The following is a 143,131-nucleotide window of genomic DNA, read 5'->3' as shown; positions in this document are numbered from 1 at the left end:
TTAGAAAACTTTATTTAACTCTATAAGGCAGGTTAACCATTTGAGCTCTGAATTTTTCTTGTTGCAACTTGCCCATAAGTTTAAAATGTACATGAAAACAGGCCATAATATGCAAGCAGCTGGAGTTTTAAAGAGAACAATAAAATCAAAGATTAGGATGTTAGAAATTGTCTTTCCCTTTTAAGGCCGGATCTTTGGATTGAACAGATAAAGAGAAAAGGAAAAGAAAGAGTGGCGAGGCAAGGGTTCAGCTTTACAGGAGGGTTTGTGAGCCTCCCAGCTACTGCATGGTGTGGAGCTAGCACTTTTTTCTAAGTTGAGCTGTTTTCAGCTGGAGCAGAGAGCCCCTTTAGATTAAGGCCACTGGGGGTTGAATTTTTGTTCTGGGGCTCCTTCAACTTTCAGGGCAATCCTGTTTCCAGTGGCTAAGCTTGTGGCAGAGTGGATAAGCATGTACAGCTTTTCCCCATTTATTTTATTGGGTAAGTTGCCTTTTAGTGGCCTGGGCTTTTGCACAGATGGCAGTTATTTGGAGGAGTGTCCTTAGGGAAACCTGGAGAAGCTGGGGGCTTGTAAAGCAGCCAGCCATTGAACCTGCCTCTTGTCCCTGCATTTTTGTTTTTTTCTTTTCCTTAGCCCTGTTTTCCTTATTTTGCTTTCGATTATAAAGACTGAGGAGGTTAATCTGAGGATTTCCTTCATAGGGGCCATGCTGTGTTACAAAAGAAAATTAGATATTTCTTTTTTTGAGAGTCTGAGGGTTAAATTTGTCTTATTGCTTTAGGATGCAGCCTATCGGTGAGTCTGAAGGAATAGACGGGGTTTGTTCCATGGCGGAACTGGAAAACACACCCCTCGGGGGCAGTGCCAGTCAGGGTCACGAACCACACTTCTGCTTGGGGCATCCTGCCAAGATGAATGCCAAGATGTTTGCCAAGTTCCACATATGTCTGCTGAGGGACTTGGGGTGCACTGTATAAAGGGGCATCCCACCTATCAGTAAAGATCATCCAGGGGGCCCTACGAGTGGACAGCCAGTCCAGGTTCTCACTCACACTGGGTAATCAACCATGTTTGGAGTTTGAGATTGTGTTTTAGGTATTGTATGAGGAAGGAAGGGTACAAGAAGATCTCCACGGGTGCCAGCCCAGGAAAGGGAACGGGGAGGGGAAGACTTACTATTCTGAGGCTGTCTGAAATTACCTAATTTGGCAACATCTGGAACAGGATGGCTGGGTGACTCCCTAGAATTTGGGCTGAGACAGAGGGTCTGAGCCACCTGAAACGTGAGAGAATTTGCCCTGAACGGGCTTCCATGTCAATTGCAGCACACGTAGGGACCACAATCAGAAAAGAGAGGCGAGCCTTTTCCCCTTCCGGGCAGGGCAGCTGACCCCATTCACTCTTTGGCCTTCAGGCAACGCTGGACAGTGGCCCTTGCCAGTTACCCTCAATTACCAAAGAATTATTAAGAAACGGCAGCCGACAGACGAAAGGAGAAAAGGACTTAGGTCTCTCACCTGACCTGGGCAGTGGCGGTCAGACGTTTCCACACAAGCACCTTTCAGTCCCACAGGAGTATAGCCCCAGCCAGAGACCTGCAACTGTCTCTGTGCTTAGACGCTGTCCACCGAGGTTCCCGAGTTGGGAAAGAGAAAGAGAGAGGGAAGAGAATTCCCCATGAGGAGAGTGTTCCCCTGTACGGAGAGATCCCGGGAGGACCACTGAAATGTCTTGGGTGAGTGGCGACTATCTGGGCCGGTGGTGTGGGAGTGTAAGATTTACCAAGACAGTTGTAGGTAAAGAATGGCAGATTTATTAGATAAAGTAGGAAAATACGTTGCCAGGGAGACAATTGGCAAGTCAGTGGAGGCTGACTACAAAGAAACAAAGGCTTGTGGAGATTGTATAGGGTAGTGTTTATGCTGAAGAGGGCTTTGTGCAGTACTGATAAGGCCAAGACTGCGCGGAGCTAACTTGCAGGCGTCCAGCTGGGTGCAGAATTGTGAGTTATTTGTGCGGGAGGGCGATGTGTTCTGGACCATGAAGAAAGGCAGACTTGTAACTTACCTGCTTTCTCTTTTTGCTTTCCCTTGGACCTGCCAGCCTGACTCCCTTTCTCTAATTAGGACTCCACAGTATTCTTTTGTTAGCTTATTAGATTTTGAATGTCTGCAGGTCTGTAGTGATCTCCCACCTTTAATTTCTAATGTCGGTAATTTCTGTCTTCGTTTTTGCTTGATCAATCTTTATAGAGATTTATCAGTTTCATGGACCTTTTCAAAGAATCAGCTTTTGTTTTCATTTCATTTTCCCTACTGTTTGCTGTTTTCAATTGTATGGATTTCTACTCCTGTTTATGATTTCCTTCCTTCTGCTCGTGTTGGGTATGTTTCACTCTTTTTTTATTTCTTAAGGTGTAGGCTATTATTGATTCAAGACCCCCTTTTCTAATGTAAGCATTTTAATGCCGTGAATTTCCCTCTAAGGACTACTTTAGTTGCATCTTACATATTTTCATATGTTGTATTTTCATTTTCACTCAGTTAAAAATACTTCTAATCTCTCTGAAGACTTCTTTGACCCATGGGTCACTTATAAGTATGTTTAATTTCCAAGTGTTTGGTGTTTTTTCTATTGTCTTCCTTTTATTGATTTATAGTTTAATTCTATTATGGTAATAACATATTTTGTATGATTCCAATTTTTCCAAATTTGTTAAGCTGCAGGATATGATCTATCTTGGTGAATGTTCCAGGTGTGCTTGAAAAGAGTGTGTATTCTCTCATTGTTGGATGGAGCGTAACATACATGTTCATTGGATCTAGTTGATTAATGATTGTGTTAGTCTGTTCTGCATTGTTATAAAGTAATACCTGAGGCTGGGTAATTTATAAAGAAAAGATGTTTATGTGGCTCATGGTTCTGCAGGCTGTACAGGCACAACACCAGCATCTGCTTGGCTTCTGGGGAGGCCTCAGGAAGCTTCTAATCATGGCACAAGGCAAGGGGAGCCAGCTTATCACATGGTGAGAGAGGGAGAGAGAGAGATAGAAGGGAGGAGGTGTCAGGCTCTTTTAAACAATCAGCTGTCACGTGAACTGGATAATAGATAAGCTGTTTCAACTAGATAATAGAGTGAGAACTCACTCATCACCAAGGGAACGGCACCAAGCCATGCATGAGGGATCTGCCCCCACGTCCCAAACGCCTCCCACTAGGCCTGTCTCCAACATTGGAGGTCACATTTTAACATGAGATTTGTAGGGGACACACATCCCAACCATACCAGTGATGGAATGTCATCTCCTTGATGATTTTCTGTCTCTAGTTCTCTGTATTGCTGAGATAAATGGTTTCTAATGAGAAATCTGCAGCCATTTGAATTGTTGTTACCCTATGAGTAATATATATATTACCCATATATATATTTTCTTTGACTGCTTTCAAGAGTTTTTCTTTATCCTTATTTTCATGTGTTTTGCTATGATATATCTGGATGTGTAATTCTGTCAGTTTATGTTGTTTGGAGTTTGAGATTGTATTTTGGTTATTGTATTTTTCAGTTGTAAAATTTCCATTTGCTTCTTTTTCTTTTTGTTTTTTTTATTTTCGAGACAGTATAACTCTGTCACTCAGGCTGGAGTGCAGTGGCGTGATCACAGCTCACTGCAGCCTTGTACTTCTGGGCTCAAGCAATCCTCCTGCTTCAGCCTCCCAAGTAGCTATGAATACAAGCACGTGTCACCACACCCACCTAATTTTTTTTTTATTTGTCGTAGAGATGGGTTCTCACTATGTTACCTAGGCTGGTCTCAAACTCCTGATCTCAAGTGATCCTCCCACCTTGGTCTCCCAAAGTGCTAGGATTAGATGCGTGAGCTCTCGTGCCTGGCCTGTTTCTTTTTTATATCTTCAATTTCTTTACTGAGACTTTCTCCTTTCCCCTGGTTTCTAGAATATTTGTAATTGATCATTGGAGGGTATTTTTGTTTTTGTTTTTTCTGTTTTGTTTTTTTTAAATGATGGAATTTCATTGGCCAGAAGTCTGAAGTCAAGATGTCGACAAGACTGGTTCTCTTTGGAGACTGTGAGGGTAGATCTGTCCCATACCTCTCTCCTGGTTCCTAATGGGCGTAGGTAATCATCGGTGCCCTTGGCTTGCAGCAGCCTCACTATAGTCTCTGCCTCCATCCTCACATGGCCTTCCCCTCGGAGGCTTCTCTGGGTCTCAAATCTCTCTCTGCTTTCTCTTATAACAACACAGCCACTGGGTTTAGGGTCCACCCTAGATTCAGGATCGTCTCATCTTGAGATCCTTAACTTACTTATGCCTGCAAAGACCTTGTTTCCAAATACGATCACATTCTCAGGTACCAAAGGTTAAGTCTTACGCATGCCTTTTGATGGGGATACAATTCATCCCACTGCAGGGAATAATTTACATATGATAAAATTCAACAATTTTAAGTGGCCAGGCATGGTGGCTCTCCCCTGTAATCCCAGCACTTTGGGAGGCCAAGGCAGAAGGATCGCTTGAGCCCAGGAGTTTTAAGAGCAACCTGAGCAACATAGAGAGACCAGACCCCACTTCTACAAAAAATAAAAAATAATATTTGCCAGGCGTGATGGTGCATGCCTGTAGTCCCAGCTGTTCAGAGAGCTCTCTCACCCTATTTCCACCATGTGAGATACAACGAGCAGTTGGCAGCATGTAGTATGGAAGAGGGCCCTCACCAGGACCGGATGGTGTTGGCACCCTGATCTTGGACTTTCAACATCCAGAACTGTGAGAAATTAATTTCTGTTGTTGATAAGCCACCCAGTCTATGGTATTTTGTTATAGCAGCTAGAACTGACTAGGACACTCTATTAAGAAATCTATACTTGACATTCGGAAAATATTGAGAAAGGCAAATATGACCAATGCAAAATTTGGAGCCAAATGAAATTGTTTCTTTTTTTAAACTAGAGACTGGGTCTCACTATGTTGCCCAGGTGGGTTTTGAACTCCTGGGCTAAAGCAATCCTCCTGCCTTGGCCTCCCAAAGTGCTACGATTAGAAGTGTGTGCCACCACACCTGGCCAGGGTTGTTATAGTCTAGTAATGATGAAAATGCATCTCAAGCGCATAAGCTTGGGAGGTACCTCCTGAGTAGTGGCTGAGGGCATTCATTTGTCTGCACTTGAACTATGGGTATATGTTTATATTTTGGAAATGTTAAGGAGTACCATTAGTTCCTTGCTCTAAACCCCTATTCCTGGCCCTTGTTCTGCCATTCAATATGTGGTCATAGTGGGACAGTTTCTTAAGAAGAAAGAAAGGGAATCCTTAAAGAAGAGACTAAGACATTAATTAATCCAGTAACTCACCAGTGATGTCTTTCCTTGTGGCCCTTGGCTCAGAGTCCATGGCATGTAAATCAGACACAGTGACTGTGCAGCCCTGCCTGCTCAGTTCACCCACACCCATGTTCTTCAAGGATGCACATAGATGATGACCACTTTCTTACCTAAGTCACGAGCAGCGAAAGAACCTCACGAGGAAAAAATTCCTCTTAGTCATAATTCAAGGAAGAAGAAAACCATTAGCAAATGCATCACTGTAGTCAAAGCTGAAAAATAAGACTTTTAGTACATACTCTTAAAATGGTGATCATTTTACACTATTTTAAGGGATAATTTATAAGGTTTACTTTCATCTAATTTTACAATACACAGTCTTGGAAAATAAGATGGAATAAATCTATGCCCTCTCCAAATGAAATAACTAAACTTTATGAAAAGTCTGATATAATGTGGCTATTCTAGGTGAGAGGTTTTAGCCTTGTCCTTCTGAGAATAATAATAGTTCATGCTGCATGTTGAATTCACCAGGGCACTGACTTTTGCTCTTAGCCATGGTCCTACCCTGACAAATATCAATCTGATCATAAGAATGTTTAGGTTTTCTTCTCCTCCAAGCACAAGGGAATTTGATACCTAACACAAAGCAGAAAGAATGGCCAAAGATCCTGGGAGCCTGAGACCCATCCTCTTTGGGTGGTGATACAGGTAATGGGGAGAAATCTGGCAGTGGCAATGTCTCATGGCTTCGATTATGTGGGCACCTCACCCACCCCTAGTGTGGCGCGTTCTTATTTCAGAAATCCCTATAAGACTTCTCTTCTTTCTGGAAGACAAATGGGCAAACAGCTTCTGTGCCAGAGAGAGATGCATGAAAGGCAAAACGCTGAAGTGTGAGCCAGGGAAACTGTGATTATAATGATACAGCCTGGATTTGGAACCGTCTGTTCAGGCCCTTCAAAAGAAAAAATATTGTACATAATGCTAAAATCACTGGTTTCAGTTCATCCTACCAAGAATAGGAGTTGAGAATTAAGCAATGTTATTGTTAAAGTTTTTAATCCTGATCCCCAAAGCCCATGTTTCATGTCTTCTAAAAGTAGCTTAATTTTTTTTCCTGAGAATTTAATTTATGGCTCCAATCTGAATATGGCAAAAAGGAGGAGCCCCTGATAGATCGGCCAGCAACCACCTCTCTAGGAGCCAGCATCAGTGGGGCGGGTCTGTGAGGTTGTCCCAGGGCTCTGCTGCCACCTGCAGCCTGTGCAGCTCAAAGGCATATTCGTGACAGCCAGTCCGACATCAAGTGCACCTGGCATCCTCTGCTGCACAGGAGTGGGAAATCCTGGGAGGTCGAGGCTGCAGTGAGCCATGATCACGCCACTGCACTCCAGCTTGGGTGACAGAGTGAAACCCTGCCTCAAAACAAAAACAAAATCCAGTTAATCTCATCGGTCCCTAAATGCCCTTAATAGTCGCCCTTCCGCCCTCTCCCTCTCCCTCTCCCTCTCCCTCTCCCTCTCCCTCTCCCTCTCCCTCTCCCTCTCCCTCTCCCTCTCCCTCTCCCCTCTTTTTTCGGTCTCCCTCTCCTTCTTTTTTGGTCTCCCTCTGTTGCCGAAGCTGGACTGTACTGCCGGGATCTCGGCTTGCTGCAACCTCCCTGCCTCGGGCTCCTGTGACTCTCCTGCCTCGGCCTGCCGAGTGCCTGGGATTGCAGGCGTGCGCCGCCACGCCTGAATGGTTTTTGTATTTTTGGTGGAGACGGGGTTTCGCCGTGTTGACCGGGCTGGTCTCCAGCTCCTGGCCTCGAGTGATCTGCCTGCCTCGGCCTCCCGAGGTGCTGGGATTGCAGACGGAGTCTCGCTTACTCAATGCTCAATGGTGCTCAGGCTGGAGTGCAGTGGTGTGATCTCGGCTCTCTGCAACCTCCACCTACCAGCCTCCTGCCTTGGCCTCTTAAAGTGCTAAGATTACAGCCTCTGCCCCACCGCCACCCCGTCTAGGAAGTGAGGAGCGTCTCTGCCTGGCCGCCCATCGTCTGGGATGTGAGGAGCCCCTCTGCCCGGCCGCCCTATCTGGGAAGTGAGGAGCGCCTCTGCCTGGCCGCCCATCATCTGGGATGTGAGGAGCGCCTCTGCCCGGCTGCCACCCCGTCTGGGAGGAAGTGAGGAGCGCCTCTGCCTGGCTGCCCCGTCTGGGAGATGAGGAGCACCTCTGCCCGGCCGCCCCGTCTGGGAGGAAGTGAGGAGCGCCTCTGCCCTGTTGCCCTATCTGGGAAGTGAGGAGCGCCTCTACCTGGCCGCCACCCCGTCTGGGAAGTGAGGAGCGCCTCTGCCCGGCTGCCACCCCATATGGGCAGTGAGGAGCGCCTCTGCCCAGCCGCCCCTTCTGGGAGGTGAGGAGCGCCTCTGCCCAGCCGCCCCGTCTGGGAGGTGAGGAGTGCCTCTGCCCGGCCGCCCCGTCTGGGAGGTGAGGAGCGCCTCTGCCTGGCCGCCACCCCGTCTGGGAGGAAGTGAGGAGCACCTCTGCCCAGCTGCCCCATCTGGGAAGTGAGGAGCGCCTCTGCCCGGCTGCCGCCCCCTATGGGAAGTGAGGAGCGCCTCTGCCCGGCCGCCCACTCTGGGAAGTGAGGAGCGCCTCTGCCCGGCCGCCCACTCTGGGAAGTGAGGAGCGCCTCTGCCCGGCCGCCCACTCTGGGAGGTGAGGAGTGCCTCTGCCTGGCCGCCACCCCGTCTGGGAGGAAGTGAGGAGCACCTCTGCCCGGCCGCCCCGTCTGGGAGGTGAGGAGCGCCTCTGCCTGGCCGCCACCCCGTCTGGGAGGAAGTGAGGAGCACCTCTGCCCGGCCGCCCACTCTGGGAGGTGAGGAGCGCCTCTGCCTGGCCACTCCGTCTGGGAAGGGAGGAGCGCCTCTGCCCGGCCACCCCGTCTGGGAGGTGAGGAGCGCCTCTGCCCGGCTGCCACCCCGTCTGGGAGGAAGTGAGGAGCACCTCTGCCCGGCTGCCCCATCTGGGAAGTGAGGAGCGCCTCTGCCCGGCCGCCACCCCATATGGGAAGTGAGGAGCGCCTCTGCCTGACCACTCCGTCTGGGAGGTGAGGAGCGCCTCTGCCCGGCCGCCCCGTCTGGGAGGTGAGGAGTGCCTCTGCCCGGCCGTCACCCCGTCTGGGAGGAAGTGAGGAGCACCTCTGCCCGGCTGCCCCGTCTGGGAGATGAGGAGCACCTCTGCCCGGCCGCCCCGTCTGGGAGATGAGGAGCACCTCTGCCCGGCCGCCCCGTCTGGGAGGTGAGGAGTGCCTCTGCCCGGCTGCCACCCCGTCTGGGAGGAAGTGAGGAGCACCTCTGCCCGGCCGCCCCCTCTGGGAAGTGAGGAGCGCCTCTGCCTGGCCGCCACCCCTTCTGGGAGGAAGTGAGGAGCGCCTCTGCCTGGCTGCCCCATCTGGGAAGGGAGGAGCACCTCTGCCCGGCCGCCACACCGTCTGGGAAGTGAGGAGCGCCTCTGCCTGGCTGCCCCATCTGGGAACGGAGGAGCACCTCTGCCCGGCCGCCACACCGTCTGGGAAGTGAGGAGCGCCTCTGCCTGGCTGCCCCATCTGGGAAGGGAGGAGCACCTCTGCCCAGCCGCCACACCGTCTGGGAAGTGAGGAGCGCCTCTGCCTGGTCGCCCCGTCTAGGAGGTGAGGAGCTCCTCTGCCCGGCCGCCCAGTCTGGGAAGTGAGGAGCGCCTCTGCCCGGCCGCCCTGTCTGGGAGGTGAGGAGCGCCTCTGCCTGGCCGCCACCCCATCTGGGAGGAAGTGAGGAGCGTCTCTGCCCGGCCGCCCCGTCTGGGAAGTGAGGAGCGCCTCTGCCCGGCCGCCCCCTCTGGGAAGTGAGGAGCGCCTCTGCTCGGCCGCCCCAGTGAGGAGCGCCTCTGATCGGCCGCCCCGTCAGGGAAGTGAGGAGCGCCTCTGCCCGGCCGCCCCGTCTGGGAGGTGAGGAGCGCCTCTGCCCGGCTGCCACCCGGTCTGGGAGGAACTGAGGAGCGCCTCTGCCCGGGCGGCCCCGTCTGGGAAGCGAGGAGCGCCTCTGCCCGGGCGGCCCCGTCGGGGAAGTGAGGAGCGCCTCTGCCCGGCCGCCCCGTCTGGGAGGAGAGGAGTGCCTCTGCCCGGGCGGCCCCGTCTGGGAAGCGAGGGGCGCCTCTGCCCAGCCGCCCTGTCTGGGAGGTGAGGAGCGCCTCTGCCCGGCCGCCCCGTCTGGGAGGTGAGGAGCGCCTCTGCCCGGCTGCCCTGTCTGGGAGGTGTACCCAACAGCTCCGAAGAGACAGCGACCATCGGGAGCGGGCCATGAGGACGATGGCGGTTTTGTTGAAGAGAAGGGGAGGAAGTGTGGGGAAAGGAAGGAGAGATCAGATTGTTGCTGTGTCTGTGTAGAAAGGGGTGGGCATAGGAGACTCCATTTTGTTCTGACTAGGAGAAATTCTTCTGCCTTGGGATGCTGTTGATCTATGGCCTTTCCCCCAGCCCCCTGCTCTCTGAAACATGTGCTGTGTCAACTCAGGGTTAAATGGATTAAGGGCGGTGCAAGATGTGTTTTGTTAAACAGATGCTTGAAGGCAGCATGCTCTTTAAGAGTCATCACCACTCCCTAATCTCAAGTACTCAGGGGCACAAACACTGCAGAAGGCCGCAGGGTCCTCTGCCTAGGAAAACCAGAGACCTTTGTTCATGTGTTTATCTCCTGACCTTCTCTCCACTATTATCCTATGACCCTGCCATATCCCCCTCTCCGAGAAACACCCAAGAATGATCAATAAATACTTCAGAAATTAAAAAAAAAAAAAAAAAAAAAAAAAAAAAAAAAATAGTCGCCCTTCCACCCTTAATAGCACAAGAATGCTGAGTGTTTTCTTTCAAACCTTGAGAGGTGAGCTAACAGCGAAGTCTGATTTATCCACTAGCATGGGTGCTTTGACCCTGCCATTCTGGGGTCACTGTTGAGTTTACATCCTGCACAGGCTCATGGACATGTGTCCACTAGGGTGGACATGCCCTTGAGTGTTCAGGGCTCACACTTCCAAGGAGACCTCCGTGTGGACTCTGAAGGGCCATTGACTCAGCTATTGTCCCCAAAGCAACATGCCCTGCCTCGGTGGTAGGCCTCAAGAGGTTTTGGCGTTGGCGGGGGAATGAGTGGTGTTTTGTTTTGAGACAGGTTCTTGTTCTATCACCCAGGCTGGAGTGCAGTAGTGTGATCATGGCTCACAGCAGCCTCAACCTTCTGGGCTCAAGTGATCCTCCCACCTCAGCCTCTCAAGTAGCTGGGACCACAGGCATGCACTACTATGCTCAGCTAACTTTAAAAAAAATACTTTGTAGAGATAGGGTCTCGCTATGGTGCCCAGGCTGGTTTCCAACTCCTGGGCTCAAGTAATTCCCCTACCTCAGCCTCCCAAAGTGGTAGGGTTACAAGTGTGAGCCACTGTGCCTGGCCAAGAGGATTTTTAACACAATATGCATCCATATTTTATATTACTCTTTCTTATCACAAACTATTTCACATGTATAAAAGTAAACTGTATAGAAATTGACTTATACATGACAGTGAAATGAATACTTGAGTACTCGCCATTTAGCTGAAGACACAGATCATTAAAAATACCTTCAAACACCTGTGTGCCCCCTCCCATCACATTACTATCCTGAATATTTAATTATGCTTTTCCACATGAATTTGGCAGGTGATTTTTTATTTGGTATGTTTTTATACTTGGACTGAGTGATATCTATAACCTGTATTTTTCACTCAACTTTATAATTATGAAATATACACATCTTGATGTGTGGACCTGTAGTTAATTATTTGCTAATTGGGTAGTATAGTGAGATGTGTAAATGCTCAATTTTACAGTGAATTTTTGAACAATGTACTAATGGACACTACCCACCAGCAGAGTATGAATTCAACTGTTGACCCACAGTCTCACTAACACCTGGTATTGTCTACATTGCTGGGTGCAGTGATTTTTTTATACCTATGAGATCAATTTTGTTCAAAAATTTTTTTAGAGGGAGTTTCGCTCTTGTTGCCCAGGCTGGAGTGCAATGGCGCGATCTCAGCTCACTGAAACCTCTGCCTCCCAGGTTCAAGCAATTCTCCTGCCTCAGTCTCCTGAGTAGCTGGGATTACAGGCACGCACTACCACGCCAGACTAATTTCGTATTTTTAGTAGAGATGGGGTTTCTCCATGTTGGTCAGGCTGGTCTCGAACTCCCAACCTCAGGTGATCCGCCCACCTTAGCCTCCCAAAGTGATGAGATTACAGGCATAAGCCACGCGCCTGGCCAATATTTATTATTTTAATGGCATCTGTTTGACTACCACTTACTAAGAGATGTGTCCTGAAATCTCCCACTGATAGTGGATTTTTCGATTTCTTTTCATAATTCAGTGTTTGCTTTATATACTTCGAAGCTGTTTATTAGATACATACCAAGTTTGGAATCGGTGTAACTTCATATTGAATTGATACGTTCATCATTACACAGAGACCTTCTTTATTCCTAATCATGATTTTTGCTCTAATGTCTATTTTTGCTTGATATTCATACAATGATCCTACCTGCTTTTGAGTATTTGCGTGGTGTATCTTTTTCCGTCCTTTTACCCCTAGCATTTTGTGTTGATGGCTTAGATATATCTCTTGTAAACTGAAGGTAGCTAAATTCAAGCTTTTTATCCAGCTAGACTCTTTTAACTGACATTTTTTTCTATTTACCTTTTTTATGATTACAGGTATACTAGGATTTTTTTTTTCCACCATTGTATTTTGCACCTTCAATTTGTCCTTCTTTTACTGTTGATTTTTTTCCTCCACTCTTATCTTCTTTTGGATGACAGCATTTTTTTCTTATTCCATTTTTCCCCTCTACTAATTTGACCTCAATTTCTATTATTTTAATACTTATCCTAGAAACTTGAATATACATATATCACTTAAAAATCTAAATCATTAGCTTTATCCCCCTCCCTGAAAAAAGAACTGTTTTTATTTGGATTACACCCTCCATATATTATTTTTGCCCAGGATTATAATTTTATCTGCTTTTTAACCCTATAAATTAGGCTACATTGTTATTTACTTTTGAGACAGGGTCTCATTCTGTCATCCAGGCTGGAGTACAGTGCAATCGTAGCTCACTGCAGCCTTTAACTCCTGGGCTCAGTGGATCCTCCCACCTCACCCTTCCGAGTAGATGGGACTACAGGCGAGCACCGTCATACACAGCTAATTATTTTGATTTTTTGTAGCGATGAGGTCTTGCTGTGTTGCCCAGACTGGTCTCAAACTTCTGTTCTCAAGCCATCCTCCCACTTTGGCTTTCCAAAATGCTGGGATCACAGGTGTAAGCTACCGTGCCCGGCCACTAATCTATGTTTAATTTACTGTCTTTTATGTATTTTAATTCTAAATGTTCCTTTGTGTTTCAAATCTGGTCACTTTTGAATGTCTTTAAACATTTTATACATGATTATTTTGTGTTACATATCCCATAATGCCAATATTTGAAGACTGAGTGATTAAATCTATTGCTTATTGTTTTCATTTCCAAGCATGTTTTGTTTCCTCATCTGTTTGGTAATTCTGGAGGGCATATATTACACTCATCTATAATCAAAGGCAATCCTAATAGCCATGAGATAATGGTTTTCTCCAGAGAATGTTTACTTACATTACTTACTATACTTAAGATTGCTATCACTGGGGATCACTTTGTATTTTGCTGACTTCTGGATGTGGATAGAATAAATTCCAAATCCAAACCCTATGGAACAGGAAGGGCTTATCCTTCTACCCAGAGCTGAGAAGGAAATAGGCTACGTGCCTATCTCCCCATAAGGGTGAACGTACTTCACCCACTTTGGAGCCCCTCCAGTCTTGATTCAGCTGCCCAGTGTGTCCAGAATTGGTGGGCTCTTGGTCTAACTTCAAAAATCAAGCCACAGACCCTTGCGGTGAATGTGACAGCTCTTAATGCGGCACATGTTAAGTTTTTTCCTCCTGGTGGGTTTCCACTCTTACTGGCTCAGGCAGGAGTAAAGCTGCAGTCCTTTGTGATGACTATTATAGCTCATAAACGCAGCGTAGCCCGGAAAAAAGTACAACAGCAAGAGATATCACAAAAAGCAAAAAACAAAACAACAAAAAAAAGCTGTCACAGCACGGGAAGAAACCCGCGCGGGTTGCTACTGCCATCTCGGGCAGCCTGCTTTTATTGTCTTCTCTGGCCCCACCCACATCCTGCTGATTGGTAGAGCTGAGTGGTCTGTTTTAACAGGGCGCTGATTGGTGCGTTTACAATCCCTGAGCTAGACGTAAAGGTTCTCCAAGGCCCCACCAGAACAGCTAGATACAGAGTGTCGATTGGTGCGTTCACAAACCCTGACCTAGACACAGGGTGCTGATTGGTGTGTTTACAAACCTTGAGCTAGATACAGAGTGCCGATTGGTGTATTTACAATCCCTGGGCTAGACATAAAGGTTCTCCAAGGCCCCACCAGAATAGCTAGATACAGAGTGTCGATTGGTGCGTTCACAAACCCTGACCTAGACACAGGGTGCTGATTGGTGTGTTTACAAACCTTGAGCTAGATAGAGAGTACTGATTGGTGTATTTACAATCCCTGAGCTAGACATAAAGGTTCTCCACGTCCACACCAGACTCAGGAGCCCAGCTGGCTTCACGGAGGTGGAGCTGCCTGCCAGTCCCGCGCCCTGTGCCTACACTCCTCAGCCCTTGGGTGGTCGATGGGACTGGGCGCCTGGAGCAGGAGGTGGCGCTCGTGGGGAAGTTTCGGGCTGTATAGGAGCCCACGGAGAGGGTGGGAGGCTCAGACATGGCGGGCTGCAGGTCCCGAGCCCTGCCCTGCGGGAAGGCAACTAAAGCCTGGCGAGAAATTGAGCGCAGCACCGGTGGGCCGGCACTGCTGGGGGACCCAGTACACCCTCCGCAGCTGCTGGCCCGGGTGCTAAGTGCCTCTGCCTGGGGCTGGCAGGGCCTGCCGGCTGCTCCGAAGTGCGGGGCCCGCCAAGCCCACGCCCACCCGGAACTCCAGCTGGCCCACAAGCGCCGCGCGCAGCCCCGGTTCCCGCTCGCGCCTCTCCCTCCACACCTCCCTGCAAGCTGAGGGAGCCGGCTCCGGCCTTGGCCAGCCCAGAAAGGGGCTCCCACAGTGCAGCGGTGGGCTGAAGGGCTCAAGTGCCGCCAAAGTGGGAGCCCAGGCAGAGGAGGCGCCGAGAGCGAGCGAGGGCTGTGAGGACGGCCAGCACGCTGTCACCTCTCAGTGGCACAGCCCCCAGGCTTGGTCTTGCTGCCTTTTGCTTGGTTATTAGTATTTGATGCGATGCAGCCTAAGGTTCCACACTTGCTTACCAATCCGCTGTCAGCAGCTTGTTTGTTGTGGTGGTGGTTGTGGGGTGAGGGGTTGGGGATATGCTTGGGCATTTTCCTTCATTTTTATGATCTTAGTAACACGTTTAAAAGTGCATTTGCTGTGATTTACTTGGCATCTAGAAGTGTTGCTGCAGGAGAGCTTTTCAGATGTCTTGTCTGCCACAGAACAAGAAGTGAAAGTCTGCATGGTTTTTGACCTCACCCAGACACGACACAAGAATCTCTGACCCACAAAACATGAGATCCTTGTTGAGCCGGGGACCCCGCCTTAGGTTTCTGCTGTCGCTTCTTAAAAATGGCCTTTGTTCAGTGCTGCTTCAATTCCCCGAAGGGTTCCTTCCCGCAGTGGAGCAGAGCAGAAGCTTTGGAAAAGGCCGCCTGGGTTTTAGTTTGCATGCTGCCTCTTGTAGGGGTGGAGCCTGGTCAAGTGACTTGAGCTCTGTAAGTTTCGGTTCACCATCTGTAACATGAAGATAACAAAAACTTACAGATTGTCAGCTCAGGCTGCGAGACATCAACAGAGGACATACCTTCCATCCATGATTCAAGAATTCAGATGACACACACTTGGATTCTGGGCAGCTTTACTCTCAATACATTCTCATCAAACACATCACTGGCTGCATCGACGTTCCAGCGCATCAGCCCACTTTATGGGAAGAAAGAAATGGGGAGAGATGAGCAGAAATCAGACTTCTCAGCAGACACAACCCGAGGCAGGGTCAGCACCTGGGCCGTCGGGATCCCAGACAGGATTTGAAGCTCCTCGTGGGATTCTAGGGGAAAGGTTTCTCGTGACAGGACTGAGGACACGTTGGCACCTTGCGTATCAGGTGGGGCAGCTATGGAAGCCAGACTCCCTTTCTTTCATAGATGGGGAAAGTGAGGCCCGAAGAGGTGGGGGAGCTTGTTCAGGGGTACTCAGCTGCTGGCAGAGCTGGGCCTGGATGCAGGACTGCATCAGCCTCTTCTGCCTCTGTCACTTCCCCACAAGGGCAGATTCTTTCTCACCTTTTCCTCCTCCTTCTTTGTGTGTATACACTTAACCTGCTTCATGAGGAGATATGCTACTTTAAGTTTTGTTATAATTTTTATATACCTCTATGAATGTTTTTAGATTATGGTCATCAGATTCCAAAATTAATTTATGTTTTGTTTTCACTGGAGTACTGCATATTCCCATGTAGATAGTCACCATGCTTGCAGCATTATTTAGGATTCTTTGATTGTAACTGCTGTACACTCAACTCACAGCATTAAGCAAAAAAGGCAACATCTTGCCTCACATAACTGAAGAGCTGAAGAGGAAAAGCTCCAGTTCAGGCAGGGGTGGATGCAGGTGTTCACAGCGTGTCACTAGAAAGTTGTCTCTCTGTGTGGCTTGGCCGCACGGTCCTCTGCCTGGGCTGCATTTGTAGGTCAACGCTCTCTATGTGTTGGCCCCTGACCCACTTACTTCATCACAGCTCCAAGTTCAGAAGCAAGAAAGGTCTCTCTTTCCTAATAGGTCCAGTGAACCCTGAGTTCAGTCTCACTCCCTGGGGTGGTTACGGCTAGGCCACGGAACACTGTGATCAGTCAGGGCTGTGAACTGCCACTCCTGGGGTCGGAGGAGGGGCTACCTTTATGAACACCACATAGCTTGGTTAAAGGGCATGGTTCCCCCACCACACACAAAAAAACAAGGTGTTGCAATCAGAAAAAATGGGAATAGATAATGGGACAGGCAAAGATGACTCTTCACAGCATCTGCCATGCAGCAGCTCAGAGTGCTTTGTCACTACCCCAATCACAGGCACTTTGGTTGCTTCCAGAGAGGAACCAGACACTCTGGGTTCAAACCACATCTGCCCCTCTACAGCTATGACCCTTGGGCAAATGTCTTTTTTTTTTTTTTTTTTTTTTGAGATGGAGTCTCGCTCTGTGGCGAGGCTGGAGTGCAACGGCACGATCTCACCTCACTGCAACCTCCACCTCCCGGGTTCAAGTGATTCTCCTGCCTCAGCCTCCCAAGTAGCTGGGACTATAGGCATGTGCCACCACACCCGGCCAATTTTTGTATTTTTTAGTAGAGACGGGGTTTCACCATGTTGGCCAGGCTGGTCTTGAACTCCTGACCTCAGGTGATCCTCCCACGTCAGCCTCCTTTTAAAGTGCTAGGATTACAGGATGGAATAACACTTTCCTTTAAGGGCCAACGAAATCACTTGAGCATGCATCCATCAGAGGGAGGGCGGCTTAGGAGAGGTTCCCACACGGTGCCCACTGCTGAACTGTTCATTAGCTAGCTTTTTCCTGCATCCCCATCTTATCACCGTTTTCTGGGGCTCGGTTTTTCCCTCTTGAGAAAGAAATAGGCCTGTGCTTATTTCCCTCTCCCCTAGGACAAGGCACCAGTCACTCTCCTGGGCTGCTGGGAACTTCTCCAAAATTCCTGGTGCTTCCTCACATTGAGCAACATGAGTCTCTTTCGTTTTTTTACCAGGCTCCACCCACGAGAGGCTCTGAGACAAACTACACAACCAAAGTAGTCTTTCTGAATCCACAAAGCCCTGTTTGCCTAAGAAAAAGGTCGCAGGGCCCAATCACACACACCTGGCTGCAGTAATTTCCAATTTTCTTTTTTGTTTTTAATGGCAATTCCTGCTGCCCTGCTGATACTGAATTTATTTTTCATTTTAAGTTTTTCAGCAATAAGATCTTAAAAACCGGCCGGGCTCAGTGGCTCATGCCTGTAATTCCAGCACTTTGGGAAGCCAAGGCGGGCAGATCATCTGAGATCGGGAGTTTGAGTTCAGCCTGACCAACATGGAGAAACCCTGTCTCTACTAAAAATACAAAATTAGCCGGGCGTGGTGGTGCATGCCCGTAATTCCAGCTACTCGGGAGGCTGAGGCAGGAGAATCGCTTGAACCTGGGAGGTGGAGGTTGCGGTGAGCCGAGATCGCACCATTGCACTCCAGCCTGGGCAACAAGAGTGAAATTCCGTCTCAAAAAAAAAAAATTCTTAAAAACCGGCAGAAAATGTATCAGGGTGCCCGGTACTACGGGAGATGAGATCTAGGCTAGAGCCCAGCCTTCGAGTTGCTAACAGTTTTGCTTGGGAACCAGAATTAATGTCTTCAGCGTACTCAGGCCAAGGTGACAGCACCGGCTCTCAGAGAGGTTGGATTTCAGCAACTTCCCATCCTCTCAACCCACACAGGAACAGGCCCCTCGGCAGTTAGAGAACGCACCTTCCCATACTTCAGAGTTGCCGGAGGGAGGGTGGAGGACCTCCTGCCTCACAGTGATCTGAGGTCCAGAAACCCTAGGGACCCCAGCTTGAGGCTCTGAAGGGCTATGACACAGCCTCTTTGCCTGCCAGCCCCACCCCGGATGCAGCCTGCTGAGCGAGGGTGGAGGAGGGGAGCTATGTGGCCAAAACACTGAGTCATTGAGGAGCACGAGGGAGCCGCCCTTTCCTGGCATGTCTCCTGAGGCTGTCTGTCCTTCCCCAGCCTCTGAAGCCTACAATCCCAATCAAGAGCCAGCCCGGTTTCCGCAAGCACAGGAGAAGAGAAACCAGTGAAGACTTCACCGCTGCATATCAGGCCAACGATGGCTGCTCGGTGACGGCGCTGCTCTGCTGCAAACACACGACTGCAACACTGAGAAACTGCCACCAAGAAAAACCCCAAACCCACTGATCCCACAAAGAGGGGAGAAAAAGGAAGGCTTCATGCTGAAGAAGGAGAAATACAAATGTGTATGTGCCGGTTTGCCTCTGGTCGTTACCGTGGAGGCATTCACATGCCTGTCCATTTGGCATTATTATGAGCGATCCCCAGACAGAAGAACTTAAGGTCAAGTTTTACAGAGATAACCAAGGACATCTTAAAGGAGACAGGCTTTGCGATCATTGGAAGAGGGAAGCTGTGGATCTTGCGTTCATGCATTTGGATGAAGATGACATTGGAAACTGCACGTTGCAGGTTGAGGTGGCCAAGTATCAACGGAATGGGAAATATGAGGCTTCAAGGAAGGAACTGGGCGAACCACAGGAAGGCTCCGTCTCTACGGCAGAAGCGGCCACACCGCAGCCCATCCAAATGCCGCGACACGAGTGAGTTGTCCTCATCAAACACATTTCATCCTGTGGATTTTGAGGATGGCCAGAGAAGACTTTCAAGGACAGTCAAGTTTGGACCAACTCGGAGGCTCATTCTCTTTGACAGACACCCAGCTGGTGAACCTGTGTCCTGGAGGAATGCAGGAGCAGCTGCTCATTGTATTCAAACCTTTGATGGACGGTGGTTTGAATGATAATGGTTGAGCAGACTCCAAGGCTGAGAGGACAGGCGGGCGGGCGGCTTCCTTCAGTGTCCCTGAGGCCAACACACTCAGTGCTCCGATTCCACAGAGGGGGACTTTGGGTGGTGCTGGGGGAGTTGAGGAAGAAAGGCCCCTGGGCACAGGCAGCAGTGCTGTCCTCAGTAGTGATGACAAGGAGGAGGAAGAGAAGGGAAAAGAGGAGGATTTGATGACAAAGATGATATTTAATCCCTTAAACTTGCTTTTAGGGAAGTTCCTCCATCTGCATGTGCCTGTGTGTCAGGGTGATTATTAGTAGGGTTACGTGAACACATGCACAGTGGTACAATGCCATCAGACTAAATTTTTTTAAAGTTTTAAATTTTCATTGTAACTGGCAATTAATGATTTTTAAATTATTTTTATTTATTTATTTGTTTTTTGAGACAGGTCTCATTCCGTCACCCAAGGCTGGAGTGCAGTGGTGTGATCTCAGCTCACTGCAACCTCTGCCTCCCAGCTCGAGCGATTCTCTCACCTCAGCCTCCCAAGTACCTGGGACTGCAGGTGTGCGCCACCACACCTGGCTAATTTTTTTTTTTTTATAGGGTTGGGGTTTCGCCATGTTGCCCAGGCTGGCCTCAAACTCCTGAACTCAAGCAATCTGCCCATCTTAGCCTCCAAAAATGCTGGGATTACAGGTGAGAGCCATCATGCCTGGCTATTTTTAAAAAGAGTCTTGCTCTGTCATCCAGGCTGGAGTGCAGTGACACAGTCATGGCTCACTGCAGCCTTGAACTCCTGGACTCACGTGACCCTCTTGCTTCAGCCTCCTGAATAGCTGGAATTACAGGTGCATGCCACCATGCCTAGCTAATGTATATTTTTAAATTTTTTGTAGAGATGGGTCTCACTATGTTGCCCAAGCTGGTCTTGAACTCCTGGCCTCAAGCAATTATCCCATCTCAGCATCCCAAATTGCTGGGATTACAGGCATGACCCACAGTGCCCAGCCATTAATTTTTCTTTTTTTTTTTTTGACAGAGTCTCGCTCTGTCACCCAGGCTGGAGTGCAGTGGCGCAATCTCAGCTCACTGCAAGCTCCGCTTCCCGGGTTCACGCCATTCTCCTGCCTCAGCCTCCCGGGTAGCTGGGACTACAGGCGCCCGCCACCAGACCCGGCTAAATATTTGTATTTTTAGTAGAGACAGGGTTTCACTGTGTTAGCCAGGGTGGTCTCGATCCGCCACCTCAGCCTCCCAGAGTGCTGGGATTACAGGCGTGAGCCACCGCACCCGGCCTCAGACAACATGACTTTATTACTGGAAACCAACTAAGAAAAAATTATGATTAGGAGGAGAAAACAGCAAATGGTCGGGGTCAAAAACCAATATTCAGCAATCAATAGCTTTCACCAATCAAAAGAACTTTTAGAAGATATAACTGAAGACAAAATCCTATTTATAATAGCAAACAACAACAAAAGCAAGGAATGAACTTAGTCAATGTGCACTGCCTGTAGGAGATGACCTCGTGATCCGCCCGCCTTGGCCTCCCAAAGTGCTGGGATTACAGGAGTGAGCCACCGTGCCCAAAAAAATAAATTTTGTAATGTTTCACTTAACAAAAGAGATACATTCTGAGAAATGTATCATTAAGTGATTTCACAATTAGTTGATTTCGTTGTCACGCAAACATCATAGAATGCACTTACACAAACCTAGATGGTACAGCCTACTACACACCCAGGCTTTATGGTAGAGCCTATTGCCCTTGGCTATAAACCTGTAGAGATGTTACTGTACTGAATACTGTAGGCAACTGTAACACAGTGATAGGTATCTGTGTATCTAAACATGGAAAAGGTACAGTAAAATTACAGTATTAGTCCAGGTGCAGGCAGCTCATGCCTGTAATCTCAGCACTTGGGGAAGCTAAGGTGGGTGGACTGCTTGAGACCAGGAGTTCAAGACCAGCTTGGGCAACATAATCAGATTCTGTCTCTACCAAGAATTAAAATAATTAGCCAGGCGTGGTAGCATGTGCATGTAGTCCTAGTTACCAGGGATGCTGAGGCAGGAGGGTCACTTGAGCCCAGTGAGCTATGATCACGCCACTGCACCCAGCTGGGGCAACAGAGTGAGACCTCATCTATAAAAATAATAAAATAAATCTTAAATAAATTTTAATAAATAAAACATGGCATTATAATCTTAGGGGACCACCATCGTACATGCAGTCCATCACTGATTGAAACGTCATGCAACACATAACTATATATGTTAATTGGCTGTTCAATTAAAACTTCATAGTCCTAATGTAAATTTAAAAAACAAGACAAAGAAGAAAATTAAGAAACAGGCCCAAACATAGCAATAAAACAATAGCTATGAACAGATTCAACTTTTCTATGAAAAAATAGAAACTCTCATGTTGTCATAAAATAAAAAAACTAGCAAATCCAGCTCTATGCTCAGAGAATTACCAGAAAATAAAATTACATGAAGCTTGAATATAGGGAGATGGAAAGATATTAGACAAATATTAAAGAAAATCTGGGCCAGGTGTGGTGGCTCACACCTGTAATCCCAGCACTTTGGGAGGCCCAAGGTGGGAAGATTACTTCAGGCAAGGGGTTTGAGACCAGCCTGGGCAACATAGTGAAACTCTGTCTCTTTAAAAAAGAAAGAAAAGAAAAGAAAGAAAGAAAAGAAAATCTCAGTGAATGATGGTCAGAATAGAATTCAACATAACAAGCTCATTATTAAAATATTTGATCTGGCTGTATACAATTCTGAAGACGCTCATTCATGTACTTCATTAAATATTTCTAGTTTGCTAAAAATAGAATTACCCTTCAACCCAGCAATCCCATTACTGGGTATCTACCAAAAGGAAAACAAAAATCATTCTATGAAAAGATGCCTGCACTTGTATGTCCATCACAGCACTATTTACAGCAGCAAAGAAATGGCATCAACCCAGGTGCCCATCAACAGTGGACTGGATAAAGAAAGTGTGGTACACGGACGCCATGGAATACTATGCAGCCATAAAAAAACATGAAATCCTGTCCTTTGCAGTAACGTGGATGCAGCTGGAGGTCATTATCCTAAGTGAATCAACACAGAAACAAAACCAAATTCCCCATGTTCTAACTTATAAGTGGGAACTAAACACTGGGTACACAGGTGTGAAAAGACGGGATCAATAGACGCTGGGAATCCAAAAGCGGGAAGGAAGGGAGGAAAGGAAGTGTTGAAAAACTATCTATTGGGAACTATGCTCACTATCTGGGTGATGGGATCCATAGAAGCCCAAACCCCAGCGCCACACAATATTCCCCTGAAATAGTACTGCCCATGTGCTCCTTAAAGCTAAAATTAAAAACCAACAAAAAACAGAAAGAAAAAAGTATCCCCAGGTAGCTGTTATAATTTTATTTCATGACAGCACCATCTTCTCTTTGCCCACACCTGGGTCTCCTAGTGTGCTGCTTATGTGATACCCACATGCCACACAGTTATTGCCTGAAGTACCAGTGGGCCGTGCAGGGGATGGGCTCTTCCTTCCAGATGGTCTGCAGCCTCTGGGACCACGCAGCCACCATCCCCTTTCTTTCTTCTTCGGATGCAATTTCAGGAGCAAAGCTGATCTGAGGGGCAAGGACTTTAAATCCACAGAAGTGTAACGTGCCATGCTAAAGCAACAGCGGAAGAAAAGAACTCATTAGAAACCACACCTGTTACATACCATTCGGTTAAATGACTTAAGGGGGGAAATGGTGTGAAACAAATCTTCAAAAAATCATGAAACAACCTTAACATTACAGGCAACTGAAAGCTAAACTTCCCTATGGCTTTAGGACACAGCCTTGCATAAGAGCCGTGAAGAACTTGGGGCAGTTGCAATTTCCAAGCTCTATTTTTATAACTGCAGTTAACCTACAATCTTTGCAACTGATTCAGACACCAAACATTATAGTTCTGCTTGACTGGGCAAATTATGGTACATTCACACTATAGATTATTCCAGAATGAGGTTATTCTAGCTATAATGTATACCATGGAAGTTTGTTCAAGATATCTGTTAAATGAAAATAACAAACAAATTTTAAGCAGTATTTATGATATACCATTTATGTAAAACAGCAGTAAATGTAATAAACCTATAATAAAAATTATGTATGTGAGAAAACATATAGGCCCTAAGAAAATAAATCAAACCATTTAAAGTGATTCTTTCTGAGGTGGGGGGGATTAAAGGGACTTTCTCTTTTTATATTTCATATTGTCTCTTTTTTTTTTTGCCATAATATGTACTTCTGCAAACTGAAAAAAAAAGATTTTTTTAAAAGCAAGAAGAATTTGAACTTGGCTAATGACACATAAGAGACCAGTTGGCCTGTGAAGAAGCAAGGTCAGGTTTGTAAATTATCATTTCCTTCAGTAGACTATCAGTAACTGGAATCACATACTTTTTCCTTTCAAAGAGGACCACTTTTTTTCTAAAAATATCACACTCAATCCTCTGCATTACTTCCTTTAAAACCCACACCCTCACCCAGGCCTGCCCTGTTAGGTGGGGAGTGAGGCCCACACACCACTATCCACATTTTTTTCCACAGGCAACATGATTTTATTTATCTGTTTGTTTGTTTGTTTGCTTGTTTTTGAGGTGGATTCTCATTCTGTTGCCCAGGCTGGAGTGCAGTGGTGCAATCCTGGCTCACTGCAACCTCCGTCTCAGGTTCAAGCGATTCTGCTGCCTCAGCCTCCCAAGTAGCTGGGACTACAGGTGCCCGCCACCACACTCGGCTAATTTTTGTGTTTTAGTAGAGATGGGGTTTCGCCATGTTGGCCAGGCTGGTCTCAAACTCCTGACCTCAGGTGATCCACTGCCTCGGCCTCCCAGAGTGCTGGGATTACAGGCGTGAGCCACCGCACCCGGCCTCAGACAACATGACTTTATTACTGGAAACCAACTAAGAAAAAATTACGATTAGGAGGAGAAAACAGCAAATGGTCGGGGTCAAAAACCAATATTCAGCAATCAATAGCTTTCACCAATCAAAAGAACTTTTAGAAGATATAATTGAAGACAAAATCCTATTTATAATAGCAAACAACAACAAAAGCAAGGAATGAACTTAGTCAATGTGCACTGCCTATAGGAGGAAAAATTGTTGTTTTGAAAGAATGTAATAGGATTAATTTCTCTGATATATGAAGAGTGCTGACAAATAGAAAATTAAAAAATACCAACAACCCAATAGGACATGGGCAAGGCATGTGCACCTAGAGAAAGTTCACAGAAAAGGGGTGACACGTGCATTTTCCCAGCAAACTCCCTACCCCTCAAGAACGAGCTCTCCCCGTCTCGACAAACCTCCCTTAAACAACCTGGAGGAACAGTTGACCCCTAGGGTTTCTGGGTTCTCTGGAGCCCCTGACCTGGAGTCTGCTCCCCACTCCCTCCCTCTGCCACCCCTCACCAGGGGTTCCTTCGTGGGACACCCCAGCATGTTGGAGCTGCTCTGCCCACCACCTTCCCTTTGGCAGGTGGCCACTACTCGGCCACATTTCAGGCCCAGGGACACTCACGCAGGCACCAAAAGGTCCCCTGGGGAAGCAGGCCTGGGAGGGGCCTGCATACTGGGAGGTGGGTGTGGGCTGGCTCCATAGGCCCCTTGCCCGTGTGGGGGTTGGCATGGCCAGCAGAGACCAGCATGCAGCCATCGGAATGCAGGGCCTGGGGTGCCACTTGCCAGGGTCCAAGGGCAGTGCTGCCCTCACCAAGCACTGCCAAAGCCATATGGATGGCCTCCACCCGCACGTATCACAACACACGCAGGGCCACCTTGGGGCCACTCTGCTGACCAGGCTAAGCAGGTTTGGCTTAGCTTCCGCCCAAACCATATCAAAAGCTATAATTAGGGCATGTTTTCTCTATTGGTCAAGCTTTTCAAATCTGTCAAGTAAAGCATTTAAAAGGGGCAAAATGTTATAATTTTCTTGTATCCAGGGGAGTCAAAATGGTGTGGGGCATCACGCTTCCATCCCATCTCATCTCACTCTTCGGGGAGCTGAGGGCATGTATGTGTGTGCGTGTGTGTGTGTGTATGCATGTGTGCATGTGTGTGTCTGTGTCTGTGTGTGCGTGTGCCAACAAGCAAGGGAGCCACTCGCAGCTGGTCTACCTGCAGTGGCCACAGGAAGTATCGAAAATCTCCATTGACTCCTGTTTTCGTGTACATCTCGGCCGTGCCTCCCGTGGTTACGGAAAGGAGCGCTAGTTTACCCTGCAAGGGAGAAAGCAGATGCATTTGTGTGGACTCCAGAAGAGGACGGAAATGTTGCCAAGCCTCCAGCACACGGGCTCAGCACAGCCAGCAGGGAACATGCGTGTGGACACCCTCCAGGGATGGACAAATGCAACACTCCCATCCATAGGTGACAATGACATCCCAAGAGGAGGAGGAGACATTCCAAGTGAATGGACCAAGCAGACACAGAAGCTCTAACATGCCCAGGTTGCTGGTGGAAACCTGGTTTCCATGACACCATGTGTGATGGATACGGCTGAGGCACTGACCATAGGACAAGGTTCCCAGCACACAGGGCCGCTCAGTAAGTGGTAGCACCATTCATGGTCCAAGACACATCTTAGTTACTCAGTATGTTTCCCTTATGTGCATTTATTTTCTGAAGTTTTAGAATTTAGAAATCATTCCTTTTTTTTTTTTCTTTTTTTTTTTTGAGACGAGTCTCGCTTTGTCACCCAGGCTGGAATGCAATGGTGCGATTTTGGCTCACTGCAACCTCCACCTCCCAGGTTCAAGCCAGTCTCCTGCCTCGGCCTCCCAAGTAGCTGGGACTACAGGCGCCTACCACCATGCCCGGCTAATTTTTGTATTTTTAGTAGAGACGGGGTTTCACCATGTTGGCCAGGCTGGTCTTGAACTCCTGGCCTCAAGTGATCCACCCTCCTCGGCCTCCCAAAGTGCTGGGAACACAGGCGTGAGCCACTGCACCCGGCCTTAAAAATCATTGTTTTAGTAAGAATTCATAGCTACCACGTGTTGCACATCTACCAGATTCCGTGCCCTCCTCATCCTGCCACGTGGGTGTCGCATGATCTTGTCTCACAGTAGGCACATGATGCTCAAGGGGGTGAACTTGTGCCAGGCCAGGGCTGGGCTCTGCACCAGGGAGATACTCTCTCTGGAGCCAGGACTGGCCGCCGGGTTGCCCACATAAGGTTGCCCAGGTCCCCTGTCACTTGACACCTGGCCCACTCCCTTGTTTGCCATGCGTGTAGTATGCTGTGGATGTGTTTACAGCCCCACTAGACAAAAAGCTCCATGATTTCAGAAACGATGCTGTGTCTACCCGTGTGCAGCACATGGTGCTTTGTACATAGTGGGTGCTCAATCAATATTTGCTAAGAAAAGGAAGCAAACTAGAAATATAACTTGATAGAAGACGCATCCTCTGTCCCCTCGCTCCAACTATCCATAGTGATCCTTATCCAAGAGCACATACCTGGAGCAAACCGGAATCGTAGAATCCTGGGATGTCAAAGGCAAAGCCCTGGCACAGCACCCTATCCATCCAGCCCTTCAGGATGGCCGGCACGCTGAACCAGTACAGCGGGAACTGTGGGCAGCAACACCAAAGAGAAACTGAGGCTGCGGCTCACCTCAGGTTTCCTAGTTTAGTTTATCTGGTGATTCGGAATGAAGCCCACAGCCCTCGTCTTCCCTGGCAGCTGGGCAGGTGAGGGTAACCCTTATGGTCAGCTCTGAAAGGTGCAGTGTGGGTGTCAGACAGGAACGGAGTTGACAATGGTCCTTGTTGCTGTTACAGGTAGCTCTGCATCCCCCAGTGATGACAGCCCCTGATGCTGGCCCTGGGCAGGCAGGGAGGGGACGAGGAGCTGTGCATGACACTGGCTTTGGAGCAGCAGTCTGTGATCAAGTCAGTCAAAAGGAAGAGTATGGAAAAGCATGCCCCTTCGCCTGCCTGGGGTGTGTTGTTAGCATCTGGAAGTCAGACTGAGTTAGGTGCTGAGCATCTATGGATTTAGACACCAACTAAAGTCATGTTTGTATTCCTTAGACCAGCACTAAGATCTCCCTATCCCATAGATGCCCTAACATTACATCCAGTGTTACCGCCTGGGAAGGGAAATAAACATAGGCAATCATCTGTTACCAAAGGTGGAAGCCAATGTCTCGTGTGCTTTCAATATAAAACAATCTCAGGACTTGGCATTGAAACCCAAGCTCCACAACCTGCTGCTGTGTGACTTTGGCAAGTTACTTGACCTCCCTGTGCCTCCTTTTTCCTGATTCATCAAATAGGGCTACGAATAGTTCACAGCTCACAGCATCCTGGTGAGGATTCGAAGACACACCACAGTGCCCAAAACAGAATCAATGCTCAGTGAGTGGTGGGCTCTGATATTAGTAGTGCAGTAGTGATGAATGAAATTTTTATTAATGTTGAATAAAAAAATAACTTATAATGCAGACCCTCTGGACAAACTATCAGAAAAAAAGGGAAAGCAGGGAAATGGAGTGAAATGAAGTGAAACAAAAGAAAGGCCATTATAGAAAGTCCAGGTCTTAGCCTACCCAGCCACCGGCTTATGGGAGTAGAGCGGGTGCGAGGAGGAAAGCGGGCTCCACGTGGCCGGCCGACCCGAGGGGGACAGCAGAAGCAGAGAGCTCAGCGTGGTTCTGCTGGGACCACGCACCCCAGGATACAGGCACGTCATACTGGCATGGTATTAAGGCAGAGATGGTAAACCACGTGGTCACCTAGGCCTGAGGACTATGAGTCCACCCACCTGTAATTAGGACAAAGGACATCCTGCACTTCGGTCAGATTAGCAGCTCAAGGTCACTGAGTAAAGAAAGGGCTGGTGTCAGGAAGGGGTGTGCAGAGGCAAGCCTGGGCAAGGATGAGGCAGCCCTCTTCCCGCACATGCAGGTTGCTTTTATGAAGGCTTGGGAACCTCATCATTCTGGAAAGGTGGTTTTGTCTGGAAAGTGGTCACATGCCCCTCATCCCCTGCCTTGCCCTCACATGGTGGGCTCATGCGAACAGTGCTCTCGTCCTACCCACTCCGCATCCTCAAGCAGGGTTGGAAAACAGAAATGATCTGAACCAATCAGATCCCTTGCTTGGAAATTCCAGATCAATCATCCCTTGCTTGGAAATTCTGGATCTAGGGGATCCAGACCCTGGCAAGCAGTGAGAGAGAACAGAGCCAAGAGGCAGAAAGGAGCAGATGGGAATCTGAGGACGAGAGCAGCTACAGCTCTGTCCTTGGGATCCAGGAGGCCCAAGTGACCAGAGCCCTTATAATAGATTCCCCTTTCCTTCTAGTTGGACAGGAATTTCTGTCACCCAACAATTCCCTCAAAGCTCATGTGCGTACTCTGCTGCCAGGTTTACACAGTCACAGCCATGCCTGCACATCTTCCTTGCAGTAGCGGGAAGTGGCCTGATGAGTCAGCACTCTTGGAGGCCATTTTGCAGGCCAGTTCACTCTGCAGTGGCATCACCTCCTTGTGAACAAATACAGGAAGGTGGCTGGGCTGGGGGTGAAGCAACAACTGAGAGGGTAGAAACCAGAGATTTTCCTCTTAATGATCAGGATATTTAAGGCAGGATATTTAAGGAGATGCCTTTGGCCTGATTTACCCTGATAAACATTTGTGCAGAGAAATGTGGTTCTCAAGCAGCCCCAGAATGTCCCAGGGCAGGAACGGGAAGAGAAGGGAAGCAACAAGACTGGCAGGTTTCGGATGATTCTTGGACCACTGGGCTAATGGAAAGATCCTTCATTCCTATTTACATGGCAGTCGGGATTTGGAGTGAGTGATATTGGCTACGTGGATATCTTTACCCAATTAGGTAAAGTGTTTAAAGTAGTGTTACATCTACGTACAGTGTTTAAAGTAGTGTTGTAACTAGGTGAAGTGTTGTAACTAGGTGAAGTGTTGTAACTAGGTGTTGTAACCAGGTTACAATATTTGCTCAGTAAGTGTGCAACTGTGCTAAAAACATTGATGCCACTTCCAGAAGCAGCACAAAACTCAATATTCAGAAAGAGTTTGTACATAAGATGAATCTGATTCAATATATTAATTAGAGAAAAACAAACCTGAAATATCACTAGGTCAGCCTCCTGAACCTTTTTCTGCTCATCAGTGATGTCGCTAGCCAAAGACCTTTGCTTGTAGGCTTCGTGGGTTTCCACTCCATAATGGAAAACCTCAGGATTAGAAAGAGCACCTGTGGGGGAAGAGGCCAAACATTGTCACTCCTAGGTGGGCATCCACAGCCCATCCCAACCATCCCAGTAGCACTGTGTATACTGGACTCCTCAGAGCAAGTCAAAGACATTTGCTGCAACCTGACCAGAAGCTGCACCCTGGATCCGAGCTAGGGAAAGAGAAGCAGTCTGGGAGGGCCGCTGATTGAGCACTTCCTACCTAGCAGGTGCTGTGCTCTACACACATCACCTTTCTTCATAACAACTGGTGAGACTGGTGTATTTCCCAATTTACCAGAGAGCAAACTGACACCCAAGAGAGGCTGGATGTCTTGTTCAATGCCAAACAGGTCTAAAAAAATAAACTCTACACTTTAATTTCATGCTCACCTCCACATTTTTGAGTATCTGTGTCTTGATTTACATATTTTATATTGCTTATCTTTAGCTCTTAACAGGTCACCATAGTGATTATTGTTTTTGATGGATTTGTCTGTTAGACTTAATAATAGTAATGAGTGGATTGTACACAATTACAGTATTAGAGTGTTCTGTGTACTTACTTTTACCAGTGGGTTTTACATCTTCAAATGTTTTCTTTTTGCACATTAGTGTTTTTCTTTCTTATTGAATTCCGTTTAGCATTTCTTGTAAGGTGGGTCTGGTGGTGGTGCATTCTCTCAGCTTTTCTGTTTGGGAAAGACTCTCTCTCTTTCAGAGGTGAAGGCTAGATTTGCTGGGTACAGTATTCTTGATTGACAGTTTTGTTCTTTCAGCACTTTGAAAATGTCCCACTCCCTCCTGGCCTATATGTTTTCTGTTGAGAAGTCTGTTGCCAGATGAACTGGAGCTCTGTTACACGTTATTTGCTTTTAGGATCCTCTTTTTGTTCTTGACCTTTGAGAGTTTAATAATTATATGCCTTGGGGTAGTCCTATTTGAGTCAAATCTGTTTATTCTATGACTTTCCTCTACCAGGATATTTATCTCTTTCTCAAGTTTTGGAAAATTTTCTGTTATTATTTCTTTGAATAAGCTTGCTATGCCTTGCTCTTGCTCAGCTTCCTCTTAAGCACCAATCATTCTTAGATTTGGTCTTTTGAGGTAATTTTCTATATTTTGTAAGAAATCTCCATACCTTTTTCTTTTTTCTCCCCTGTGTATTTTCAAATCGCCTGTCTTTGAGTTCACTGATTTTTTCTTCTGCTTCATCCATTCTGCTGTTGAGAGCCTCTAATGAATTTTTCAGCAAATGTATTTCTAGTTCCAAGATTTCTGTTTGATTTTTTAAAAATTATTTCAATCTCTTTGTAAAATTTAACTGATAAATTTCTGAATTGCTTTTCTGTGTCATCTTGAGGATTACTGCATTTCCTTAAAAGTGCTATTCTGAATTCTTGGTCAGAGAGTCCAAACAGCGCTGTCTCGTTAGGTTCAGTCACTGGTTCCCTGCTTTGTCTGTGTGGAGGGGTCATGGTTCCCTGTTTACTATTGTTTCTTGTGGATGACATCTATTTATTTCAGTCTTCTATGTCTGACTTGTTTTCATTTTTATTACATATATTTGCTTAGAAAGTCTTTGCAACTTTCTTATTAAATTTCTTTTTTTTTTCCTCTACTAAGTCACCACCTCCTTTTTGGCACTAGATGGTGGTTTATGCCCAGGTTTGCCTCAGCTCTAGTAACCTACTGTTCAGAATGTGCCAGTCTTGAATATGAGAGGTTCCAAAGGGGATAGCATGGTAGTGTGGGAACGCTGGCTAGCAGCTCATGTCCAGGAAAGCTGCTGAATGTACCTCCTACAGTGTGGTGCTACTGAACAGCCACTCTGGTTTGGCATCTCCTTTGGCTAAGTTACAGATCAGAGTTTCCAAGGCTGGGGACAATACTCCCATCTCCCTCCTTTGTCTCTGGCTGTTGTCAGGGATATTTCTCCCTTTAGGCACTCCTGATGCTTCGTGTGGGTTGAGGCAGGAACAGGTCTCCTTCCTGCCTGTTTCTGGGAACCCCAGAAAATTGAGAAGCTGATTGTCCACCTTGATCTCTTTTCCAGTGTAGAACCTCTGACTTGGGAGGAAATTTCCCACACAGTTGGTGCTGGGTAGTTTGTGAGGAGGGGTGTCATGGATATGATAGTCCAATCTCTTACCGTCTGCTTGGAGTTATTTCACTTATGTGTGGTCTTGGGAACTATTTCAACTTCATATTTGACTTCTGGGATATTGCTGGTGATAATCCCAGTGCTATCTATTTGTTTTTGGAAAGTGAAGCTAGCTTGCTTCTATAATGCCATTTTGCAGCTGGAAGTCAACATTTTTTAAAGTAAAAAACATAAAGATGGTTTTTACAAATAGAGCATTTATCCCATGACTCACCAGTGATATCTTTCTTTGTGGCCCTCGGCTCAAAGTTCATGGCATACAAATCAGACACTGTGACGGTGCAGCCCTGCCTGCTCAGTTCATCTACAGCCACATTCTTCAAGGATCCGTTGAAAGACCTGGGTTCCTGGTGTGCATAGACAATGAGTACTTTCTTACCTAAATCAGGATAAGAAACAGTTCCTCTTGAAGAACAACCTCTGTTAAATTCAATGAAGACTAAGATGAAAATTGAATGTTCAGGTGCATCATAGTAATTGAAGCTAAGAAATATCAAATTTTCTTTTTTTTCTCTCTCTCTCTCTCTCTTTTTTTTTAGACAGTCTCGCTCTGTCACCCAGGCTGGAATGCAGTGGCATGATCTCAGCTCACTGCAACCTCTGCCTCCCAGGTTCAAGTGATTCTCATACCTCAGTCTCCTGACTAGCTGGGACTACAGGTGTGTTTTGTGGGAAGTCAGGGACCCCGAACGGAGCAACCGGCTGAGGCCATGGCAGAAGAATATAAATTGTGAAGATTTCGTGGACATTTATTAGTTCCCCAAATTAATACTTTTGTAATTTCTTACGCCTGTCTTTACTGCAGTCTCTGAACGTAAATTGTGAAGATTTCATGGACACTTATCACTTCCCCAATCAATAGCCATGTGATTTCCTATGCTTGTCTTTACTTTAATCACTTAATCCCATCATCTTCGTAAGCTGAGGAGGATGTATGTTGCCTCAGGACCCTGTGATGATTGTCTTAACTGCACAAATTGTTTGTAGAGCTTGTGTGTTTGAACAATATGAAATCTGGGCACCTTGAAAAAAGAACAGGGAACAAGAGAGATAACCTTAAACTCTCACTGCCAGTGAGCCGGGCGGAACAGAGCCATATTTCTCTTCTTTCCAAAGCAAATGGGAGAAATATCGCTGAATTCTTTTTCTCAGCAAGGAACATCCCTGAGAAAGAGAATGCGTCCCTGAGGGCAGGCCTCTGAAATGGCCGCTTCGGGGGGCGGCTGTCTTTTATGGTCAAAGCTGTAGGGATGAAATAAGCCCCAGTCTCCCGTAGCACTCCCAGGCTTATTAGGACAAGGAAATTCCTGCCTAATAAATTTTGGTCAGACCGGTTGTCTGCTCTCAAACCCTGGCTCCTGATAAGATGTTCTCAATGACAATGCGTGCCCAAAACTTCATCAGCAATTTTCATTTCACCCCGGTCCTGTGGTCCTGTGGTCTCGCCCTGCCTCCGTTTGCCTTGTGATATCTTATTACCTTGTGAAGCACACAATCTCTGTGACCCACACCCTATTCGTGCACTCCTTCCCTTTTGAAAATCACTAATAAAAACTTGCCGGTTTTACGGGCTCGGCGGGCATCACGGAACCTGCCGACATGTGATGTCTCCCCTGGACACCCAGCTTTAAACTTTCTCTCTTTTGTACTCTGTCCCTTTATTTCTCAGACCGGCTGACACTTAGGAAATATAGAAAAGAACCTACATGAAATATTGGGGGTGAATTTCGCCCAATATCTGGCTGAATTTCCCCAGATAGATGTGTGCCACTACGCCCAGCTAATTTTTTGTATTTTTAGTACAGATGAGATTTTGCCATGTTGGCCAGGCTGGTCTTGAACTCCTGGCCTCAAGTGATCCACCCGCCTTGGCCTCCCAAAGTGCTGGGATTACAGGCATGAGCCACCGCACTTGGCCAGAAACACCAAACTTTCTTTTCTTTTCTTTTTTTTTTTTTTGAAACAGAGTTTCGCTCTTGTTGCCCAGGCTGGAGCAACGATCTCAGCTCACTGCAACCTCTGCCTCCCGGGTTCAAGCAATTCTCCTACCTCAGCCTCCTGAGTAGCTGGGATTACAGGCATGCGCCACCACGCCCGGATAATTTTTTGTATTTTTAGTTAAGGCAGGGTTTCTCCATGTTGGTCAAGCTGGTCTCGAACTCCCGATCTCAGGTGATCTGCCCACCTTGGCCTCCCAGAGTGCTGGGATTACTGGTATGAGCCACAGCACCTGGCCCCAGAAATACCAAACTTTCTAATAGGTGGCAGTTTTAAAGTAATGGGCATTTTAAAAATCCAGTTATTCATAGCTCAACATCACAATGCAATGGGTCAAATTATATCGCCTCAAAAATACCACCACTAAATCTTTTAAAAGACCAACCTGATTTGGTTATCCTCTATAAGAAGGTTTAGAACAGCTCCCTAACACCAAAATAAAGAACTGCTGGAATTAATCTTCCATGCTAACCCTACATTTGCAGATATCAGCTACAGGCACCTTTCAGTGTGGCACAGTTCTGCTTCCATCTCCCCCAGTCCATCAAAATCTGACACTTAAACAAAACATGAGGAATCAGACCCGCTGGTCTCATGGGAAGGCAGGGCCACATGGAGCCCATCTTTCAGTGGTGATGCTGATAACAAAGAGGACTCTAGGAAGAGTCAGGCCCTCCTGGCACTGGCAGTATCGTTCACACCAGGGACTTCTGGAGCAGTATTTTCCTCATTGGAAAGAGTCTCCAGGCTTATATACTGACTTCCTCGGGGAGTCAGCCTGGTGATTTGCTTAATTAAATTTACCCTGGTCACCTCTAAGATGTTAAACTCTTTATTTAAATTTTTCATAATGACACTTTAAGGAGAAAACACACATATCAGTTGGAAGCAACGGGTTTCAGGGCATTGAGCTGACTACAAAGGTTGAATTCCATAAGTTAGATTCTTGGTTAACATTTTAATTTTACTTTCTCAGACTCTTATTTCAATAAAGGAACTATACTTAGGGGCTTAACAGGAGAATAGATGCAAATGAAATACCTACACCAATGGTTCTCAACTGGGGCAGTGTTGTGCCTGCTAGGGGACATTTCTCAATGCCTGGAGACATTTTGGTTTGTCACAGCTAGTGGGGGAGGGGTGCTACTGGCATCTGGTGGGCAGAGGCCAGGGATGGTGCTAAACATAGTGCACAGGACAACCCCCCAAAACATAGGATTATCTGGCCCAAAATGTCAGTAGTGCCAAGGTTGAAAATCCGAATCTACACTATAATGTATAGAATAAGGTGAATCTGTGTGTTCTAACATGAAAGGCTCTCCATGTTATATCGTTAGGTGAAATAAAAAAGTTGCAAGATTGCATTTTCATGTATATGTGCATGATAAGCAGTTGCAAAAGCAAAGATAGAATCGTACTGAATTTTTACCCAAGATGCCTCCTGGGGTTCATTCACCTGAGCCCCTGCTATGGCCCAGGGATAATTTCAGGGCCTGGAGGCACAGCAAAGACAGGGTAGGCAGGGCCCCACTTTTGAGGAACTTAAATTCTGGAGGAAGTCGAAAGGAACAATGAAACAAGTGAAAAAATAGAAAACTAGATAATTCCAGATAGTTTATACACTTCCACGTGGCTTGGATTTTTTACGACAATGTATCCAATTTCTGATTAAGAGTCTAACTCCTACCTGGAAGATCAGTGTGGGAGGGTCACTTGAGCTCAGGAGTTTGAGACCAGCCTGGGCAATACAACAAAATCCCATCTCAAAAAAAAAAAAAAAAAAAAAGTCTTACTCCACAATAGTGAATCATTACCTGCCATAGCGTAAGAAGGTGGATTCCTTCTCTCTGATTTGATGGGTGGCTGGGGCTTTCATGCGCAGTCTCTCTTCAGCGAGTCCAGCAATCTGGAAGACAAAACGAACCCAGGGGAGGTGGGGAGAGGCATGGGTGAGGTCGAATGTACCACATCTAGGCGTCACTGCTGCTTCCTGACAGACACGCAAACACATCAGAGAAAGACGTCTCAAGAGAGGCCAGGAATCTTCTGGAGATTTAGGCCTCAGAGGACAAGCCACGCAGGATGTCAAAACCCATACTTTTTTCCTTTTTGGAGAGGACTCGCCACGCAGGATGTCAAAACCCATACTTTTTTCCTTTTTTGAGAGGACTCAGAACCTTCCATCCAGACAGTCATACAGCAAAGGACCCAGGAAATAAGCCACGGTAGGAAGCAGGAGTTGAGCCTCCTTGGCCTTCCTGCCTTCCCCAGTTTTCCCCGTAGATCGAGCAGAAGGCTGGGGGATCAGTGAACCGCCACACCACCAATGGGTGCGCGCACTCCTCGGCTGGTGCCAGACACTGGTGGGCCAGCACTGGCAGTTGTCGGCCCTTCCCCTCACTTGAAAATAATGGGAGTTGGCTTAGACCCAGGCTCTAACCAGAAGTCTCAGAGATTCTCCAGGGATGCAGCGGAGCGGAGGAGACCCCCCACATCGGACAGACTTGGTGCAATTTCCAGCTCTGCCCATTGTAGCTGTGGGCCCTGCAGCACATCCCTCCACCCCTCTGTGCCTCAACCTCCTCATCAACAAAGTCACAGCATGGCCCAGAAGAGTGAGAGAGAGACAGTTGCTATGTGCAGTGGCTGGCACACAATGGGGCTCCGGAAAAACGTGAGTTCTCCCCAGGGGAGCCTTTGGCCTCACCTCCTCCTGGCCATCTCTGAAATTCTGGCTTCCTTCTGGGAGAGACAAGGAGACTCCAACAAACCCACTCTCCCTACCATAAAAAAACAGCTCAGATAAAACTTAACAACAACAAAGCAAACAACTCAATGCAAAAATGGGCAGAAGGCTTGTATAGGCTTTTCTCCAAAGATGTATGAATGGTCAGTAAGCCATGAAAAGATGCTTAGCATCACTAATCATTAGGGAAATGCAAATCAAAACCACAATGAGATCCCATATCACACCCATTAGAATGGCTACTACTACCAAAAAACAAAATAACACACGTAGGTGAGGATGAGGAGAAGTCGGAACCCTGTGTACCACTGGGGAAAGGTCGAGTGCTGCCGCTGCTGTAGAGGTGCTGTGCCCCCAAAATATACAATTAGAAAAATGAGAATTAACACATGACTCAGCAATTCCGTTTGTTACTCTGAACCCAAAAAACTGAAAGCAGCGTCTTGAAAACCACTTGCCCACCCACGTTCAAAGCAGCATTTTCCACAACAGCTAAAACATGGAAGCAACCCAAGTGTCTATCAGTACATGAAGAAAACAGCCAGAAAATTCTACTCTTAAAAGTGGCTAAAATGGGGTCAGGCACCGTGGCTCACACCTGTAATCCCAGCACTTTGGGAGGCCGAGGCAGGTGGATCACCTGAGGTCAGGAGTTCGAGACCAGCCTGGCCAACATGGCCAAACTCCATCTCTACTAAAAATACAAAAATTAGCCGGGCATGGTGGTGCATGCCTGTAATCCCAGCTACTCGGGAGGCTGAGACAGAGCGAGACTCTGTCCAAAAAAACAAAAAACAAACAAACAAAAAAAGTGGTTAAAATGGTCAATTTTATGTGAGATGTTCTGTACCACAGTAGGAAAAAAATGGGATAAAAAAACAATGCAGAGAGTGTGACTAGGGCTTAGTGTGAAGACACGCATCGCGCATGTTGTGTCCAAACGACAATGTGAACCTATCACTGTGTCTTTACAGCAAAACAAAAAGCACAGAGACACACAAAAGTGGTGCTTATCCCCACTAGGACTGCATCTTGAGCAGGGCCTGAATGAGCATCTTCCAGGGCTCACTCCTTATCTCCAGCTGTCCAGGAGCACAGGCACAGGGCTGGGGTCTGCAGAATACTGCAAGAAGGGAGGTGAGTGCTGAGGAGTGGGCTCCACCTAGGCCAGGCGCCCTGTGGATGGAAAGGAAAAGAGGCTACATCACTGTGGCTGAAGCTGAGTTGGGGACAGGCATGGGACTTAACAGAGTGGGGCACTGTCACCCCCCAAGAGGAGGCAGACAGCTCTGATCACTCCAAACGCCCAAAGGTGACTTCAAATCCTTCCCCATTCGCTTGACTTCACTGGACAGCTGGGAACCTGCATCTTTGGTGACTGAATATCCCCACTCTGGTTCCCCAAGGACAGACCCTGAGTCGATTCCAGGAATCCACGCGTCCAGGTAAGCACTACATTTCCTAGGCTGCCTTGCAGTTGAGATGGCCAGTGAGGTGTCAGCAGAAGTCACAGGCGGGGCTTCCAGGAAATAGCCTCAAGAAGCTAACTCAGCTGGGCCTGGGAGGTGTGGGAGCTAGCTCCCTCTGGCTTTGTCGCTGGCTCTCTTCCCAGCTGGACTGTGGGATGATGCTAGGGCTCAGTCAGCCTTCTTGTCGTCCTGGGGATGCAGGCTATGCACCAAGGGCAGGGAGCAGAAATACCAAAGGAACCTGGATTCCTGGGGCTCTCTTGGGGCTGCAAGACGGTGGTGGATTGGCAACTGCAGATATTTGTGTTTATGTATTTTCCAGGCAGAAACATCTACAGTGGCACTGAGTGTGTAGCGAGGGCCATGCACTGTCTGTCTGAAACTGCATAAGGCCTCCAGGCACAGGCTTTGTGTCCAAGTACCTTGCTGTGTTTAAGGCACATCACAGCACCGGAGAATGTGGGAGAGGTCACATTCATCCATTCAAAGCGCAGGGAGGTTCCTATTCTGACACCAGCAACACTTACAAGAATGAACCTAAAGCTGGGCAGTGAGGAAGGAAAGGAAAAAGAAAGTTTATGAATACAGGTAGTATTATTTGAACCGGTAAGTTGCACTATAAATCACAATAAAAGATACTGTGTATATCACTAAAACAGAAGAGTTGGCCTCCATGAGGATGAGGCCTTTGGGTCTCCAGGCATTTGCCAGCTCTCCTAGCCTAGGGGCAGGGGCACCTGCACAGCCCTCTGCTTTTCCTAGAATTATCAGCAGCAAGCACATGTCAGGGAGAGACATGGTTGTCTTAGCACTGAGGCTGAAATCCTGGATGTTCTTGGGAGGGCAGTGATTGTGAAGAACAAGTTACTTGTCTAGTCCCTGGAGGTCACTCCTCAAAGCCTCCCAATGAGGCAAGTTTACAGAATCCACACTCCCCAAGCCAGCAGTGACACCCACACTTGGCAGTGAGAAGTAGGGCTGTAACTTACAAGGTAAGCCAAAATGGTGGGTCGGGAAAGGGATTTATCTTAAAGGAAAAAAAGAGAGTGAGTGACCTCATCATTAGCTGGGAGGCTCTACGGTGCCCTGGTAGACAGTCACTGCCTGGAGGTGACTTTGTAGAAAGCAAACTTTGGCTGTCACAGTGCATAGGGAGGCCTGGGAAATCCCAGGGAAGCAGAAGTCTGGTCTGTGATGGCCAGCACTTTGAGAGGCTGAGGCAGGAGATCACTTGAGCCTAGGAATTTGAGACCAGCCTGGGCAACATAGTGAGATCCCATCTCTACCAAAGATTTTTAAAAATTAGCCAGGTGTGGTGGTGCATGCCTGTAGTTCCAGCTACTCAGGGGGCTGAGATTAGAGGATTGCTCCACTCCAGACTGGGTGACAGAGTGAGACTCTGTTTCAAGAAAAAAGAGAAAGTAAAAGAAAAAAAAGAAAGCCTATTTGGCTGAACTGTGTTTCAAAAAAAAAAGAGTTGGGTGGTGGTAGATGCCGTCAGGGAGGAGGGAGGGGTCTGACCTGACCCCTCCTAGGGTAGGGGTGAGCATTTTATTCTAAGCCTGACAGAAAGCCCTTGGAGCCTCTTAAACTAGAGAGTAATATGGAATGATGGCCAGTTGCGGTGGCTCACACCTGTAATCCCAGCATTTTGGGGGGCCGAGGTGGGGGGATCACCTGAGGTCAAGAGTTTGAAACCAGCCTGGTCAATGTGGCAAAACCCTGTCTCTACTAAAAAATACAAAAATTAGCCAGGTATGGTGGCATGTGCCTGTGGTCCCAGCTACTTGGGAGGCTGAGGCAGGATAATCACTTGAACCTGGGAGGTGGAGGTTGCAGTGAGTCAGGATTGTGCCATTGCACTCCAGCCTGGGCAACAGAGCAAGACTCTGTCTCAAAAAAGAAAAAAAAATAGAGTGATATGAAATAATTTACCTTTGTAAACATTGCCAGTGTTTCTGCAGACTGGGGGAACACCTTATCCTGATTCCCAAAGTGACTGCCCGAAGACATGTTGTTTGTATGAAATGCTTCATTTTCACTCCTCTAGACAGGGCATCCATTCTTCAGTGTCCCCAGCTCACCACTCCCTTTTGTATTCCTTGGCCCAGTTTACATGTTTACATCATATGCCTGGTGGCATGTGAGTTTGTGACTTCTGTCTCCATCTCCCTAGCAGTTAAGAATAAGAATCTGAGGTCCAAGAGCTGAGTGACTGACTCAGCTCTATTTGAGTGACTCAGCTCTATGTTCTATACTATTTGAAATAGTGGGGAAAGACTCCAAGGCTCTTGACTTGCAGTGTGTCACTGTTCACTTCAGCCCAGGCACTTCCCCTGGCACCCCATCCACAGCAGTGACAGTTCTGTCCCTTGTTAGCAACTATGCACCTACCCAGGCCTAAAGGAAAAAAGATCCATGTGGTTATTAAACCGTATATACCAGGTCATATGGGCTCTGATATTTCTGATGTGCACATTATTTAATTTTAAGAAGTTATTTTGTAATGTTTTCACTTTATTTCCTGTGCCTCTTTCCATGTGCACAGTCCCCTTGCTGGGCATTCTAACAGACAACATTTCACAGTGTATTCAGTGTGTATTCGTGCTGCAGCTAAACCATTGCCTGCATACCCTTTTGTGCCCATTTTCCTATTTCTGGGACCTGAGGTTATTTCCATTTTTTTCCCAAAACTATAAACAGCACAGCTAGAAGTGTATATTATTTAATACTTGTTCCTTTTCATGTATTTCTCTGGCTGTGATCTTCCGAGATTAAAGGTTAAACTGATTAATTTTTTTCAGAGATTAAAGGTTAAAGAAGCTGATTTTTGGCCGGGCGCAGTGGTTCATGCGTGTAATCCCAGCACTCTGGGAGGCCGAGGCAGACGGATCACCTGAGGTCAGGAGTTTGAGACAAGCCTGGCTAATATGGTGAAACCCCATTTCTACTAAAAATACCAAAAATTAGCTGGGTGTAGTGGCACGCACCTGTAATCCCAGCTACTCGGGAGGCTGAGGCAGGAGAATAGCTTGAACCCGGGAGGCGGAGGTTGCAGTGAGCTCAGATTGTGCCATTGCACTCCAGCTTGGGCAACAAGAGCGAAACTCCATCTCAAAAAAAAAAAAAAAAAAAGAAAGAAAGAAAAATGAGTTCAAGACCAGCCTGGCCAACACGGTGAAACCCCCACCTGTACTAAAAATAAAAAAATTAGCCAGGCATGGTGGCAGGCGCCTGTAATCCCAGCTACTCGAGGGGCTGAGGGGGGAGAATCTCTTGAACCTGGAAGGCAGACGTTGCAGTGAGCTGAGATTGCCCCACTGCACTCCAGCCTGGGCGACAGAGTGAGACTCTTCTAAAAAAAAAAAAAAAAAAAAAGAAAAAAGAAAAAGAGGGCCGGGAGCAGTGGCTCACGCCTGCAATCCCAGCACTTTGGGAGGCCCAGGCGGGCGGATCACGAGGTCAGGCGTTTGAGACCAGCCTGACCAACATGAAACCCGTCTCTACTAAAAGTACAAAAAATTAGCCAGGCGTGGTGGTGCGCCCCTGTAATCCCAGCTACTCGGGAGGCTGAGGCAGGAGAATTGCTTGAACCCGGGAGGCGGAGGTTGCAGTGAGCCGAAATCGTGCCACTGCACTCCAGCCTGGGCGACAGAGTGAGACTCCGTCTCAAAAAAAAGCTGATTTTTTTTCCCAGAGAGATTATAGGTTAGAGAAGCTGATTTTTTTTTTTTTCCACACTGCCACAATGTCCTTGACAAAGGCAGCGCAAACCAGTGGTTCAGCCGCGCCTTCAGGGCAGCGCTGGGCAGCGCACGGGCCTAAACCCCGGTACCCCCTTTACAGACTAACCTCGGGCCCGCTGATTCCTACTTGTAATATGACTATGATACCAGCACCCGCTTCATAGGGTTGAGGGCAGATTCCACCAGACGATTCGACACCGGGTCCCTGCGTGTGGGCGCGTTCCGTGAGAGCCAAGCACGATCCTATGTACAGAATGGTCCCTGGCCCGGGCGCGACGACCCACAGGGCTCTATGGCCGGCCAGCTGAAATCCCAGAGAGCGTTCTGGCCCTCCAGTCCGGGAACTGTCCCTCCCAAGTCCCCCGGTCCCCGACCGGGGATCACTCACCTTCCGACCAGCGCACGCCTCAGTAGGAGCCGCAGGGCTGGGACCCGCGTCTCCCCAAGGACCGCTCTAGGAGTTGCGCCAGGTTCCGGCCGCACAGGGCCGCGCACTCTCAGACGCCTGGAGGGCGGGAGCGCTGCGACTGCGCCCCCGGGGACCAGGGACCCGCGCCAACCTAAGCAGCCCAGAACCTGCCCCGCGACGCGGGACTGCAGGCCTCTTTCCGCAGCAGGCGGGCCACCCCGAGGCCCCGCCCACACCCCCGCCCCTGAGCCCCGCCCCCGAGTCCCGCCCACACCCCGCCCCGCCCCCGAGCCCCGCCCACACCCCGCCCCGGCGATGCGGCGCCTCGCTCCGCGCCCGCCCACGCCCAGGCCCAGTCTCCACACCGGAGTCCCGCCCCACCCACACCTTGCCTCGGCCCCTAAGCTCCGCCCACTCCCCTCCCCTGAGGTCCGCCTGGGGCCTCGCCCGGCGATCCGGGGCTGGGGAGGACTCTGCTGGCTTCCAGGGAGGTGGAAACTGGGTTGATAGAAATCCAGCGCGGGGAGGATGTGCCGAGAGGAGGGACGCCCCTGCCCTGCGTCTCCCGCTCCCCATCCCTGGCAGGTATCCCGGTTACAGAATGAAGGTCCGTGGTGCAACAGAAAGAATGAGCCACTGATACACTCATCAGCTTGCTCGGATCTCCCGGGGAGTTACGCTGGTGAGAGAAACCAGTCCCAAAGGTCACTCACCGACGGCGCCGCTGGTGTACTGGTATTATGCAAGATGCCCCCGCAAAGGTCACGCACGGATGGTTCATTTATCTAAAGAACAGGGGAGAGAAATGCAAGACTCATTAGCAGTGCCCAGGAGATAGGGAGGAGGGTGGGTGTGGCTATAAAAACGCAACCCAGGGGGTGCCTGTGAAGGAAATCTGCGTCCCGCGGAACGCAACACGCTGTTGGGATACCGGACTGTCCTTTGTGAGATGCCACATCGGGGGAAACCGGATGGCTCCACAGAAAAAGTTCGTTTAAAGGAAAATGGTTTAAGGCCAAGGAAATACCTAGAGAACGGAAAGTCTTGAAACCAGAGCCGGTGGGGAGTTATGGGGGGCGGTGCTGGTGAACAGTTTGGGCCGACTGTCTATTTTTCCAGCGCTTGCTGGCTTCTGCCACCTCATTTGGCAGTCACCTGCCACTGCGACCTCCCCAAGTCCCTTCTCCAAACTCTATACCTTGATTTCTGGTGTCCCGGGATGGCCCCACTCCAACAATTGAGCAGAAGGAAGGAAGGTTTCCCCTGGGTTTAGAATGTTCCTAACGAAAATAACTGCAACTCTTGATTGCACCTCCTGAGGGTCGTTGAGACTTTCCCTCTCAGATACTTACTGGTTCATTCATTCGTTCATTTTGCTTTAACTCACAGGGCCCCTCCCCATCCTAAGGTGCACTGCTGGGATTGGTCTATGTGTTGATGATATTCTCCTGGTCTTCAGAGGTGAGAATGTGCCCTCCCTCCGAGATGCCCTCTTGCCCCTGAGCTCCCCAGCAGAGAACAGGCTGCCTTGTCTTGTGAATCCAGATCCTGGGAGCAGTTTTCATTTAGGAATGGAACAACAGGTCCTGGGAGCATTGGCGCCTGCGCGCCCATCATGCGAGTCTGTGATGCAACATCACCACCTTGTGGCAGCGAGGAGCTATCACAACGTGGACTGAGCAAGTTGCTCCCTGCTTGGGGTTGGAAGCTGGACTGGCCTAGTTCTCTGGGTCTTTTGTAACCTGAATGGTGGTAGATTCCAGGACAGTTCAGTAGGAGCCCATCCTCAAAAGGAAAATAACAGAACTTCGTGCTAATCTGGTATGGGGCTGAGCAATTACTGCAAACAAATGAGATGTGACCATAATTGCATCCTGAGTTTGAGGAGGAGGTCATGCTACTAAAACGAGATAAAATCAGCTCCAACAACAAACAGCATCTCTGGGGCTTTCCAGATTCTCACTTTTCATTTAATCCCCAGCCTTAGTGGAATGCAAGAGTCGGAGTCGGCATTCTGGGCAGGGAGGCAGGTGAGGCAGGTACACATTTCCTCTTCTCCCCAATGCCCCATGTTTCTATTTCTGAATAAAATGGACCATCATGGTGCTAAGGTAAGGCTAAACTAGCTGAGCCACCTCCTGAAGAGGACATTGCTTTTGTTTTTATTTAATAAGATTCCTTTCCCTTCTGCTACCAGCATCCCTATTCCTTTGGAAAACTGCTTCTTCATAATAACATAAAGGTTTTTGGATTGTTTGTTTTGTTTTTTGGGTAGCAAAATCTGTATAACATGGAATTTGCTATTTTCACCATTTTAAGTGTACAATTCAGTGGCATTAATTACCTTCAGAGTGCTGTGCAACCATTACAACTATTTATTTTCAAAACGTTTTCATCATCCCAAATAGAAACACTTGGGTCAGGGGCCATGGCTCACGCCTGTAATCCCAGCACTTTCGGAGGCAGAGGCAGGCAGATCACCTGAGGTCAAAAGTTTGAGACCAGCCTGGCCAACATGGCGAAACCCCATCTCTACAAAAATTTGCCAGGTGGTGTACACCTGTAATCCCAGCTACTCAGGAGGCTGAGGCAGGAGAATTGCTTGAACCCAGGAGGTGGAGGCTGCAGTGAGCTGAGATCGTGCCACTGCACTCCAGCCTGGACGACAGAGCCAGACCCTGTCTCAAACAAAAACAAAAACAAATAGAAACACTGCACTCATTGGATAATAAATCCCCATTCTCCCCTCCTTCCACTCCTGGTAGCCTCTACTTTCTGTCTCCATGAATTTGTCTATTGCTTGTATTTCATATAAGTGGAATCCTACAAGATGTGGCCTTTTCACTAAGCTTTTTTCCCTCAAAAACCTTGTTGCTGAGTTTCATCCATGTTGTAGTATGCATCAGAAGTTCATTCCTTTTTATGGCCGAATGATAGAAAAATGTGTATACCGCCTGGCCAACGGGGGGAAACCCCGTCTCTACTAAAAACACAAAAATTAGCTGGGCATGGTGGTGGGCACCTGTAACCCCAGCTACTCAGGAGACTGAGGCAGGAGAATCGCTTGAACCCAGGAGGCAGAGGTTGCGGTGAGCTGAGATTGTGTCATTGCCCTCAAGCCTGGGCAACGACAGCAAGACTGTCTCAAAGAAAAAAAAGAAAAGAAAAGAAAAAGAAAGAAGAAAGAAGGAAGGAAGGAAGGAAGGAAAAGATGTGTATACCAGGCATTGTTTATCCACTCATCTGTTGTTTGACTATTGTGAATAATATTGCAATGATTATTGGTGTACAAGTATCTGTTTCAGTCCCTGTGTTCAATAATTTTGCTTACACACCTTGGAGTGGAATTGTCGGTATTACAACAATTCTATGGTCATTCTATGTTTAGCTTTCTGAGGAACAGCCAAGCTGTTTTCCACAGTGTCTACACCATTTCACATTTTCACCAACAATGCACACAGGTTCCAGCTTCTCTACATTCTCACACACATTTGTTATGTTTCTTTTTTTTCCCTCTAAATTATAGCCATCCTAGCAAGTGTGAAGTGGTATCTCATTGTGGTTTTGATTTGCATTTCCCTAAGGACTAATGACTTTGAGCATCTTTTCATGTGCTTACTAGCCATTTGTATACCTTCCTTAGAGAAATGTCTATTCAAGTCCTTTGTTGACCATTTAATTGGGTTGTTTGTCTATTTGTTGTTGAGTTGTAGGTTTTTTGTTTGTTTGTTTTTTGAGATGGAGTTTCGCTCTTGTTGCCCAGGCTGGAGTGCAATGGCGTGATCTCGGCTCACCACAACCTCCACCTCCTGGGTTCAACTGATTCTCATGCCTCAGCCTCCCGAGTAGCTGGGATTACGGGAATACGCCACCACGCCTGGCTAATTTTGTATTTTTAGTAGAGACAGGGTTTCTCCATGTTGGTCAGGTTGGTCTCAAACTCCCGACCTTAGGTGATCCGCCCACCTCGGCCTCCCAAAGTGCTGGGATTACAGGTGTGAGCCACCGCGCCTGGCCGAGTTGTAGGTGTTCTTTATATATTCTGGATGTTATCAGACATAGGATTTACAAATATTTTCTCCCATTCTGTAGGTTGTCTTTCACTTTCTTGAAAATGTCCTTTGATATAAAAGTTTCACATTTTTTATGAACTCCAATTTACCTATTTTTTGTTGTTTCTTCCTGGGCTTTTAGTGTCTTATCTAAGAACCCAAAACACAAGATCATGAAGATTTACTCTTACATTTTCCTCTATATGGCTTTAGTTCTTATATTTATGTTGTGAATTATTTTCCACATATGGTGTGAAATAGACCCCAACTTTAGTCTTGCATGTGGAAATCCATTTCTCTCACAGCATATATTAAAGAAATTATTATTTCATCATTGAATGGACTTGGCACTCTTGTCAAAAATTCACTGGCCACAGATGTATGGATTTATTGAGGATCCCTTGTACATCTCTTGCAGCTTTTAAGATTCTCCCTTTGTCTTATACAAGCATATCTGCCTTATTCTGCTTCTCTTTGTAGTACTTCCACAGATGTTGCATTTTTTTTTACAAATTGAAGGTCTGTGGCAATCCTGTGTCAAGCAAGTCTATGTATATGTGGTCAATATTATTATCAATTATTATACTGTGATTCCTCAGAAAGGTTACATAATCTATTGGCACCTCTAGCATGGGATGGTGACACATATAACAGATACTGACACTCTGTCCATCATTGAACTGTGTGTGGATTGATCAAAGCAATCTTTGAGTGAGTCTAGTTTCCCCTCTGGTAGGACCTACTTAGATGGAGATAAAATATTTTCTCACCACCTACATTAATCTAGATTTAGATATAGTTGTCCTCCTGTATTTGTGTGTTCCATATCTGCTGATTCAACCAACCTCCAATGAAACATATTTGAAAAAAAAAGCAATACAACAATAAAAAAATACAAATAAAAATACAGTGTAACAACTATTTATATAGCATTTACATTGTATTGGGTACTATATGTAATCTAGAGATTATTTACAGTATATGGGAGGCTGTGCAAACGTTATGTGTCAATACTATGCCATTTTATATCAGGGATTTGAGCATCTGTGGATTTTGATATATGTGAGGGGTCCTGGTCCCAGTCCTCCATGAATACCCAGGATTGACTATATATTTTTGGATGTTAAATCACCTTGCAGAACTTGAAAAAAAAGTTATCAAGTCAACAATCTCCAAGTGAAATAGTCCATATCAGTACCATCTTTCAAGTATTAGTTGTTTATCTGTCAGATTACTATTAAGGCTGACATAACTTTGATCAGACCATGTTTCTGAACAGTTCATATCCCTAAACTGAACATTAGTTTCTCCTTCTCATGCAACACATAGTTGGTTTTTCTTTGCACATTGTCTGATTTTCATATGTGCTTGACACTTAATAATTTTAAGTTCCTATGGCTTTACTAGTGTATAGGAAAGATTTTCAACTGTATCATAGGACTTGTGAAAATGGAAAGAATGGAAAATGTAAGACGAAATGTAGACACTAAAATCTTAGACTCAACACCCTTATAACATATGGCCTTCTTCTAAGGAGTGTAGGTTCCTGTCTTAGTCTGTTTTGTGTTGCTATAAAGGAATACCTGAGGCTGAGTAATTTATAAAGAAAAACGGTTTATTTGGCTAATGACTCTGAATGGTTGGACAGTTCAAGGTTAGGCATCTGCATCTGGTGAGGGCTTCAGACTGCCCCTCTCATGGTGGAAGGCAAAGGAGAACTGGAGTGTGCAGAGATTCCATGGCAAGACAGTAAGCAAGAGAGAAAGGAGGGAGGTCCAGGATTGTTTCTAACAACCAGCTCTGGAAGAACTCACTCACCCCTGAGAGAGGGCATTCTTCTATTCATAAGGATCTGGCCCTGCAATCTAATCACCTCCCTTTAAGCCCCACTCCAACACTGGTGATCAAATTTCAACTTGAGGTCAGGCTTGGTGGTGCTCACCTGTAGTCCCAGCTACTCCAGAGGCTTAGGTGGGAGGACTGCTTGACCCCAGGAGTTCAAGGCTACAATGAGTCATGATCACACCACAGCACTCCAGCCTGGGTAACAGAGTGAGGCCCTGTATCTATGAAAACAAGAAAAAAGATGAAACATTTCAACATGAGGTTTGGAAGGAACAAACATCTAAATCACAGTAGTTCCTGACCTGAAGCTATTGTCACATTATTGATGTATATAATTTAGAAATATGTCATTAACAGCCAATACTTAGATCTAGAAAACTAGTGGACAAAGCAAGCGCTTTAAAACCAAAGTGGCATTTAAAAAAAAAATCAAACCTACTGGTTTTCTTACTAAGTAAGTCTTGAAATAATGCACTATAGAGATCCTGTCTTATCTATACAGCTAGAGAGAATAACAAATTTTACTTTTATCAGTTAAATAAATTTTGTCTTAATATTACTTATTTATATTTATCTTTTTACATTTCAAAAACACTATGTTATTCAATTGAATGACTTGTAATTTTTGAGTTACCTGGTCACTGTATTATCATTGTCAGTTATTATATTTCACATGCATTACTTAGTAAAGAAAAATCTTGGGGCCGGGCGTGGTGACTCACGCCTGTAATCCCAGCACTTTGGGAGGCCAAGGTGGGCGGATCACAAGGTCAGGAGATTGAAACCATCTTGGCTAACATGGTGAAACCCCGTCTCTACTAAAAATACAAAAAATTAGCTGGGCGTGGTTGCAGGCACCTGTAGTCCCAGCTATTCAGGAGGCTGAGGCAGGAGAATGGCCTGAACCCGGGAGGCAGAGCTTGCAGTGAGCAGAGATCGTGCCACTGCACTCCAGCCTGGGCGACAGAGCGAGACTCCGTCTCGAAAAAAAGAAAAATCTTTACCAAGGCCTGATTTCTCAGGCATATGGATATAATATATAGTTAAATGTGTTATTGATAGACAAGAAGTTTCTCAAGAATATTATGTTTGTGCAGAAATTACTACTGTAAAATTAAGTCCTTCTTTTCGGCTGATTATTTTTAAAAAGCTTAGGCTGATATTAATGAAAAAACTGAAACCCAAATGAAGCCTGGAGTTAATAGTAATGTACCAATGTTGGGATCTTAGTTTCCACAAACGTATCTGTTTACTTTAAGATCTTTAAGATGCGGAGCACCCCTACAATGACGAGGAGAGACACAGCTAGAAATGGTTTATTACTTACAGGTCCTGGGGCACGTGGCATACTTGCAGGCCACCTTCGTGGAAACCAGGGAGTGCAAGTAGAGAGACCAAGAGAGCAACCCATGGGCCAACACCTTTATTGGGTCCAGGGTGTTATCCAAACAGGTTTCCCATGGGGAGTTTTATTCGGTGGGTTTACAGCAAGCAGGCATGAGTTCCAGGAGGTGGCACAGTGACTGAGTGGTGGGCCCTGCAGCGCATCTGCACATTCTATGTGGGGTGTGAGGGTCAGTGTGGCCAGTAGGTTCTATGCAGCTGTGCCATAGGGAAGTGGTCAACAGGAGGTAGTTGTATGAGGCAGATACCTGGATCCACCACATAAAAGAACTGGGAGAAGGTGGAGAACCAGCAACTTTGTCTGGGGTGATTGAGCCTTGATTTTGGTGTGGGAAAGTCCAATGTATATTCAAAGGGGATGTGGAGGCAACCTAACATAAGAATTCACACTACCATGGTGATATGTTACCATTAGGAGAAACTGTGTTAGGGGAATATGGTAACTACCTGTATTATCCGACTTTCCTGTGAATCTAAAGTTATTCCAAAGTAAAAAAAAAAAAAAAAAAAAAAAATTGTATTAAAAATAACTATTATAAATAAAAGTTTAATGACACTAAAATCCCTGCTTTAAAATATTTTGTGAGCTAGCAGAGTACATTTCTAACTTATATGTGTTATATGCTGTTAACTATGAGAAGATCTCCCCCAAAATCATGTTTTTCTAATTTCTTATAAAAATACTAATACAAAACTGCTTATTGACTGCATCTCATCAGCTGTTATTCTTTTAGACTGATTGAATTATTCTAAGTTGCTTTTCCAGATTCATCTAATAAAAAGAAAGATTGGATCTGACATGAACAGTGTATAAATTAGTACAAGAAAGTCTCTTTTCTGAATCAAATCTTGGTCCTACAGTTTAGGATTTTATTTATTTATTCAATTTATTTTGAGACAGGGTCTCATTCTGTTGCCCAGGCTAGAGAGCAGCGGCACTATATCTCAGCTCACTGCAACCTCTGCATCCTGGGTTCAAGGGATTCTGGTGCCTCAGCTTCCTGAGTAGCTGGGGCTACAGGTGAGCGCCACCACACCCGGCTAAATTTTTTATTGTATTTTTAGTAGAGACAGGATTTCATCATGATGGCCAGGCTGGTCTCCAACTCCTGGCCTCAAGTGATCCACCAGCCTCAGCCTCCCAAAGTGCTGGGATTACAGGAGTTAGTCACCATGTTAGGGTTTAAGCCTAGTTTAGGATTAAAAAATGGTTCTATGCCTTAATGCCAAAGATAGAACATTGTAATAATTATTTTATTACAATTTATGTAATTATTTTATTTTATGTCTTTAAGAAACATTTATTTGGCCTCTGTCATATCTCACATTACAATGGAAAAAAAGGCCTTATGTTTGTGTTCTAACAAATTAAAAGTTGTGTATCATTGTGAATTCAAAAGAGAAGCAGGTAACACATGAACTGGGATCATGGAAACCAAACCAGAATAAAGCAAGCCCAGCACAATACTATCCTGGAGGCTGACCAGTTAGAAGGTCTTAAACACAATATATTTTAAACAAACAGTTAAAGGAAAAAGATTAACCTAGTGTTGTAACCGAGCAAGTTATAGAGAAACGCCACACTCTGAGAAAAATTCAGGAGTCCTTTATTAGCCGGCAGACCAGGGATGGCTAGCGCTCAAAATTCTCTCCGTCCCGAAGAAGGAGCTAGATTTTCTTTTATAGTTTAGTTCAGAAAGGGGAGGGGGGGAGTCTAGTTAAAACAATCTTACAGAAGCAAAGTAGGCAAAAAGTTAAAAGGAAAAACGGTTACAGGAAGGTAAACAGTTTCAGGTGCAGAGGCTTTAAGTCTATCATAAGGTGATAGACGCGGGGCTTTGGGCGTTATCAACCGGACACAAACTCAGGGGCTCTGGGTGCTATTAACCGGGCGAATTCCTGGGAACTGCGGATATAGCTTGCCACAGTATCTTATCAGTTAATTGCATTCTTGATGTGCTGGGAGTCAGCTTGCACAGGTTAAGTCCTTGAGGAAGGGGGTGGGTAAGGGGGTGAAGGAGCCAAGATGGGGTCTGTGTGGCTCTCTTAGCTAAGGGAGAGTCACTTCAGGTTAAAGCAAGGTAGGGTATCAGACTAGAAGCCTCAGATCATTAAGATTCAGTCAGGCAGGCATTCCTTTAAAAAGTGTTTACTGAGTACCTTCTCTGTGTCAGTCACTATTTGGGGCATAAAGGACTCACTTCTCAGCAAAAACAAACGATCCCCTGGTCTCCTCGAGTCATGGAGCTTGCAAGCTAGTGGGAAAAATTGGGAACCTGTGCAAAGAATGACTGCGAAATAAATTGTGGTCATCTTGAAGCCGCATGCTTGTGGGCGTGAAGCTTTTCAAATAGACAAGCTTTAAGTGGGGGAAATTTGCTGACATTACACGATTTCTTCTCTTAGTGCAAATGTATATACAGCCTGTCTTTTTGAACGGGTCACGGTAGATGATAATTATGCTCTGTTAACCTTATTTGTTGTCAGGGAAAATTAAAACTATTTAAGGGTAGCGTCAGTAGGAATCTTGGTTCCTGCTAGTTTTGTTGTTTGTTAGCATATCTTCCTTTACAGGTAGTATGGTTTCATTTTTGTAAAAATGCTGCATAAATGTAGCTGGGTCTGTTACCCATTGCAGTGCCTGCTGATTTCGCTGGACCCCACCCTGCTTTTGCTGCCCAGTGAGATAGCATATGGGACAGAGCTAAATTCCTACTCAGCTTTAACTCTGCTTATTTTCAGGAAAAAGAATGCCTGTGTTTTGGAGTTCCTTCTTAGGACGAAACCAGCTGAAGCTGGCGAAATCCAAGATGGCGCCTCTGAAGACCCTCTGGCTTTATTATCATCCTGTTCTCCTGCTAAGCGACACTCCCACTTGCGCCATGACAATTGACAGTCGCCATGACAACGACTGGAAGAGACCAAGAAGGGACAGAAAAAAAGGGGTTCCTTGATTCCAGGAAAATCTCCGTTCTTTCCCAAGAAAAGCATGAATATTCCCCCCCCTTGCTCTTAATGCCCAGCCCCTTCATTAAAGACACCCTACGTCTGTAACTTCCCAGCTCTCACAAGTTAAGTTGATTTCAGATCTTCCAATTCCATAGCCATTGAATAAAGCCTGCACTGCTTGACACACCCTTTCGGTTTCGTGCATTGGCCTCACCACACAACAGGAAAGAACCCTTTTTGGGATAACCGGGACTCCCGCTAACATTTCCATATATACGTATCTTAATGTATGCAAGGGCGTCTGGGGGAGAAAGGGGAAGTACATTTCATTCTTTGCTTTCTATAATACTGGATTGCTTGAGTTTGTTACAAGGACACATGTTAACATTTGCAACATTTTTAAACTGAAGTGTATGTATTATAGAACAGTCCTCTGGGCTGAGCTTGGACTTAAAGTGGAAAGGCTTACATTTGCAGAATTAAAAACAGCATCGAAACATTCTGTGGCAAGAAGTCCTGCGAGCCTTCTCGCCCCAGCCCGGTTTCCCGCGGGCCCCAGCCTCATCCCCCAAGGCCCCACCCTGAGAGCCCCCAGGCCCCAGTCGCGTCCTCCTGGACCCCTCCCAGCGCGGCGAGCCGGGTCGCGGGAGCACTCCGCCACCAGGGGGCAGTGCGGCGCCGACCGCGGGCTGCTGGCTGGGCCCAGGGCACCCAGGCGCACTCCGCTGCAGCGGGCCGGGCGCAGAGGGGCGGGCTCTTGCCAGGCAGCAGGCGCTCCGGGCGCAGCTGGGAGGAAGGAACGCCCCCGGGAGTGGGCGGCGGCCGAGGGACCCTGGAACCGTCCTCCCTGGCGGAGCCCCCCCGCAGCTCCCGTAGCCCCCCTCGTCCCGGGCGGGCCGGGGATTGGGCTTGGCCTGGGGTCTCCTACTCCGCACAGGAAGTAGCCCCTTGTCAGGACTGGCGGTGCCTGTTGCTTTCAGGAGCCCCGAGCCGCTTTTGTCTGGGTGTAGCTCAGCTCACATCCCCGATGCAAGTCTTTCCCTGCTCGTCTCCCCCTTCTTCCCGGAGTCCGTGCCTTGCTGTCGGTGACTCATCCCACACTGCCCTGCGACTCACCCTGTCGCTTTCTCTGTTCATCCGGGAGCGCGGCGCCATCTCCCTCGAACCCCGCCCCCCCTACAGTGCTCCGTGCTGAGGTCGCACGTTCTCTCCTCCCTCCAGCTCCCTGGCTCTTGGCCCTTCCCAGGCCACCAGGCGACAGCAGCCTCCGCCTTCATTTCCCTTGGTCATTTCAGGCGCGTGCTTGGAGGATTTTAGCATCTGACTCAGCTTCCCCGCCATGCATCCCTCCACCAGCATCCAGTCACGCCTCTGCAGCCTTCAGTGTCCTGGAGAGGACTGACCAGTCTGACCCATCAGAACCTACCCAGACCAATTTGAAGGCCACTGCCGCTCAACCATGGTCACCCACTCCTGCCCCACCTGGAGCCCCAAACTGCTCAGTGTCTTCTCTAAAACTCTCCCCTCTTTTGTTTGTTGTGAATAACTCCCTGCCCTGGTTCTTTGCACACCTCTCTGGCCTCTCCTTGTCTCTTTCTGGTTCTTTTTTTCTCTGTTCTCCCTTATGCACTGGCCTTGCTGGAGGTCCCTGCTCTCCCTGCAAAACCTCACCACACCCATGACTTCAGCTATATCCATTTCACCTCACGTTGACATCTGGTGCCTAGACCTCTCTCCCGAGCCTTCCGCACCATGCCAAAAAGGAAATTCATTTTCTCCTCTAAATTTGCTCATCTTGTTTTCCCAATCTTATTTATTGTCACAGCCATTCCCCTGCTGGTCCAAGTCAGTAGTCTGAGAGTCATGCTAGACTCCTCCTTCCTTATCTACCCATCCACCAATCCCCAAGTCCTGTCTATCCTCCTTTTTTTTTTTTTTTTTTTCAGTCAGAGTCTTGCTCCGTTGCCCAGGCTAGAGTGCAATGGCACAATCTCGGCTCACTGCAACCTTTGCCTCCCGGGTTCAAGTGATTCATCTGCCTCAGACTCCTGAGTAGCTGGGATTACAGGCGCACGCCACCACACCCAGCTAATTTTTGTATTTTTAGCAGAGATGAGGTTTCGCCATGTTGGCCAGGCTGGTCTTGAACTCCTGACCTTGTGATCCGCCCGCCTCTGCCTCCCAAAGTGCTGGGATTACAGGCATGAGCCACTGTGCCTGGTCATCTATCCTCCTTTTTAAATAGCTCTGCCATGTGTGCCTATCTGCCCTGACAGCTCACCCTCATCCTATTTGTCCACATTGCTGCAGAGCAGTCTTTTCCATACACCAGGAGTTCCCAACCCCTGCGCCACAGACCGGACTGGTCTGTAGCCTGTTAGGAACCAGGACACACAGCAAGAGGTGAGCCACCAGTGGGTGAGCTAGTGAAGCTTTATCTGTATGTGCAGCTGCTCTCCATTGCTTGCATTACCACCAGAGCTCTGCCTCCTATCAGATCAGGCAGCATTAGATTCTTATAGGAGCACAAACCCTACTGTGAACTGCACACACGAGGGATCTAGGTTGTGCACTCCTTATGAGAATCTAATACCTGTTACTCTGCCATTGTCTTCATCACCCCCAGATGGGGCCATATAGTTGCAGGAAAACAAGCTCAGGGCTCCCACTGAAAATAAAGTGCACAATAAGTATAATGTGCTTGAATCATCCCGAAACCATCCTCTGCTGTCCATGGAAATGTAGTTTTCCACAAAACCCATCCCTGGTGCCAAAAAGATTGGGATGGTTGCCATACATAACTCTGATGATGAGACCACAAAGCTCAGAATCCTCCAGAGGCTCTCCACTGCCTATAAGATGAAATAAAACTTATGGGTGTGACTTATCCATAAGTGCCCAGTCTAAACTGCCTCATATTTAATTATATAGTAAGCTATTTGTTTCCTCAAACGTATATATTTTGGCCGATTTCCCAGTCTCCTAGGTTGGAATATGCTCTGTGTGTCACCTGGCCAGCTCATGCTCTTTCTCATTCTCAGCTCAAGTGTTAGGGACTCTATGACACCTTTCTTGATTCTCCCAGTCAGACATATTGTTGCTACTTTTTCTTACCACTTATCCTTTTATCCTTAGCACCACTAAAGCACATATCACATCATATTTCACTTGTTTGCACATCTGTCTGGCATCTTGAGCCCAGGGACCGTGTCGCCTGTCTTCATGTCTCCAGTCCCTAGTGTAGCTCCCAGCCTATAGTGAGTGCAGAATAAAAGCTTGTAGAATGAGGCCAGGCGCAGTGGCTCAGGCCTGTAATCCCAGCACTTTGTGAGGCCAAGGTGGGCAGATCACGAGGTCAGGAGTTTGAGAACAGCTTGACCAACATGGCGAAACCTCTTCTCTAATAAAAATACAAAAAATAGCCGGGTGTGGTGGCATGAGCCTGTAATCCCAGCTACTCAGCAGGCTGAGGCAGAAGAATCACTCGAACCCAGGAGGCGGAAGTTGCAGTAGGCTGAGGTCGCGCCACTGCACTCCAGCCCGTGCAACAGAGTGAGACTCCGTCTCAAAAAAAAAAAGTTTGTAGAATGAATGAAACAATTAGTTACACCACAGTTAGTGAGTCATTGATACTTCATCAAGGCTGGGTATTTCGTATAATAAAGTTATTAAAGCTGATAAGCAAAAATCAAGTTACCCAAAGAACGGCACTGCCAGTGATCTAAAGGTCTTTGCCCTCAGGTTGCTTAGGTAACGGAAAGAATAAGAACTCCCCACTGTTCTTGGGCGGATCTTACATTGCTTTTGGAAGAGGCAATAGACTTGGGAAAGAAAGGAGTGTGTGTATTGAGGTATTGAGGGAATGGTTAGGTGGGAGGAGTGAGAGAGGAAGGCTGCAGTAGCCCCTCAATCGACCCTGCCTGCTTTGTCCTTGTGGCTCAGTGAACAGATTATCTGTTTTCATGGTAAGGGGTTGGGATTCTCTACTTCAGGTGGGCACCCAGAAAGTGAATTGCTCACCTTTGTTTAAAAATAATGAAAATGGGCCAGGCGCGGTGGCTCATGCCTGTAATCCCAGCACTTTGGGAGGCTAAGGCAGGTGGATCACCTGAGGTCAGGAGTTTGAGACCAGTCTGGCCAACGTGGTGAGACCCCGTCTCTATTAAAAATACAAAAATTAGCCAGGCATGGTGATGGGTGCCTGTAATCGCAGCTACTCAGGAGGCTGACACAGGAGAATCACTTGAACCCAGGAGGCGGAGGTTGCAGTGAGCTGAGATCTCACCACTGCACTCCAGCCTGGGCGACAGGGCAAGACTCTGTCTCAAAAACAAACAAACAAAAAACCCAAAAATAATGAAAATGTCTGCCCACCCTTCACTAAGTAAACATAATGAAAATGCATATCTTGTGCCCTCTTTTGCTTTTATTCTATAATACCCAAGCCTACGTTTTGGAACTAAACCCCACGCCCTTTGTGTGAAAGCCACCCAGATCTTCAAAGGGATCCCTTTAGGGGGAACATTAAGTTTGCCCAAGGAGGCACCCTTCTGGGTCTCCAAGGCCACCTGGCTGCAGTGCAGTCCAATTCCAGCCTGTGTCTCCAGAGCACCCCCTGTGCCAGGGCGGCAGGGTCCCAGGGCAGCAGGGTCCCAGGGGTGTGTCCACCATGGCACCAGACACACACTGGCTGAATGTAGCCTCGTAATCGCTGAGCCCTGTTCACAACCATTTTTGTTTTCGTGCTTTTTCAGTTTTAGGAGCTTTGTTGTCACAGGAGCTTTATATCCCTGGTCAAAACTACTCTGGTGAAGCTCACTAGTTTTCCTGAGCTCCTCATGCAAATTGACCCCACTCCCTTCAGCAAAGTCCTGGGAGCTAAAGGGAGGCTATCCAGTCAGCTGCAGCCCATCCCAACGCATTGGGGACCTGCCCACCTGGCTCTTAATTTGCATTTTGAAATGTTACCCAAGTGATTCCAGACCAGATAAGAAGATGAGCTTCTCTTGTTATGGAAAAAGGAAGAGAGACAGAGAGAGAAACCTCTATTTTGTTATTTAGCTATTCCTCAAATTCTTATGACCAGTGATGATATTTTTTAAAAAATTTCCAGAGCAACATAATTATTTAAATTTAACTCAGATTTTATTTTAATTTATTAATTTATTTATTTTTGAGATGGAGTCTCTCTGTGACACCCAGGCTGGAGTGCAATGGCACGATCTTGGATCACTGCAACCTCAGCTTCCTGGGTTAAAGCAATTCTCCTGCCTCAGCCTCCCAAGTAGCTGGGATTACAGGTGCCTGCCACCACGCCTGGCTAATTAATTAATTATTATTATTTTTTGAAACAGAGTCTCAGTCTGTCACCTAGGCTGGAGTGCAGTGGTGTGATCTTGGCTCACTGCAACCTCTACCTCCCAGGTTCAAACGATTCTCCTGCCTCTGCCTCCTGAGTAGCTGGGATTACAGGCACACACCACCATGCCTGGCTAATTTTTTTTTGTATATTTAGTGGAGACGGGGTTTCATCATGTTGACCAGGCTGGTCTCAAACTCCGGACCACAAGTGATCCACCCACCTCGGCCTCCAAAAATGCTGGGATTACAGGCATGAGCCACCACACCTGGCCTTAACTCAGATTTTAAATATGAGAGTATCTACTTGTAGGGGTGGAAGTGGTGTGATGCCTCTCCTTACACATTGTATGGGTCACAGCCAACGCTCCTATCTCAAAAGACAGTCCCACCTCCAGCTGTAGTTCGCCTTCTCATTCATCCCAGATAAGTTTCTTGAAAGAGTATTCTAAGATGACTGTCTCCATGTGTCTCCAGGCCTGGATCTGACTCAGTTTTTGCTCCTCACATCTACCGTCCCTTGGTAACTAACGACTTGGGAATGAGAAATACCCTTTTCAATTCTGACTGTCCTCTTCCTTTCCGCACCAGCAGCAGATGCTGACCTGCTTCTCTGTTTCTTCTGTCTTCTCCTTCTCTGTCCTCTTTGCTATGTGCTCTTTTTCAAGCTGTCTTTTAAAATGGTTGTTGCTGGATCAAGGAGTTTCTCCCCCAGCTTCATTTAGCATCGATAGCTCTTACCTTTGTCGTAATTTCTACCTGTCCTCTGGACATCTTCACCTAAATGTTCACCAGCACTCTGAGCCCCTTTTGACTCAAACTGATTATTCGACCCCTAAATCTGATCTTCCTCCCCCTGTATACTCTCTTTCAAGTACCCAGTTCTCTGAGTTAGAATAAATACAAAGCATCTGGAACTGGAACTCTGCCCTTCTCTCTCAGAATCCACTTGTTCAGTATAGCCTATGATTTCTGCCCCCTAATTAGCTCTCTGCCTCACAGGCATCACCATTGCCAGTGCCTGGCTAAGGCCCAAATTACCTGTGCTCTGGGCTCCTGAGGCCAATTTCTAACCAGCCACCTGCTGTCACTGTCTTCTGCACCCTGCCTATCCTAAGGCCTGATGCTGGAGTTGGGAAGGAAGAAAAGAAGGAAGGTGTGGTGTGGTGGCACATGCCAGTAGTCCCTGCTCTGGAGGCTGAGGCAAGAGGATTGCTTGAGCCCAGGAAGTAGAGGCTGCTGCAAGTTATAATCACACCACTGCACTCCAGCCTGGACTACAGAGTGAGACAAGGGGTTGAGGTGGGGGAGGGAGGAGGAAAAGAAGAAAGGATGGAAAAAAGGGGGCAAGGAAGAGAAAAAAGAGAAAGCAATCCTCTCCTCTTATTAAAATCCTGTGCTGGTTCCTCAATGTCTGAGGGATAAAACCCAAATTTCCTAGAATGGCACAAGGACTCTTTCCCAGCCCATCCCTGACACACCATCCAGCCCTACCCAACCTCCCTGGGGGCCTCTCCCCAGCCCACACCCTTCTTTCCTCTCTTAAAGCACACTCACCCTTTGCCCCTGTGAGCTGTCACACTGCACCTTTCTGTTGCCGGTGGTAATAAATAAATGAATAAATAATTTGATGATCCATGATACTTATTAAAGCACAGTAAAGAATTCTTTATTCAGGACCAACTCGATAGGGTTAGAAACTGCTGTAACAGAGTCTTGTAGTGCAGGAGAGAGATTGGGCTCAACCAGACATACAGCCTGAGGAAGTGGAGATTTATAGCCAAGGAGCAGGGTGGGGTCAATGGATGGAAAATGACTAAGAGGAGACATCAGGGGTCAGAGGGATTCTAGCTAAACCAACCTCACAGAATTCTTGCGGAAGGCAGATCAGGGTGATCAGACAGCCCCTGGGAGGTGGTGGAGGATGAGGAGCCTCATCAGATATCAAGGGTGATTGCACACTGAAACTGGGGAGTTCTTTGCTAAAACTAGATTTTACACGGAAGTGCGCAGGTAGACCTAATAGAAGCTTCAGAAACCTGTCTAATAGGCCAGGCGCAGTGGCTCATGCCACCAGCACTTTGGGAGGCCAAGGTGGGCGGATCACCTGAAGTCAGGAGTTCGAGGCCAGTCTGGCCAACATGGTGAAACCCCATTTCTAGCAAAAATACAAAAATTAGCCAGGCATGGTGGTGCATGCCTGTAATCCCACCTACTTGGGAAGCTGAGGCAGAAGAATCGCTTGAACCTGGGAGGCAGAGATTGCAGTGAGCCAAGATCGCACCATTGTACTCCAGCCTGAGTGACAGAGCGAGACTCCATCTCAAAAGGAAAGAAAGAAAGAAAGAAAGAAAGAAAGAGAGAGACAGAGAGAGAAAGGAAGGAAGGAAGGAACCTGACTAATGTTTGGCCAAGATAGGAATCTTTGTCACTTGTTTGTTCTTTCTCAACTCTGGAAAATTACTCTTCCTACGAGACTGAGCTCAGCTGAGGCCCCAGGGAACACATCCTGAGGCCCACAGAGCCGTTCTTCCAGGCTTCTGTTCTCACGGGTGCCTGCGTGCCCTGTTAGAGCAGGCACATGATATTCTGTGGGCACAGTGCCTTTCGCAGCCATCTGAGCTCCTGAAAAAGGAAGGACCATGCTTCCTGCAATTCTATTTCTCAACTCTCTGTGATCTGATACAATGCTCGTGCAACAAAGATTAGTCCACGAAGTTATGGGGAACTAGTCACTAGCTTGTCTCACATGATTTTCCAGCTCTGTTACTTAGTGAGGGAGGGACTTCAAGTATATGCATTTGCCGTGGGAAGGGTTTACAAATTCCAGGCGTAAGAGAGTGTGGCCTGGTTACATTTCTGGGTCTTTCACCCCCTTCAATGAACTACTTGAGTTGTATGAGTGGGAAAGGCAAGTCCATGCTAGATTGCCTCAAAATTCCAGGGAGCAGGGAGCAAAGCCAATATTAGGCCTAGATTGAAGGACCATGGCTTTACCTCAATTCCAGGTCTACGCTCACATGTAGGAGAAGAAAGGCTCTAGCACTTAGTCCCTGCAAATCTGGAAGGAAAGCTGGGGAGCGACTACCCAGAAAATTAAGTTCCAGTGTCTCTCAACCCTCCACTAAGATATTTCAGAAAGTAAGGCAGGTTGTTTGCTCTAGTTCCAGAAAATCCTGGAAGGAAGCTGGGCTCTTTGCAATAAATGCAGGAGCAGGGAGCATGGTGGCTGCTCTCACAAGCTAGGGATGGTGCAGGGAGCGGAGCTTAGGGTCTTCCCCAGCCTGTCCTTGTAGAGGAGACACAGAGAAGCCTGGGGCCTGCTTTGGGGTTGGACGCTCATGGCTGGTGAGAAGCAGAGCAGCCTGTCAGTAGCCCCTAAAGTGTTGTTCCAGAAGCTTTCCCGGGGCAGAAAAAATTGGGACCTCAGTCTTCAAAACACTTTTCTCTTAGGAAAGTGGGTCACCACCTCTCAGAGGAAGAGAGTGCATCTTTTATTTGCCTATTGCCTGTGGTCTCATCCGATCTCTGTTCCTTGTGTCTTGCACCACTTTGAACAGCATCTTATTTTAAACTCTCCTCCTTGACTTCCTTACACTGGCAGGAGAGGTTACATGCATTTTGTCTGTATTCATGGCCTCGTAACAGGTTCTCTGCTGCCTGCCTGCTAGGTTTCCTTTAGAAGTGATCCATGACCCAATCAGGTTTACCAAGCGAGTCACTGGGATTGGCTGCTACCATTTTTTTTTTTAAATAGGCCATCAGATATGAGAGCTAGAAAGTGTTACCAGAAAGGGGTCCCAATCCAGACCCCAAGAGAGGATCCTTGGAACTCTCACAAGAAAGAATTTGGGGCAAGCCTATAGAGTTAAGTGAAAGCAAGTTTATCAGAGAAGTAAAGAAACAAAACAGTGGCTACTCTGTAGGCAGAGCAGCAGCAAGAGCTACTCAACTGAGTATACTTATAGTTATCACTTGATTATATGCTAAACAAGGAGTGGATTATTCATGAGTTTTCCGGGAAAGAGGTGGACAACTCCCAGAACTGAGGGTTCCTCCCCTTTTTAGAGCATATAGGGTAACTTCCTAACATTGTCGTGGCATTTGTGAACTGTTCTGGTGCTGGCAGGAATGTCTTCTAGCATGCTAATGCATTATAATTACTGTATAATGAGCAGTGAGGAGGACCAGAGGTCACTTTGGTCACCATCTTGGTTTTGGTGGGTTCTGGCTGGCTTCTTTACCTCAAGCTGTTTTATCAGCAAAGTCTTTGTGACCTGTATCTTGTGCTGACCTTTTATCTCATCCTGTGACTGAGAATGCCTGACCTCCTGGGAATGCAGCCCAGTAGCTCTCGTATTTGATGATCCATGATCCTTATTAAAGCATAGCCTTATTTCACCTACCCATATTCAAGATGGAGCAGGTCTGGTTCAAATGCCTGTGACAAAAGTATAGAAACATTGCTATATATCATTTGGATAATTTTTCTGTTGTCCCTAGGAAACATTGCAATGTTTACCATTGCTGATGAAAAGAGGTAAACTCTGTAAAATATTTGAAAAGATTTATTCTAAGCCAAATATGGGTGACCAATGACTCCTGACACAGGAAATCCTCAACCCTAGGAAATCCTGAGAACATGAGCCCAAGGTAGCCGGGCTACAGCTTGGATTTATACAATTTAGGGAAACATAAGACATCAATCAATACGTGTAAAATGTACGCTGGTTCGGTCCAGAAAGGCAGACAACCGGAAGTGGGGGCTTCCAGGTCATAGGTGAATTCAAGAATTTTCTGTTCAGGCATAGCGGTTCACGCCTACAATCCCAGCACACTGGGAGGCAGAGGCAGGAGGATCAGTTGAGCCCAGGAGTTCAAGACCAGCCTGGCAACATAGTGGGACATTGTCTCCACAGAAAATAAAAAAATTAGTCTGGCGTGGTGGCGTGTGACTGCAGTCCTAGCTACTTGGGAGGCTATGGTGGTAGGATTGCTTGAGTCTGGGAAGTCGAGCCAAGATCATGCCACTGCACTCCAGCCTGGGCAAGAGAGTGAGACTCTGTCTCCAAAAAAAAAAAAAAAAGTTCTAATTGGCAATTAGTTGAAAAGGGTTAAGTTATTATCTAAAGATTTAGGATCAGTAGAAGGGAATGTCTGGGTGTCTGGGTTAAGATAAGGGGTTGCGGAGAATAAGGTTCCTATCATGCGGATAGAATCAATAGAAGAGAATGTCTGCGTTAAGATGAGGAATTGTGCCTGAATTCCTAAGGCAGGTGGGTGTAATGAGAATGAGGCATGTTTGTCCTCACTTTTCATCATGGCCTGAACTAGTTTTTCACACTAACTTTGGAATGCCCTTGGTGGAGAGGTCCATTCAGTTGGCTGGGGTACTTAGAATTTGGTAAGTTTTTTACTCATCCATGGCCCCAGTTTATTATTTATTTACCATTTAGACACTGAGCCTTCGTTGGTTCAATTCACTGTGACCTAGTTTTTTTTAAAGTATTGCTAAATAAATTCAAATCCGTCTTTACTATTAACATCAAGGTAGAAATGCTCTTCAAGTTTTATGAGTCTGTTAATCCATGAAATTCTGAGAAGTTTACAAGGAGAATGATAGTATTACATAATGTAAGTGTCACAGTGAAATAGTCAGTTATTCAGGAGAACTTCTTTTCTCCCTTTTTGTGTTAGAGCTGATATGTCAGCAGAACAGAGTGCACTCATTCAGAGTGATCTCTTAGTTGCTCTTCTTTGATTTGGTCATGGTGAGTTACAGTGCTGTGTTCTTACACCAAACCCAATTTGTGTTAGATGAGCTGGTTGTGGGTTGCACATTCTTTTTGAATGTGTTTTTCTCAATCTATGATTTCTAACATTTGAAAGGGGAACTGTTTTAAAAAATAAAGTGGAGCAATACAAAATATTTACTTGTAACAATTCCAAATTCAAAAGTAAATGAGATGTGTTTAGTACCCATGGCCAAGATCCCTAGTAAATCTTTTTTATTTTTATTTATTTAAGCTTCAGGGACACATGCTGAAGCTGGTAAATCTCTATTTCCAATTTCCTGATTGTAAATTCAGACTGTCTTGTAAACAGCTGTAAACTAAGAATAAAACTCTGAGCTCCGCAAGCATCTGAATGGACCCCTTCTCTTGGCCAAGGGCATTCCAAAGTTAACCTCAAAAACTAGTTCAGGCCATGATGGGAAGAGTGAGCAGGACATGCCTTCCTCCCTTTGGAATTCAGACACAACTGACCAACATTAATGCTAAAATAGAGATCTTAATACTAATGAAACAGCTTTTTTTTTTTTTTTTTTGTAGCAGTCAGACACCAAATTCCAGCCTGGTCCTAGAATAGCATCACATGACAAAGAGCAGGCCCTGAAAGAAATCGAAGTATTTTACCCCAAAATATATTTCTTTGGCATGTTTTGAAATAGCCCTGCAAAGCTGTCTCTTGTGGGGGAAATCTACATTCTGTAGAGAATCCTTTCCCTTTTCCAGGCTTTTTCCTGATCCAGGAGAGAATTAACTACGAGTTTGGCACATTTTAAGTCTGATAAGAGACATTTACAATCTATCCTCTCTGAAACCTTCTACCTGGAGGCTTTATCTGCATAATAAGAACCTTGGTCTCCACAACCCCTTATCATAACCTAGATACTTCCTTCAGTTAATTCCAGGTCTTCAGATAAACTCTTTTAAACCAATTGCAAATCAGAACATCTTTGAATCTACCTATGACCTGGAGCCTCCCCACCCGATTATAGATGTTTCACCTTTTCAAACCGAACCAATGTACATCTTGTATCTATTGATTGATGTCTTATGTCTCCCTAAAATGTATAAAATCAAGCTGTACCCCAACCACCTTAGGCACGTGTTCTCAGGACCTCCCGAGTCTGTGTCACGGGCACGTCCTTAACCTTGGCAAAATAAACTTCTAAATTGATTGGTACTTGTCTCAGATACTTTTTGGTTTACACACCAAAAAGTCTTTGTTTACTTCTATTTTACATGGAGTACTGAAGTCCTTTCAAACGAAAACTGAACTAGCCCCCATCCGGAGAAGTCTGAGAAAAGAAAATGTCACGCTATTGCTAAGTAAAACCCATGTGTTTTCAGTCATGGTTAGCAGCAGGGACCAATTAAGCAGGTGGGAAAGAAAAAGGCTTTCCCTGAAGTCAGGTCTTTGTTATGACATCTTATGTTTGAAATGAATTTTCTGAACATTAAACACCAATGAGTCACCGAGTTCCATGGAATAACCATTGTGACTGTGATCCTCTACAAATGGACAATGAGACGCCTGCCTTCAGCTCTCTAGTGTCCTCTAACAGTGGCATTCACCTCTCCTCCAGCCAACACCTGGCACTGAGATAGCTTAGAGGCACCCTGAACTCAGTTTTCAAGACAGCTGCCTGGGAAATTTCTTGAGTGAAGGCCCAGTCCCTGAAAAGTTCTGAGGAAAACTAAAATGTGACTCAGAAGTCCATTGATTCACCCCTGCTCATCTTTCCTTCCTCACTCTGGGTCCGGAGAGAGGGCAAGGCTCTCCACCAGGAGGTTAGCCCCACGGGTATATTGCATGATTGACCAATTCCTTATTAAATGAGAAAAAGGGGAAAGAGAAAAAATATAGAAGAGCCTGAATGTTACCTTCAGGCAGGAGGCTCTGGAGACGGGTTTTCCAGGGGTCTTTTTTGGAGAATGCCAGCATCCCCTCTGTTTTCCCATCTGCAAATGGCTAAAGAGGGGAAGAAATGGCCTGTACGCATTTCCAGTGGTGCCACATCAAACTGCTTTTTCACATTTGATTATAGACAACGAAAACCCAGGACTTTGTCCCATGAGCATCAGAACCACTCATCAGAGTAGTTCTCCAACTGTGCACTCATCTCATTTATTATTAAAAACCTGGTTATTTTGGTTTTGATTGCTTTTCATTATAAGCCTGTTAGAATACAATGTAATGAAAATGTGATAAACATTTATGAAACAACTTTATGCCAGATATGTCTCTCTAGGAAGATGCTGAGCTCAGAATTATTAACCTATGTAATTTGGAAATAGTCCTTCAACCTTATTTAAATCCAGGTGGGATGGCAGAGAATGCCAGACTTCAGAACCCCTTCCTAGGTCTCCCTGCCCAGTAAACCTATTTTGAGAAGAAGCCATTGAGGTTAGGAATGACTTGCCCTTTGGTGAAGCCATATGAGCTGACCCTTTCATTTTGTAGATACTAACACCACAAGTGGTCAGGCAATTTGCTCCACTGAAGGTATCAGCCAATGCAATCAAACAAGAGAAAACGATTAGAGAGATGAACATCGGAGAAAGAAGTACAACTATTTCTATTTATAGGTGATACAGTATAGCTATAGATGACTTAAAAGAATCAATAAAAAATACAAATAGTAAAAAATTTCAGTAAGGCAGCAGGTTATAAAGTTAATACATAAAAACAATTTTCTCATCCACAAACAAAAGCTAGTTGGAAAATATAATGGAAGAAACTTGCTTACATACAATATCAACAAAGAGATAAAATAACTACAAATAAACTAAACAAGAAATGTGCAAATCTTACATGAACAAAACTTTAAAGGAAAAAGGAAAAAAATTATTTGAATGAACAGAAAGACCCAGCATGTTCTTGGCTAGAACAACTAAATCAAAGTACAAATGTTGGTTTACAACACGGTAATATGTAAATTCAATATGTTTCTAATAGATTACCAACAATATTTATTTTTATTTTCATTTATTTTATTTTTATTTTATTTTATGTTTTTGAGACGGAGTCTCGCTCTGGTGATCCACTCACCTCTGCCTCCCAAAGTCCTGGGATTATAGTCGTGAGCCACTGCATCTGGCCTGTTTGACTATAGTTTAATTTTATTTTTTTAATTATTATATATATATATTTTTGAGACAGGGTCTTGCTCCATCACCCAGGCTGGAGTGTAATGGCACCATCTCGGCTCACTGTAACCTCTGCCTCCCAGGTTCAAGCAATTCTCCTGCTTCAGCCTCCCAAGCAGCTGGGATTATAGGCACACGCCACCAGGTCCAGCTAATTTTTGTACTCTTAGTAGAGATGGGGTTTCACCATGTTGGCCAGGCTGGTCTTGAACTCCTGACCAAGTGATCTGCCTGCCTTGGCCTCCCAAAGTGCTGAGATTACAGGTGTAAGCCACCATGCCCCACCAACAAGATTTTTTTCTTTAGAGCTAGACAAGTTGACTCTTAAATTTATATGAGAGAGGCCGGGCGTGGTGACTGACACCTGTAATCCCAGAACTTTGGGAGGCTGAGGAGGGTGGATCATGAGTTCAGGAGTTTGAGACCAGCCTGGCCAACATGGTGAACCCTCATCTCTACTAAGAATACAAAAATTAGCTGGGTGTGGTGGCATGCGCCTGTAATCCCAGCTACTTGGGAGGCTGAGGCATGAGAATCGCTTGAACTCAGGATATGGAGGTTTCAGTGAGCCAAGATCTCACCACTGCACTCCAGCCTGGGTGACAGAGAGAGACTCCAGCTCAAAAAAAAAAAAAAAAAAAGTTTGTATGGGAGAAAAAGCAACAAGGAGAGCCAGGAAAATCTGAAGCAGAAGAGCAGTAAGGAGAACGCACTGTATGAGATATTGAATCATAAGAGAAAACCTCTATAACTGAAAGAATCTGACCAACAGAACCAAATAGAAAGTTTAGAAAGTTCAGAATCAGACCCAAGTATATGTAGCTATTTGATATATAACATAGGTGGCATGTGAAGACATTAGTGAAAATGGTTTTTCAATAAACAGAGGTGGAAAAACTGAAAGTCACTTGAAAGCGAGTTAAAATTGGATCCATATTTCCCATACACCAGAATAAACTTTAAAGGGATCAGCAATGTAAATATAAAAAATAAAACTGTACAAATACTAGAAGAAAACATTGGTGAACTCTATAATCTAGAGTTTTTTTTTTTTTTAAAGAGATTGCTCCTTTTGAATAGAGAAAGTTTTTCTAACTACGACTCAGAAACAATAAAGGAAAAATCATTAAAGTTGACTACATTAAGAGTGTATGCCAAAATCACCAGAAGTAATGTCAGAAAACAGATGACAAGCTGGGGGAAATATTCGCAATTTATATCACTAAAGACTAATTAAGCCACAACTAAGGAGGGGCATGTGGTTTGCTCCTGGCATCCACTTGGTGAATCTCCACCAGAGATTTTGTGAAACATCTGTGATGTCAGGACAGCCCCCATAACCACAAGTTATCGGGTTCATGCGGTCAACAGTGTCGATGCTGAGAAACTCTGCCTTAGGGTAAGGACAGAGGGAGTAAAACAGCTTGAGTTCTCAAAATTGAACTCATGTAAAACACCTGGCTAGCATTGTCCCTACTTCCATTTACACTAGATGTTTCTGTTTTCTAAGACTGCTCCGTCTGAGATGGCAGATGGAGTTTTCATACTTACTTGGCTAACCCGTCAGTACCCTGGGATCTAATTCCTATGGGCCTGGAGAGAACTGGAAGTCCTTGAACACACGGCTCAATAGTGTGGGCTCTGCTCATTTATATACATTTATTTTTAAATTTTATATATATATATATATATTAGTTTTTTATTTCCATAGGTTTTTGGAGAACACGTGGTATTTGGTTACATGGCAAGTTTTTTTTTTTTTTTCTGAGACGGGGTCTTGCTCTGTTGCCCAGGCTGGGGTGCAGTGGCATGATCTCAGCTCACTGCAACCAACCTCCGCCTGCTGGATTCAAGCAATTCTCCTGCCTCAGCCTCCTCGGTAGCTGGCACTCCAGGTGTGTGCCACTATGCCTGACTAATTTTTTTTATATTTTTAGTAGAGACGGGGGTTTCACCATGCTGGCCAGGCTGGTCTCGAACTCCTGACCTCATGATCTGCCTGCCTTGGCCTCCCAAAGTGCTGAGATTACAGGCATGAGCCACTGCGCCCTGACAAGTAAGTTCTTTAGTCGTGATTTGTGAGATTCTGGTGCATCTATCACCTTAGCAGTATACACTGAACTCAATTTGTAGCCTTTTATCCCTCACTCCCTTCCCACCCTTTTCCCCCAAGTCCCCAAAGTCCATTGTATCATTCTTATGCCTTTGCATCCTCATAGTTTAGGTCCCACTTATGAGTGAGAACATACAATGTTTGGTTTTCCATTCCTGAGTTACTTCACTTAGAACAATGGTCTCCAATCCCATCCAGGTTGCGAATGCCATTAATTCATTCCTTTTTATGGCTGAGTAGCATTCCATCGTTTACGCATACCACAATTTCTTTATCCACTCTTTGATTGATGGCCATTTGGGGTGGTTTCATGTTTTTGCAATTACGAATTGTGCTGCTATTAACATGCGTGTGCAAGTATATTTTTTGTATAATGACTTATTTTCCTCTGCGTAGATACCCAGTAGTGGGATTGCTGGATCAAATGGTAGTTCTATGTTTAGTTATTTAAGGAATCACCATACTGTTTTCCACAGTGGTTGTACTAGTTTACATTTCCATCAGCAGTGTAGAGGTGTTCCCTTTTCACCAAATCCACGCCAACATCTATTATTTTTTGAGTTTTTGATTTTTTGATTATGGCCACTCTTGTGGGAGTAAGGTGGTATCACATTGTGGTTTTGATTTGCATTTCCCTAATCATTAGTGATGTTGAGCATTTTTTCATATGTTTGTTGGCCATTTGTATATCCTCTTTTGAGAACTATTCATGCCAGCTCACTTTTTGATGGGCCTTTTTTTTCTTGCTAATTTGTTTGAGTTTCTTGTAGATTCTGGATATTACTGCTTTGTCGGATGTATAGATTGTGAAGATTTTCTCCCACTCTGTGGGTTGTCTGTTTACTCTGCTTGACTATTCCTTTTGCCTTGCAAAAGCTCTTTAGTCTGCTTTTTTTTTTTTGAGACGGACCAGACCGGAGTGCAGTGGCGCCATCTCGGCTCACTGCAACCTCTGTCTCCCGGGTTCAAGTGATTCTCCTGCCTCAGCTTCCCCAGCAACTGAGATTACAGGCACACGCCACTACACTCGGCTAATTTTTGTATTTTTAGTAAAGACGGGGTTTTGCCATGTTGGCCAGGCTGGTCTGGAACTCCTGACCTCCAGTGATCCGCCTGCCTCCGCCTCCCAGTGTTGGGATTACTGGCGTGAACCCCGTGCCCGCCCCTGGCTGGCTTCTTTGCCGCAAGCTGTTTTATCAGCAAAGTCTTTGTGACCTGTATCTAGTCTGCTCATTTTTAAATGCGTGTTCTGCACTCCCCAATGAATGGCCATGTATCAGGAGCTGGCCCTTTTCTGGAAACAGGCCAGCATTCAGTCTCCACGGAGGCACCATAAACACGCTGGTGGAGCCCTGTACTGTCGTCAAAGTCAAGCTGGCGGGTGGGGTTGACCCGCACGCCCCGCCCCGCCTCTCCCTCGCGCTCCGGACGGGCGACGCTAGCTCGAGACCCGGGACTCCGCCCGCCTCCCCGCGGGTATTTGAGGTCCGGGGCGGCTCCGGCGTCTCTGCCCGCCGTTCTGCTCGCTCGCTCCCCGCTCTGGAGTACGTGTCTGGCTTGGGAGCCGCTCGGACGCGCTGGCTTCGGTTTGTCGCTCCCAAGTTCGGAAAGCCGGGGGCGCAAGGGGGGAGGGGGGCAGGGTGGGGGTCGCGCGGGGCCGGGAACGCGCGTGGGTCGACGCCGCGCGGGGACGCGGGAGCCCCGAGAATGGGGCGTGGCCGCGCGGGGCTGTGACCCCAGCAGTCCCAGCGGGGCGGGGGCCCAGGCGAGCGTCCGGCTTGGGTTCCCTTCCGGAGCCTCGCAGCGGCAGAGAACGGCGACGCGGCCGGGTGAGTCGTGCGTGGCCGCGAGCCCGGCCGGTGACGCCGCGGACCCGGGGACCCCCGGCGCACAGGCCCAGCGCCCACGGAAGAGGCGGCCGGCGCGGGATGGGGGCGGCGCAGAGCCTCCCGGGCCACAGGTGACCCCAGTCGGCCCCGTGGCCTCGGTGACCCCTCGCCCGCTCCGCGACCCGGACCCGGAGGACGCGTGCTCAGTCTGGGGGCGCCGGGTGTTGGGAGCCGGGCGGGAGGCGGAGAGAGGCCGAGGGGTCGGCGCCAAACGCGGCCATCCGGGCCGCTGCGTATGTTCACTGGACTGGCCGTGCTGGGCCAATCCGCAGCGCTTTCCAGGTCGCCCAGACCTGTGGAGACAATCGTGTGGACCCGCCCGGATCTCCTTACCGCTCTGTGTTTTAATTAAACTCCCTACAGGCAAACTATTACAAGCTTTGATGTCTTCAAGGCAAAGAGGAAACTTTAACTACAAATTGGCATTTAAGTTATTTTCTTCCTTTTTTTCTTTTTTTTGTCCTAAATATTGACTTTGGAAAACTGAGGTACAGAAAATTAATAATTAATGTTCACATGCTGTCATTAATGTGCCCTCACATGCGAGGGGGCACCTGAGTCCATTTTTTGGGCACTTTTGCTTTCTGGGATGCTCTCGTGCCTAATGACAGCCCTGCAGCTGCCTGCATCCTTTCTGGTGGGGGTCAGGCCTGATGCGATGAGATCTGATGTGTTCAGTGACCTTCTAGTTAAGGTCCTGGGCCGGCCTTGTATTGCTGGGGCTTTTATGTGCGCTGGGATTAACACCAGTGACTGCTGTTATCAGCATAGACGGCGTTTGTTCTCATTTCAGGACCGTATCTGAGTAATTGCATCCATTGTGATGTGCTACCAAAGAGAAAAGTACTTTGGTCATACTCGACTATGTAAACTAAGTATTTTAAGTTAAGACCAATTCCAGTGCATTTTATTACAATTGAGCATGAAACAGTTAACACAGACCAGTAACAGTAGAGTGAAATTAGAATGAATAGAACCAACATTCTTTTCTATATATGTAATAATAAGGGCACCCAAGCAGATGTTGTACGGTCCCAGGGAAGACTACACACCTTACATTTCCAGGCTTACTGCACTTGGGATTAGGCCAAGGCATCCAAAGAACGAAAATATTTTTTTTTTTTTTTTTTGCCAGGCTGGAGTGCAGTGGTGCAATTTCGGCTGACTGCAACCTCCGCCTCCCGGGCTCCATACCTGGCTAATTTTTGTATTTTTAGTAGCGATGGGGTTTCACCATGCTGGCCAGGCTGGTCTCAAACTCCTGACCTTGTGATCTGCCTGCCTCGGCCTCCCAAAGTGCTGGGATTACAGATGTGAGCCACTGCGCCTGGCCTGAAAATAATGTTTAACTCCCATTTATATGTTAGGCTGCTCAGATATATTAAACACACACACACACACACACAGACACATACACACTGCACAAGGAAACAGAGGGACAAAGTAGGAAGTCCAAGTTTCCATTAAACCAGTCTTTAAATGGTTAAATTTAGTAGGAAATAAAGGCATCCTTAATAGAAGTTGAAAAGCACAATTCAATAGTAACACCTAAAAAAAATATTAAGACTGGATCAGTTGAATACAATCAATTGTGAACATTGCTCAGTTACTGGTGATGCTACAGGAAAAAAAAAGTGATGCCAGGATAGATTTGTTAGGCTTGTTTAAAAAATACATAAAATTGTTCATTAATAAGACTTTAATATCCAGTTTTTATGTCTGTGATTAAATATTTTTTATTTTTACATGGTATAGTTTTTAAATTTTGAAATGTAATGAATTTTGCATAAATATTTGTCTATGTACATATATACGTGTGTATTCATATATATATATGAAGGACACTTAGCTATCTTATTTACTGAAGCTAAAGAAGTAGGTCCTTAAGCCATTGACAGGTCTTGAGTTTGCAATGTGACTGTGAAACAGGCATCCTTGTTACTCACACGTTTGCTGAAAGGATAAGAGAAAGCCCTCAATAGAAAAATCTCACTAGATTGTTTATAATTTGTTGATATTTGGAGTATCTTGAGTGGTAAGCTTTAAATGTGGATTTGTTTTTCTTTCCTTTTAGGATTTGGATCTCTCCAATCTTTTTTATGATTAATTGTTCAGTGTTTATGCATTATTGCAAAGTGATAATGAAAATGCTCAAACTCAGGGTCCTGCAGGCACTGTGGGGGAGGCAGTGGGGACATGAGGGGATTACAGATCCAGTAGAAGCCCCCCGACCCCCATCTGCTTCCACCCCATCTCCTTCCAAAACACCACCGGCAGCCACACTGAAGAGTTCTCCCATTTGCTGGTTCCCGGACAAAAAAGCTACTGATCCCTTGAGCACACTGCAGTGAAACTCCCAGCTGACATGTCCTGTCCATGTAAACAGAACTTACTCCATGTAAACAGAACTTCCAGCACTGTTCTGTGTTTTCCTCTTAACTATGTACTGACATCCAAGGGTTGTTAGGAATGTTTGGAAAGTCTAGGTACAAAAGAGAGACTTAAGTAAAATAAAGCAAACACCAGCCACCATAACAAAAGGACCCCAGAGATAGGTAGCGCAGGGAACGGAAGACTCAAAAAACTATAATTGTGGTATCCAAAGAATTAGTATAGAAGGCAAAATGGAATAAAATGATGAAAAGTGTAAATGAGGGAATAAGGTCAGAAGAGAACATTCATTTATATGATTTTTTTTTTAACCGTTTAAACCTATATTTTAGGTTCAGGATACATATGCAGGTTTGTTACATAGGTAAACTCATGTCACGGGTTTGTTGTGCAGGTTATTTCATCCCCCAGGTACTAAGCCTAGTGCCCAATAGTTATTTTTTCTGTCCCTCTCCCTCCTCCCACCCTTCACCCTCCGCCCTCTGATAGGACCCAGTGTTTGTTGCTCCCCTCTTTGTGTCCACGTTCTCATCATTTAGCTTCCACTCATAAGTGAGAACATGCGGTATTTGGTTTTCTGTTCCCTGTGTGTGTTTGCTAAGGATAATGGCCTCCAGCCCCATCCATGTTTCTGCAAAACACATGATCTCATTCTTTTTTATGGTTGCATAGTATTCCACGGTGTATATGTACCACAATTTCTTTATCCCATCTGCCATGCATAGGCATTTAGGTTGATTCCATGTCTTTGCTTTTGTGAATAGTGCTGCAGTGAACATTCGCATGCGTGTATCTTTATGGTAGAATGATTTCTATTCCTCTCTCCTCTGGTTGTATACTCAGTAATGGGATTGCTGGGTTGAAGGTAGTTCTGTTTTTAGCTCTTTGAGTTATCGCCACACTGCTTTCCCCAATGGTTGAACTATTTTACACTCCCACCAGCAGTGCATAAGTGTTCCCTTTTCTCCACAACCTTGCCAGTATCTCTTATTTTTTGACTTTTTAATAATAGCCCTTCTGACTGGCGTGAGATGGTATCTTATTGTGGTTTTGATTTGTATTTCTCTAATGATCAGTGATACTGAGCCTTTTTTCTTATGCCTGTTGGCTGCATGAATGTCTTCTTTTGAAAAGTGTTCACGTCCTTTGCCTTCTTTTTAATGGAGTTGTTTTCTTCTTGTAAATTTAAGTTCCTTATAGATGCTGGATATTTGACCTTTGTCAGATGCATAGTTTGTGAATATTTTCTCCCATTCTGTAGATTGGCTGTTTACTCTGTTGATAGTTTCTTTTGCTGTGCAGGAGTGCTTAAGTTTAATTAGATCCTATTTGTCAATTTTTGCTTTTGTTGTGATTGCATTTGGCATCTTTGTCATGAAATCTTTGCCTGTTCCTATGTCCAGAATGGTATTGCCTAGATTGTCTTCCAGGGTTTTTATAGTTTTGGCTTTTACATTTAAGCCTTTAATCCATCGAGTTGATTTTTTATATAGTGTATGTAAGGAAGGGGTCCAGTTTCAGTCTTCCAGAGCAGAACTTTCTAACTTGTGTGTGGGTGTTGTGCCCTGGGCAGGTTAACAGATCCCTCCAACTCAGAGTCTGGGTGGCTGTGGAGCTCTGCACTGGTCACCTTTGGGGTGAGTAGCCTGGCCCCAAAGTGACATACAAATGTCATTTTCTGTGTGTCACAGCCTGGAGAAAGGTGGGAAGTCCCAGATGAGATCAATCTAAGAGCTTTGTACTTGACAGAAAAAGAGAACAGAGAGCCAGTCTGGAGGAAATCAGCAAGTGCCTTACATTTTTTTCCCAAGCTAGGCTTGGTGGCTCATGCCTATAATCCCAGCACTTTGGGAAGCCAAGGTGGAAAGATAGCTTGAAGCCAGGAGTTTGGGACCAGCCTCAGCCACCGAGCGAGACCCTGTCTCTACAAAAAGTAAAAAATTAACTGGGCATGGTGGTGTGCACCTATAATATCTAGTCTTTGGACTAGAAAAATCTAAAATGGTTTGGTAAGACTTTGCTGTTGCTTTAAAGCAATGGTCCCCAACCTTTTTGGCACCAGGGACCAGACTGGTTTCATGGAAGACAATTTTTCCACTGATGAAGTTGGGGGTATGGTTTCAAGATAAAACTGTTCCACCTCAGATCATCAGGCATTTGATTATCATAAGCAGCATGCAACCTAGATCACTCACATGCACATTTCACAGTAGGTTCACACTCCTATGAGACTCTAACGCTGCCACTGACCTAACAGGAGGTGGAGCTCAGGCGGTAATGTTTGTTCACCTGCTGCTCACCTCCTGCTGTGTGGCCCAGTTCCTAACAGACCACAGACGGATCTGTTGGGGACTCCTGCATATAAAGCAAGTGTGTTTGGAGGGAAAGTAATTTAAAGAGATTCCCACCAGCCAATTAGAACAAGAAGAAAAAAATCAGCAAATTGAAATATATTGTTTGTAAAAAGCCTAAGCTTATTAATAAGTTCAGATGAGGCAAACAAGATGAACTTTAAAAAGGCACAAAAGAATTTAGTAATGTTTGCACTGTGTCTAGAATTGCTATGTAAAAAGTTGTTATTATAGCTTCCTGGGCTAACAAACAGTAGTTGTGAAAACCAACTTAAAGGCCTAAACATTCAACAAAAAGACCAAGTTATACCATACAACACTGGTCTATGCAACTCAAAGGAAAACTCCGTATTTCATTTTAAGGAAGGACATCAGGCTACAAGACACTGAAATTTGGTGTTTGGTTGAGGCCTTATAAAATCACAGTGAAGGCAGGATTGGAGCTCAAAGCTGTCCTAACTAGTCAGATATGCTTGGCATCAAAGAGTGCATGCCCTGTGCTGAGAAACTGCTTTGATGTACAAAGACCATGAACCAGGGAGCCCCCACCCTGTTTTTACACAAAGGGAGGATCCCTTAGGATTTAACCCCATAAGATTAATTTTCCCCATAGGAAACTATTAAAATAAGCATTAGTGTTACCTTAGGAAAGGAATAGGAAAATATAACAAAGATAAAGTAATTACATCTGTGATATTCATGAATACCTTTTGCTAGACATAAGTACAGGTATAGAAATAAGTTTTGTAATCATTGTACTGTTTTAAAGTCTTAGGAGAGGCTACCTTCCTAGATTTGTATGTCTTATTAGAGTTGCAGAAGTTCAAGACTATTAAGGTTTGTGCAGTAAGTTTGCATAAAGCATTAAAAAATTAGACATATTAAAATATCATCAACGCTTAAGAAAAAATAACTTCTTTGCCCTGTAAGTGATGTGCTGTTTAAGAAAAAAAATTAGTCTGACCAGCCTGCCAAACTATAAAAATCGGCCATGTATTATGGTAGGAAAACTTGTCCCCATCTATGAACATTTCTCTTTGGCATTAAAGTCGCCCATGCTCAACAGCATGGTGACAGACGGAAGGAGTAAAATGTAGCTGGTAGATTATTCCTTGTGTTAAAGCATATGAAAAAATTAAAGTTTGACTGACCTGTAGAACATTTGGGAAGAATTTGAAAATATTTAGTACATAGAAAAGTAAGGAAAGGGGGAAAAGTAAGGAAACAGGGAGAAGGCACTATTAATGTAAGGCAAATCAACATTACATGAAAAAGGAAATGGGTTCCTATTGTGTCCAGAATTGGTGGGTTCTATGGTCTAACTTCAAGAATGAAGCCATGCTTCCTCACGATTAGTGTGGCAGCTCTTAAGGTAGCACATACCGAGTTTGTTCCTTCTGATATTTGGATGTGTTCAGGGTTTCTTTCTTCTGGTGGGTTCATGCTCTTGCTGGCTCCAGAATTGAAGCTGCAGACCTTCACAATGAGTGTTACAGTTCTGAAGGCAACATATTTGAAGTTGTCTATTCCTCCCCACGGGCTTGGGGGTCTCACTGGCTTCAAGACTGAAGCTGCTGCACCTTCATGGTAATGTTACAGCTCATAAAAGCAGCGTGGACCCAAGTAAACAGTAGCAACGCTTACCGCAAAGAGTGAAAAAAGAAGGCCTTCATAAGGGTGGAAGCGCACCAGAGTGGGTTGCTACTGCTGGCTGGGGCAGCCTGCTTTTATTCTCTCATCTGGCCCCACCCACATCCTGCTGATTGGTAGAGCCGAGTGGTCTGTTTTTACAGGGCGCTGATTGGTGCGTTTACAATCCCTGAGCTAGACATAAAGGTTCTCCAGGTCCCCACCAGATTAGTTAGATACAGAGTATGGACACAAAGGTTCTCCAAGTCCCCACCAGAGTAGCTGGATACAGAGTGTGGATTGGTGCATCCACAAACCCTGAGCTAGACACAGGGTGCTGATTGGTGTGTTTACAAACCTTGAGCTAGATACAGAGTGCCGATTGGTGTATTTACAATCCCGGAGCTAGACATAAAGGTTCTCCAAGGCCCCACCAGAGTAGTTAGATACAGAGTGTCAATTGGTGCATTCACAAACCCTGAGCTAGACACAGGGTGCTGACTGATGTGTTTACAAACCTTGAGCTAGATACAGAGTGCCGATTGGTGTATTTACAATCCCTGAGCTAGACATAAAGGTTCTCCACCTCCCCACCAGACTCAGGAGCCCAGCTGGCTTCACCCAGTGGATCCCGCACTGGGGTTGCAGGTGGCGTTTCCTGCTAGTCCCACGCGCCATGGGCCCTCACTCCTCAGCCCTTGGGTGGTCGCTGGGACTGGGCGCCCTGGAGCAGGGGGCGGCGCTCATCAGGGAGGCTCGGGCGTACAGGAGCCCACGGAGCGGGTGGGAGGCTCAGGCATGGCGGGCTGCCAGTCCCGAGCCCTGCCCCGCGGGAAGGCAGCTAAGGTCTGGTGAGAAATCTACCGCAGCGCCGGTGGGCTGGCACTGCTGGGGGACCCAGTACACCCTCCGCAGCTGCTGGCCTGGGTGCTAAGCCCCTCATTGCCCGGGGCCGGCAGGGCCGGCCGGCTGCTCCGAGTGCGGGGCCAGCCAAGCCCACGCCCACCCGGAACTCCAGCTGGCCCGCAAGCGCCACCTGCAGCCCCGGTTCCCGCTCACGCCTCTCCCTCCACACCTCCCTGCAAGCTGAGGGAGTCGGCTCTGGTCTTGGCCAGCCCAGAAAGGGGCTCCCACAGTGCAGCGGTGGGCTGAAGGGCTCCTCAAGTGCCGCCAAAGTGGGAGCCCAGGCAGAGGAGGCGACGAGAGCGAGCGAGGGCTGTGAGGACTGCCAGTATGCTGTCACTTCTCACCATCCCACCACCTGGCTTAACATCGAATGCTATTTAGTGATAATAAAGCAAATCTGTGGATCGGGACCGGGCCCTCGGCCTCTAGATTAGGAAAGCAATAGATAATGTCTAGAATTTGGCCGGGTGCCTGTAGTTCCAGCACTTTAGGAGGTTGACGCTAAAGGATTGCTTGAGGCCAGGATTTCGAGGCTGCAGTGGGCCGTGATCATGCAACTGCACTCCAGCCTGGGTGACAGTGTGAGACCCCTACCCTAATAAAAATAAATAAATACATACATAAAATAAAACGTGATAAAGTTATTAGGTCAAAAATAGTAGTATACACATGTTATGTAGAAATATGGTGGTAAATACCAGAAGAAAGAGCAAAGGGTTTGGAAGTGATTGCTTCTGGGGAGTTGGGAGGGCTGAGAAGGAGCTTGTTGTCTTTTATAACATTTCTTTTAACACCACCTGATTTTTAAACTGAATGTATATATAGTAATTTCATAAAAAGAAGAGTTAACCAACCCCCTCCATAAATTATATGCTATAGAAAATGTGAAAGTCCAGAAAAATACAAAAAACATAAAAATTACCGTTACTCAGAAACATTTGGTGTATAGTATTTCCCTCTATTCTGTCTGTAAATTGTGCCTACACTTACCTTTTTTCCTAATTTACATGGATAAGTTTAAATTGTATGTATAGTTTTATATCTTTTTTAATGTAATCTTGTGTATTCCCATGTCATTACTGTGATTTTTATTATTATTAGCCCTATTTATATCCCATAATGTTGTACATAATGTTTTATTATGTACAAAACCTGTGAGTTTTACCTTCAGTGAAATTCCTAGAAGTGGAATTTTTAATTCAGATAGTATGAATGTTTTCATGACATTTTCTTTTCTTCCTTCATTTTATTGTATTTTACTTTTATTTTTTACATAATTCTAAATCATACTCAGGAAATACTGGTGTACCAATTTACACTATTGTTACTGATCGTGGGTTTTTAGATTCTCATGCAGTGGAAATTGACATGAGGCAGAGAAAGTGTCCCAGACAAGGCTTTATAATGGGCTTATGCTGGAGCAGGAGGGCAGCGGCACAGGGGCAGGAGTTCCCAGGCTGGCCCTCGGGACAGGTGTTGCTGGTGTTTTAGAGTGACATGAATAGTCATGAGGTGTGTCAGCAGCATTACACACGCTAGTGGCAGGCACCGTGAAACATCATGTTAGCACAGATGTGTCGTGATCAGGGCATGGCAGATGAGCCCCTGAGGAGAGGATTTTAGTAACAGAACAAGGCAAGAGGTCAGGATCGTCGTTCTGGTCCTGTGTGCATGTGGGCATCAGGGTTAAACTCTCTTGGGTAAGATTTGGGGTGGAACGTGGTTTATCTCGTTTCCCTCCCTGGTTTGCATGGTCTGGCGGGCAGGTGTGATGGCGTGGGGGATGTATGGAAAATACGGGAGTGGGTACGGGCCAAGCTCTGTCCCTGCTGCCTCCATATTACTTGCATGGCGTGAGAAGGATTGCCTGTCTTTGTCAGTATTAGCATGAATTATTTTTGTATTTGCAAGGTTCATGGTTTGAAAAGGCATCTTTAATTTACTCTCCACCATTGCTTTTTGGGAAGGCTGTGCACCATTGTGTTAAGAGAGTGAACTGCAGAGCCATGCAGTCCTGGCTTCCAGCCCTCATTCTGCCGTTGTTGCCATGGGTCCTCTGGAGACATGGTACTTAAAGAGCTAAGGCCGTTTCTTTGCTTGTAAAACATAGGTGTTCTCAGCAGCTATCTCAGAGGGTAAGGGTCTTTCAGTGTGGACCTAGCACATAGTATATATCAAAAAAGTGATATTTTTTTCTGAAGTTGAAACTTTTAAATATAATTATTAGCTATTGTCTTTCTTTTTGGGGGGTAAATTTGTTAATGTCCTTTGCACGTGTTTCTACTGGGGTCTGTTTTTCCTATTTTTTTAGTAGCCCGGTTACTCCATCATTTTTCAGTTTTAAGAGTATTTTACTGATTCTGGCTGCTTTTTGGGTAGACCATCAAATTGTTTGCTAACTATGCTCATTTTGTCTCATTTCTGACAATCTGCTTTCTCATTATGTTTCATGAGTTGTATTTGCCTTTGCCAGAACTATCTGAACAAAGTTACACAAGGTTGGGACGACAGATATTTTTATCTTGTTCCGGTTTGGGGAATTAAGGGACTAATGTCCTATCATCAACTGTGCTGGTGGCTGCTGAAGTAGGTAATTCTTACCTTGTTAAGGAAGCGTGGGAAGTACCACTTGCTGTTTGAGGTAAGGGTGTTTATCACGAGTAGGATATTCAGTTATTGAATGATTAACATTGTTTCTGCTAAGAAAACTAAATCTCTAGGACATCCTTGATTTATTGTTTCTTTGTTGCTCAGCAATTTTTATGTAAGGCATAGATAGAATTTTACCTTTCACGGCTGTCAGCAGTGTTTTCAACTAAGAAATGGAATATCATCACTGACCTCATTGTGGGCTTTGAAAATTGAGCTACATGTTTGCTCTTCTTTCTGCATTTGGTATTAACAATTATTGAATGTTAGAGATGGAAGGGAACCCAGATTATCTGGTATATGCTTTTCCTCATACAGAGAGGGAACTGGTATCAGGAGTCCCGTGATTTGCCCAGGATACCAGAGCCAGGACTAGAGACCCTGCCTCCCTCCTGACTCGTGCCATCTCCTCCGAATATCCTGCTTTGGTTTCTCCAGTTCAGTGTTTCAAATTAAATCCCCGACACAGTGAAACTCATGTGCACCGACTTCTCCTCTGAATATCCTGCTTTGGTTTCTCCAGTTCAGTGTTTCAAATTAAATCCCCTGACACAGTGAAACCCATGTGCACCGACTTCTCCTCTGCCCCAGATGGTGTAACCTGGGCTGGCCGGACAGGTGCCTCCCCAGTGGGCGTATCTTCAGACAAGGGTGGCTTTGCCTTGTTGAAGTTAGTGATATAAAGGTCAGTGCCTGAAACAGATTCTCAGGGATGTTACCGGAGACGGAGTGTTTTATTATTAGCCTTTCTTAGGTGGACATTTCCATTTGAATTAAAAGTCCTTTAGGCTGGGCGTGGTGCGTGGCTGTAATCTCAGCACCTTGGGAGGCTGAGGCAGGAAGATCACTTGAGGCCAGGCGTTCGAGAGCAGCCTGCTCAAGGCGGCAAGAACCTTGTCTCTACAAAAAAATAGCGTAAGAGTCCTTCAGCATTTGAGGGGAAAATGTGTGCTGATGGTAGAATAGTCTAGGATGGGGTTGGGGGAGCATGTGGGACCTTCCCCTGGCCAGCTGACCTGGTACTTACCTCTGTCTTTTTTTTTTGGTTCATGGAGGAGCCGTCTCACCTGGCAGCCTCTCCACGTGGGCTGAGCCCTCTTGGGGACAAAGACAGAAGTCCATGTCCCCAGGCCAGGGAAGACCCCACGTGTCAAGGTGTCTGCTGGCTTTGAGTCCTGAGATGCGGACTTCACAGGCTATGCTTCTTGCTTTGGGCACCTCTTCCTTTCTTATTCTTAACCTAGAAGTTTCCCTGTTTTACCAATTGTTTCTCTTCAAGTTGATAAGCGGGCAGTTCTTGTGATCTAGAATCCAAAGAACCAAAAATAGGCCCAATTTTGTTTCAGTTCCGTGTAATGGCTACTTTTGTTTATACTGATGTTCCCAGGGCTCTGCGGAATCCTGGTTTTATTTATGTATCATCAAAGACTCCCTTATATTCAGAAGAATTTTAGTAATATGTACTTTCTATTATCCTTTTATTAGAAATTAGTAATCTTAAAATATGTTTGGAAAGTCTTGGCAAGCCAGGAGTGCCCAGTGCCCCAAGTATTCTCTGTAGTGAATAAAGAAGAGTTTGAAAACAAAATATTTAAACAAGCCCAGCAAACAAGCTTTATCAGGTGTATTAGTTATTGTCTTGGTTTCCCGTGGCTGCTGTAACAAATGACCACGGATTCGTGGCTAAACAGCACGTGTTTATTCTCTCGGAGTTCTGAGGTTGGAGGTTGGCAATGGGTTTCACGGGGCCAGGCTCCTCCAGAGGATCCTCCTCGCCTTTCCAGCTACTGCAGCTGCAGTCCTTGCGTTCCTTGGCTTGAGGCCCCTTCATCTTCAAGGCCAGTGGAGTGGCATTTTGCTTTATTCTTTGCATTGCTTTTTCCCGTGAGATCTCCCCCTGCCTCCCTCTTAGAAGGATACCTGTGATTACATTTAGGGTCAACTGGAACAATCCAGGATAGTCTCCTATCTCAAGAGCCTGAATTTAATTGTGTTGCACATTCCCTTTTGCCATGTAAGGGGGCATTCACAGGTCCCAGGGATTAGGACCCAGGTATCTTTGGGGCACTCGTTCAGCCAACCCCAGCTACGAATGTAAAGGCATGCACAGTGGAGAACTGGTTAGTTCAGCATCTCCTCACAGAGCCTTCAGTAGGCACCTCCTTCCCTCTCCCATCTGCTCCAGGAAATGTCTGCTCCAGCTTCTCCCCTTCCTTGTTCTGTGGGTTCCCACTCACTGCTCAAGTGAGTCACTGGAACTGTCTTAGAATGCTGGCATTCTCCGACTCGGACATATTCATTTGGTAAACATCTGAGAACTGTGTCAGAGCAGGCAGGCCCCGCATCCCTGCATTCCTGCATCCCCTCCTTCCCAGCCTGACTGCCTGTGGGGCCCTTACCTGCCCCTGTCCTCTCACCTGATTCTGCAGATTATTCTTCTTGAGCAGTAGCTCAGACAGGGCATCCGCCCTGCGTTTCAAGCCCGGCTACTTCTTAGCTTCACTTCCGTCAACTTCACCTTCCCTGTAGTGCAGTGGGGCATTGATGGTAGGTCTCTCTAAGGGCTTGTTGGACTTTAACATGTTGTGATTCTGTGATTCTGACTTGCCTGAAGATACCCCAGCTCCCCCGCCCGACTATCCAGCTGCATTCCTGCTGTGGACCCTGCTGGGGCTGCCACACCCACTGCACGGCAGGGCTAGAGAGATGTGCAGCCTGACCCTACCCCTGAGCCTGTCTCTGAAGGTGGAGATGGGCATGCACCCACAGCCCACGAGGCAAGGTGGTGTCCTGAGTGTGCTGTGAGTTCAGGCGCAGGAAGGCCTGGCTTGTGGCAGCAGGATGTCCCCAAGCGTGGTCCAAGATTGGGGCTTTGCCACCTGCAGGGATTTCCTAGAAAGAGATCCAAGGGCCAGGAGGCATTTGAAAGGCTTTCACGCATCTTTGTATGTGGCTTGATTGATCCTCTTTTAAGGCTCTTGGTACCCTGAAATGGGGTTCTCTCTCTCAGTATAAAAACATTTGGCCATCTTTTCTTGTGTAACTGTCAACGAATGTATCATTTTGAATATTTTTCAAATTAAAACAGTACATTTAAGCCCACAAAACACACCAAAGAATACGAACATAGAAGCAAAAGCCAATGCCCCTTCTGTAATTCCGCCCCAAGGAAGAGACTCCAGGAAAGGGTGCCTCCTCCCGCGCTTTCTCCATGTGCGGGCAGGTGTGCAGGGAGGAGTCCTCACAAAACAGGGCGGCGTTTCACATAGAACTCTTTCGTTTTCCACACTTAACATTAGAAACACACAAAATAATGTGGAGAGTCCTAAAAAGAAACACCTAGAGTTCTGTGTGTGTTTCTGCTTGCCGACTGAACCACAGCATCGGCGGTGACTGTCAGTAAGGCGCATGAGATGCAGTCGCGTGGAAGCTGTGCTTATGTGATACTGATTTTAAATCTTGTTCCAGGTCTGCCATCATGGATGTTCTCGCAGAAGCAAATGGCACCTTTGCCTTAAACCTTTTGAAAACGCTGGGTAAAGACAACTCGAAGAATGTGTTTTTCTCACCCATGAGCATGTCCTGTGCCCTGGCCATGGTCTACATGGGGGCAAAGGGAAACACCGCTGCACAGATGGCCCAGGTACAGCTTCAGGGCAGCCATGGGTGCTATTAACTGTCAAGTGAGCTGGTCCTCCACATTCCAAATCCCAAAGGGATTGCTCGAGACGGATGACTGTGCAGTATTGCAGGCTGTGGGGGGCGAGTTTACAGGGAAGGGCATGCCACCCATGCTGGAGCACCCTGGGGACAACACCCTGACTGACCCCCTGGGGTGGAGAGGGGGCGCCCGATTCAGAGGAATGAATGATTTCATCATCACATTCTTAGCTTGTTCGTGAGTTTGTAGATGGTTGTAAAGTCACAAGGTTCAGCTTGAGTCCTGTGATGATCTTTGGGTACTGTCATCTGCTTTTTGGTTGTTAGGAGCCTTTATTTTCTCATTTACGCGTAAAGCCTTCTTAGAATGGCATTTGTCAGCTAAACATGTTTTCAGTAGTGTTCTGGTTATTTGTTGTTGTGTAACCAGCTCTCCCAGCTTAGCAGCTTTCCTGGTTGTTGAATCTGGGTGGACTGAGTGGTGCTTCTGCACCACTTGGCACTGGGTGAGTCCCTTGTGGGCTGCGTCAGCGGGGGCTCAACAGGGCGCTGGGCGTCTTCTCCGTGGCCTTCTCCGCTGGGGCCTTCCACACGCTTCCTTCAGCAGGGTTGCCTGGGCTCCTGTAGGCCAGGCGGCTGGGTTCTGAGAGGAAGTGCTCACAGAAGACAGGCTTGAAACAAGTACCTATCAAGCCTCCGCGTGTGTCCTGCTTGCCAAGGCCCCACTGCTAAAGGTAGGCGCATCTCCGCGCCTGAGAGGGGTTGAGCGAGGGTGTGCACACCAGAGACGTGGCTGGTCGGGGCCACCCGTGACTGCTTTGGTCTGCCATCTGGACCTGGTGGTTCCCTGGGAGCCTGAGATCCAGGTGTAGGCAGGGTTGGTTTCTCCTGCAGCCTTTCTCCTCAGCTTGTAGACACAGTTTTCTCCCTGTGTCCTCACATGGTCATCTCTCTGTGTGTGTCTGTGTCCTCGTCTCCTCTTTTTATAAGGACATGAGTCCTATTGGATTAAAGCCCAACCTAATGGCCTTATGTTACCTTAATCACCCCTGTAAAGGCCCTCTCTGCAAATGCAGTTCCATCCTGAGACACTGGAGTTGGGACTTCAGTGTGTAAATTTGGGGGGACACATGCAGCCCATCACAGTAGGCGTGGGAGGCATGCCGTCACTGAACAGTGACAACTCCCAAGCCCAGCCGGGCATGTATTGTTCACCTCTCAGTCCTGGGTGCAGAGCGTTCCTTGATGAGCCTCCACTGCAGCTTCCCAGAATTGTCCCTTGTCCGCTGCTGCCCTGGCTGTGCTCTGCCCTCTGTGTCCTGGTGTCGCTCTTGGCAGCTCCTTTCCTGTTCTGTAAGAAATGGCCTGTGCTTGCTGCGCTCCCAGCCTACCTCCCACCTGTAGAACGTGGGCACCCAGAGGCCTCCCTGCACTTTGAGCCGTCTCTCTCTTTTAGTCCAAGCTGTTACAAGTGCTTGAAAACCACTGTGGAATTTCTATCCACTTAAAATTCTGCTTCCCTGGACAAAAGCACCCCCACCACCATCCTGAGTGCGCTTTGTTGGGTTGGGAGTCAGGGTGCCGTGGGAGAGCCTGCCAGATGGTCTGTAAGATGCTGTCTGAATCTTCTAAGGTTTAACAAAGTGGATTTGGACCTCACCCTTGAGGTCAGTGTCTGGGATTTGATCTTTGCCCTGAGGCCATCTCTTTTAGAATCTTTTGCCAGCTGGAGAGGCTGGGAAGAAGAAACATTTTTATTCTCCACCCAGTACATCCTAGATTGGAAATAGTTCCTTTAAATTCTGCTTGAAAATGGAACAGTTCCTTCATCTTTCTCTTCCCATGTGTCACCCTAGGCAGCAAAAAGAAGCCAGCTTCCACCTGGACCCCTTAGCCAGATGCAGGAGTTCCCCGAGGGAGGCACTCCATCCTCCCTGTCACTGAGGGTGACCTTCTTTCCACTTCTTCAGCTGGGACACACACAGCCCCCTTTCTCCAGCCCCAGGAGTCATTTCATCCTGTCCGTCCAGCCTCTGCCAGCTGCCTGGGTCCAAGGCCAGGGCCACATGTTTTAGGTTTTGGTCATGGCAGAATTCCACTTCTGGATGGCTGCATGTGTCAGCTGTTGCCACAAAACAAACCATCCCAAACTTAGTGGCTGGAAATAACAATGATTGATTATTTCTCAGATTCCGTGGCCTGAGCAGGCAGGACTGCTCCCAGGAAGCAGTGCAGGTCACTCATGCAGCTGTTTCAGTGGACACCTGGCCTGGAAGGTTCAAGAAGGCCTCTCTTACACCTGAAACCTCGATTTTTTTTTTTTTTTTGAGACAGAGTTTTGCTCTTGTTGCCCAGGCTGGAGCACAATGGCGCGATCTCGGCTCACTGCAACCTCCGCCTCCCGGGTTCAAGTGATTCTCCTGCCTCAGCCTCCCGAGTATCTGGGATTACAGGCATGCACCACCATGCCAGGCTAATTTTGTATTTTCAGTAGAGATGGGGTTTCTCCACGTTGGTCAGGCTGGTCTCAAATTCCCGACCTCAGGTGATCCGCCCGCCTCGGCCTCCCAAAGTGCTGGGATTGCAGGTATGAGCCACCACGCCTGGCTGGAGGCCTCAGTTCTTCAAGCAACTCTCTCCACAGGTGATGGCACCTTCTCCAGGGCTTTCCATGTGGCCTTCGGCAGGATAGCCTGGACTTCCTTTTATCATCGTGGCCAGGGTACAAGACAGTGAACATGGCAGCTGTCAGGCCTTTTAAAAAGGGCCTAGGCCTGGAACAGCATCACTTCTACTGAATTCTACCTACTGTATCATTAGTCAGAGCCAGTGACACGGGCATTCCAGACCCACGGGCAGAAGGGAGTCTGCCCCTTCTGATGTCAGGGGCGGCCTGTGTTTGTATAGACAGGAGGTCTGGTTGGCACCCTTGTTTGCCACCAGACTCCAAGTACTGAGCATCAGGAGCCTGGGTTTGTGGAGGGCATTGCAGCTCATGCCAGCACAGACAGGGTACAGGGAGGGGCTTTCAAGACCCTTCTGGCCTTTAATTGGATGGATCTTTTTTTTTTTTTTGAGACGGAGTCTCACTCTGTCACCAGGCTGGAGTGCAGTGGCACGATCTCAGCTCACTGCAACCTCTGCCTCCCGGGTTCAAGCGATTCTCTTTCCTCAGCTTCCCGAGTAGCTGGGTTACAGGTACGCACCACCAGGCCCAGCTCATTTTTGTGTATTCAGTAGAGATGGGGTTTCGCCATGTTGGCCAGGCTGGTCGCGAACTCCTGACCTCAGGTGATCCTCCCGCCTTGGCCTCCCAAAGTGCTGGGATTATAGGCGTGAGCTGCTGCGCCCAGCCTCGGATAGATCTTTTAAGCAGTAGTAAGGGTCTGGATGGTTGTTAGGCTGAGTTTGGGGTTGCTCCATTTCCTGAAGTCAGAGCACACAGGAATGATGTGTTTTCATTCTGTTTTTGATTTCAGGTACTTTCTTTCAATAAAAGTGGCGGTGGTGGAGACATCCACCAGGGCTTCCAGTCTCTTCTCACCGAAGTGAACAAGACTGGCACACAGTATTTGCTTAGGACGGCCAACAGGCTCTTTGGGGAAAAGTCTTGTGATTTCCTCTCAGTAAGTCATACTTGCTCTTATTCACTAAAGAAATAAAGGTGGCCAGGTAGTGGGGGCTGGGGTCTAGCAGGAAGCGTGTGGCTCTAAATGCCATTATGCCATACATAGGCTTTTGTAATTTCTTTTCACCTGCCAATATGTTTTAAATTCTCTGCATTTCAATAAGGTGGATCTACTTCACGCTTTTGAAGTGTCTTGTCAGCATCTTGTCAGGCAGCTCCTTGATTCATGGCTGCTCCCTTAAAGGATCCAGCAGTTGGTGAAGTTCGTTTGATTTTCAGAGACTGATTCAACTTAGTTTTTTTTTTTTTTTTTGGAGACAGAATCTTGCTCTGTTGCCCAGGCCAGAGTGTGGTGGCCTGATCTCGGCTTACTGCAACCTCCGCCTTCTAGGTTCAAGTGATTCTCCTGCCTCAGCCTCCCGAGTAACTGGGATTACAGGTGCATGCCACCATACATGGCTAATTTTTGTATTTTTAGTAGAGACAGGCTTTCGCCATGTTGGCCAGGCTGGTCTCAAACTCCTGAGCTCAATGATCCACCGGCCTCGGCCTCCCAAAGTGCTGGGATTACAAGTGTAAGCCACAGTACCTGACCTTGACTTAGTTTTTAAGCTAGGATTAAATATAGCTAAAGCTAGGAAGTTGTAGTTTAGGTTAAGTCCTCATATTTATTTGTAAATTATGTATGTCAATCATAAAATTATAGATTTTCTGATTTGGTGCAATGAAGAAGTAGGCCGTTGGTGTTCATCATTTTTGTAGCCAGGCAGTTATGTCACTCTGTCTATCCTAGTCTTTTAGAGATTCCTGCCAAAAATTCTACCAAGCAGAGATGGAGGAGCTTGACTTTATCAGCGCCGTAGAGAAGTCCAGAAAACACATAAACACCTGGGTAGCTGAAAAGACAGAAGGTGAAAATGTATTGTTATTCTACTTTTGTAATAACCTCTTAATCCATTTTATTGTCAGTTCCTTCACAAGAGTGTCAATTGTAAACAGGAATGATTTTTTTTTTCCTCTGAATAACTGCAAACTTTAAAAATCTGCTTCTGAAATCAGTTGCCATTATTTGACATTTTGGAAATGCTCAATGTGTTCTGTTCTCTCTGGTTTCTCCCTGTTTCCTTGGTGTACCCGTGATGCCTTTCAGTGTTTGGTGTACCTCTTCTGAATCAATCCACATTTTAATTTTGAGGAGGGGGTTAATGTGTTAATGTTAATATAGTTTTTCCTTTCACAAGTAACATAAAAAATTCACAGTATGGATCACAAGCTGCCTCCCTCTTGAGTAGTACAGTCCACAGTTTTCATGCATTGCTGTGGGACACTGGGTCATACCCTGGTCTATCTATGGTTCTTAATTTAAACTCTTTTTTTTTTTTTTTTTTTGAGACAATGTCTCCCTCTGTCACCTAGGCTGGAATGCAGTGACACAATCACAACTTACTGCAGCCTCAATTTTCTTTTTTTTTCTTTGAGATGGAGTTTTGCTCTTATTGCCCAGGCTGGAGTGCAATGGTGCAATCTTGGCTCATTGCAACCTCTGCCTCCCAGGTTCAAGTGATTCTCCTGCCTCAGCCTCTCAAGTAGTTGGGATCACAGGCATACGCCACCATGCCCGGCTAATTTTTGTATTTTTTAGTAGAGACGGGGTTTCACCATGTTGGCCAGGATGATCTCAATCTCTTGACCTCGTGATCCACCTGCCTTGGCCTCCCAAAGTGCTGGGATTACAGCCTCAATTCTTGGGCTCAAGTGGTCCTCCTGCTTCAGTCTCCCAAGTAATTGGGACTACAGGTAGCACCACCATGCCCAGCTAATTTTAATACAATTTTTTTTAAGAGACAAGGCCTCACTATGTTGTCCAGGCTGGTCTCAAACTCTTGGCCTCAAGTGATCCTCACACCTCAGCCTCCCAAAGTGCTGGAATTATAGGTGTGAGCCACTGTGTCTGGCCTAACTGTTCTTTAAGCTTGTAAAGAACATCTTTTGACTGCCCACCTTTTTGATAATCCTTTAAGTTCCTGTCTTTAAGTCATAGGCACCCATGATTGCTTCTTATCTCATGTGTTAGGAACTCATCCTGCATAATTAACACGTATTTGTTCACTTTGTGTGTTTTATTCAAATGATGATGTTTTTCGTACCAGAAGATTTTGTTGCTTTGCTTTAAGGACACGTATCCCTTTATATTTGGGGGACAGTGGAACTCTCTATCCGTGCACTTGACTGCTGAAGGAGAAGGCCCCAGCCGATTCCTGATGTGTCGGGGGTCAGCAGCCGCCCCTATCTAACGCGGTCTTTAATTCTTCCGCTCAGGTAAAATTGCGGAGTTGCTCTCTCCAGGCTCAGTGGATCCATTGACAAGGCTGGTTCTGGTGAATGCTGTCTATTTCAGAGGAAACTGGGATGAACAGTTTGACAAGGAGAACACCGAGGAGAGGCTGTTTAAAGTCAGCAAGGCGAGTAAGCTGCCGTGACAGGAGCAGCGCCTGTGTTCACACGAGCGTCTCGGGCTCGGAGACCCGCCTCCCGCGTCTGCAGCCGTGGGGCCTTTCTGTCCCTGCCCCTCCTGCTTGCCATCCATTGGGTGGCCTCGTGTCCCTGGGCGCCTGGCATCCGCCCTGCCACCTACAGGGCAAGTCTGAAGCTGCAGCCCTCAGGCTCGATCAAGGTCTTAAAGCTCAGACTCCAGATATGGTGTGCCATCTTCTAGCGGACATTTCCTCCTTTTCTCTAGCTTCTTCCCATCAGGACCTACACACTCCTTCCTTTCTGGCGGCGTCCCGGGAAGCCCCGCTACCGCGCCTCCTGCTGGCCTCCGTGCCACACTGCAGGAGCGGAACAACTCACCCTGCTGAATTGAGGCTGAGCAGGGAGGACTATCTGACAAGTGCCAGACACGTAGCTGGTGCTTAGTAAATGCTGAACCAATGAGTGATATTCAGTCCTCTCTTGATAGTAAGGATAAGTACAGATTTTTGTTTTAAAACAACCAAACCAAACATGTAGATAGATACTGAGATTAACCACCTCCAGCTTGGAAGATGTCATTTGCTGATGGCCCTTTATCTTCCTCTCACTGAATCTTCTTTATTGTCTCTTGTTTTGTTTTTCTTTAACTATAGAGATTTTTGAACATAGACAAAGTAAACAGATTAGATTAATTACAGTGTATTCTTGATCATTGACCATAGTTAGATCTTCCAGGCTAACTTGAACTTGAGCCTTCAGTTTTTCAAGAAATTTATTGTCATTGTCTATTCTCCTCACAATTCAGAAAATTATTTTCTTTGAAGCTTTATTCTGAAATGAACTGTCCTATTTTCCCCTGGCAAAATAATTTCTCTCTTTAAAATTTAATGATTAACAAGATGTACAAGGGCTTTGACTACAGATAACAGAAACCCCAGTTCACCATGGTTTATCTCCTAGGAGCTCATCTCCCCTGCCAGGAGGTCTGGAGGCAGGTGAGACCTGGGCTGGTCTGGCACTGGGGCGATGATCCCAGGGAGCCGGCTCCGCCATTGCCAGCACGTGGTCTTCTTCCTCATGGCCACAAGATGGCTGAGCTGGCTTCAGCAGTCCCGGAGGCAGAGAGGGGGAGGAACAAGGGGAGGGGAGGAGAGCCTAAACCTTCCCCTTAGTGGGTCTGCCTTTCAGAAAGGGAAAGCTTCTTTCTATATGGTGTAGGCCAGAACTATAGGTCTTGTGGGTTTGGGGAGATGTGGAATCCTGTCATGCTTTCTGAACTCTGCAGTGAAGAAGGGTGAAGGAAGGGGCTGCAGTATTGAGTGTACCAGCCTGAGGGCAGGGGTGTACCTCCAAGGGCACAGATTTTGAGTTGATACAGATTCTTATTTTAATTTCATTTCCTTCTATATAAACTGGAACTTGTCTATATAATTGTGTATTTAGTGAATCATTCAGTCACTAAGGTTAGATATTTTTATATTGCAAGATTGGAGGCTTTGGACCCTGAAGGGGTGCAGGGAGGAATTACTGAAGGCAGGGGTCAGCAAACTTCAGCCTACAGCAAAGCCAGCCCACCACCTAATTTTTTTTAAAGGTTTATTGAAACACAGCCATGCTTATTTTTTATTTTTTATTTTTATTTTTCCAAGACAGAGTTTCTCTCTTGTTGCCCAGGCTGGAGTGCAGTGGTGCCATCTTGGATCACTGCAGCCTCCGCCTCCCGGGTTCAGGTGATTGTCCTGCCGTGGCCTCTTGAGTAGCTGGGATTACAGGTGTGTGCCACCACGCCCGGCTAATTTTTGCATTTTTAGTAGAGACTGGGTTTCACCATGTTGGTCAGTTTGGTCTCGAACTCCTGACCTCAGGTGATCCACCTGCCCAGGCCTCCCAGAGTGCTGGGATTACAGGCGTGAGCCACCACGCCTGGCCCATGCTTATTTACTTACTTATTTCATCCTGTAACAACAGTTGAGTCATTGTGACGGAGATGGTATATGTAGCCACAAACCAGAAAATAGTTCCTGTCTGGTCAGTTATGGAAGAAACATGCCTACTGCTGGCCAAGGAAATGAGTGGGGCAGCTGAGGCCCAGGAGACTGCTCTAGCCAAAGGCTAAGGGCCAGCCCAGGCGAGCCTCTACCACATGAAAGCAGAAAGCTGCCGCCACAGTGTGTTTTGTTTATTCCATTTAACACAGAAGAATGTGCTACACCAGAGACTGGGGACCATACGGCATCTTTGACTGTGCCTATTGCAGGGTATTTACTCAACTCACAGGAGCAGCTCGGAGTCAGGAACTGAGGGGGATTGTTGGATGGGGTATGGTTCCTGGCCTCCAGTCTTTCTCATTGGCTGGCTGGGGTTGGTGACCAGTGCAGTTTTTTCTGGTGAGATACGTAAATGTTGCCTGGCCTTTTCAGCATCCCAGCTCATTAATTTGTTTATGCATTTATCATTTATTCAGCAGAGATTGACTGAGTGCCTTCTTTTTTTTTTTTTTGAGATGGAGTCTCGGTCTGTCTCCCAGGCTGGAGTGCAGTGGCGCAATCTCAGCTCACTGCAACCTCTGCCTCCCGGGTTCAAGTGATTCTCCTACCTCAGCCTCCCGAGTAGCTGGAATTACAGGAGCGCACCACCATGCCCAGCTGATTTTTGTATTTTTAGTAGAGGTGGGGTTTCACCATGTTGACCAGGCTGGTCTCGATCTCCTGACCTCAGGTGATCCGTCTGCCTCGGCCTCCCAAAATGGTGGGATTACAGGCATGAGCCACCATGCCTAACCTGACTGAGTGTCTTCTATGTATCAGGCATGGTGCTAGGTATTTTTCAGCCATGCACAAAACAAGCAAAGCATGCTTGCTCTGGTGAAGCTTATGTTTTCTTGGGGGAGAGGCAGCAAGCATAAGTAAGAAAATAGGAGCATATTAGACAGTGGTAAATGGTACAGAGACATACCAAGGGAGGGGATAGGAAGCTGTGTTTGGGGTGGGCGTGTAATGTCAGGTAAGATCTATCAAGGACAGCTTCTCTGCCAAGGTGGTTTTTGAACAAAGACCATAAAGAGGCAGAAGTTCACTCTCCAGGTTCTGGAGGACAAGCTTACTGCGTAGAGATGAGATGAACTGGGTTTGCTGGCAGTGCAGTGAGGAGGCCTCCGTGACTGTAGCAGATAAGCAAAGGGAGAGGGAACTGGGGACAAGCTCTTATCACAATTCCAGGCTTTTTAGGGACTTTCAGCTCCTGCTCCGAGTAAATGGGGAGCCAGGGAAGGGTGTCCAGCCAAAGAACAATGTGATCTGCCTTAGGTTCTACCGGGCCCCTCTGGCCACTGTGCCGGGAACAATCACAATCATATTATCACAATATTCCAGGGCTAGGCTGGTAGCAGCAGAGGCAGAAGGAACAGGTCAGATTTTGGTTATATTTTCGAGGTAGAGCCAATATAATTTGCCAGTGAGTCAGACACAGGGTGTGAGAGAAAGACAGGAGTCAGGGGCACTCCAGGGCTTTTGACCACTGGACAGTGGCACTGCCCTCAGCTGATATGGGCAGAGTTACAGTAGACAGAGCCGACTTGGAGGATCTATGGAGTGCCGCATTACAGGTGGCACTGGGAGTTTCTTTTATGTCCAAACATAGGTGTCAGGTGGGCAGTAAAATGTAGGAGTCCCAAGGACAGGGCGGAGTCCCAAGGACAGGGCAGAGGCCCAGGCTGGAGGTAAATTTGGTATGATATTGTGTTTAAAGTCATGAGACTGAATGCGATCAATGAGAGGAAAGACACGTTGGGTTTGGGCCCTGGGCACCCCAGTTTCTGGAGGTTGAGGTAATGAAGATGGCAGAGCAGGCGCTGCCGGGTGTTCTGGAAGCTGGGGAGAAACCGAGCTGCGTTTCTCCCTGCAGAGAGTGGACAGCTCCAACAAATTTGTCCCATGTGTCAGTGGGGTCTTGTTTCAACTTGATGTTTATCTGTTTTCTTTGTAGAATGAGGAGAAACCTGTGCAAATGATGTTTAAGCAATCTACTTTTAAGAAGACCTATATAGGAGAAATATTTACCCAAATCTTGGTGCTTCCATATGTTGGCAAGGAACTGAATATGATCATCATGCTTCCGGACGAGACCACCGACTTGAGAACGGTAACAGCTAAGCTGTGTGCGAGGCGTGCTCGCGAGGAGCCACTCGGGGGTGGCTGCTGTGGCTGCTGTCCCCACTTCGCAGTCAGCCGTTTAACACTGGACCGCTGCTGACCATAGCCACGCTGCCACTGGTGTCTGGCATCCACAGCATAGCACAGGGCCCTGCTGGGCAGCAGCACCCTAGGTCTTAAAGTCTTCAACTGTCTCCCTCTAGGTGGAGAAAGAACTCACTTATGAGAAATTCGTAGAATGGACGAGGCTGGACATGATGGATGAAGAGGAGGTGGAAGTGTCCCTCCCGCGGTTTAAACTAGAGGAAAGCTACGACATGGAGAGTGTCCTGCGCAACCTGGGCATGACTGATGCCTTCGAGCTGGGCAAGGCAGACTTCTCTGGAATGTCCCAGACAGACCTGTCTCTGTCCAAGGTCGTGCACAAGTCCTTTGTGGAGGTCAACGAGGAAGGCACGGAGGCTGCAGCCGCCACAGCTGCCATCATGATGATGCGGTGCGCCAGATTCGTCCCCCGCTTCTGCGCCGACCACCCCTTCCTTTTCTTCATCCAGCACAGCAAGACCAACGGGATTCTCTTCTGCGGCCGCTTTTCCTCTCCGTGAGGACAGGGCAGTCTTGGTGTGCAGCCCCTCTCCTCTCTGTCCCCTGACACTCCACAGTGTGCCTGCAACCCAAGTGGCCTTATCCGTGCAGTGGTGGCAGTTCAGAAATAAAGGGCCCATTTGTGGGATGCCGCATTCACTCCGTGTGTTTGTGTGTCTGCATGGGAGATGTTTCCTAGGATCTGAAATTGCTGCTCTGGGTCTGGGTTATGTTAGTAGGGGCGGCAGTGACCACTTAGCTCACCCTTGCTTGGGGGAGGTGTTGCCCACCCCCCACAGCCATGGGGCCCCCACGACTTCACTGTGGTCAGACAGCTACCCTTGAGGTCGGTGGTGTGACTCTTCCTGGGCACAAGAAGATAAATGGTGCTTCTCTGTCTCCTCTACTCAGTAGTGGAGTCTCATCCCACTTCTAGGGAGAGAATGGGGTGAAATGGGGTGCTACAGGGAGGTGCGGGGAGCTCAATTCTAAAACTACCGCAAGCTCTCCGGAAGACTGCACGGAGGTGGGGGGAGCAGGTGAACCAGATGAGGGTGACAGCAGTCCCCTGCCCTGTGGGTGTTTCTGCTTCCCTGAGGACTGGTGGATCACATGCCTGTTCACACACACACTGCCCACTTCCAAAAATGTCAAATGATGGTAGTGTTCCCTTTATAGTAACGGAGTTTACGGCGACTTCACGAGTCAGCACCAGGTGCCTTTCTGTTTCACTGAAGTATTGCAGACAGAAAAGACAGCTAAGGTTTCTGGGGCCATTTGTGTTACTTGCTGGGAATGTGATCCCTGCACCCAGCCATCCAGGAGCAGAAGGACGGGTCAGGCTCAAATGGAGCCACACTGTTCCAGGGAGGCAGGAAGGACTTCTTTTGCAGGCAGTGGGAACCTGGCCTCTCCTCCTTTACCTGGTGCAACTGTGCTCTCATGTGCTCTCACTCTTCCTGGTTCTCTTTCCCCTTAGTGTCCAGGCTGGGGTGACAGATGAGACTCAGGAGCAGCAGGAGATATGGCAAGGATGAGTGGGAGAGCAGGGGAAAGAAGGGCCAGGTAGTGCTGGTTTTGTCCCTCACACTCCCTGCTCCCTGCTCTGCACAGCATTCTTGTTTGTTTGTTTGTTTGTTTGTTTTTGAGATGGAGTCTCACTCTGTCACCCAGGCTGGAGTGCAGTGGCACGATCTCGGCTCACTGCAAGCTCCACCTCCCGGGTTCAAGCCATTCTCCTGCCTCAGCCTCCCGAGTAGAGTAGCTGGGACTACAGGCATGCACCACCATGCCGGGATAATTTTTGCATTTTTAGTAGAGACAAGGTTTCCCAATGTTGGCCAGGCTGGTCTCAAATTCCTGACCTCAGGTGATCCGACCTGCCTTGGCCTCCCAAAGTGCTGGGATTACAGGTGTGAGCCACTGCGTCCGGCCTCAGCTAATCTTTTGTATTTTTAGTAGAGACAGGGTTTCGCTACGTTGGCCAGGCTGGTCTTGAACTCCTGACCTCGTGATCCACCCACCTTGGCCTCCCAAAGTGCTGGGATTATAAGCGTGAGCCACCATGCCCGGCCCATTCCTGGTTTGTTGTTGTTGTTGCTGTTGTTGTTGTTTTGAGACAGAGTCTTGCTCTGTTGCCCAGGCTGGAGTGCAGTGGCGTGATCTCGGCTCACTGCAAGCTCCGCCTCCCAGGTTCACACCATTCTCCTGCCTCAGCCTCCCCAGTAGCTGGGAATACAGGCACCCGCCACCATGCTTGGCTAATTTTTTGTATTTTTAGTAGAGTCGGGGTTTCACCATGTTAGCCAGGATGGTCTCAATCTCATGACCTCGTGATCCACCCGCCTCGGCCTCCCAAAGTACTGGGATTACAGGCGTGAGCCACCGTGCCCGGCCCATTCCTGGTATTTTTTAAAGAATGGGGACAAGGAGACTTGGAACAAGGGCTCTGAGGATAGGGCAGGATCCATTTATGTGATGCTTCCAGCATCACGGAGAGGGCTTCTGCACTGCAGCTGGCAGCTGCTGCCCTGTGTCCAGTTCTTGGACAGAGGCACGGGGTCCACATCCTTGCTTAGGGTCTGCTTAGGGGCAGGGATGGGGGCAGGGAGTGGGGTAAGTGGAATAGTCTCTAACCATCCAGGTATCATGGTATCATTCCCTTTCCCCAGGATAAGGATGGTATCACTAGTGAGTTAAGATGAACATTCAGGGTCCTATGTGTTACTGACCTCTGACAGGGGAAGAGAACAACCAACCCCACACATCCCGCTCTGGAAGGCTCCCTGGTCCCCGCTGAGTTACCGCCCCTTAGCTGTCTGTGACATCACCTTTGAAGGGTTATCTGTCACTCTTAATTTGATTACAATACAGTAAAAGGCACAACCATCTGAGTAATGCCTCTACATCTTTTAGGAAATGGCACAAGAAGACATTGGGGGGATTTTTGTTTAATTTTTAAATTTTCCATTGTGAACATGTATTCTTGTGTAATCAGAAAAATATTTTATTTATTTATTTATTTAGAGACAGAGTCTCGATTCATCATGTGGGCTGGAGTGCCGTGATTCAATCTTGGCTCACTGCAACCTCTGCCTCCTGGGTTCAAGCGATTCTCATGCCTCAGCCTCCCGAGTAGCTGGGGTTACAGGCATGCACCACCACGCCCGGCTAATTTTTGTATTTTTTTTAGTAGCGATGGGGTTTTGCCCTGTTGGCCAGGCTGGTCTAAAACTCCTGACCTCAAATGATCCTCCTGCGTCAGCCTCCCAAAGTTCTGGGATTACAGGCGTGAGCCACCGTGCCGGCCAGAAAAATATTTTTAAACTGTGTACAGGGAAGTAAGGGTTTCTATTATATGCAAATCCTGTGGGATTGTTTGTGCCAGGGGAGATCTGTTCTTTCTCTGCAACTCACTGTATCCTCACCTGCTCTTCCTCATATGGCTCCCACCCTTACCCGTCTCTCCCCTGGGTTCATGCTGTTCTTCTCATTTCAATTCACTTTCCCTGAAAGGACTCAGCCTTCGCCAGTCTGTGCAGGCATGGTTCTGGGCTGGATGGCCCTCTGAGCTCGGCCAGGCGGCTGACCGCGGTCATGCAGATGGTGGCAGGATCCTTGGGTGCACTCATCTTCAATAAGGGCCTTGGACCTCGCAGTGGTCCTGAAGCTGCGGTGGATAGTCTCGGGGAAGGAGAATGGAATCACTGGCTCAGGCCCGCCTAGATTGCGCACGCACTGGGCCTTGCTTCTATTCACTCCCGCACTGAGACCGTTTGCATCTGGGTGAACAGGGCGCACATCCAGTTCCTACATGGATACTGCGTGTGGCTCTCAGAGCACAAATCATTCCAATCTTAACAGATGCAAGAAATAAAAGGGAGGAAACACTCTTTAGTTCACTGCATATTGACGAGCACAACCTTGGTAAGGTTGTGTTTGGAAATTACGTATGGGAAGGGAATTATGTATGGGAAGTAAGCTTAACCCAGGAATATGAAGTGGATGCAGCATGATAAAATGCATGCCATCTGTTCCATTATAGAATAAAGAAGCAAGATCATAGGGTCATATCCCTTGATGCAGAAATAGCTGTCTCCTTCTAAAGGAGAACATGGCAGCTGATAGACACAAGCCACAGTCCCAATAATTGATAGGGTTGTTTTTTCAGTCAGCCCTGCCAAATGCACAGGGCTTTACATACACTGAATAAAATTACATTTCCAAAGAAACCTTTTGAGGTGGATATCAGCTCTATTATTGTTGTTTTTAATCTGTAGACAAAAGTTTGGATGAATTTTTTTTATCCTTACAAAAGTGTTCCCAGTCTAACTAATTAACCTATTCTCTTAGTCATTTAGATACTTTATAGAATCAAGGGCAATTATGTTACCATTATTCTTGAATTTCACAACTATAAAATTATACACTTGGGACAGAAAACTATACCTTAAAGAGAAGAATAAATGAAACAGCGAAATTTGATTTCACTTTTCTGTGTCATTTTTGGAGACTGTCTGGAAGGACAGGCCAGCCATTAGGCCAGTAAGCGTGTCTATTCTGGCCGTTTCATCTGGCGAGGCATACAAGTTCAAGTTAAATTTTTGGCAAGCTTGAAAACACAGTAACTTTATGTATGTTTCTAGTAAAATATCCTCTTTCTTTTTTTTTTTTTTTTTTTTTTTTTGAGATGGACTCTCACTCTGTCACCCAGGCTGGAATGCAGTGGCGCAACCTCAGCTCACTGCAACCTCCACCTCCCAGGTTCAAGTGATTCTTGTGCCTCAGCCTCCTACGTAGCTGGGATTGTAATCCCAGGCCACCACACCTGGCTAATTTTTGTATTGTTTTTGTAGAGACAGGGTTTCGCCATGTTGGCCAGGCTAGTCTCAAACTCCTTGCCTCAAGTGATCCACCCACCTTGGCCTCCCAAGGTGCTGGGATTACAGGAGTGAGCCACTGTGCCTGGCCAATTTCCTCTTTCTTACTTAAAACCCAGAACCTCCTAATTTAGCTCTTAAAATACACCCTTTTGATGGTCAAGGGCAGCTGGGGATTTAGCTCCTCAGGCCCTCCTATGCTTGCCCCCCAGCCTCTGTCTCTCTGCACAGGACAGCCAGATGCATGCTCATGTGACTTTGCTAAAAGGTGACGGGCTGCAAAGGGAAATTAAAGTTGAAAGTAAGTGCTATGGCTTCTCAGTAAACTTGGAGGTCATTTAAAATAAGCTTTTTAGAAATAACACTTCCTTTCCCCCTTATTCTTAGAGGAAACAGACAAGCGCTCAGCGGAAATCTGATTACAGAACAACTGCATTTTTTTTCTGAAAACATAGTCACAACTTGTGTTTTTTTTCAGTATGCGAACCCTGTCACGGGTGAGCAGTACCTACCAGGGCCATTGGTGCTGGGGTAAAACAATTTCCCAAGATAGTTGTAGGTAAAGAAAGGCAGATTTATTAGAGAAAGTATGATATACATCGTTCAGGTCGAAATGCGCAGAATCAGCAAGAGAGGAGTTCAGTGCAAGGGAACAAAGGCTTGCTGAGGGTTTTAGAGGATGGTTCTCGGGCTGATTGAGAACACCAAAGCAGTAGGGAGCTCGCTTGCATTCTTCTGTCAGCAGAGGTGTTTGATGATAAGTTGAAGTGTTTGATGATAAGCAGGAAGTTTGTGAGTTATGTACATTATTTGCACAGGTGGGCCATATGTCTTGGGCCATAAAGAAAAGCGAACCTGTACCTTATCTGCTTTCTCTCTTTGCTTTCCCCTGGTCCTGCCAGCCTAACTCCTTTTTCCTCATTAGGAATCCACAAACCTACATGGCACCTACACAGTATTTACCAGTTATTGAAGGTTTCACTTTCCAGTGTTTCAGTTACCCATGGTCCAAAAATAGGTGAGTACAGTACTGTGGGTGTGAGAGAGAGAGGGAGAGAGAGAGAGATCATATTTACATAACTTTTTTTGAGACGGAGTTTCGCTCTTGTCCCCCAGGCTGCAGTGCAGCGTGATCTTGGCTCACTGCAACTTCCACCTCCCTGGTTCAAGCGACTCTCCTGCCTCAGCCTCCTGAGTAGTTAGGATTACAGGGGTGCACCACAACGCCCGGCTAATTTTTGTATTTTTAGTAGAGACGGGGTTTTACCATGTTGGCCAGGCTGGTCTCAAACTCCTGACCTCAAGTGATCTGCCCGCCTCAGCCTCCCAAAGTGCTAGGATTACAGGTGTGAGCCACCGCGCCTGGCCTATATTTACGTAACTTTTATTACAGTATGTTATTGTAAACCAAAAATAAAATACTTTTTTTTTTTTTTTTTGAGATGGAGCTTAACTCTTATTGCCCAGGTTGCAGTGCAATGGCGCGATCTCGGCTCACCGCAATCTCTGCCTCCCGGGTTCAAGCGATTCTCCTGCCTCAGCCTTCCGAGTAGCTGGGATTACAGGCATGGGCCACCACACCCAGATAATTTTGTATTTTTAGTAGAGACAGGGTTTCTCCACGTTGGTCAGGCTGGTCTCGAACTCCCGACCTCAGGTGATCCGCCCGCCTCAGCCTCCCAAAGTGCTGGGATTATAGGCATGAACCACCACGCCCGGCCCAAAAATAAAATTCTAAGCCCCCCGACCAAATGGACCCCTCCTCTCAGCCAAAGGCATTCTAAAGTAAACCTGAAACACTAGTTCAGGCCACGATGTGAAATAGGGAGGAGGGGCTCAGACATGCCTCATTCTACCTTCCTCCCTTTGGAATTCAGGCACAGCTGACCAGCATTACATTACAACAGACCTTAACACTGACAAAACAGACTCTATCTAGCAATAAGCTACTAACATGACAGATAACGGGCCCTGAAAGAAACTGAAGTATTTTACCCCAGAACATATTTCTTTGACATATTTTGAAACGGCCCTGCAAAACTGCCTCTTGTGGGGAAAATCTACATTTTTGTAGAGACTCTCCTTCCCTTTCTGGGTCCTTCTCCTGATCCAGGAGAGTCTGATAAGAGATATTTACAATAGATGCTCTCTGAAGCCTGCTCGCTTCATCTGCAGAATAAGACCCTTGGTCTCCACAACACCTTATCTTAACCCACACACTCCCTTCTATTGATTTCAGGTCTTTAGATGAACTTTCAACCAGAAAATCTTGGAAACCACCTGTGACCCAGAAGCTCCCCCCTGACCACCACCACCTTGGGCACATGTTCTCAGGATCTCCAGGGGTTGTGTCAAAGGCCACAGTCACTCACATTTGGCTCAGAACAAATCTCTTCAAATACTTCAGTTTGACCGCATTTCAATTTTATTGCATATATTATATTGCATATGAGTTTAACTCATATTTTGAGTTGTTAATCTCTTACTGTACCTAATTTATAAACTTTATCATATATATGCATAGGAAAAAAACACAGTATATATAGGATTCAGTACTATCCATGGTTTCAGGCATCCACTGGAGATCTCTGAACATATCCTTTGCAGATAAGGGGGGAGCTGCTGTGTACTTCTACATAACGTGCTGCATGTGAAGCGTGCCCAAAATGGGAAATCTAAAAATGAAAGGGAAAATGAACATAATTAAGGTTTTATTTAATTACTTTCAGAAATGCGGTCTTGTTATGCTGCCCAGGCTGGCCTCAAATTCCTGGGCTCGAGCAATCTTCCCCATCTCAGCCTCCCACACGGCTGGGACTACTGGCATGTATCCCCACACCCAACTTCGGTGGCTTTATCTTTTTAAATTTACTTATTGTAAATCACGTTGGTTACAATTAAAAACATACTATATGTTTAAAAATGAGAAAGAGGTTTGAAATCTTGTTAACTGTGTGCCTGCTCCTATCTGAAGGAATTCAGGAAAAGCAACTTGGCAGGAATCTTGGTCCTTTTGTGTCCAGAATTGGTGGGTTCTTGGGTCTCACTGATTTCAAGAATGAAGCTGCGGACTTTCCTGGTAAGCACTACAGCTCTTAAGGCAGCACATTTAGAGTTTTTTATTCTTCCCACCAGGTTTGTAGTCTCAAACCGCTTTAGAAGTGAAGCTGCAACTTTCTCAGTATTACAGGTCATAAAAGCAATACTGACCCAAGAAGCAAAAGAACAAAACTTACACAGCACAGAAAATAACCTGAGCGGGTTACCACCGCCGGCGCGGGCAGCCTGCTTTTATTCTCTTATCTGGCCCCACCCACATCCTGCTGATTGGTAGAGCCGAGTGGTCTGTTTTGACAGGGCGTTGATTGGTGCGTTTACAATCCCTGAGCTAGACACAAAGGTTCTCCACGTCCCCACCAGATTAGTTAGATACAGAGTATACACACAAAGGTTCTCCAAGGCCCCACCAGAGTAGCTAGATACAGAGTGTCAATTGGTGCATTCACAAACCTTGAGCTAGACACAGGATGCTGATTGGTGTGTTTACAAACCTTGAGCTAGATACAGAGTGCTGATTGGTGTATTTACAATCCCTGGGCTAGACATAAAGGTTCTCCACGTCCCCACCAGACTCAGGAGCCCAGCTGGCTTCACGCAGTGGATCTTGTACGGGGGCTGCAGGTGGAGCTACCTGCTAGTCCCGCGCCCTGTGCCCGCAGTCCTCAGCCCTTGGGTGGTCGATGGGACTGGGTGCCATGTAGTAGGGGGTGGTGCTCATCCGCGAGGCTCAGGCCGCACAGGAGCCCACGGAGCGGGTGGGAGGCTCAGGCATGGCAGGCTACAGGTCCCGAGTCCTGCCCCTCGGGAAGGCAGCTAAGGCCCGGTGAAAAATCTACCGCAGCGCCGGTGGGCTGGCACTACCGGGGGACCCAGTACACCCTCCGCAGCTGCTGGCCCGGGTGCTAAGCCCCTCATTGCCCGGGGCCGGCAGGCTGCTCCGAGTGCAGGGCCCACCAAGCCCACGCCCACCCGGAACTCCAGCTGGCCTGCAAGTGCCGCGCGCAGCCCTGGTTCCTGCTCGCTCTTCTCCCTCCACACCTCCCTGCAAGCTGAGAGAGCCGGCTCCGGCCTTGCTTGGCCAGCCCAGAAAGGGGCTCCCAAAGTGCAGCGATGGGCTGAAGGGCTCTTCAAGTGCCGCCAAAGTTGGAGCCCAGGCAGAGGAGGCGCCCAGAGCGAGCGAGGGCTGTGAGGACTGCCAGCATGCTGTCACCTCTCACTTTGTACTTTTAAAGGAAAGAATTCAAATGAGAGACAGGCAAGGGAATGTTTATTTTAAGCAATGTGAAAGTTTATTGGAGAAAGTAGGCTTGGAAGAGGGTCAAGCAGGAGACTTCAAAAATCAAGTGCTTCTTCCGGTTCGATTTTTTTTTTTTTTTGGACGGAGTCTCGCTCATGTCACCCAGGATGGAGTGCAGTGGCGCAATCTCTGCTGACTGCAACCTTTGCCTCCAGGGTTCAAGTGATTCTTCTGCCTCAGCCTCCCAAGTAGCTGGGACTACGGGTGCGTGCCACCACGCCTGGCTAGTTTTTTGTATTTTTAGCAGAGACAGGGTTTCACCATGTAAACCAGGATGGTCTTGATCTCCTGACCTCGTGATCCACCTGCCTTGGCCTCCCGAAGTGCTGGAATTACAGGCGTGAGCCACCACCCCCAGCCTGCTTGGAATTTTTATACCCCTTACTCTTTTCCAGGCTCTCTGTCTCCACTCTTTGTTCTTCCCCTCGCGGGCTGGCCCTCAATTATTGCATGCCCAGTAGCCCTCCCAGTGGGCGCAGGATGTTTACTGAAGTTGTGCACATGCCCATTAGATGCAATTCTCCCTTACTGGTAGAGCGCCCCTAGAGGAAAGTCATATACCGGGTAAATTTCACACCTTGCTATTGCACATGCTCAAAACTTTGGGACTGTGGCTTGCTAACTCCAGGTGTCTTCTGTCTGTTGCAAGACTCCTGTTATTCCCAGCACCAGTCATGGCCACTTATTACCCTAGAGGGATAGTTTTATGCCCTTCTATCCCCATCCCAGTGAGAACCAGACAACTCTGGGGTCCCTTCCTTGTCTTGCTCATTATTTCAGAGGGAGAGATTTATAATTGTCTGACTGTGGCTTGACAAATGTCCAACATTCCTGGGGGCCTGCACATGCCCTTCTCACGTCTAACCGCCTACTCTGACATTCTCATCACAAAAAAAATATGTAGATGAGGTAATGCATATGGGAATTAGCTTGTTTTAGCCATTCCGCTGATATGGAAGGGTGTGCTCCCTTTAAATAACATGGAGGGGGGAAAAGGGCGTGGTCCCTGGCTAGGGCTCCAACCCTGGGCCTGTGCCCACGGACCTAGTTGAGGACAGGCATTTTTGTTTTCCTGCCCCAATGTTGCATTTCTCAAGACCACCCTGACCTGCCACGCTCCTACCCTGTGCCTGTAAAACCCCCTGAGACGCTAGCAGGCAGGCACACAGGTGGCTGCACATCCAGAAAAGTACATCAGTGGTGGAACACACGAGCAGCTGGAAGTTGAGAGGAATGGGATGCACCAGCAAGTACCAGCATGCAGTCAGGCCATCCACCGGCAGAACAATGCGGAGTTTGACTGGGGCAGTTGGAGGAGAGCCCAGGCTGCCAGACTTACCTTGCACTCTTTCTCCGCAAGCCCACATGTGATCCGATTCTTCCGGTACACCAAGGCAAGAAACCCGGGATACAGAAAACCCTCTGTCTTTGCAATAAGGTAGTGGTCTGATTGAACTGGTTAACACAAGCCACCTACGGATGGCTAAACTAAAAGAGCACCCTGTAACACATGCCCAATGGGGCTTCAGGTGGTGTAAACATTCACCTAGAGACTGCCATGGGGTTGGAGCCCCACAACCTGCCTGGCTGTAGTCTTTCCCAAAGGTTGGAGCAGCAGCGCACTTAAGTGAGCCACAGCCCCATCACACATCCTGAGAGGAACAAGGGAACTTTGCCAGTTTCACTACCATGTATGCAAATATCAAAATATCACATTGCAAAAGTCTACAATTTTTGTCAATTTTTTAAAAATTCACTGACTTTTATTAGAGAACCTAAAATTGTTAAATTCTTTAGAAATGCTTAGAAAAGATTAAATTCAACATTTTTAAAGAATCAGAAAGTTTAAAAAAAGTACAGAATTATTTGCTATGGAATGAATTGTACCCATCTCCCCTCCATGAATTCATGTTGAAGCCGTAACATAATTCAAATTAATAGCTTTAGAAGAGTATCTATCTACACAGCAAGAAGGTGGCTAAAAACAAAGTCATCACCAAAAACCACTGTGCTGGTGGGTCTGGAATTGGTCGGTTCATTGGTCTCAGTGACTTCAGGAATGAAGCCATAGACCCTCGCGGTGTTATTTCTTAAAAGCGGTATGTCCCAAATTTTTTCCTTCTAGGGGATTTGCTATCTCACTGGCTCAGTAGTAAGGCTTCAAGACATCCACAGTGACTATTACAGCTCTATAACACGGCACAATTCTGGAGTTCTCCAGTCCCAGAGGTGCACTGGTAGTCTTACCACCTTCAAAAGCAAAACCACACAACTTAACAATGTTACAACTCATACCAGGAAACATAACTAAAAGACAACACATTTACTTTTTAAAAAAAAAAAAAAACAAAACTGAAAAACTTCCACTACATTGAAACAAACCTCAATGGATTATTGGCGTTAGCCTGGGCGGCCTGCTTTATATTCCCTTATCTGGCCCCACCCACATCTTGCTGATTGGGCCATTTTACAGAAAGCTGATTAGTCTGTTTTACAGAGAGCTGATTGGTCCGTTTTGCCAGGGTGCTGATTGGTGCGTTTAACAATCCCTGAGCTAGACACAAAAGTTCTCCAAGTCCCCACTAGATTAGCTAGACACAGAGCACTGATTGGTGCATTTACAAATCTTGAGCTAGACACAGGGTATTGATTGGTGCATTTACAAACCTTGAGCTAGATACAGAGTGCCGATTGGTGTATTCACAATCCCTTAGCTAGACATAAAGATTCTCCAAGTCCCCACCAGATCAGCTAGACACAGAGTGCTGATTGGTGCATTTACAAACCTTGAGCTAGATACAGAGTGCCAATTGGTGTATTCACAATCCCGTAGGTAGACATAAAGATTCTTCCAAGTCCCCAATAAACTCACGAGCCCAGCTGGCTTCACCTAGGGGATCTCGCACTGGGACCGCACATGGAGTTGCCTGCCCATCCTATGCTATGTGCCCGCACTCCTCAGCTCTTGGGCGGTTGATGGGACCGGGCGCTGTGGATCGGGGGCGCCGCTGGTCGGGGAGGCTCAGACTGCGCAGGAGACCGCTGCCGCCGCAGCAGGTGCAGGGGAGACTTAGGCAGGGTGGGCTGCAGGTCCCAAGCCCTACCCCGCGGGAAGGCAGCTAAGGCCTGGTGAGAAATCCAGCACAGCGCCGGTGGGCCAGCAGTGCTAGGGAACCCGGCGCACCCTCCGCAGCTGTTGGCCTGGATGCTAAGCTCCTCACTACCCGGGGCCGGCAGGGCCGGCCGGCCGCTCCGAGTGCGGGGCCCGCCACGCCCACGCCCACGCCCACCGGGAACTCTAGCTGGCCCGCAAGCGCCGAGCGCAGCCCGGGTTCTCGCGGGTGCCTCTCCCTCCCCACCTCCCCGCAAGCCGAGGGAGCTGGCTCCGGCCTCAGCCAGCCCAGAGAAGGGCTTCCACGGTGCAGCGGCGGGGTGAAGGGGCTCCTCAAGCGCTCCCAGAATGGGCGCTGAGGCCAAGGAGGCAGGGAGAGCCAGCGAGGGCTGCCAGCATGCTGTCACCTCTCACTGGCATCCTGATCTTGGACTTTCTGGCCTCCAGAACTGTGAGCAAATACATTTCTGTTGTTTGAGCTGCCCGGTCTATGGTATTTTGTATGGCAGCCTAAGCTAAGACATTATTCTTGGTGCATATTTATATACTGTAATCATTTCTTAACTGAATCTACCTCTATCAAACATCACTGGTATTTTTGCTCAATAATGTATTTTTCAATAGGATTTTATTAAGAAAATTTTTATAAATTGCATTTTATTGTCAATAAATGTAAAATTACTATCATGGTCAGTTGACTCGTCTGTTGACCATAGGTCCTGTGTGACCTGTGCAGCCATGCAGGGCTCCACATTCACAGGGACACACACTTGGATAGATGTTTTACTGTCATCATTTTGAAATTATTTATAGTTTTTGAAAAGAGGATCCTGCATTTTCATTTTGCAATGGGCCCTGCAAATTATGTAGCTGTTCCTGCTGTTAGACTATGGAATTTTTATGGAGAAAACACTCGAGCTGAGAGACGTGGTAAGCTCAGAGTAAATTCTGACAAATGAAGAACTGTTTAAATTCTAATTTTTCTCATTAAAATGTACAAGTATTTCAGTCTGAATATTTCCACAGTTACAATCTTTTTGCCTGCATACAATGTGTTTCTTTTCCAAATACTTTTATCAGACAAAGCTTATCAAATGACTTACTTAAATAATCCTTTTGAAGTTTTCACCAAATTTTTGTGCAGCAAACTTTTTGGACATCCCAGTTTCACTGCATTCTAATATAGCATATAAATTTACCCAGTTAAAAATAGGAAGTCCATCTAAAGATTCTTCCTCCAAGTCAAGATATGCCAAATTTCAATTACAGAATTTCAGAAAGTTAAGTCCTATTCACTATTAAGCTGATGCTGTTTAATTAGTTTCTCCTTTGGTTTTGTAGAACTTTGAATATCTTCCTGTTTGCAAACTTCGTTTTCAATGATTTCAAGTAACTAAAAGCCTCCAAAATTACATTTTTGGGTGCTTGGCTCTGAATATTTTGACTAAATATTTCTAACTGATTTTGAACAAAATGCACCTGAAATTTAGAGGACTCAGTTCAAAGAAGGTTAATAACATTACAGAACACTTAGGCTGATTTAAAATCGTTCTCCAAAAGAGCACACACAGCTACGTTTCAATTGCTCATGGGCAGCAAAGACGAAAAGCAGGCGCTGCCATCAATACATCATCAATATCATATAATATCTGTATTCATCAGCAGCTTCATCACAAATATTTTGTAGTAACTATATAAAGAAAATTTATAAATTTTGATAACTACAAATGCTATTTTGAACAGAAGAATATTGCAGCTTGATTAATAAAATTCAAAATGTGTGTTCATCTTAACCAACTCCAAGGTTGTGACTCATCAAAATTTGATTTGTATGAAAACCTTCCCTAATACACATTTTAACTAATTTTTTTTTGAGATGGAGTCTCACTCTGTTGCCCAGGCTTAACTAAATTTTTAACGGCATTTATTCACAACATGTTATATATTTTCCCTGTGGGAAAGGGAACTTCTAAAAGCTTATTTTTAATTCTATCCATGAATTAGATGAAAAACTTACACTGCTTTTTAATTTGAAACATCTGATGAAACTTACTTGAACAAAATGAAAGTTTTTGTTCTGCTAATGCAGCCAATGCTTCCATGTATTTCTTTACTTTTTGAAACTGACAGAAATTAACTTCAAATAGCAGTCATTTGATCAAATGAACAGCCTGCTTTACAAACTAATATATAAACATATCCTCTGCAATGCACTTGATAGTTATCTTTGGACAGAATTTTCTTTCTTTTTTTTTTGGAGACTGAGTCTCACTCTGTCGCCCAGGCTGGAGTTCAGTGACGTCTATCTTGACTTACTGCAACCTCTGCCTCCCAGGTTCAGGCGATTCTCCTGCCTCAGCCTCCAGAGTAGCGGGGACTAGAGGCACCTGCCACCACACCTGGCTGATTTTTGTATTTTTAGTAGAGACAGGGTTTCACCATATTGGCCAGGCTGGTCTCGAACCCTGACCTTGTGATCCACCTGCCTTGGCCTCCCAAAGTGCTGGGATTACAGGGGTGAGCCACCGTGCCTGGCCAGAATTTTCTTAAAATAACTTCTAACTTTTGAAGGAGGTGCTAGTATTTCCTTATAAATTAGTGTCTTATAGTTTTTACATGGTCAGAGATAGCACTATGGTACCACTGGTGAGTGGTAAGCAGCAACATTTTGTGCACACTAAACATTCCACCTCTTGTGATATGAAAATTCAGTACTTAATTTTTGAGCTCACTGTTTGCTAAAAGAATTTATTGCAAAATTAAAGTGTAGCCAAACAGGCTGGGTATGGTGGCTGTTGCCTGTAATTCCAGTACTTTGGGAGGCCGAGGTAGGTGGATCACCTGAGGTCAGGAGCTCGAGACCAGCCTGGCCAGCATGGCAAAACCGTGTCTCTACTAAAAATACAAAAAATTAGCCAGTCATGGTGGCGGGCGTCTGTAATCCCAGCGCTCAGGAAGCTGAGGCAGGAGAATCGCTTGAACCTGAGAAGTGGAGGTTGTGGTGAGCCGAGATGGTGTGACTGCATTCCAGCCTGAGTGACACAGTGAGACTCTGTCTCAAAATAAATAAAATTAAGTTAAAAAAGTATAGTCAAACAATTAAATAAATAAATGGCTGTAGATTTTCCTGTATAATGAATAACAAAACCACTGTAGCAAGAGAGTTTGGGCTTATTTCTATAATAATTTATAGCCTCTATTTCCTCTATTTAAATATGCTTCTGTTTTATATAGCCTCTATTTAAATATGCCTAAATTATAGTTTAAACTGTGTACCTAAATTATACTTTTCCACGTTTCCAACTGACCCTGCCAGATGATGGCTTCTCAAAAGCCACAGCACGAGCTATGTTACAACTAAGTGGCTGTCAGGGGAAAGCAGTCCCAAAGAATTATCTCCTCAGTACTAGAGTCCAGAAGGACTTAGCTGTCCCTAGCTGGTTGTGAACAAGGATTAAGTTGTTTTATCAGTGAGTGAGTTCCTTATGTCCTGTCCTTGAAGGGGGAGACTTCCGGTAGGGATCAGACTCACAAGTTGCCTGTCAGATTTAACCACAGATTAAAGTGAGCATGCTGCACCTGCTGAGTCACTTACCAATTTATTGTCTCTTGGCTCTAGAGCCTCCTCTCATGACACATCTGTAACCCTGGAGTTGCTGTCACTTCCCTAGATGGCACAATGCTACGCTTCGTCATTAGAGGATGCCAGTGAGACACTGCCAGGAAAGCCCAGTAGAAAGACACCTGTCCTTCCAGGTTCTGGTTCTCCTGTAACCACTCAGTGCAGGGTCCAGCAGCCCACACAGACCATCTCTAGCCTCATTCTCATGTTTTCTCCACGCAACAGCCATTTCTGCAGTCACAACAGCTGCAACCTCAGGCAGCTGTGTCCCTACCTGGCCTTTTGCTTCTGCGGACGGCTCTGGCCTGTCACACCCTCTGGCAATGGCAGACAGCTCCTGGCAGCCCACTCTGACCCATGTACTCTACCAGCGGCAGCTGCATGTTTCTGTGGCAGCTGCATCCGCTTCAAAAAGATCTGAGTTTCAGCCCAAAGTGTGTGTGGGGTGGGGGTGGGGTAAAGGTCTCCTAACACTTTAGTCTTTCCTCATCCACTCTCACTGGGCCTGTGGGTAACAGCTGCCCCTTTTTCACATGCTGCTTCTTTGCCCCTTTTCCTAACTAACAATCCTTTATGTTCTTCTCTGTTCACATAACTGATGTGGCTTTGTCTCCTGAGTGGACCCTGACAGGTGTAAGTGTAGTGGGAGCTCACAGTACAAAGTAAAGACCTGCCAACCCCTCTCCTGTAGCTGTTACTAACAATACTTCATTGAAAATGAAAAGCCTGTGACAAATGCTGACCCAGGCAGGACACCAAGGCAACAGGTATAACTGGAACTGTCCCAGACAAGCCAAGCTGTGTGGTTATCCTACAGACATGCCGTATTCCAAGAAGAGATGAGGATTATATTTCCTATTTAATTTTCCTGTCTGCATTGCATGCAATCAAAGCACCCCAAAAAGGAATGGATACATTTAGAAGACAAACAGGCCTCCCTAACTGCCACCCAACTCCTTGTCATTTAATACTTCCAGGTAATGCCCCTGGAATTAATAGGGTTTCTCATTCAACAAGGCACTAAGGAGACACTAATGGCAGCTTCCAGGTGGGATCATGTTCGAAACACTTGTTTCTCTCACAAACTCCTTCAAACAGAAAAATCCGACAAACTAATTAATGTAATGCTTTTCGAATTGAGGTCCACTGGGTTCCACACATTCCTGGGTCAGCAAGCATTCTCCAACATTTCTCTTCAGTGGCCTGCTTTCATTTGCTAATGATCTTTAAAAAGAGGGTTGGTTAATTTGATATTTACATTTTTTTTCTTTTTGAATAGCAAGAATTCCAAATGTAATGACCTGTTCTGTGAAAAGTGGCTGTTAGTAGAATACCTAGCAAATATTTTTGAAAAACTATAATGGATTGCCCTTGTAGGTAAAGATGCATCTTATCAAGAACTGCTTTTTGAAAGAGGGTGGAGTGATCATTTTAAAACATCTATTTGAAAGTTTTTCTTTCCCTTGTTAAATGATGTTATTGCTACAAAATGATGTTAAAACTCATATACTCATTTTTAACACTTGGAAATGTAATTTTATAACCTTTAAAAAACTCTTCCAAGGGCTGGGCATGGTGGCTCAGGCCTGTAATCCCAGCACTTTGGGAGGCTGAGGCAGGCAGATTGCCTGAGCTCAGGAGTTTGAGACCAGCCTGGGCAACACGGTGAAACCCCGTCTCTACTAAAATACAAAAAATTAGCCTGGCGTGGCAGCATGTGCCTGTAATCCCAGCTACTTGAGAGGCTGAGGCAGGAGAATTGCTTGAACCTGGGAGGCGGAGATTGCGGTGAGCTGAGATCGTGCTATTGCACTCCAGCCTGGGCAACAGAGTGAGACTCCATCTCAAAACAAAAACAAAAACAAACAAAAAACTCTTCCAAAAAGAAGAGATTTGGTTGGTTTCAAATAATTAAAAATATAAATATATAAAATCTTAAATATTATAATTAGACATAGATTGACAATCAAACATCAAGGCTTAGTAAGCTTTTATCAATGGTTTTATTTTATTTAAATCAACCCATATAATCCCAGTGCTTTGGGAGGCTGAGGTGGGAGGATTGCTTGAGTCCAGGAGCTTGAGCCCGAAGCGAGCTATTGTTAGGGAAGCAGGAGCTCAGGAGAGCCAGAATAAGGCCATTTTAAGTTCAGCTTCATCTTGAGACTAACAAGGCACATTCTTTTCCAGTCACCACCCATAGTCATAAAATGTTTACACTTAAGGAAACAGCTTGAAGACACCTGCAGGGACACAGTCCTGCAGCAACAGAAAGTCAAGATGTCCCAATGCCCATAGCAATATATGCTTTCAAGATAATTATTATTATTGTTTGAGACTCAGTCTTGCTCTGTCGCCCAGGCTGGAGTGCAAGTGGTGTGATCTCAGCTCACTACAACCTCTGCCTCCTGGGTTTCAGCAGTTCTCCTGCCTCAGCCTCCCTAGTAGCTGAGACTACAGGCGCGCGTCATCACGCCCGGCTAATTTTTGTATTTTTTAGTAGAGACAGGGTTTCACCATGTTGGCCAGGCTGGTTTTGAACTCCTGACCTCGTGATCTGCCCGCCTTGGTCTCCCAAAGTGCTGGGATTACAGGCATGAGCCACCGTGCCTGGCTGCTTTCAAGATACTTGTATTTATGCTTTTATGTACGTACACACTAAAACTAAAAACAAACAAACAAAAAACAAGGACAGTTTTCTTTAAATCAACAGAATAATAAATTTTGTCATGCCGTCAGCCTACCCACACATGGATGTGGCTTAGCTTAGCTTTTACGTAGACAAGACCTGCTACATAAGAAAAACTTAAAGATGAGTTCCTCCTCTTGCTTTCTGAAGACACTGTGCTCTGTATCTGAGTAGCTTTCAATAAACAATGTCTTCTCACTGCACCCTGAGACTTGCCTTGAATTTCTTCCTGCATGAGATCCAAGAACCCTCTCCTGGGGTCTGGATCAGGACCTCTTTTTCTAGTAACACTATGATCGCACCACTGTACTCCAGCCTGGGCCACACACTCTTGTGGGTTTGTGTGTAATTGTGTGTTGTGTATGTGTCCGGGAAATTGAGTCTTTTTTTTTTTTTTTTGATGGAGTCTTGCTCTGTCGCCCAGGCTGGAGTACAGTGGTGCAATCTCGGATCACTGCAACCTCCGCCTCCCAGGTTCAAGCAATTCTCCTGCCTCAGCCTCCCATACAGCTGGGACTACAGGTGCGCACCAGCTCTAGTGGTGTATTTTCAGTAGAGACAGGGTTTTGTCATGTTGGCCAGGCTGGTCTTGAACTCCTGACCTCAAGTGATCCACTTGCCTCGGCCTCCCAAAGTGCTGGGATTACAGGCGTGAGCCACCGCGCCCAGCCAAGTGAATGTCTTTTGTGGGCACTAGACGGCGGGATTGGCTCCTCTCAAGTGAGAAATTCCAAAGGAATTTTTGTTTGCAGATTGATCAAGCCCAACCAATGGAGACAGGAAGCACCAGCTGGTCCAGCTGCTTCAGTTTGGACACTTGGGGCTTGTTTGTTGCTGCATCAGTTGGATTGTGTTTTGGGGATTGTTTGGTGTGTGTCGATACAGTCATGGGAAATCTGAATTTGATAAACTGATATTCTTCTGTAATACTGTTTAGCCCCAATATTCTTTGGAATCTGGAATTTGCTGTTGAATGAGAAAGTGGGATGGAGGTCCCTGTATCCAGGCGTTTACGTTGCTGTTCTAAGCAGGGTTGGGCCTTGTTAGCAGGTTTCAGGTGATGTTCTTCTGTGGGGCTGTTTGCCCCCACTGTTCTTTGAAGTCTGAGGATGTTCTGGCGTTTAAAAATCAAACTGCCATGAAAATTGCTTTACTCAAAATTTTGGTTCACAGCCTTCATTGGATTACCTATCTTTTGGGGGACCTGCCCCGAAAATCACATAGGTTCTTTTCTATTTTCCTAAGCGTCGGCCGGCTTGAGAAATAACGGGACAGAGTACAAAAGAGAGAAATTTTAAAGCTAGGCGTCCGGGGGAGACATCACACATTGGTAGGATCTGTGTTGCCCCACAAGCCACAAAAACCAACAAGTTTTTATTAGGGATTTTCAAAAGGGGAGGGAGTGTGCGAATAGGTGTGGGTGACAGACATCAAGTACTTAACAGGGTAATAGAATATCACAAGGCAAGTGGAGGCAGGCCAAGATCACAGGACCACAGGACCGGGGTGAAATGAAAATTGCTAATGAAGTTTCGGGCACCATTGTCATGGATAACATCTTATCAGGAGACAGGGTTTTGAGAACAACCGGTCTGACCAAAATTTATTAGGCAGGAATTTCCTCTTCCTAATAAGCCTGGGAGCGCTATGGGAGACTGGAGTTTATTTCGCCTCTGCAATCTCGACCATAAGAGACAGGTACGCCCCAGGGGGGCCAGTTCAGAGACCTGCCTCTAGGTGCGCATTCTCTTTCTCAGGGATATCCCATGCTGAGAAAAAGAATTCAGTGATATTTCTCCCGTTTGCTTTTGAAAGAAGAGAAATATGGCTCTGTTCTGCCCGGCTCACCGGCGGTCAGAGTTTAAGGTTATCTCTCTTATTCCCTGAACAATTGCTGTTATCCTGTTCTTTTTTCAGGGTGCCCACATTTCATATTGCTCAAACACACATGCTGTACAATTTGTGTAGTTAAAGCAATTATTACAGGGTCCTGAGATGACATACATCCTCCTCAACTGACAGGATTAAGAGATTAAAGTAAAGACAGGCATAGGAAATCACAAGAGTATTGACTGGGGAAGTGATAAGTGTCCATGAAATCTTTACAATTTATGTTTAGAGATTGCAGTAAAGGCAGGCATAAGAAATTACAAAAGTATTAATTTGGGGAACTAATAAATGTCCATAAAATCTTCACAATCCACGTTCTTCTGTCGTGGCTTCAGCCGGTCCCTCCGTTTGGGGTCCCCGACTTCCCGCAACACCTATCCAGGAAAAAAAGTGTAGCCATGGAAACCAGTGAGTTTATTTTCCTATCTCGTGACTGGAGTTCTGAGGTAAAAGCTATTGGATTTTTGTTTATGTGTGTGTATATATATGTCTAGATGTGTTTACATATGTACATTTATTATGTTATATGTTGTGTCCACCAAACTGGCTTATAAATGAAAGAGCGCTCATAAGTAAATCCAAAGTATTTTTTCAAGTTTATGTGACTTAAAAAAAATCTTTACTAAACAAGCTGGCTTTAAAATGTCTTCAGAATTGTCAGCATACATTTCTGCCTGGGTTTTATGTTTGTCTCTGCTAGATAGTTTGAGGTGTCACAGTTTGATATAGAGGGTTATAAAACCATAAACCCAGCCAAAATGAAATGATCTTGGTTTGTGTGCCTTTTTTGATAAATAAGACTAATTTAATGTTGTTAGCTACATCTTCTGAGTTATTGGCAAAAATATCCAAATATTTAACTTTAAGGTTCTTACTTCTGTGAGCACCTGATGTTCACTGGCTATTAAAAAAATTATTTGCAAGGAAATTACTAACTTTAAATGAGGACTAGCTGTGTCTAATATCTCAGTTTTCAGAAGTAATCTAGGTAAACTGTTTAAAATGAAATAACTGAGTACATGTATATAGGATAAATGTAAGTGGTCTTTTTTTGTAATTTAAAATCTTAAAATTATTTTTGATGCTCATTGGATGTCTGGGACATTTCCAATTAAGAAGAGGTTATGATATGGGGAAACATGTTTCTAAAAATTGTTGTGGGGAAAAGAAAGAGAGATCAGATTGTTACTGTGTCTATGTAGAAAAGGAAGACATAAGAAACTCCATCTTGATGTGTACTAAGAAAAATTGTTTCTGCTTTGAGATGCTGTTAACCTGTAACTTTAACCCCAACCCTGTGCTCACAGAAACATGTGCTGTATTGAATGAAAGTTTAATGGATTTAGGGCTCTGTGGGATGTGCCTTGTGCACAATATGTTTGCAGGCAGTATGCTTGGTAAAAGTCATCGCCATTCTCCCTTCTCGATTAACCAGGGACACAATGCACTGCAGAAAGCTGCAGGGACCTCTGCCCAAGAAAGCCTGGGTTTCCCCACACTGAGACAGCCTGAGATATGGCCTCGTTGGAAAGGAAAGACCTTACCATTCCCCAGGCCGACACCCGTTAAGGGTCTGTGCTGAGGAGGAGTAGTGAAAGAGGGAGGCCTCTTTGCAGTTGAGATAAGAAGAAGGCTTCTGTCTCCTGCTCCTCCCTGGGAATGGAATGTCTCAGTGTAAAGCCTCCCATTCCCATTCGTTGGATTCTGAGATAGGAGAAAACCACCCTGTGGCTAGAGGCAAGATAAGCTGGCAACAATACTGCTCTGTTACTCTTTGCTACACTGAGATGTTTATGTAAAGTGAAAGATAAATCTGGCCTACGTGCACATCCAGGCACAGTACCTTTCCTCGAACTTATTCATGATACAGATTCCTTTGCTCACATGTTTCCCTGCTGACCTTCTCCCCACGTGTTGCCCTGCTACACTCCCCTCCCTAAGATAGTAAAAATAATGATCAGTAAATACTGAGGGAACTCAGAGGCCGGCGCTGGTGCGGGTCGTCTGTATGCTGAGCACCAGTCCCCTGGGCCCACTGTTCTTTCTCTATAGTTTGTCTCTGTGTCTTATTTCTTTTTTCAGTCTCTTGTCCCACCTGACGATAAATACCCACAGGTCTGGAGGGGCTGGCCCCCTTCAAATTGTCAAATGGTTCTCATCTATAAAATGCTAATATCTGATAGGCAGCTCAGGACTTCTTGCTTCCTAGGTTTCCACTAAAATTTAAGGTTACTGAGGATACGAATTATAGTTAATATATAATTCTGTATATAAAATGTGCCAAAGAAGATGTGTTCTTGTGAGATAAAGAATAATTTTGTCTGATTTAGAACTTATCTAAAGGTTAATTCAAATTATGGACTTGAAAAGGTTATTTATGAAAAGCGTAGTAAGGAACCAGTAAGTAGGGAAGAGAGATGGGAAGAAAGTTATGTATGTGAAGATGTATTTTTGTTAAGGAAGGTTATAAAGAAAAATAATAGTTTTGTATGAGAAAGGATCTTGTATGGTGAATTTTTGTCCTAAAGTAAAATGACTCATTATTAAAAAACAGAGAGAAAATTTAGGACAAAACAGAAAATCCAAGCATGTTATAGATGGTCTGTGTAAATCATGTGTAATTTTTTTTTGTTTCTCTGTGTCTGTCTTCATGCACATACCAAAAAAAAAAAAAAAAAGAAAGTTGAAAAAGTTTAGATAATAAAATATTCTTTAAAACCTGATAGAAAATTGAAGACATTTGGCTAATTAACATTGTTCATAGTTAAAGCTCTTAGTCTTGATGAAGGTAAAATAAGAAATATTATAAAGAAATACATTGCCAGTTTGGCAATTCTTTTTAAATGTAGTTAAGCATGAAGCCAGATTACCATGGAGCCAAATTTCACACACATGCTTGCATTGCTTCACACTATATTTGCAATTCTGCATAGATAGTACTAGCACCAAAGTAATTACTGGTCACATACCCAAAGTGAATTTCTTAATCGCACAAAATATATCATGTTATCGATAGACTTAAATACATTGAATTGTATATCAGGACCGAAATATCCATTATGTGTTTCTTTAAGACGCTGGTTAACACTTTAGCCTCTAATGTAGGAGAACAATTGGGGTTGGTTTCCTGTTTATTTCCTTTTGCTTCTAATTTTCATTTGTTTGCTGTTTGTTCTCCTTTGGGTTTTACATATATATGCATATATAAAACCATTGATGTTTTTAAGTTTCCAGTGGAAGTCTTTTATTTTGTTCTATAAATAGTCATTTTGTTTCCTATGCATTTCCAACAATTCATCATTTGTTTTATTTATCTAAAATTCTTAAGCCCCTTTGTCAAGCATCCAAAAATTGATAAAGGACATCAGCCATTTAAATTTTGGTTGGTTTTGCTTGATGATGGGGAGAGCTACAAGATCTTTAAGGCTCCTAGGAAAAAAATAAAAGACTAATTTTTGGAAGTTCTGAGCAGAAATAGCATATTATTTATTTTGTTACTTGAAGAAGTGGGTGAGAATGAAAATGTTTAAATGGTGTTTATTTCCAAGGTAATTCAATTCAGTCAATAATTTCAGTTGGTTTCAGATCTTTCCTTTAGGTAGTGAGGAAGTGCTCTGATATGGGTACAACATTTTAATGTTCAGGAAAGATTGGCTGTATCCTTAATGAAATTGTATTGCTTAGGATTATTCTGAAACTAATTTAGTTGTTGTTGACCATTATTAAAATTTAGTTGTGTTGGCCATTATTTTGTTGTGTTGACATTCACTTGGATTAAGTAGTAATAAAGAATGTGAGACTTTCTAGTGATTTTTGATCTCAAGCCGTTTATCACTGATGGGCTTTCATATGTGTACACGAAAAAAAAATGTACAAGTGTTGCGCTGGTTTGAAGATTTTAGTGGTGAAAGTTACTTAATTGGTTCTCAGTACTGTATCTAGGAACTAATGTTGGAAATATGGGATGATGTTCTTTAAACATAGCTGAAAAGAAATTACTGTGTGCTTGTTCTTACCTCGTCTTTGCTCTGTTGTATACTATTTAAGTGAAAGGAGCTTATTTATCCTCATTGAATTTCTGAAACCGATATTTGCATTTACCATTTTTTAATGATGGAGAGAAAAGCTAGTTGTTTTGTTTTGATACGTTTGGCACAGGACCCATCACTTTTGGATGCTTTGGGTCACAGTTCTGTCACTAGAACGCTAGTAACTAGATACATACAATGAGTAACCTAACTACTTTAATACAGTGGTTTGGAGTGTGCAGGCAGTAACTACTGAATGCCAAATCACAATATTTTAACTTGTGACATGTTAGAATGATAGAACTTTCTGTAGTCTAAATAATATCCCTTTAATCCTTGTGCTGTTAAGTTACAGGTCTTTGACTCCTGGGTCTGAAAAAGACACCAACCCCTGCTAAATTTTGAGCACTGATACCTGTCAAAGGCTCATCTTCAGACCCTCAGACCTGGGAGAAGGTGACAATCAAAATGAACTGCTTTTGTGAGACACAGGGCCAGAAATTGAAACTATTCAACCCTCTAGGCCCAGGGACTATTGCAGAAGAGGTGGGCCTATGAGATTGTAAGGGCCAATTTTGAGGGATAACATTAGTTCTATAAATTAAACATTAATATTGAAAGTGCGCTGGTGCAAGGCTAGCATCTAGGCCCATATGTCTGAATAACAGGGTTTCTTGGAGCATTGATCTGTTCTTTAACAGAAAATCATGAACGGTTATAAAAAGTATATGGTAATCTTACCTTATGGTCAAATTGATTAAAATTAGATTTGTTTGTAAGGTTTTATCAAAATTAGCTTTAACATTAATAATACACCATACAAAGGTAAAATTCTGATTTTCTCTTTTGAACAAAATATTTGTGTAATATTAGTAAGAGATAAAAGATTTTTGTATACCTTTTTTGTAAACTAAAGCGAAAAAATGGAGGGGGAGAGACAGATTTCATTGGCCTCATGCTGTGTTTATTAGGTTTTATTGTTTGGGAAGCTGAATCTCCTCTCTATCAAAAGGTAAATGTTTTTGTTTTATCATTTTTGCTAAATAAATGACTATTTTATAGTGACCTGTGGTTCTATTTTGTGATATCAAGTATCTTAACACTGATATTTGGCAAACTTTCTAAGAGCAAAATTTCAAGTTCTAAATTCAGTCTTTTTGACCTCAAACTAACTTTTTTGAATATTAGATTCCCTGAATCCCAAGAGAGACAATTTAGGCTTATTTGTTATGTTAGAATTATTCAGAAAGCATTGTCAAATCTGAGGTGGTGTTGAGCTTCCTTTGGGTTATATTTATATAGATATGTCGTTAATATGTGTTCCAGGATTATATAAGATTCCTAAAATTCTGATATGTCTTAGTATATATTGTCAGTAATAATTATGATTATTATGTTAAATTGTTGTATGCCATAGATATAACCAAATGTCATTGACAACTGTATCTTTACAGCTGTCCTAAGACTTTTATCATTCACAATTGTTGTTTTGCTTTGATCCTTCTCAAAAAGTGACTTCTAATTAGCTATAGTCCAGGGTTTTCTTCTTTGGAGAAGTTCATGAAAAGAACTCTTGAAGGCAGGTTTCTGTTAACTTTGAAGATTGTGCCATTGGATTAGAGAGGATATTTCCAGGGTACTAGTTGAAAGGCTGATGTGCTCATAAAGGTTACTAACCCAATATGAAGTAGAGCAGGAGCTGACTGCATGGATTGAACTAACGGAGGACTGAGATAATTTTTCATGGCCTTTTTTGTTTGTTTGTTTGAAACATTTGCTGATTCTTCTGAGTCTGGAGAACATTTTTCCTTTTGAGCTATTTATAGCCTTTAACAATTGAGTAGATTATACTTTTGTAAACTGAAATTAAGGCATATTTTGTTCTCTGCCTAATTTCTCCAGAATTTGTTATTCATTTATGAATATTCTTAATTCACGGCAATGTGTTTGTTTGCATAACTTCAATAGGAATCTGTTTTCTTGGATACTGGGCACAGTGGAGGAACTGGCTGTTTTCCCAGGGCTTTGACTGAAATGGCACTGTGAGAGGTTCCAGCCAGTCCAATCTAGGAGAGCCTACGTGGACAAGGATTCTTGCTGCACTTTGTGTGGGTCATCAGGCTACCTGTATGGGACTGAAGTTTCTTTTGCATGTAGGTTGGTCCTGCTGTTACTTGTCTTTGGTGGAAGTGAGGCTTGGAGAGAGAAAGATTGTGTTTCAGAAGAAAACTCTATATTAAGTTAACCTTTGAATTCTGGGTGGCCACGTGGTCACCCCTGGTATGAAGCTGCCCACAATGCCCCTCCTCAGCATGAAGCAGCCGGAAAGACCGACCCCCAGATTCCCCAGGATTCAGGAATTGATCAATAGAAAAGTGGGACTGAAACCGACCCAAGAGTCCCACAGTTTTTTTTTTTGTATAAACATGGAAATTGACTCTCTGATCACAAATCTTGAAACTCACATTTGTTTTATCTGAATTCCTTCCTCAAGAAAGGACCCCTAGGCCTCTCGGAAGGTATCAAAGGACTGAAACTGACCAGATTGCTGTATGCAGACAATGAGACGCCAAACCTCTGGTTCATCATGATTGCTTCTTTATCCCTCCCAAGTTCCTGTTTTCCATACATAGTCCATTTTTCCCTGCTCTATAAACCCTTAATTTCAGTCAGTCGAGTAGATGGTTTTGAGATGGATCTCCCATCTCCTTGGCTGCAGCACCCAATTAAAGCTTTCTTTCTTGGCAATGCTTGTCTCAGTCATGGGCTTTCTGTGCAGCAAACAGCAGGACCTAGACTCAACCCCTGGTGTTTCAGTAGCAGTAGTGATGGTGATGCTGGTGGCAGGAACCACCCAAGTGCTGGAGTCTTGGAAGTGTGGGCACCATGGGTGAGCCAGGACTCCAAGTGAGCTTAGGGAAAGGAAGCGGACTGAGGCCTGAGGCAGGCACAGGGGAGTGGCCATAGCAGTAAGAACCTGGCAGGGTCCGCCAGCTGGGCAGCGGGCAGCGAGGATGGGGTCATTGCTCAGACATGACATGCGGGCCCCAGGTAGCAGGGGCAATGGGTCTTGTTGCTCTGGGTTGATGTGGTCCAAGGAGTCACCGGATAGGAGGAGGGGACGTCCTGACATGCTCGCCGCCCGCATCTACAGCAACCGTCTATGTTTGTAAACCAAAAGTAAAATTCTAAGCTTCCCAACCATCTGAATGGACCCCCCCTCTTGGCAAGGACATCCCAAAGTTTACCTGAAAAACTAGTTTGGGCTAGGATGGTTTGGGGGAGCGGGACGTGCCTCATTATACCCTCCTTTCTTTTGGAATTATACCCTCCTTTCTTTTGGAATTACTGATAGAACAGATTCTTTAAATCTGATGAGAAACATTTACTTGGCCAGGTGCGGGGGCTCACACCTGTAATCCCAGCACTTTGGGAGGCCGAGGTGGGTGGATCATTCGAGGTCATGAGCTCAAGACCCGGACTGGCCAACATGGTGAAACCCCATCTCTACTAAAAAAAAAAATCCAAAAATTAGCTGGGCATGATGCCTGTAATCCCGCTAATTGGAAGGCTGAGGCAGGAGAATCGCTTGAACTCGGGAGGCGGAGGTTGCAGTGACAAGATCGTACCACTGCACTCCAGCCTGGGCAACAGAGTAAAAAAAAAAAAAAAAAAAAAAAGGAAACACTTACTTTACTTTAAATCTGATTAAAAAAACATTTACAATCTATTTTCCCTGAAGCCTGCTACCTGGAAGCTTCGCCTGCATGCTGAAACCTTGGTCTCCACAACCCCTTATCTTAACCCAGACATTTCTTTCTGTTGATTTGGAAAATCTTTGGCTCTGCTTATGACCTGGAAGCCCCCACTTTGACTTGTCCCTCCTTTCCGGACCAAACCAATGTACATTTTATACGTATTGATTGATGTCTCATGTCTTCCTAAAATGTATAAAACCAAGCTGTGTCCCAACTACCTTGGGCACGTGTTCTCAGGATCTCCTGAGGGCTGTGCCATGGGCCATGGTCACTCATATTTGGCTCAGAATAAATCTCTTCAAATATTTTACAGAGGTTGACTCTTTTCGTTGACACGTTGCTACTGCTTTTTTAAAAAAGCAAAACATCTCCCATCTTCCTTCTTCACTGGCAGCTCCCCTCAGCTGGAAACATGCCTCTTCCCTGCTGCCCTTGTGGCGGCCAGCGGGTCCGTCCCTCTACATCTCACTTCGCCAGGGGCTTTCCTGCCCTCCCTCAACCTTCCCTCTCGGGCTCCCACACTCTCTCAGGTACCCAGTCAACTTCAAATGTTGGACATTCCCCTGAATTGGGTGGATTTCTTCTCATGGGTCTCCACTATAACCTCCAAGTAATTTCCTCCACTTACATAGAACTTCCTGGCACAGGGATGCAGATGGCATCCAAGGTCTGTCTCTAGAAGTGCCACTCATGCCAACGCCCTACTGTTCCTGGAAAGGGGTCCTGAGACAAACTCTAAGAGAAGGTTCTTGGATCTTGCATAAGAAAGAACTCAGGGTGAGTCCATAGAGTAAAGTGAAAGCAAGTTTATTAAGAAAGTAAAGGAATAAAGAATGGCTACTCCATAGGCAGAGCAACCCCAGAGGTTGCTGGTTGGCTATTTTTATGGTTATTTCTTGATCATATACTAAACAAGGGGTGGATTATTCATAAGTTTCCTGGGAAAGTGGCAGGGATTTCCTGGAACTGAGGGTTCCTCTTCCTTTTAGACCACATAGGGTAACTTCCAGGCATGGGTAACTTCTTGCTGTGACACTGGCATGCTGTGGCACTGGCGGGAGTGTCTTTTAGCATACTAATGCATTATAATTAGTGTATGATGAGCAGTGAAGAGGACCAGAAGTCATGTTGTCACCATCTTGGATTCGGTGGGTTTTGGCCGGCTTCTTTATTGCATCCTGTTTTTATTTATTTTTTTGAGACTAGAGTGCAGTGGCACAATCATGGCTCACTGCAGCTTCGACCTTCTGGGCTCAAGTGATCCTCCCACCTTGGCGTCTTGAGTAGCTGGGACTACAGGCGTGTGCCACCACGCCTGGCTAATTTTTAAATTGTTGTTGTTGTTGTTGTGACGGGATTTTGCTATGTTGTTCAGGCTGGTCTCAAACTCCTGGGTTTGAGCGATGTACCTGCCTTGGTCTCCCAAAGTTCGGGGATTACAGGTGTGAGCCACTGCACTGGGCCCTGCATCCTGTTTTATCAGCGGGTCTTGGTGACATGTATCTTGTGCTGGCCTTCTGAGAAGGCCTAAATTCCTGGGAATGCAGCCCAGTAGGTCTCAGCCTCATTTTACCCATCCCCTGTTCAAGATGGAGTTGCTCTGGTTCCAACTCCTGTGACACTACCTATATTTATATTTGAATATCCTGGGCTATCTTTGCTTACAGGGACAGTTGGGATGTCCCACGTGCCTCCAGTGGAACACCTCCTCTCCCACTGGGCTTCCTTGGGTATAAATGTTGCTGGAGCCTCTCAGAGCAGTCCTCGCCTCCGCCAACCCCCTGACCTGTGCTAGTCATGGCAGCAGCTCATGTCCTAATTCTCCAGCTGCATCCCGGCAGCTGCAGGTCTATGGCCATGGACTGCTGACAGGCGCCCTAGCTTTTCCATATAAGACGGCCATCCATATGGTTTCCCTAAAACTCCAAAGTAATTGCATCAAACATTTGTTTAAAAGCACTCATGACTCTCCAGAGAGCAGATAGAGTTCAGATGCCTGAAACCAGCTGCCCTGCCAAGAGGGTTCCTGGGAAGTTTGGGGCTTCCCGAGGGTCTCTGCCCCTCTGACAGGAAACAGCAGACCCTGGCTCCCCCAAAGCTGGCTCTTCCTGCTATGGGTGAACATGTGGCTGACCCGCACGGCGAATTCCTGTATATGCCCTCCCCTCTGGTGTGAGTTCCAGATCATTTTCTTCCCCCACAAAAATGTAAGGGAAGGTCTGCATTGGTGCTCTTGGAATAAACTCGTCAGCAGGAGCGTGGGTGGGGAGAGAGGAGTGCGTGTGGGGAGAGAGGAGTGCAGCCACCTTGTTTCTTTATGTGTAAAAAGGAAACTAGTTTGATGCCAATGTATGTATTTATTTGTTTTTTAGAGAAGGGGGTCTCATTATACTGCTCAGACTGGATTTGAACTCCTGGACTCAAGTGCTCTTCCTGCCTCAGTCTCCAGAGTAGCTGGGACTACAGGCTCGCCCTACTGCACCCAGGCAGGAATTTCAATGTCAAGTTCAATGGCTGGAAATCAAACTTTTCCTATTGCAGTATATTTATGGTGCCATAGTGTTGTAGCGTGGGCACCCACCAGTATTGTTTTGTATGCTGTTGGAATGAATGCCTTCTAGATTTACTGGGAGAGGTCCATCCATGTCCAAAGTTCCAACTCTCTTACAATCTTTAATGTGCAAATGGGAGTGGAGTACCAAGAAGAACCTGAGGGGGGCGGAGAAGAGAGTCACCCTGTTGTCTCCTTCCAGCGTCAGCCTAACCATCAGTGTGAGCTGGGACACACCCCCAAGGCACACTTGTGTGTGAGTGTGTGCATGTGTGTGTGTCATTGCTATGGGGTAGATAATGACCAGTACCTACAGGCTGGAAAGGAAAGAGGCGAGGAAGTGAGAAGACAGGAGAGGCCAGAAGTACATGATTGTAAGGAATTAAGAGCAGTTTAATGGAGAGTCAACATTGATGGGTACTCCAGTTCATTCCTTTGCCTGTTCCGACAGGATGATTATACAAACACACACACACACTCCAGCCTAGGTTTATGACTGCCTCACCTGGATGGTAAAGCTCCACTTGCAGGTAGAGTCCAATTCAAATGGTATTTGGGTCTCTGTCATCTCTGTTTTCTCTTCCTCATTGAGTCTCTTTTGCTAATGCCATCCCTGGTGGGCCAGTACCCTCAGTGTGAGTATTCCTTCTGGCTTCCTAGCCTTTTATTTCCTTCAAGAGTAAGGTGAGATTGAGCATGGCAGAAGCAGCCTGGACACAGACCAGACCCTGCTGTGCTGGAGACACTACAGACACCAACCTACGCTGCTGCCCTGGAAGGCTCCCCAGAGGCTTGATTATTTGAGGACAATGGATGAACTTTCACATTTTGTTCTAGAATCATGACCTATTATGTGTAGGATACTGTTGTGCAAATATCACTAGATGGCATTTTCTTGGCTGACATTTTCACTCATTGAAATGTGAAAGAATTTGCACTGATTGGGCTGTTTGTTGTTCTGTATTTAAAAATGGCCTTCACACCTTTTTTAAGTGTGAGGCACTCCCTTTTAAAAAATATTTTAGCAGGAAGCTAAAACAAAACATCTGACAGTGGAGGTGCACTCTTTGAAATAATTGTCTCCCATCTCCTGCCTCATCCACTCAGCTCCTTTTCCTTCCCACCGCGCCCCTGAGAGACTCAGAAGACCCCCGCTAAGGCTTAAGGGAGTATAGCCTCACAACTGCAGGGTGAGGCACTGCAGTCCACTGGGGATGTGGAATAAGCAAGATCAGGGGATGATACACCTGTTTATAAAAGTCAGCACATGCATGATGATCCTTATCTCTGCATAGAGTTTTCTGTAATTCTTGCTTTGCATATTTTCTAATTTTCTAAATGGAAACATATATTTCTTATGTGGCTTTAAAAAATGTGAGCAGAATATACATGCATATGAAAAAAGAGAGGATAACATAATATAGAAAAATAGCTTGCAGGGTTATTGGATTGTGGATGATTTGTCTCTTCATTTCCTAAAATGTCCTCAATAGTAACAGCAAAGAGACTTTGGGAAACAGGCACATGGATGAACTTTAATATTTTATTGAATAGTGACCCAGCCAAAGAGAATCCTACTCTACTATTATTAGGTAAGGCTTAATAGAAAGATATAATTAGGCCAGGTGTGGTGGCTCACGCCTGTAATCCTAGCACTTTGGGAGGTCAAGGCAGGTGGATCACTTGAGGTCAGGAGTTCGAGACCAGCTTGGGCATCATGGCGAAACCCCACCTCTACGAAAAATACAAAAATTAGCCGGGTGTGGTGGTGCAGGTCTGTGGTCCCAGCTACTTGGGAGGCTGAGGCAGGAGAATTGCTTGAACTTGGAAGGCAGAGGTTGCGGTGAGCCGAGATCGTGCCACTGCAGTCCAGTCTAGGTGACAGAGCAAGACTTTGTCTAGGAAAAAAAGAAATAATTAATGTTGGACTTATAAAAATTTGCTAAAATTATAATAACTGATAGTAACCTGTAGTAACTTTTGATTTAGTAATAAAGTTTCTCTCAGGCACATCTTTTCCTTCTGTTTTCCCGGGTGCACTGGGTGACCCAGCCGCTCTCAAGTGGAAGCATACCTCCTGGACCTGCCCCAAGAGATGTGTCGACTGGCCCCAAATCAACACCTCCAACTCAAGTTTCCACGTGGGATTTGGGCTTCATATTTGATGTCTATGCCAAGGCTGCCCTGGACAGCTCCCTAGCCTAGTTTCGGCAACTTCGGGGGAAGTGGTACCTCTCTGTGGACTCTCCCAGATTTAAAGTAACTGTCTCTTCAACATGGCCCTTATTTTACATCTCAAATGGACCCTTCAGATTTGGTGAGATCTGTCCAGCTGTTTCACATGACATGGTGACAGAAATGTAGTTTTTAGTTTTATTTTTTAGAAATGTAGCTTTGGCCGGCACGGTGGCTCACATCTGTAATCCCAGCACTTAGGGAGGCCGAGGCAGGTGGATCACCTGAGGTCAGGAGTCCAAAACCAGCCTGAACAAGATGTTGAAACCCCATCTCTACTAAAAATACAAAAATTAGCCGGGCCTGGTGGCGCATGCCTGTAATCACAGCTACTTGGGAGGCTGAGGCAGGAGAATCACTTGAGCCTGGGAGGCAGAGGTTGCAGTGAGCTGAGATTGCGCCACTGCGCTCCAGCCTGGGTGACAGAGTGAGGCTGTCTCAAAAAAAAAAAAAATGTAGTTTTTATTCACAGAGAATTACATTCTTTATTCACAGAACAGTGGTTATAAATTATATTAGTGACACCAAATTGGGAAGGAGCTAGCAGCAATCAGGGGATTTTATGGAATGATCAAGGATGCAGCCTGTGGAATCAAATCACAGTTTCCAACCCTGACTTCATTGACACCAACCACCTAGGAGATCTGGAACAAACTCAGTCTCCTCATCTTGGTGGGTACTTACTGCAGGGACTCAGTGTGTGATAGTGAGGGTTAGCTGAGAGGCATGTAAAGAACTTAGGGCGGTGCCTGTTTGCACTAGGGGCGGGTACAGCCACCCGGTCTCTGAGGGTGCCTGTGAGCCCTGCAGCAGTGCTGTTGCTGAGGCCCCGTACTGGCTACTCTGTGACTAAGCCAGTGTATTCGTTTCCTATTGCTGCCATCACAAATTACCTCAAACCTCAAATGGCTGAAAACAGCCGAGCTTTACACCATACAGCTCTGAAGTCAGAACTCCAAAACGGGTCAGCTGGGTTGGTTCCTCCCAAGGCTTCGGGGAGAATCTGCTTCCTGGCCTTTTCCAGCTTCTAGAGGCCGCCTGTGTTCCGTGGCTTGTGGCTCCGCATCACCCTCACTTCTGCCTCTGTCCTCACGTCTCCTCTGGCTGTGACCCTCCTCCCTCTCTCATGAGGACCTGTGATCGCACTGAGCCCACCCAGATGATCTATAAGAATGATCTGTGATCCTAATGTCTAAAAATGGAGTGGCTTGTGTTATGTGTGTAAACCAAAAATAACATTCTAAGCCCTCAGTCCTCTATATGGACCCGTCCTCTCGGTAAAGGCCCAAAGCTAACTTGCAAAACTAGTTCAGGCCATGATGGGAAGGGGAGCCGGACATGCCTCATTATGCACTCTTCCGTTTTGGAATTACTGATAGAGCAGACTCTTTAAGTCTGATGAGAAACATTTACGGTTTATTATCTCTCACACCTGCTGCCTGGAGGCTTCACCTGCATGATAAAAGCTTGGTGTCCACAACCCCTCATCATCATCCAGACATTCCTTTCTATTGATTCAGAAAATCTCTGGGTTTGCCTATGACCTGGAAGCCCCTGCTTCCAGTTGTCCTGCCTTTCCAAACCAAAGTATATCTTACACATATTGATTGATGTCTCTTGTCTCCCTAAAATGTATAAAACCAAGCTGTGTCCTGACCTTGGGCACCTGTTCTCAGGACCTCCTGAGGCCGTGTCATCGGCATGCCCTTAACCTTGGCAAAATAAACCTCTAAATTGATCCAGACTTGCCTCAGATACTTTTTGGTTTTCAAGTGGCATGAAGCCCACAGTGAAGTTGTTTACTCCTTAAAGTGGTAAGCATATGTATACTAGACTGAGCCTGAGCTCATAGTAAAGTTGTTTTTCTTTAAGGTGATAAATATATGTATAAGAGATGAGATTACATTTGCTGTGGCGTGTACCACCTGAGACCCAAAAGGAACCGATAGAAAATGGAGCCAAAAGGTGGCTGAGATGATGATGATGGACACACCTGGAGAAAACCATAAAACCAGCAAGGAACTGACACTGTCAGAGGCACCTTGAGAATTCCTGCCTGTAGGAAACATCACACTCTGGGGACTGTTGTGGGGTGGGGGGAGGGGGGAGGGATAGCATTAGGAGATATACCTAATGTTAAATGACGAGTTACTGGGTGCAGCACACCAACATGGTACATGTATACATATGTAACTAACCTGCACGTTGTGCACATGTACCCTAAAACTTAAAATATAATAGAAAAAAAAAAGTGCCTCCTCCCAGTGAGACAGGGGCTGCCCAGAGGCTCTGTGTGAGAGGAGTGTCTGCTGTGCTGGCCTTCTCAGCCACTGCCTGGGTTTGACATTCCCCTCATTACTGCCTTTAGTAATTGTACCGTGTCATTCCCATCACTCACAGGAAAAGAAACAATGAAAAAAATAATTGTATTGTGAATGTTTGCTTGATTGATTGGGTATGTATGAGTCTCTGGTAATAAACCATATTTAAGCATTGCAAATTGGCTACCGGGTCACTGTGAAACCTGGCTTTGATCTAGGCACCCAGGCCACAAGAACCTGATTACAATAACAATTAAAATGAACATAATACCAGATAACCAGCACGCCTCCCATCTCAAGATTCTTAACTAGAGGGATCACATCGGCAAAATCCCTTTTGCCATGTAAGACAGTCACTGGTTTTGGGGATTAGGAGGTAAGACATCTTTGGCAAGGGGCATTATTCTGCTGGCTACACCCCAGTGTTCACTGACCGGGGACTGACGACTAGGTGGCCATAGAGGGCTTGGTAGATGTGCTTCTGATCCAGACCTTCCCTGATGGATGAATTCAGGTGCAGATGGCACTTTTTTTTTTTTTTTTTTTTTTTTTTGGAGACAGTCTCACTCTTTCACCCAGGCTGGAGTGCAGTGGTGCAATCTCGGCTCACTGCAACCTGCACCTCCTGGATTCAAGTGATTCTCCTGCCTTAGCCTCCTGAATAGCTGGGATTACAGGTGTGTGCCACCACGCCTGGCTAATTTTTTGTATTTTTAGTAGAGACAGGGTTTCACCATGTTGGCCAGGCTGGTCTCGAACTCCTGACCTCAAGTGATCCACCCGCCTCAGCCTCCCAAAGTGCTGGGATTACAGACGTGAGCCACTGCGCCCTGCCCTGATGGCACTTTTGCCAGCAGTTTGTTAAGGAGGAGGGTGATGAGAGCAACTCATGAAATGTGTTTTTCTTGCAACTCACGAAATGTGTTTTTCTTGCCCCTGAGCATCTCCTCTGCCATGGCCATGGTGCTCATGGGGACAGGTAGAAATGTACCTATCACATGGGGAGAATGATGGCATGTTTTTCTCCTGTGCTTCCACAGAGGGGCCTTTTCATACCTTCACATCAGCCGGTAAAATCTGGGGTGGCCTGTAGGTGGCAGGAAGGACCTCATGATAGCACATGGCAGAAACGGATAGAAGGGTGAACTGTGCAAGATGGGGAATCTCCTGTAGTGTTTGTGGGAGAAATCAAATGACGAAGTTATTTCTCTAGACAAAAGCATCCATAAATCACAGCAAAATTGCATCTTTGATAAGGTAAAGCTACAATTCTATTCCACAAAAAGACAATTTCAATTTTATGTTTTAAACTTTTGCTAAATGTGTTTAAAATAGAATTGCAGCTGTAAATGAACATTCCATAAAATGGGTTATTTTTAGTGGATGATAATGAATACATGAAAAAAGAAAAAAACACAAATGAGAATGTATATCTTCTGGAGCTTAGAGGGCAAATATATTCTGACTGCCCCAAAATGGATGATGGGAACCATATGTACAAATGAGGTAGTAGGCACTGCTTTAGGGAAGCAGTCCTTAACCTTTCTGAGTCTCAGGTTTCTTTGGTGATCTGGGGAAGTGTCTCGGCGTGTTACCACCTGTGCAATGTTGTGCAAGTCACATTAGTGGTGTCTGGCTGACCTCTCGAACTGCATCCACAGACCTCAGCTGAAGATCCCCCTGCAGCTGTTTCTTCCAGCTTCTGGTGGAAGGGCCGGAGATAGAGGAACACCCTTAATTTTCACTGTGGCTTGACATTTAAATCGTAGTGTTACCTGGAGAACTTCTGTAAAATTACTGGTGAAACATTTTCAGTTTTATGTCTGCTCTTTCTTGTGTTCCCTGGGGCCATGTTAGATTTAAACCTGAAGACTCATTTTTTTTTTTCTGTTCTGTTTTCCTCCTGTTATCAAGGCTTCCTAGCATGAATAAATCTGCCAGACCCATGGTTCTCACCTAGGGGGCAACTGTGCCCCGGCCTGGAGGACATTTGGCAATGTCTGGAGACATTTTTGGTTATCATCATGGAGGGGCAGGTGTGCCTGGCATGGAGGGGTGGAGGCCGGGGATGCTACTGAACGTCCTACACTGCACAGGACAGCCCCCAGTGCAAAGAATGAGCTGGCTCCACACATCAGCAACACGTCAGTTGAGAAACCCTGCGCTAGACAATTAAAGCATTTCATTATAGGAGCCTACCTAATTTTCTGTGTAGAGATTCATTTGGAGGTCCCTCTTTAGGGGAATTAAGAGGGCAATGTTCGAAGTTAGTGTTGCTGTTTAATATTACCAGGCACTTTGTTTAAACAAAGATAACGGTGTTCACCAAGACTTCCAGTCACTTCCCATTGAAGTGAATATATCTTAGAATTGCTGACAGACTTTGGAGAAAAAAACACGTTTTAGTAAGTAGTACTCACAATCAATGAAAAGGAAAATAAAAGAGGAACTACAGAAGAGTAGAGAATACACACAATTCTACTGCCATCACATGTACTTAAAATTGCACTTGTGTAATTATAATTTTTATTTATTTATTTTTTTGAGACAGAATCTCACTCTGTTGCCCAGGCTGGAGTGCAGTGGTGCGATCTTGGCTCACTGCAACCTCCACTTCCTGGGTTCAAGCCATTCTCCTGCCTCAGCCTCCTGAGTAGCTGGGATTACAGGCGCATGCCACCACGCCTGGCTAATTTTTGTATTTTTAGTAGAGATGGGGTTTCACCATATTGGCCAGGCTGGTCTTGAACTCCTGACCTCAAGTGATCCACCTGCCTTGGCCTCCCAAAGTGTTAGGATTACAGGTGTGAGCCACTGGGCCTGGTCTAATTTTAATCTTTAATATTGCTTCTAAATTACATCTCTCTTGTTTATTTTTTGATAACTCTCTTCCGATGTCAATTTCAATATGTCCATTCTCCTGCGCCCAAATCTGCATCTGCTCCTTAAACCCCGTCTTCCAGCATGCAGCACAAGGCTCAGCCATCAGGGCCTCCTCCCCCATCTCACCTCTGGGTGCTGGACTGGTTTCCTCTCAAGGCCTCTTACATTCGCCCCCTTTCTGAGTCATCTCTGCTACTGCCTGGGTTCACAATCCCCCTTTAGCTTCTACACTACCATCTTAACTGCCTCTTAAGCACTCTCTCCAAGCACAGCCTGAAACCTCCCTTTGTCTCATAAACCCCCATTACTGACAGAATAGTTTTTGTAAATAAAAAATCTGTTCATTAAACTGAGGCTTTAAATTTGAGTAGCTTTTATTTACTTAAACGTGTACTCACAGTCCAGAAAAACCCTTCCATAATGCAATACATGAGGCTCAAACAAATTCTACCAGGTTGAAGGGGTGGGTCGCCCCTCCACACCTGTGGGTGTTTCTCGTTAGGTGGAACGAGAGACTTGGAAAAGAAAAAGACACGAAGACAAAGTATAGAGAAAGAAATAAGGGGACCCGGGGGACCAGCGTTCAGCATATGGAGGATCCCGCCGGCTTCTGAGTTCCCTTAGTATTTAGTGATCATTCCTGGGTGTTTCTCAGAGAGGGGGATGTGTCAGGGTCACAAGACAATAGTGGGGAGAGGGTCAGCAGACAAACACGTGAACAAAGGTCTTTGCATCATAGACCAGGTAAAGAATCAAGTGCTGTGCTTTAGATATGCATACACATAAACATCTCAATGCTTTACAAAGCAGTATTGCTGCCCGCATGTCTCACCTCCAGCCTAAGGTGGTTTTTCCCTATCTCAGTAGATGGAACGTACAATCGGGTTTTATACTGAGACATTCCATTGCCCAGGGACGGGCAGGAGACAGATGCCTTCCTCTTGTCTCAACTGCAAGAGGCATGCCTTCCTCTTATACTAATCCTCCTCAGCACAGACCCTTTACGGGTGTCAGGCTGGGGGACGGTCAGGTCTTTCCCTTCCCACGAGGCCATATTTCAGACTATCACATGGGGAGAAACCTTGGACAATACCTGGCTTTCCTAGGCAGAGGTCCCTGCGGCCTTCCGCGGTGTTTGTGTCCCTGGGTACTTGAGATTAGAGAGTGGTGATGACTCTTAAGGAGCATGCTGCCTTCAAGCATCTGTTTAACAAAGCACATCTTGCACAACCCTTAATCCATTTAACCCTGAGTTTGACACAGCACATGTTTCAGAGAGCATGGGGTTGGGGGTAAGTAAGGTCATAGATCAACAACATCTCAAGGCAGAAGAATTTTTCTTAGTACAGCACAAAATGGAGTCTCCTATGTCTATTTTTTTCTACACAGACACAGTAACAATCTGATCTCTCTTGCTTTTCCCCACACCAGGTAGCATGCAGGATGATGTTATCTGAGATCAGTGAGCTGCTGACTGGCTGGATTCCAAGGGTTCTTCTGTAAGATTCAAATATATCCCAGTCATCACTGCTGCAGGGGACTCTCCTGTTGAAGTTGCCTGCTCTCGGCTTATATCCCACTGGTGCAGATTCTGGGCCCTTTGGGTGGATAAGCACCAGCGATCCCAGGAATCGTTTTTGAACATTGGCCTGATCTTTGACTATTATAATTGGAGAATACTGGGGGCCACCTGCCACCTTTCTTGTTGCCTAGCCCCTTCTCCCCTCTACATCCTCTTCTGTAGAACCAAGATTATTTGAGAACAAGAAGCTGGGCAGAGGATGGGAGTCTAGTGCCAAGCCCATTATAGCTGAAACCAGGTGATCATGGAAGGGAGTCAGCTCTGGGCTTCAAAGGTTTGCATACAGGCCTTTTCGATTTGACCTCAACGTATGTTTCAAGGCTCATCTGCTGCTGTGTTCTTCTTATCCCCCTCCCGACACACGTACTCGAGCACACAGACACACACATACACAACCTCGACACATGAGCACACACACATACACAACCTCGACACACGTACTCGAGCACACACACAACCTCGACACATATACTCGAGCACACACACACACAACCTCGACACACGTACTCGAGCACACACACACACCACAACCTCGACACACGTACTCGAGCACACACACACACAACCTCGACACACGTACTCGAGCACACACACACACCTCAACACACGTACTCAAGCACACACACACACACAACCTCGACACACGTACTCGAGTACACACACACACAACCTCGACACACGTACTCGAGCACACACACACACAACCTCGACACACGTACTCGAGCACACACACACACCTCAACACACGTACTCAAGCACACACACACACAACCTCGACACACGTACTCGAGTACACACACACACAACCTCGACACACGTACTCGAGCACACACACACAACCTCGACACACGTACTCGAGCACACACACACACAACCTCGACACACGTACTCGAGCACACACACACACACAACCTGGACACACGTACTTGAGCACACACACACACACAACCTCGACACACATACTCGAGCGTGCGCGCACACACACACACACACACACACACACACACAACCTCCAGACCCTTCCAAGTCCATCTTCAGGGACCTTCCTTGGTCCCCGTTCTCTCAAGCCACCTCGATGATGCAGATCTGAAATGCCGTTTCCCTGTTTGCCCACTTGCAGATCTCTATTTCTTGATCATCTAATCCCAGTATGAAGCCTCTCAATCATTCAACAAATACGCTTCAACAAATACAGTTGTCTCTTGGTATCTGATTGATTCCAGGATCCTAGCGAACATTGAGCTCTGCGGATGCTCAAGTCCCTACATGGTGTAGTGTTTGCATATAACCCATGCAAATGTAACCTGTGTAACATCCTCCCACACGCTTGAAAACATCTCTAGATTATGTATAATACCTAATACAATGTAAATGCTGTACAAATAGCCGTTGTACTGTATTGTTTTAAAATTTGTATTATTTTTTGATTTTTAAAAATTTTTTTTTCCGAATATTTTCCATCTGCAGTTGGTTGAATCTGTGGATGTGGAACCTGAGGTACCGGGGGCCAAATGTACAGTGTGCTAATATAAAAATTAGTAAAGGAGGGTTAGGCTGTCCTGAGGCTCACAGTCCGGTGTGGGAGACAGAAGATTTAGCGGAAAGTCCCTGTGGAGCTTAAGTGTTGGGCTGGGGCGTTCTAGGGGTGTTCAGGGCACCTTGGAAGTACCTCGGTGTGCTTGCCGTCTCTCCCTCAGACTGCTGCCCCCTTGGGCCAGATAGTGTCTTCAACTTGGTACCAAGTTCCCAGCAAGTGCCAAGCCAAGCCCATGGCAAGAAGCCAATTATTTTTTGTTAACTGAATGCATGAGTCTTAGAATGGAGCCTGACTGTGTCACAAGTATGATAGGAACATGTTGGGGGAAGGGAAATGTTTTCAAAGTTGTGGAAACCTTTGCAGAATGAATAGGGCCACGCTCCATAGTTTGCCCTTTGCAGGCCTTTAAGGAAGTGTGTCAGATGCCCACAGGCAGAGCTGGAAAATGTGGCCTTTGCTAAAGATACAGAAGAGTCCAGAGACGCACAACGGCTGGGTCACTGGTGGTGAGGGACTTTATTTGCAGTGAACTTGGAGCTAGGAAGGAAGTTGCTGCTGGGTGGGTCCTCAGTGACAGAGGTCTGCTTACACATGTTTGCCAGGTTTTCAGGCCAGCAACATGATTCTGTTATTTCTCTTGGACTTGTCTGATCATGAAGTAGTGATTTTTGAAAAATCCTTGGACCTGGTGTGAGGATCAAAGACTCCCTTCCTCTGGACAGTGTTGGAAAATCCTGCAAAAATGCTTCCTCTGGGGCCCTATGTATCTTCTATCTGGGAAAACCGTTACGAGCAATCAGATAAGGAAATATTTTTGTGATATGTTGTGACTTTCTTTTTTTTTTTTTTTTCTTTAATTTATGAAGTATTTATTGATCATTCTTGGGTGTTTCTCGGAGAGGGGGACATGGGAGGGTCATAGGATAATAGTGGAGAGAAGGTCAGGAGATAAACACATGAACAAAGGTCTCTGGTTTTCCCAGGCAGAGGACCCTGCGGCCTTCTGCAGTGTTTCTGCCCCTGGGTACTTGAGATTAGGGAGTGGTGATGACTCTTAAAGAGCATGCTGCCTTCAAGCATCTGTTTAACAAAGCACATCTCGCACCGCCCTTAATCCATTTAACCCTGAGTTGACACAGCACATGTTTCAGAGAGCATGGGGCTGGGGGAAAGGCCATAGATCAACAGCATCCCAAGGCAGAAGAATTTCTCCTAGTCAGAACAAAATGGAGTCTCCTATGCCCACCTCTTTCCACACAGACACAGCAACAATCTGATCTCTCCTTCCTTTCCCCACACTTCCCCCCCTTCTCTTCAACAAAACCGCCATCGTCCTCATGGCCCGCTCCCGATGCTCGCTGTCTCTTCGGAGCTGTTGGGTACACCTCCCAGACAGGGCAGCCGGGCAGAGGCGCTCCTCACCTCCCAGACAGGGCGGCCGGGCAGAGGCGCTCCTCGCTTCCCAGACGGGGCCGCCCGGGCAGAGGCGCTCCTCGCTTCCCAGACGGGGCCGCCCAGGCAGAGGCGCTCCTCACTTCCTCCCATACCGGGTGGCAGCCGGGCAGAGGCGCTCCTCACCTCCCAGACGGGGCGGCCGGGCAGAGGTGCTCCTCACTTCCCAGACCGGGCGGCCGAGCAGAGGCGCTCCTCACTTCCCAGAGGGGGCGGCCGGGCAGAGGCGCTCCTCACTTCCCAGACCGGGCGGCCGGGCAGAGGCGCTCCTCACTTCCTCCCAGACGGGGTGGCGGCCAGGCAGAGGCGCTCCTCACTTCCCAGACAGGGCGGCCGGGCAGAGGCGCTCCTCACTTCCCAGACTGGGCGGCCGGGCAGAGGCGCTCCTCACTTCCCAGACTGGGCGGCCGGGCAGAGGCGCTCCTCACCTCCTAGACGGGGTGGCCAGGCAGAGGCGCTCCTCACTTCCCAGACGGTGTGGCGGCTGGGCAGAGGCGCTCCTCCCTTCCCAGATGGGGCAGCCAGGCAGAGGCGCTCCTCACTTCCTCCCAGACGGGGTGGCGGCCAGGCAGAGGCGCTCCTCACTTCCCAGAGGGGGCGGCCGGGCAGAGGTGCTCCTCACTTCCTCCCAGATGGGGTGGCGGCCAGGCAGAGGCGCTCCTCACTTCCCAGAGGGGGCGGCCGGGCAGAGGTGCTCCTCACTTCCTCCCAGATGGGGTGGCAGCCGGGCAGAGGCACTCCTCACCTCCCAGACGGGGCGGCCGGGCAGAGGTGCTCCTCATCTCCCAGACGGGGCAGCCGGGCAGAGGCACTCCTCACCTCCCAGACGGGGCGGCCGGGCAGAGGCGCTCCTCACCTCCCAGACGGAGTGGCCAGGCAGAGGCGCTCCTCACTTCCCATATGGGGTGGCGGCCGGGCAGAGGCGCTCCTCACTTCCCAGATGGGGCAGCCGGGCAGAGGCGCTCCTCACTTCCTCCCAGACGGGGTGGCGGCCAGGCAGAGGCGCTCCTCACCTCCCAGACGGGGCGGCCGGGCAGAGGCGCTCCTCACCTCCCAGACGGAGTGGCCAGGCAGAGGCGCTCCTCACTTCCCATATGGGGTGGCAGCCGGGCAGAGGCGCTCCTCCCTTCCCAGATGGGGCAGCCGGGCAGAGGCGCTCCTCACTTCCTCCCAGACGGGGTGGCGGCCAGGCAGAGGCGCTCCTCACCTCCCAGACGGGGCGGCCGGGCAGAGGTGCTCCTCATCTCCCAGACGGGGCGGCCGGGCAGAGGTGCTCCTCATCTCCCAGACGGGGCGGCCGGGCAGAGGTGCTCCTCACTTCCTCCCAGACGGGGTGACGGCCGGGCAGAGGCGCTCCTCACCTCCCAGACGGAGTGGTCAGGCAGAGGCGCTCCTCACTTCCCATATGGGGTGGCGGCCGGGCAGAGGCGCTCCTCACTTCCCAGATGGGGCAGCCGGGCAGAGGCGCTCCTCACTTCCTCCCAGACGGGGTGGCGGCCAGGCAGAGGCGCTCCTCACCTCCCAGACGGGGCGGCCGGGCAGAGGTGCTCCTCATCTCCCAGACGGGGCGGCCGGGCAGAGGTGCTCCTCATCTCCCAGACGGGGCAGCCGGGCAGAGGTGCTCCTCACTTCCTCCCAGACGGGGTGACGGCCGGGCAGAGGCGCTCCTCACCTCCCAGACGGAGTGGTCAGGCAGAGGCGCTCCTCACTTCCCATATGGGGTGGCGGCCGGGCAGAGGCGCTCCTCACTTCCCAGATGGGGCAGCCGGGCAGAGGCGCTCCTCACTTCCTCCCAGACGGGGTGGCGGCCAGGCAGAGGCACTCCTCACCTCCCAGACGGGGCGGCCGGGCAGAGGTGCTCCTCATCTCCCAGATGGGGCAGCCGGGCATAGGTGCTCCTCACTTCCTCCCAGACGGGGTGGCAGCCGGGCAGAGGTGCTCCTCACTTCCCATACGGGGTGGCGGCCGGGCAGAGGCGCTCCTCACTTCCTCCCAGACGGGGTGGTGGCCAGGCAGAGGCGCTCCTCACTTCCCAGACGGGGTGGCCGGGCAGAGGCGCTCCTCACTTCCCAGACGGGGTGGCCGGGCAGAGGCACTCGTCACCTCCCAGACGGGGCGGCTGGGCAGAGGTGCTCCTCACTTCCCATACGGGGTGGCAGCCAGGCAGAGGCGCTCCTCACTTCCCAGATGGGGCAGCCGGGCAGAGGCGCTCCTCACTTCCTCCCAGACGGGGTGGTGGCCGGGCAGAGGCGCTCCTCACTTCCCAGACGGGGCGGCCGGGCAGAGGTGCTCCTCACTTCCTCCCAGACGGGGTGGCGGCCGGGCAGAGGCGCTCCTCACCTCCCAGACGGGGTGGCCGGGCAGAGGCGCTCCTCCCTTCCCAGCCGGAGTGGCCAGGCAGAGGCGCTCCTCACCTCCCAGAGTGGGCGGCCAGGCAGAGGCGCTCCTCACTTCCCAGAGTGGGCGGCCTGGCCGAGGCACTCCTCACTTCCCATACGGGGTGGCAGCCGGGTAGAGGCGCTCCTCACTTCCCAGATGGGGCAGCTGGGCAGAGGTGCTCCTCACTTCCTCCCAGACGGGATGGCGGCCAGGCAGAGGCGCTCCTCACCTCCCAGATGGGGCGGCGGCCAGGCAGAGGCGCTCCTCACCTCCCAGACGGGGCGGCCGGGCAGAGGCACTCCTCACCTCCCAGACGGGGCGGCTGGGCAGAGGCGCTCCTCACCTCCCAGAAGGGGCGGCTGGGCAGAGGCGCTCCTCACTTCCCATATGGGGTGGCAGCCGGGCAGAGGTGCTCCTCACTTCCCAGACGGGGTGGCGGCCAGGCAGAGGCGCTCCTCACTTCCCAGATGGGGCAACCGGGCAGAGGCGCTCCTCACTTCCTCCCAGACGACGGGGTGGCGGCCAGGCAGAGGCGCTCCTCACCTCCCAGACGGGGCAGCCGGGCAGAGGTGCTCCTCATCTCCCAGACGGGGCAGCCGGGCAGAGGCGCTCCTCACTTCCTCCCAGACGGGGTGGCAGCCGGGCAGAGGCGCTCCTCACATCCCAGACGATGGGCGGCCGGGCAGAGGCGCTCCTCACCTCCCAGATAGGGCGGCCGGGCAGAGGGGCTCCTCACATCCCAGACGATGGGCGGCCAGGCAGAGATGCTCCTCACTTCCTAGACGGGGTGGCGGCGGGGCAGAGGCTGTAATCTTAGCACTTTAAGAGGCCAAGGCAGGAGGCTGGTAGGTGGAGGTTGCAGCGAGCCGAGATCACACCACTGCACTCCAGCCTGAGCACCATTGAGCATTGAGTTAGCGAGACTCCGTCTGCAATCCCAGCACCTCGGGAGGCCGAGGCAGGCAGATCACTCGAGGCCAGGAGCTGGAGACCAGCCCGGTCAACACGGTGAAACCCCGTCTCCACCAAAAATACAAAAACCATTCAGGCGTGGCGGCGCGCGCCTGCAATCCCAGGCACTCGGCAGGCCGAGGCAGGAGAGTCACAGGAGCCCGAGGCAGGGAGGTTGCAGCGAGCCGAGATCATGGCAGTACAGTCCAGCTTCGATAACAGCGGGAGACCGAAAAAAGAAGGAGAGGGAGACCGAAGAAAGGGGAGGGAGAGGGAGAGGGAGAGGGAGAGGGAGAGGGAGAGGGAGAGGGAGAGGGAGAGGGAGACGGAGGGGGAGCAGTGACTTTCTTAAAGTAATAAAGTAGAAGAGATTTTGAATGAAAGATATACGTAATTGCAAAATCTCTTGATTCTTAGCTATTTCTGAACAGATTTCATGCCCCCCCCATACAACTTTTAGTGGGGGAAAGAGGAGAAAGGAAAGGAAAAACTAAAATAACTCTTGTTTTCATAGTTCTGTTTTTTTATCCTTTGCTAAACCCATTTTCCATCGCCCGTCATATGATTTGGATTGAAAGGATGTTTCCTCTAGGCCTTGAAGCACAGAGGCAGCTAACATGTTTGCACTATGCCATCATGGTCCACGTTTACTCAGACACTTTCTTGCAATGGCACTGACAACGATGCCCCATTTGTTGCCTTAAAATTCATGGGTATGGCCAGGCACAGTGGTTCATGCCTGTAATCCCAGCACTTTGGGAGGCTGAGGCGGGAGGATCACCTGAGGTCGGGAGTTCGTGACCAGCCTGGCCAACATGGTGAAACCCCATCTCTACTAAAAATACAAAAATTAGCCGGGTGTAGTGACGCATGCCTATAGTCCCAGCTACTTGGGAGGCTGAGGCAGGAGAATCACTGGAATTGGGAGGTGGAGGTTGCAGTGAGCCAAGATCACGCCATTGCTCTCCAGCCTAGGCAACAGAGCAAGACTCCACCTCAAAAAAAAAAATAAATAAATGAATAAATAAATAAATAAATAACAGCTTTTTGTTTAATCAATTGTCTCTATCATTATAAAGTTTTCTATATCATTGATTTATTCTCTAATCTTTATTATTTCTTCTTTTCTACTGATTTTGTGTTCAACGTATTTATACTTTTTCTAGTTTTTGAACGTAGAAACTGAGGTCATTGATTTGAAGCCTTTCTCCTCTCCTAATATAGGCATTTCATGCTGTAAAATTTCCCCAAAGTACTGATTTAATAACATCCTATAAATTTTGATGTTTTTATTTTCATTTTTTATTAATTTCAAAATACATTCTAATTTCCCTTTTGATTTTATAATATTTTTATAAGTATTATTCAGTTATAAAAATAAAGTACTGACAAATGCTACCTAGAACCATCAAGAATGACCCTTGAAGTGAAAGAAGGCAGTCACGAAAGACCACATATTGTATGATTCAATTTGCATGAAATCTTCACAGTCCGTCAATCCCCAGGGCCAGAAAATAAATCTGGAGGACGGAGCCTCTCCCAGAAGCCAGGGGTTGTGGGAAGGAGGAAATGGAGAATAATTGCTAATGGGTATCACCGTTCCTTTTAGGGTGATGAAAACCTTCTGGAGTTAGATCGTGGTGAGAGTTGGACAGCTTTGTCAATATACCAAGAACTATTGAATTGTATGCTTTAAAAGGATGAATATTATGGTCCATGAATTGTCTTTTAATAAAGGTCTTATTTTAAAAAACAAGCTAGGCACCTAGGGTGTCAAATTGAAGGAGGCTCTGATTCTCAGGGCCGCGCAAATGCAGGGTTGGCACCTAAGCGTGTGGCCCTCCTGAAATTTTGTGCCTTAGGCACCTGGCTTGCCTCTCCCTAATTCAGGCCCTCAGGAGAAAGCTCTAATTCTGGTCCATTTGAAACAGGAGGGCACGGCTTCTGGGCGACGCTCCGTGCTCCAGAGAGAGCCATTTGTCTGTTCCCTTCCTCTGGACGTCACCGTGCCAACATGAAATGCTTCCAATTGAGTCCAGCCTGAGATGGAAGGGGGTGGGGGGATATCTGATGACATCACGAACTGCTGCATCAACTCCCCCGAGTCCCTGCCTCTGGACCCCCTGATAGAGGACACAAGGAGTGTCCTGAGCCCGTGTGACTCAGTGTCTCTTCCCATTACTTTGCGGGAAAATGGGGCTGCTTACACCACACCGCAGCCCAAACACCTGTGGCTAGAGAAGGGCTCGGGTACTAAGAGTGAGGACGCCTGGTTCTGGGCCCAGGACTAGCTCTAGTTAGTGGTGGGACCTGGAACAAATGCTTTGGTTCTAAGTGAATCCCCCATATTCATGACAAGAGGCGTGGAACACAGACCCATGGGGCCTTCCCACTGGAACATGCAGCTTGGCTGTCACCCGACCTTCGCTTCCTTAAGTAGAAAAGCCCAGGGTTCCAGGCTCTGTCTCCTTTCCCGCAGACCCCTTGTTTCTTGGCGCGGAGGCCCTGGGCACCCCAGGCTCCCAACCTACTTCTCTGGGCCGTCATGTTCA

At 46.7% G+C, this 143,131-nt stretch overlaps 2 protein-coding genes, 1 long non-coding RNA gene and 1 pseudogene across 55 annotated transcripts; 2 read left to right on the top strand and 2 right to left on the bottom strand.

Moving 5' to 3' along the window:
* Positions 1–14,855: 14,855 nt before the first annotated feature.
* On the bottom strand, positions 14,856–16,755 carry LOC134739681 (uncharacterized). Its single transcript, XR_010126549.1, has 2 exons — positions 15,304–16,755; positions 14,856–15,233 (listed from the first exon to the last, which is right to left on the bottom strand). It is a non-coding gene; the product is annotated as an uncharacterized LOC134739681 (long non-coding RNA).
* A 939-nt stretch (positions 16,756–17,694) lies between these two features.
* Positions 17,695–21,043, top strand: LOC129038273 (uncharacterized; annotated as a pseudogene).
* Positions 21,044–22,485: 1,442 nt separating this feature from the next.
* Positions 22,486–53,317, bottom strand: NQO2 (N-ribosyldihydronicotinamide:quinone dehydrogenase 2). Of its 50 annotated transcripts, none has more exons than XM_063665731.1 (12): positions 41,862–42,103; positions 40,718–40,840; positions 39,663–39,899; positions 37,672–38,270; positions 37,258–37,434; positions 36,220–36,292; positions 35,327–35,418; positions 31,729–31,893; positions 29,243–29,373; positions 26,611–26,724; positions 25,266–25,367; positions 22,486–22,766 (listed from the first exon to the last, which is right to left on the bottom strand). In XM_063665731.1, the coding sequence occupies exons 7-12, from the start codon at positions 35,331–35,333 to the stop codon at positions 22,590–22,592; spliced, it is 696 nt and encodes a 231-aa protein (XP_063521801.1). In that variant the 5' UTR covers positions 35,334–35,418; positions 36,220–36,292; positions 37,258–37,434; positions 37,672–38,270; positions 39,663–39,899; positions 40,718–40,840; positions 41,862–42,103; the 3' UTR covers positions 22,486–22,589. The 50 variants fall into 50 exon arrangements, with proteins under 50 accessions (XP_063521801.1, XP_063521806.1, XP_063521798.1 ...); XM_063665736.1 differs by having other exon boundaries at positions 37,328–37,434; XM_063665728.1 differs by having other exon boundaries at positions 36,220–37,434.
* Positions 53,318–69,746: 16,429 nt separating this feature from the next.
* SERPINB6 (serpin family B member 6) lies at positions 69,747–95,012 on the top strand. 4 transcript variants are annotated; one of them, XM_054491613.2, is made up of 7 exons: positions 69,747–70,083; positions 83,823–83,997; positions 87,494–87,640; positions 88,436–88,553; positions 89,962–90,104; positions 94,102–94,257; positions 94,472–95,012. In XM_054491613.2, exons 2-7 carry the CDS (start codon positions 83,833–83,835, stop codon positions 94,871–94,873), a joined length of 1,131 nt encoding a protein of 376 aa, XP_054347588.1. In that variant the 5' UTR covers positions 69,747–70,083; positions 83,823–83,832; the 3' UTR covers positions 94,874–95,012. The 4 variants fall into 4 exon arrangements, with proteins under 4 accessions (XP_054347588.1, XP_054347590.1, XP_054347589.1 ...); XM_054491615.2 differs by having other exon boundaries at positions 69,747–70,125; XM_054491614.2 differs by having other exon boundaries at positions 70,049–70,499.
* The last annotated feature ends 48,119 nt before the right edge of the window (positions 95,013–143,131 follow it).

Source organism: Pongo pygmaeus, chromosome 5 (assembly GCF_028885625.2).
Source record: "Pongo pygmaeus isolate AG05252 chromosome 5, NHGRI_mPonPyg2-v2.0_pri, whole genome shotgun sequence".
NCBI classification, from domain to species: domain Eukaryota; kingdom Metazoa; phylum Chordata; class Mammalia; order Primates; family Hominidae; genus Pongo; species Pongo pygmaeus.
Note: the sequence above shows the minus strand (reverse complement) of the source record. Positions and strands in the feature narration are given on the sequence as shown.

Bases quoted from the DNA above. Each gene is read 5' to 3' on its own strand.
- NQO2 (XM_063665765.1), bottom strand. The intron at 29,374-31,728 runs GTGAGTCATGGG...CTTCCCCCACAG, and splicing joins CACAAAGAAAGATATCACTG to GTGCTCTTTCTAATCCTGAG. The intron at 22,767-25,265 runs GTAGACCAGCTG...CTGTTGCTTTAG, and splicing joins ACTTCCTGTGGCCACTGCAG to CATGGCACGTTACACTTCTG.
- SERPINB6 (XM_054491614.2), top strand. From the start codon at position 70,468: ATGGGGGCGGCGCAGAGCCTCCCGGGCCACAG. The intron at 87,641-88,435 runs GTAAGTCATACT...TGTCTATCCTAG, and splicing joins AGTCTTGTGATTTCCTCTCA to TCTTTTAGAGATTCCTGCCA. The intron at 88,554-89,961 runs GTGAAAATGTAT...TCTTCCGCTCAG, and splicing joins GGTAGCTGAAAAGACAGAAG to GTAAAATTGCGGAGTTGCTC.